This window comes from Antechinus flavipes, chromosome 1, assembly GCF_016432865.1.
Source record: "Antechinus flavipes isolate AdamAnt ecotype Samford, QLD, Australia chromosome 1, AdamAnt_v2, whole genome shotgun sequence".
Classification (NCBI taxonomy): domain Eukaryota; kingdom Metazoa; phylum Chordata; class Mammalia; order Dasyuromorphia; family Dasyuridae; genus Antechinus; species Antechinus flavipes.
In genome coordinates, this window is record NC_067398.1 from 548,877,239 (window position 1) to 549,021,417 (window position 144,179).

At 36.7% G+C, this 144,179-nt stretch overlaps 1 long non-coding RNA gene across 1 annotated transcript; it reads right to left on the minus strand.

Moving 5' to 3' along the window:
- Nucleotides 1–36,034: 36,034 nt before the first annotated feature.
- On the minus strand, nucleotides 36,035–86,431 carry LOC127544152 (uncharacterized). Its single transcript, XR_007949384.1, has 3 exons — nucleotides 86,244–86,431; nucleotides 46,411–46,482; nucleotides 36,035–36,447 (listed from the first exon to the last, which is right to left on the minus strand). It is a non-coding gene; the product is annotated as an uncharacterized LOC127544152 (long non-coding RNA).
- Nucleotides 86,432–144,179: the final 57,748 nt, after the last annotated feature.

Here is a 144,179-nt window from a genome sequence, read left to right on the forward strand (position 1 = left end):
AGAGACTCCATTTCTCTAAATCAGGATAAAAGAAAGAGAGAATAGAAAAAAGAAGTCCTACTCCTTTTCACTCAGCACAGCAGAAGAGGGAACGTTAAACTTAATACCAGATAGACTCTAACTTTCTCCCATTTCCACAGTTTTAAAGATGCAGCCCTTTTGGTGATTCAGTCAGTCAAAGGAGGCTGCCCCTATTCAGGTGATAAGAGATTAAGAATGCCTCTATTTTAGGATATCTGGGCTTTTCTAGGCAATCTCCCGCCCCAATTTCCCTCCACGTTCGGCAATCTGAGCAAACTACAAAGGCAAACCCCTTACTCTTGTATTTAAAGACTAGATACACCCTACTTATTTTCTAATTACCTATCCTTAGGAACTGTGGGATATAGGTAAAACTACCTGGTTTAGGATACCTCCCTCTTTCCTTAGTTTAAATTCTAACTCTTTAAATACTTGTATAATCTCAAGTAAGACACTTGACATCCCTGGGTTTTCATTTCCTTCCCCTGTGGAATGAGACATTTGGAATAAATGATTTTTGAAGTCACTTTCTGGCGCTAACTTTCTTCTTAGACAGCTAAGTAGCACAGTGGGTAGAGTGCTAAATTAGTGGCAAAAAAAACCTCGAGTTCTTACATGGCCTCAGACACTTCCCACCTGTGTGACCTTGAGCAAGTGATTTAATCTGTCTGCCTCAGTTTCCTGTATGAGGATTATAAGCACCACCCTCCTGGGATTGTTGTGAGGATGAAATGAGATAATATTTGTAATGTTAAATTTAGCAGAGTGCTTGACATAGAGTAGGTACTTAATAAATACTTGTTCCCTTTCCCTCTCCCTTTCTGCTGCTGTCCTTGAACAAATCCTGGTTGGTCACATAGGTATAATCAGATGTATTTTCATCTAGAGCAAAACCCATCTTTTTGGCTCATTCTTCCTCTGTTTCTGCTCTGTAACTTTGCTCCCTTGTTTTTCTATCCTGGATTGACTTTTCCCACACTTAATTTCTTCAAGTCAGGTGTTAGCTGATAGTCTCACCAACTGTTTCTGACAGTTCCCTATTTTCTGACCTATTCCCTCACCATCTCCTTCTCTAATTCTTATTGGTGAACAGGTTGGCAGAAAATTGTGAGATACGGGATTACATTGTTTCCTCTACCACTGGGACAAAAGCATTCCCTTCTCCCCAACACTGGTGCACGGATTTTAGCCCTGCCTGCCTGCCTCATCCTCATTGTTGCTCTGTTCTAGTCTGCTCTTTTTCTATTTTTTAAATTAATGTCTTTTGCTTTTAATATTTTCATTTCTGAATATATCTCTTTGCTCCTCCTTTATCCAACAAGACATCATCTACTAATTATACATTATTTCTTTTTTTAAAAAAAAGGGGAGGGGTGCAGTTTAGCAAGACCAACCAACACCTAATCCCTATCAGATAATATGTGCAATATTCCACACCCATAGTCCCCACCTCTGCAGTGAAGGAAGGATTGACACACATGCTTTCTTTACCTTTTTCTCATTTTTCCCTTGAGGGTTTATTCCCAAGAGAAAATATGTACAAATTTAGAAATAATGTATAATTAGTAGAGATAATAAGAAGTACATACAAGAAAATCAACCCAAGTTTATCAACCAACACTGAAGTTTATTGATCTAGCCTTTTCTAAGTAAACTTTCTGAGGTTAAATATCTTCTTGGATGAGACTCTAAGATCCCTGGAGCCATGCCTTGACATATTGGTCCCAAATGACCCAAATCAAATAGGCTGACTCTTTCCTTTTATAGGAAAAAAGTCCTCCCTTTTATTTTTCCCTTTCCTACTCTGTAGAGCAATAAGATGAGAATTGTTAAATTCTCTTTCGTTTGTGAATTTGTACTTTGAATGTTTCCTCTACTTGCCAAATCACCTTAATGCATCTACTATTTTTGACCCACTCAAGTCAGAAAGAACAAGTCTATAAAATTGAGTTGCAATCAGTTACTATCTGGCCAATGACTATTTCTCTGTCTAACTAAGTGAGAGGAATGGGATTTAAAAAAAAAAAAGTAGTTTTTCTATTCTTTCTTTCTTTTTAAAAAATTTATTTATTTATTTATAAAACATATGTATGGGTAATTTTTCCAACATTGACCCTTGCAAAACCTTTTGTTCCAAATATTCCCCTCCTTCCGCCCACTCCCACCCCTAGCTGGCAGGTAGTCCAATACATGTTAAATATGTTGAAATACATGTTAGATCCAATATATATATATATATATATATATATATATATATATATACATATTTATACAGTTATCCTGCTGTACAAGAAAAATCAGATCAAGAAGGAAGCAAAAGAAAAACTGAGAAAGAAAACAAAATGTAAGCAAATAACAACAGAGAGAGTGAGAATGCTATGTTGTGTTCCATACTCTGTTTCCATGGTTCTCTCTCTGGGTGTAGATGGCTCTCTTCATCACTGAACAAGTGAAACTGGTTTGAATGACCTCATTGTTGAAGAGAGCCACATCCATCAGAATTGATAATCATATAGTCTTGGTGTTGCCATGTATGATGCTCTCCTGGTCCTGCTCATTTCATTTAGCATCAGTTCATGTAAGTCTCTCCAGGCCTTTCTGAAATCATCTTGCTGGTTATTTCTTGTAGAGCAATAGTATTCCATAATATTCATATAACACAATTTATTCAGCCAATCTACAACTGATGGGCATCCACTCAGTTTCCAGTTTCTAGCCACTACAAACAGGGCTGCCACAAACATTTTTGCACATACGGGTCCCTTTCCCTTCTTTAGTATCTCTTTGGGATATAAGCCCAGTAGAAACACTGCTGGATCAAAAGGTATGCACAGTTTGATAACTTTTTGAGCATAGTTCCAAATTGCTCTCCAGAATGGTTGACAGTTCACAGTTCCACCAACAATGTATTAGTGTCCCATCTTTCCCACATCCCCTCCAACATTCATCATTATTTTTTCTGTCATCTTAGCCAATCTCAGAGGTGTGCAGTGGTATCTCAGAGTTGTTTTAATTTGCATTTCTCTGATCAATAGTGATTTGGAACACCTTGTTTTCCTATTATTTCAAAAAAATATCAGGGACAAGAAAGAAAAGACCCTTTTGCATAGCTTACTTCATAGTGCTGAATGGGACTGGTTCTTTGTCTAAGATATTTGGGGAGGGGGAGAGAGAGAGAGAGAGAGAGAGAGAGAGAGAGAGAGAGAGAGGAAGTTGGAAGGAGGGAGGGAGGGAAAAAGTTGGGAAAGAGGGAGGGAGAAACAGAGACAGAGACACACATAGAGACAGACAAAAAAGAGACAGCGACAGAGACAGAGATAGAAAGGGAGAGAGAAAAAAGATAGAGACAGAGACAGAGACAAAGACTGACAGACACACATACAGAGACAGACAGAAAAAGGAGACAGAGACAGAGATAGAGACATAGAGAGAAAGACACAGGGAGAGGGAAAGATAGAGAGTATGTTGGCTAAAGGAAAGGGACCTAGTGCCAGGAAGGAGATATGTTTATGCAGAAACTTCAGCAGGTGCACCTGGAACACCCACCTATGCTTGTTCCTGTGCCCAGGCAACCCAGAACACAGTGTTTAGATGACTTTGTACACACCTGGCTCAGAGTGATAAAGACTCATGAAAAAGGAAAGAAGGGCATTGGCAGGTTGGCAGGGAGGTAGGAGGTTGAGAGTTGGAAGGGAGGGGTAAGGGAGGAACATGAAGGATAAAGCAAAAAAAAAAGAGAAGGTTTCGGGGTGCTTTCTAAGATTTGGAGATGAACCTGGAAACTTTTTTTCATTTAAGACATGACAGGGATCTCAGGGTATGAGGTTGAATGGAGTGTGGGGGTGGGGTGGAGAACAAGATGCTCCTGTAGGCTTGATAAATACTTTCAGTTTCATTGATTTTGAACAATATGAAATGGGAAGTTGGCACTTAATCTCCTGTGTTGTGCAATTTTGGGGAACTGAAGGCTGGAGTCTCTTGTAGTTTCCCAAATACAACGGAAACATCTAGAAAAGTACAAAGAAACATTTTACAGAAATATCATCTTCACAGATATGGACATACGAGCCCTCTTTGGTTTGCCTATGTAGTCATCTTTCAAAGAATTTAAAAATGCTTTACAAAGACTAATTAACTTCCAGAGAAATTTGAAGAGACATCTGATTGTCAGTTTATAAATGGGGAAATTCAACCATAAAGTTCAAAGTCTTTTTTCTGACAACCAGGCAGCCATATGTGCAAAAATGCAAGTGAGTGATACCATGATTATGTAGTTGGCCCATAGTAAGAATTAAGATCATGAATAAAACATTGATCCACCCTTTAGTCAAAAATTCACAGTACAAGGATAGATGGCCCCTGACTCTACTGAAGCACCTAAGGGAGGCAAGAGGGAAAAAAGCCCAAACCAGTTTATAAGAGCAAGCACCAGTTTCATTGCTCGCTTATTTCCTGTTGCCCAGAGATTTCCCAACAGGGGTAAAATCCACAGAGTGGGGTATAGACACTAGCTGTATGTATCCTTAAGAAGCCATGTAGCAGGGAACCAATAATGTCTTTCAAGTCACTTTTTTTCTATTTTCTTTATCAAATGATAAACTTAATATCAAACATCAATACAATTAATTCAATTCACTTAATGATTTACATTTAAATAAAATACTTTCAACACATAAACTATAATTTTTTGGTCCCTTCAAGTGTTAATCAAGACTATCCATTTCTTCTCATTAACTGCCTCTTCTGCTTGTTTTTTAATTTTGAATTCTTTCATACAATTCTTTCTAGATTTATTTTTCTCTGTCAAAGTTGTTAACCTTGAATGCACTATCAAATTCCATTATGTTAACATATCACAATCTATTGAATTATTGTTGGACACAAATTCCTTCCACGGTTGTTTTTTAAAATAAAAAAAAATATAAATTGTTTTTCAATGAAAACTTTTGAATCATTTCTTTAGTTTTTTTTTTTTTTTTTTTTTTTTTTTGATAACACTTTCAGGGTATATTTCCAACAATGGAATTGTTGCGTCAAAGGCTGTGATTATTTTTGTAACTTTTTCTGTGTGCTGCCAGATTGCTTTCCAAAAAGATTCTACAAGTTTGTAATTCTACCAGCAGAGAATAAATGTATCTGTTCTCTATAACCTTATAGCAATTTGAGCTTTATTGCTTTTATTTTTATTTTACAATTTGATGGCTGTAAGGTGGTACCTCAAAGCGATTTTAATTTGCATCTCATTGGGATAGTCACTTTACTGTAAACCTCCCTGAAAGGACATTGAAGTATCTATAACCATTGATAACTGATCAGTGGCCTTTTGAAGACTTATTGAAGCACCTAGAAATAAGACATGCTGAGATGTCTATTTCCACATTCCTTTGCTTTTTATACTCACTCTTTGTATTCCTGGTGTATTGCCTTGCCCTGAATAGCTTCTTACCTGTGCTAGATGCTAATTAATATTTGCTGAACTAAGTACTCGTTAGTACTGTTTCCTCTAGCCCTATTCCTCTTGATTTCCCTGGTTTATAAATGCATCATGATATGATAGTGCTTCTAAGTTGCCAAAAGCAAAACAAATTAAAATATCTTTGTAACACAGTAAATATCTTTGTAAACTTTTCATTGTTGTATTCGATATAAGAGACACTTCAAATAAACATTTTTTGCCATGATACTGGGCAAATTGTTAAGCAAAATGAAGAAAGAATGCTTATGAAAGAGTGTACATGCTCTCCTATTTTTACAGTTTATCATGTGTTTAAAGAAAGAATGTGTCTTAAAGTTAAAGATTTGGTACCACTTTGTCCTTTCAATTTGATCTGAATTTTTGTTCATTTAACAAGTCTTAATTTACATTGCTGTGACTTTACATTTATTGTTGGCTTTGCTTCCTTCATTTTGAATCACTTCATACAATTCCTTACATATTTTTCTGAATTCTTCATATATGCTATTCCTTATATGGCATAATATTAAATTATATTTTTATATCACAAATTTTCAACCATCATTTATTGTTGGGGCACATAGAATATTTCTTATTTTTCTCTATTACAAATAGTGCTGCTGTATATATTTTTAGTGTCTTTTTCCCTCGCTCTATTTCCTTCCTTCCTTCTTTCCTTCTTCCCTTCCTTCCTTCCCTCCTTTCTCTCCCTCTCTTTCTTTCCTTTCAATAAGTTCTTTAGGTACATATTGAGATCATAGGATCAAAGAACATGCATGCCTGCAATCAATCAATCATGAAGAATTTTTTAAACTCCAAATATATGCCATCCACTGTTACATAATATCAGGATTATCTCAATAGGAAACAAAACCAAAATGAAATTATTTCTGCCTTTAGAGGGCTTAGGTTCTATCAGGGTAGACAACAGTACAAAATACAAAAACAATACAAAAAATGTACAACATAGGTACAAAATAGATACAAGGTGATTTTGGTGGGAGAGGGCACCAGCAGTGAGAGAAATCAGAAAAGGAATTCAGTGAAAAATAGTGGTTAAGTGAAAGGAAACAAGAAATTCTAAGAGGCAGACATGAAGGAAGAAAGCATTCTAGGCATATACAAAGGCAAGGAGAGATATAAGGTTCTCTTTGAGGATTAGTGAGAGGGCTGGATTATAGAGGGGAATGATGTGGAATAAAAGTAGAAAGGTAAGATGGGACTAGGTTGTAAAGAGCTTTAAAAGACAAGAAGAGTTTATATTGATCTTAGAGATTATACCTTAAAACTTACATGGCAGAAATTTTGACAGGGTAAAACTAAGTTGTCTTTGGATCTCTTTTCCCTTTTTGCACACAGATGAGTTGGCTGGTTCCACCATTGTATTCTTGTCTATTTTCAAGTGGAGGTGGGGGTGTCAGATCACTTCATCTTTACCTGTGAATCAAGCCTTATCATAGACATCTAAATAGCCCTACTAACTCCAAGCTAGCTGCTTATAGACCACTAACCCTGACAACACATGTAAAACACATGTGCCACTGTAGCAGATTCCATCCACGGGGAACACAAATGACCAGATACCATGTCTCAAGCAAGTGACTGAAGCTAGCGCATGAAACATATGCTGGAGGAAAGGGACATTTCTTTCACAACTGCAGTGATAGTGAATCCTATGACCCTGCCACTGTAAAAGTAGTCTTGAGTTCTGTGCTTAAATACCTTAGTAAATTAAAGCACTGAGAAAAATGAGAAAAAGAGAACCAGCAACATCTAGGACTTATGTACTAGTTCATATAGCCTATGTCTTTTTTATTTTTAAAATTTTATTTATCTTTCTCAATAGTATTTTATTTTTATCCAATTCATGTAAAGACAGTTTTCAACATTCATTTTTGTAAGATTTTGTGTTCCAAATTTTTGGTCCCTTTTTCCATTACCTCTCCACTTCCCCAAGATAGTAAGGAATCTGATATATGTTATACATGTACAGTCTTTTTAACCACATTTCCATATTGGTCATATTGTACAAGAAAAATCAGGCTGAAAAAATACCCACATGAAAGAAAAAACAAACAAACAAAAAAGGTAATAATACTATGTTTTGATCCATATTCAGTCTCTAGAGTTCTCTTTCTGGATGAAGATAGCATTTTCCATCCAAAGCCTATTGGAATTATCTTTGATCACTGCATTGCTGAAAAAGACTAAGTCTATCATAACTGATCATCACATAATCTTGCTGTTGTTGTGTACAATGTTCTCCTGGTTCTGTTCACTTCACTCAGAATCAGTTCACGTCAGTCTCTCCAAACCTCTCTGAAATTATCCTGCTGATTGTTTCTTATAGAACAATAATATTCCATTACATTTATAACTTATCCAGTCATTCCCCAATGGATGGGCATTCACTCAATTTCCAATTCCTTGCCAGTCACCCTATATCTAGGGGATTTGTCACTATCAGTGCAGCTGGGTGGATGGTTTCTGTTTTTCCATGGTAGAATGGGTATGGATTGGGGATAGTTAGCATGACTTTGTAAGTAACAAAAGCTATTTGTACCTGTTAAGCTAGGAACACAACTGATCCTTCCTCCTGCCTAGTGGACCAGCCTCTTTATAAATGGACTGTAACTGTATCTTTTTTCCTCCTTGTGGGATAAATTGTGAAACATATTTGAAGGTAGAAACTAAGACACATCAGTTTGACCTGAACATTATTAGACATGTTTGTGTGGGGATTAAGAGTAGAATGAGTTGTCAGGGGAAAAAATATGTGATTCATATACTTGGAAAGATAAGTATTTTTTTATTGCTAATTAGTATTAGAGCCACACACATTTGTCATGTTGCTATGTCAGATTCATTTGTCCTCCCAAATGCAAGTGCATTAATTAATCTTTCTCAGCCTCTTCTTAGTGGTTGTAACTCATACTGCCGCACACTCTAGTAATAGGTTTTGTACTCAAAGAACTTGAGTGTTAAAAATGAAATGTAGAGGTTGAGTTCTGTCTAAAAGAAGTTTCTTTGGTAAACAGAGAACAACCTTGCCATTTAGAAATCCCCTCAACTCACCTTTTGCCAGTAAATCTTTCTGAGAAGGCAGGAAAGCCCTTCTCAGTAGCTGTAGTTTCCAAAAGTCTCTGTGAATAGGTCTGAGATTAGGGATATAAGAGAAAAACCTGCTTTTCTTTGATTGACCAAAGATACAGAAAGAAGGCGTTTGTGTATGGGGAAGGGGCAGAGAGTGTGAGTTCATATTGAAGCCACAAGCTGGGGAACTCAGGTTTCAAGTAAAACAATGACAAATTTTAAAAAAGAAGAAGCAATTTCGTATTTGTTGTGAGGTTGGTAATATTCATTTCCTGGAATTTCTAGGCAATCTTTTGACCGTAATGTGATTGCTCAAAACTTAGAAGATATGAACCTATAAACTGTACCGTTTTCTTTCTGTTTTTCCTAGCTTTCTTTTCATATTCTGGAGTTTGGTTAATAAAAACAGCATTTAATTATAAAAAAGAAAGGAAGAAAGGAAGAGAGGAAGGAAGGAAGGAAGAAAGAAAAAAAAGAAAAGAAGAAAGAAGGAACGAGAAAGATAAAGGAAAGAAAGAAAGAAAGAAAGAAGGAAAGAAAGAAAGAAAAAAGAAAGAAAGAAAGGAAGAAAGAAAGAAGGAAAGAAAATGAGAAAGACAGAAAGAAGATGGAGTAATAGAGATTTGGCCTCAGTGTTAGGAAGTTGGTTTGAAGTTTGGCCTCTAACCTATACTGGTTGTGCGACCCTGAACACATTACTTAACTCTCAATGCCCCAGGTAACTTTAGTTGCAACTCCATTTAGCACGAGCCTGGATAGAGGGAATTCCTCACTTGGAACCCCACCTTTTCTTACTCCCATGAAAAAAAAATATATATATATTGAAAAGTTTTGGTCCTAGTCTTTGTGGTACATAGAAAAACCTTTTGTTTCCAACTCAATTAGTAAGATCCTATATTTCAAATTGGAAAAGATCTTAGAGGTCATCTGGTCTAATAAGGTCAATAGGATAAAGTGATTTGTCTAAGGTCACACAAGTGAAAGAATTTAAGATTTGAACTCAGGTCTTTTGATTCTAATCCTTCATAGCGGATTCACTTCAACAAACTGATCATTGAGATCATTCTTTTGTGCAAAATTCTTTATCCCTGTTTACTCAATAGCCATATTCTTGAAAAATTGAATGGAAATTGAATCTTAATAGACCAAATCATGTTTTCTTATTGATTAAGATTATAATTTCAAAAAACTTAATTATTTCTTATTCTTGATAAGCAGGGTTTTCAATTTAGCCTCCAATCTCAGTCTCTCTTCTAAGTATTTAATAAGTAAATAAACACATAAATTAAGGAAGCAACCATCTAAAGCAGCCTTCTAATACATATACCCACTATCGATGTAGGTTAGAACTTTGAACTACTTTCCATTGCTAGTAAAGGATTTGTACTCTCCTATCTCAGCTCTTTGACCAAAGCTTCTTTTTACCAATGACACATTTCAACACAACTGTTTAGTTTTCAGGGCATAGCCTGTGGCCATGGAGCAGGGTAGAGCAAAGTTAAATGGCCCATACATAGATCAATCCTTGTATCTTGATCACTTTAGCATCATGCTCTGAATCATTTGGGAAACCAGACATAGACATTCTCTTTAAATCAGGGGTTCCTACAGGGATCCATGAACTTAAAAAAACCTGGATGTTTTGATTGCATTTCACTCAGAAATAAAACACAAAGAATTTCAAAGGAAATGAATTCACTTAGAATTAGTTTCCTTTGAAATTCTTTGTGTTTTATTTTACATATTTAAAATGTTATTCTGAGAAGGCTTCATCAATCTGCCAGAAGGGTCCATCACCTACACAGAAGATTAAGAATACCTCCTTTAAATGATCTGTAGCTTGGTAGAAAATGCAGACTTTATAGTATAAGACCAAACATCTCACACAATGCTCTTCATCAATCTAATGCCTTCCCAGAGAATGAGTCCTATTGGAAAGAGGAAGAGAATGATGATTTTTATGAGGTTCTTTCTACATCTGATTCTTAGTCTACTTTAGCAGGTGTAGTACATATATTATGTCAACAATGTAGTGTTTCTGAAAACAGATATTTAAAGAGTATGAGGTAGGAGCTTCAAGTATTTATCTTATATTTAATGTAATTCAATTTTTTTTTTTTGTCATGGCCTGTGATATAAGGCCTGTGATGGATAATGTTGATAAAACTAAAAGCAGCACAGAGGAGGGTTTAACATGCCTCTCTTGCTCTCTGAGTTCTGCTAGTCTGTCATCTCCAGTGGATTCCTTATGTTCCAACAGTATGTGGCTGGTTCTTGTACCTGCCTTCAAACAAATGCTTGTCAGTGTCTATAATGATTTTGGGGAAATTCTGCAGCACTTGCTGGTCAAATAAACACAGACCCAGAACAAATACAGCTGTCATGGTGAAGAGAGAAGGAGATAAAAACAGTCATTAACACCTGTGGCTCTGTCGTAACAACAGAAATGAAACATAGACTGACAGAATGTTCCCCTCTTATTCCATACCTCAAAACCAGCAACACTTCTAAGATCTTACTGGACTTAACTAGTATTTAAAAGCTAGTTATATTAATATCTCCCTAACCATACTTCTCACTCCCCACCAACATCTTAATTCTTTCAGGCTGAGAGAAGAATGGATTTATCCATTGCTTAATCAAATAAGAAATGGCAAATATATTGTAGTGGTTTGGGAGTCAAAGGATTTCAGTCTTCTCATTTTCATGTAACAGGACATTGGGATTCTCTACCTCCTACCTACCAGTGAACATTGATTTCCAATGTTCTATTATATTCAAAATGGGGATAAATATATTTGTACTGTTTCCCTGCTAGGGTTGTTGCTAAGAAAATACTTTGAAAATTTAAAAACCTACTCAAGTGGGAGTTATTTATATTTTCCCCATTGTAGGTTTTTTTTTTTTGTATGTGTGATATATGATTTTATTAGTATAAAGAACTTCCAGTGAGAAAAATACCTCTCTTAATGTAGATTGACATCTGTTACAGAAATTATAGTCTAAAAGAATTGCTTTGAGCACTAAAAAGGGCTTGTCAAGGGTCTTATATGTGTCAGAGGTGGGACTTTTTCTTCTGACTCCATTATATCATATTGCTTCTTTTATTTCTCCCATTATTTTAAAAAATTATTATTATTGCTTTTAAAAATGCCTTTTGTTGATATCTTTGGCATTTGTATTATCCTATATCCTTTTCCCTCACATATAACAGAGACTTTTTTTTAATAAAAAGAAAATTAATAAGAAGAAAAAATCCTGCTAAACTTATTTATATATATAAAAAAATCCATTATGGAATATTATTGTTCTGTAAGAAATGACCAGCAGGATGATTTCAGAGAGGCCTGGAGAGACTTACATGAACTGATGCTGAGTGAAATAAGCAGGACCAGGAGATCATTATATACTTCAACAATAATACTATATGATGATCAATTCTGATGGACATGGCCATCTCCAGCAATGAGATGAACCAAATCAGTTCCAATAGAGCAGTAATGAATTGAACCAGCTACACTCAACGAAAGAACTCTGGGAGATTACTATGAACCACTACATAGAATTCCCAATCCCTATATTTTTGTCCGTCTGCATTTTTTTGATTTCCTTCACAGGCTAATAGTACATTATTTCAAAGTCCGAGTTTTTTTTTTTTTTGTACAGCAAAATAACTGTTAGGACATGTATGCTTATATTGTATTTAATTTATACTTTAACATATTTAACATGTATCGGTCAACCTGCCATGGGGGGAGGGAATGGGGGGAAGGAGGGAAAAATTGGAACAAAAGGTTTGGCAATTTGATGTCAATGCTGTAAAATTACCTATGCATATAACTTGTAAATAAGAAGCTATAATAATAAAAAATAAATAAATAAAAATAAAAAATTGCAATGTTTTATATTTAATGCTCCTTTGTGGACCCCACCTCAGTAAAGAAGTGTGTGTATGTGTGTGTTTGGGGAGAGGAAGTGGAAGAGAAGTATTTTCTCATCTCTCTTCTTTGTCTTCCATGACTTTAAGACATTACATTACTTTAAAAGTTGAACAAAGCTTAAATACTACTTAAATACTCATTGATTCATATATTTCCTTGTGTGATGCAGGTTGCGACTCATCCATTTCTATTCATCCTTTACTACTATTGTCATATCCTCTCAGAAGTTCATTAAGGGATAGCCATCCAATGTGCTAACAACATTTCTCACTTTCTCTTGAAGTTGTAATTGAGCCTGTGGAGTGTTCTGGCCATTCTCTCATCTCTGCCACAAAATCTGACCATCTGTCTTCTTTTCCTATCCTATAATTTCCTGATGACATTTTTTGCACTTTTTCTTGCTTGGAGTCCTTGATGGTCATACATACATTGCTTTTGGCTTATGTCATAAGCCTTCTTCTCTCCTGGGCAATGTTCATTTTTAGGTCTTTGGAGGCAGTTATATGACATGTTTCATTGCCTCTTAGCAACACTGATGGACTGGCAGTATTGAAAAGTTGGACCTTTGCTTTCAAAAGAAGCTTGAGGGGTCAGTAAAGGAATTCTTGGGCCAGTGAATTTGGATTGCTTTGGGGAAATTGCAAAGCTAATTGTAAAGATTAAAGAAGAAAGACGACAAAAAAAAAAAAAAAAAAAAAAAAAGCGGTCAAATAACCAGACTGACTGTGTCTGATGGGGTAATTCGCGATGTTATCAATCATTCCCAACTCTGTAATGAAGAGAGGGAGACATTTTCTTTAACATTTTTCTGGGGCCAAGGTTGGTAAGCTTAATTTCATAGTATTTAATTGTGTGTTTCTGTACTTTCTGTTTCATTGTTGTAGGTGTAAGATAGGTATATATCTAATATAAAGACATGATTCATATCTGGCATAAAAGATATTATAAGAAATCTGGCCCATCTTTGTGGAAAGTGGGAGGAAGGCCATGCTAGACTTCTTTCCAGCATGCTTCCAACAAGTCATTTAACCTCTCTGAGCCTCATTTTTTCTATCTGTAAAATGAAGTTAGATTTAGTATGGATTTTGTCTCTTCCAGCTCTAAAATTCTATGATTCTGTGAACTGATTAAACACATGCAAATAAATACAGGCTCAGGAGCTAAAGGAAATCAGACTTTGGACAGATTTTAAATGAAAACTAAATTGAAATGAAAATGGAAAATTGAACCTCACATTTCAAGTACAGTGTGCCTTCTGGATGTTAACACAACCTACGATCAAAGCTGTTGTATTGCTGCTGAGATGCTGGTGAAACTTCACAGATTATCAGGCGCTCTTCCATGAACTCCAGAAATATTGTCTGTAGCTATACTGCTGCTATGACTTGTTGACTATCAAGGTCTGAAGGAAACAGCAATATGTAACCTCTCAGTCTTAACCTTTTCATGTGCCTTAAATCTAACAGCAAGGGTAGGGTTTTTAGTGGAGAAAGGAGGTAATTCATTTATTTTTTACCTTGGTGGGAATTACATTTAATGTTCCAATTGGGTAGATAGGAAAATCTGATTTAATAAAAGATGGTGGCAAGTAATATTAAAAAATAATTAAAGTGTAGCTCAAAGAGATTGAAGACAGAAAGAAAGGCGCCAGCCATATCAATCAACAAATATTTATTAAGCATTTAATACATATTAGGTATTGTGTTAGATATACAAAGAAAAAATGATATAATACTTGTCTTCAAGGAGCTTACATTCTCATAGTAGTAAAGAACTAGAAGCAAATAAATTCCCATTGGCTAGGAAATTGTAGCACATGAATGTAATGGAATCTTAATATGCCATTAATTAATCATAATTAATATGATTAATGCCATCAATTAATTAAAATCGAGAATTCAGAAAAACATGTGAAACTTATGTGAACTCATGTGAGAGGGAAGTAAACAGAACCAATGAAAAATATGCATTCCATAACCCTTCTTCTGCCCAAATCTGGGACAATTTTCCTAAGGAACATACCTATTGTCCCATGCTGTGAATAAGGAAACATGACTCCTGTTTGACTGAGTGAAAGCTGAGCCTCAATATTATGAGTGAAGAAGGTTCTGCAGTTTCTTCAACTCAGACTTGAAGAGAATTGAGATTTGGGGACTTATAAATGGCAAATATTGGAACTCAGAGCTGCAGACATCTAAGAGAATACAGCTCCGATGTATCTCTTGATTTCCAGCATCTGCAACCCTGGAGATCATAGAGAACTCTCCCTCCCTCCTTACTCTCTCTCCTGCTTTGACCCATATCACACTTGTTTCCAGATTCAGAGTTCATTTACAATTGTGGTTCTTTGATATATTCTAATCTATATAACTTCTTCAATTCCTACTGGCTATTTTCTTTGATTATCAGGTTTACTATTTATGATGGTCTTTTGTGTACTGAAGTTTGTTGAGGAAGGATTGACCTGGTCAGTGTAAGCTAAGGGCTGCCCTAATCCTTGAAAACAATTTGTAACCAAGCCTCAACTCTAGAATAGAAATAAATTGAGATAGGAAAGACTGATAAAAGCATGACTTCTAGCATGATTAACAACAAATCTTTAAAAAGTCAAGGCAAAAAAAAAATTGTCTGTCAGACAACTAGATAGACTATCTGACGTAGTCATTTTCCTTATCAGTGCCCCCTACCTCTTTAATAAAAGGAGGAAGACACAATTTCCTTAAATCTCCTCTGAGGCTAAGCTTAGTCATTTTAATTACACAACATTTAATTGTGGTGTTTTGGTTTGTTTTTAAACTTTTTGCTTGCATTGTCATTGGTATTAGATAGGTATATGTATGACTAATATAAAGACATGGCTTATTGGTGAAATAATAGATATTATAAGAGATTTTGGCCCATCTTTTTGGAGAGTAGGAGGATGGCCATACTAGACTTGCTTCTAATACATTTCCAATAAGTGATTTAACCTTTCTGGGTCTCAGTTTCTTTAACTGTTAAACGAAATTGTATTTAGCATAGCCACATAGTAAATGACAAAGAGTTAAGATGATATAGTCTAGGACTCCTCATTTCTAATCCTAGGTTCTTCTCCATAAATTTTTCTGTCAATATGTTTTTCTCTTCCTTTTTAAAAAAAATTGTCTTATTGATGCTCCTTGTTTTTTATCTTATTTTTTTTTAGAAATTCACTTTTAGAAAAATGAGGCCATAATATAGCAGATGAATTTAAGGATTTAGGAACCAAATATTAGTGATCTAGAAAATGACTTGTATCTTTTTAAAAAATTTATTTGTACTTTCATTACTGAATTAAAGAGTATTTTTCTAGGAAAAAACCCAGAAATTTACTTTTATATTATTTTCAGAATTTCATGTTCTTCCTCCTAGTTTCCCCTCTCCCATGCACACATTGAGAGAGCAAGAAAAACAAAGCTGGTTACAAACAAGTCAAGCAAAACATTGGTCATGTTCTCAGCTTCCCACCTCCCAAATATGCTTCAGTCAACACTCTGGGACTATCACTTCTCTATCTGGAGGTGGGCAGCCTGCTTCATCATGAATCCTCTCTGTTATTATTATTATTTTTTACATTACAGTTTTATCCATCCACATAGATTCTATCTCTAAGAGTATACACTCCCTCAGCTATATGAACCCATTCTACTTTGCCTATAGTTGCATCTATATCTTAAAGGTACAAGTGTTTCTGAAGATTAATTTATGTCACAATTTTTGTTGATTATCATTGATTCACATTATAATTTTCAGAGCTGTGTCCCCATGGAAAAAAAATTTTGAACCTAAGCAAAATATTTGAACCATCACTCAATTTCTGATAAGCAAGGAGAGCTTCTCTACACAAACATCCATTGAAAGGAGAGGTGTAGAAAATGAGGAATCCAACTAAATTAAAAACATCCTCTGTCTTTGCTCCTGAAATGTCCTTTGGTTCCTGGCAAGCATCAGGAAGATCTGACATTTTACTGATGGGAGGGGTGCGGTTTTGATGCAGGCCAAGTGCTTCATGTCCTGATCCTTTTTGGATTTAGTCATTAATAGACTGAGGAATCCTGTCACACTAAGTGAAGAATAGCCCTACATTTTTTATGATCTCTAAGTTTGGGTATTCATGTCATAGAGATCATTTGTATTCCTTTTTAAAAATAGCTATCTTGATATTTGGAGACCCTCAAGTTAAGGTCTTTTGAAATTCAGTTAAGCCCCTTCTTTCATTTTGTTTCTGTTAAAGTCATTAGAAAAACAAAACAAATATGAGGTAGTAGAGCCTTTAAAATAAACTGCCCATTGTTTTATGGTGATAATATCATTCCATTGGGTCATCCATTCTCTCCATATTGATGTTTTTCTTTGAACAGTCTGGGCAAGTGAATTGGGAAATATATGACATTTTTTGGATGTATTTATTTACCTGAAAGTGCACTTTAGACATATTGAATGAGATGCCATGTAGACATCTCAAATTCAACAAGTCCAAAATGCAGTTTTCCTATCTTGATTTCCAAATTTCCCTACCATGTCACAGGTACTGTCCTTTTAGTGACCCAGGACTGAAACAATGGAGTTGACCTCAGCTCTTCATTTTCCCTTGAGCCACAAATCAAAATAATTGCCAAGTCTTGATATTTCCAACTCTTACATCTCTTGCACCTGTCCCTTCTTTCCACATCTATAACTCTAGCCTAGTTTAGGGCCTTATTACCTCTGGCCTGGAATATTGCAATAGCTTCCTAACACATGTTATTACCTCAAGTCTTGCCCCATTCCTATCCATCATTCAACAGCTTCCAAAGGGATTTACTAAAAGTACAAGGCCTGTCATGCCCTTGCTCAAACTTGGATGGTTTCTCTGTAATTCTAGGAGCAAATTTCAATTTTTGATGCAATTGTCATTAAATCTCTTTAGAACTTGGCTCTCTACTATCTTTCAAGCTTTAATATACTTCACTCCCCTTTGTGCACTTGACAATCTAGCTAAACTGGCTTTCTCAACGTTCCTTATAGATAATTCTCCTCCCATCTTCATGGCTTTGTACTGGCTCCCATATTCTTGGAATGTAGTCTCTCCTTACCTTTTACAATATTTTATTTCCTTCAAGACTCAGCTCAATTACCTCCTTTTACATGAAGTCTTTCCTGATTTTCCTTATAAACTAATGTCCCCTCACCAATCACCTTGTATCTAAATTGCTTATATCTAGTATGTACCTATTGTTCTTCATAGAGTATAAATTTGTTGTGTGCCCAGTAGTAGCCAGAATTTAATGAAGGAAAATTCTTCATTTGGGCTTTTAACCTGATTAACAAGAAAAAAGTCAGGACAAAGGGAATTAGAGTGATTTACTATAGGTATGTCAAGGTATTAACACATTGTTGCTGATCATCAAAGATCAGTGATGGTTTCAAGGAGGTGACAACTTTTCTAAGTAATCTTAAGACAATGCAGGTAGGTCTACTCAGGAGTAGAGGTTGGGCCCTTGCATCTCAATTTCTTTCCAAGGTATGGAGAATGTGACAATTTGCACCTGATAAAGGGCAGGTAGTACAGAAAGCTGCAGACTTCATGTCTATGTCTCCTTCCCAGAGCCTCCCCCAATATTGATAAAAGCAGGACTGGAGAACAATGGGATGCTGAAGCACCATAATTTTCAGCATTTGGAATCAGGAAGACTTATCTTCATCAGTTCAAAAATAGCCTCAGATATTTACTAGAAATGTGACCCTAACAATTCACTTAACCCTAATTATCTCAGTTTCCTCATCTGCTAGATGAGGCAAAAACTCCAAAATGGGGGTCAAGAAGAGCAAATCAACCGAACTCTTTGAACAACAACAACTGAGCGAGGCAGTTTTTCAAATTATTATCAGGATTACGTGACCTGGTGACAAAAAATTCTTATTGCTAGCCTCCATTTGCTGAAAAGATCCAGAGGTCAGATAACAGATTCTTTTATACTTAGATGTCTTACTTCTGATTGACCTGATAGTACATTATTTGGACCTCCTCTGACAACCCTGATTGGTGTATGTTTTAAGGAGGAGATGGGCTTTCCTTAGCTCCCTCCTCCCCAAGAAAGTAAGCAAACTTCTATACTGGTTATACATGTACAGTCATTTTTTGACCAAGGCAGTTGGGATTAAGTGACTTGCCCAGAGTTACATAGTTAGTAACTGTTAAGTAAAGGAGGCCAGATTTGAATTCAGGTCCTTCTGATTCCAGGGCGAGGGCTCTATCCACTATACCATCTAACTATCCTTGTATAATAATTTTAAACATATTTCCATATTAGTCATTTGTGAAAGAAAAATCAGAACAAAAGGGAAAAACATTAGGAAGAAAAAGCAACCCCTTCCCCCCAAAAAAAGGTGAAGTTAGTGATCCATATTCAGTCTCTATAATTCTCCCTCTGGATGCAGATGGCATTTTGCACCCCAAGTCTATTGGAATTACCTTGGATCACCATATGGCTGAGAACAGCTAAGTCTGTCATAATTGATTATCTCATAATATTGCTGTTATGGTATACAATGATCTCCTGGTTCTGCTCACTTCACTCAGCATCAGTTCATGAAAGTCTCTCTAGGTTTTTCTGAAATTAGCCTGATGTGGAACAAGAACTTTAAAAACTCTAAATCATCCTGTTTCCATTCTTACCTAGAGCTAGACCAACTCCTGAGATTGCCTTGATTAGCATATTTTAAGACAGACTGGTGCCTGGTCTTGGTCATTTCAGTATTGTTGGCACTCATGCAAGTTTGTTTTCCACCATACTTTACTTATCTCCTCTCCAGTTCCTCCTTTAATCCCTGGACCCTGTCCTTTCTTCCCTCCCCCTCCTCTCTCTGACTTTAAAGGTCAGCTTTACTTAGAATGTGTTACTTAATCACATGCTTTGTCATATTTGGTTTAGCCTCTGAGCTATTTCACATAATAAATAATTTCCTTTTGTGGCTGTGATAAATTCTCTTACGTGAGTTTTTCACTGATTGAACCACTCTCCCAAAATGACTTCTTCAAGCTTGCTCATCATTTCTTATAGAACAATAATATTGCATAACTTTCTCAGCTATTCCCCAATAGATGGACATCCACTCAATTTCCAATTCCTTGATATCACAAAAAGATTTGCTATAAATATTTATATACATGTGAGTCCTTTTTTCTCTCTTATGATCTTTTTGGGATATAGACACAGATTGTTGGATCAAAGGGTATGTACAGTTTTTAGCTCTTTGGACATGATTCCAAATATTTCCACAGAATGACTGGATCTGTTCACAGAACTCTATCAACAAAGCATTAGTGTTCTAGTTTACCCACATCCCCCCCAATATTTATCATTATCTTTTCCAGTCTTCTTAGCCAATCTGATAGATGTAAGGTGGTACCTCAGAGTTCTTTTTAATTTGCATTTCTCTAATAAATTTTTTCATATGATGATAGGTGACTTTAACTTCTTCATTTGAAAATTATCTGTTCATGTCTTTTGACAATTTATTAATTGGGGCCTTATAGACATTTTAAACTGCATGTATACATATATAAAGTCCACTCAGCTGTTCTAATGACATCACTCACTTCTGCCCCACCTCACCCTCCCATTCCATAAACTCTAGTGTCTCCCTTTTTCCTCTAGAATCATATTTAATATCTTCTGTTTAGCTTTTATAGCCTTTTATAACCTTGTTTCTTTGAAAGCAGGAACATTTAAAAAAAATCTTTCTTTGTATCCCCAGCATTTAGGATAGTGCCTGGAATATAGTAGTCACTTAATTACTTAATAATTACTTGTTGACATGACCTAACTCTCCTCTGTGTACCCTTTAGTGACACTGGTCTTGCTTCGAACAAGACACTCCATTTCCCATCTCTGCATTTTGTTTTCTTTTTCTTTCTTTCTTTTTTTTTTTAGCCTATCCCTTAGACCTGAAATATTCTCCTTCCTTGATCCTGCCTCTTGGTTTTTTGTTTTTTTCCACTTCCCATAATTCTCATTTAAAATTCTACCTTCTTTAAGAAGATTTTCCCCTATTCTCCTTAGTGATCGTTTTTTCCCTCTGAAATTACCTCCATTTATCTTATATATATCTTGCTGTTTATATGTTGTCTATACTATTTGACAATTAGCTCCTTAAGGGCAAGGTCTATGTTTTTGCCTTTCTTTGTGACTTCAGTGCTTAGCAGAGTGCCTGGTATTTTTTGTTATTCAGTCATTTTTAGTCATGTCCAATTCTTCATGATCCTAGATGAGGTTTTCTTGGCAAAGATAGCATTTCCTTCTCCAATAGATTAAGACAAACAGGTTAAGTGACTTGCCAGGGAAACACAGCCAATGAGTGTGTACATACAATATCTTCCTGAATTCAAATCTAGCCTCAGACTATGTGATTCTGAGCAAGTCATTTTACTCTGCCTTAGTTTTCTCATTGGTAAAATGAGCTGAGAAGGAAATGGCAAACCACTCCAGTATCTTTTCCAAAACATAAACAAAAACAAAAAACAAAAAACCCAACCCAAATAGGGTTATGAAGTGTGAGACAGTATTAAAAAGAACTGAATAACAACTTCCTGACTCCAGTTGTAGTGTTCTGTCTACTGAGTCACCTATTACAGAGCACCTCTGCCTGATACATGATAAATGCTTAATATATACTTGTTGATTTGATTTTTGATTTCTGAAAGGACATGAGAAGTTTAAGAAAGGAGGAAAGACAAATTCAAACTTCATTTTTTCTTTTTCTTTTTTTTCCCTTTCACAGTTTTTTTCAAGAAAATAATAATTGATATGAATAAATCAATCAAAAACCCTTTGTTAAGTACCTACTATTTGCAAGACACTATGATAAGTGCTGGGAATATAAATACAATAAGTAAAATAATTCCTGCTCCCTGAAGAGTCTATCTTCTAATGAAGGAGATAACAAAGACATATATGTGTGTGTGTGTGTGTGTGTATGCCGAATAAATATAAAGAGAATGAAGAGAATAAATTCAAAATAAATCCAAAGGAGCTTGAGAGGGCAAGCACTAGCTATTTAAAGGGTTTGGGTAAGGCTTTATTTAGATACTGCTTTATCTGCTCTTAAAGGAAGAGAGAATTCTATGGGAATAAGGTGGAATGAGACACTAATATAGTACCTTAAAGTTTGCAAAGTAATCAACAACTCTTTGTAATAAATGTATTAAGTATTACTAAATACTAGCATATCAGAAGAGTCTTTTGAGATTCAAAGATGATTCCTGATGAATGTAGAGATCAAAGACAACATTTAAACTTTCTTCCTCTGTCTACTATCCCAACATGCATGTCTTATCTGCATCTCCATAAACCTATTGCAGGCTCAGAGGCCACACCACCGAGTGTGAGGGATACTCCTCAAACCTGTTGATAAGGCAGGAAGATGTTTTTACCAAAGTGTGGGAAGACTTCACTTGGTGGATGAGAACAATTTGTTCCAAAGGTCATGAAGACAACTGAAGTAGTCATTGGATTTGGGAGAAACGGTGAGGTTTAAGATTGTGCAACTCTTGTTGAATTTTTTTTCAGTTGTATTCAACTCTTTGTAACTTCAATTGAGTTTCAAGATGAGTTTTCCTGATTCCAGGTTGGGCTCCATTCACTGTCTCACGTAGCTGCCCTTGCACAATTCTGCTTTGCCTAAAACCAATTCATGGGCAAATCAAGACATCATCTATATCCCAATATTGTGATGTCACTGGTCCTGTTCAAAAACAAAGGACAAATAACATACCAACATGCATCTCTAATAGGGTCCTAATATTGTATTCATTTACTTATAAAATTATTTAATGAATATTTTGCATGAAATGTGACCTAAAGAAAATAGGGGAAGAGGAGTTAACTTGTTTGTAACCATATTTGAACATTTATTATATGATTTGAAAGTTACTCTATAGGCAAAAGTTTTCCAGTATTGAGCCCAAAGAGTTCTGCTTGCTATTATTAAGATAATTGTTTCTAGATTCATAGAAAGTGAGGTAGATTTCACTGTCTTCCCTTCCCCATATTGCTATTTTTTTTAAACATTATGTTTTATGTGATAATCTCTTGAGTGTTCAAAACAGAATTTTTTTAAGTCTGAAGAAAAAGCCATTTTTTCCTGCCTTCGTTTTAAGTCATCCAGAGCACTGAAGCATTTGATTTGAAATCAAAACAAAGAGTAAACACAGGAGGCCAAATTGTATTCTCTTTATATGGGAACTGTGTACTTGGATTAAAGAGCCTGGTTCATAGGAAGAAAACGACATGGATTTTAGAATAGATATAAGAGGAAAATAGAGCAAATTTTTCAACCTATCAACCCTGGCAATGTCCCTTTAAAGCTCTTCTTTTAAAGTACTGAGTAAAGCCACTGATACTGAACTCATATCCTAAATGAAATAAGAAGCTTAACTTCAGTTCAGTATAATGGGAAAAGACTAGGCCACTAAAATGACATGAAGAGGAAGAGTGAAACATAGTTTTTAAAATTCAAAATTAAGGATAATCTGCTGTTTCAGTATTCTTCTCAAACAGTATGGGACTGGGATTTTAGATTTATGTCCAAGTATCTGAAATCAGGGACTTGAAAAGTTGATAAAAGGAATATTTATTTCTTTGTAAGTCCTAACAAAAACTTGCTAACTTCATTCATTCACTTAATGTATATTTCACTTTTCTTACTATATATAAGGGCCTTGGCTGAGAGGATATAAAGATACATATAATCCCTGATCTCAAAATTCATTTATATCCAATAAGGATGACATCCAAATATATAAAAAGAATGCAAGAAAATTAATGCTAAGTGCCATAAGGGAAATCTGAGTAAAGAACTATAGAAGTTAAAAACAAAATGACATTATATAGGAAGGTAAGAAAGCATCAAAAAATACTTTGTGGAGGAGCTGGAATCTAACTGTGCCTTGAAGGATGAATAAGATTTTCATCATGGTAGGGGAAGCAGCACATTACATTGCATGGAAGATTTGTTTCCAATATCTGGGGATGTAGGTTCAAATGATTCTTCCATATTATCTGTTTTCAAGTCACTTAACTTTCCAGGACCTCAACTGGGCATTTGTAAAATTAGAGGTATGCACTAGATAGCCTTGGATGAAATGGTGTCTTCCGATTCTATAGCTGTGATCTTATCTTCTATAATATAATATGAAAAGAATGAGGAAGGGAAAGCATTCCAAGTTCAGGGAATGTATAAATAAAGATGAAGAGATGGGAAATCATAAGGTATTTTTGGAGAGATAATGGTTTTTCCTTTGGCTGAACTATGGAATATAATCTGAAGAATGGTAGAAAGTAATGATGGAAAGATAAGTTGAAACTGTATTCTTGAAGGCCTGATGGAAAGATAAGTTGGAACTGTATTCCTGAAGGCTTGATGGAAAGATAAGTTGGAACTGTATTCCTGAAGGCTTTAAATTCTAGATTAATGAGTTTAGAATTAATTTGATAGACAATTGGAAATGTGTTCATCCTTCATTTTTGAATCATGATGTATCATGATGTAATGTCTTGACTCATGCATGAATGAGGCAGACTTGCTTATCACAGCTCATCAGTCCTGAAGAAGGTGAGAAAATATAGAGAAAATGTTAATGATGGAAATTAAACTTACACCTGTCCCAGTTTACTTGTTCACATTCTCACTCCCAAAGTTGGTTGTTAGATATTTTACAGAGGTAGATATTTATCATTGGTACCTTTGGAATGAAGTCAGATGGGAGATGCTAAGTTGGGAGAATGATAGAGGCTATCAAGTGAGCTATCAAATAATTTCAATAGTCACTTCAAGTAGAAGAACAGGAGAGGTAGAAGCTCAGAGTCAGAGATCTTATTACTGACTATTTCCTTCTTTCTTTCTTTTTTAAAAATCATTTTCCAGATATGACTGAAAAGTAAGAGATATGAACACTACTGAAGCAGAGGCAGTCCTAGAAGGACAAGATGAATAGGAACAGTGGAGTTCATAAGCTCATAGCTTTGGAATTGGAAGGGAGACATGCAATTAAATCTCTTTCGTCCTACAAATGAGGAAATTAAGATTTGGGGAAGTTACTGGAAGTCACAGTAATAGTAAGGATCAGAGGTTGGATTAAAATACAATATCGCTGATTTGGGGACAAGTCAGAACCAGTGACTCTTTTCACTGTATAGTGAGCGGCTGGAATTAAAGAGATGATATGTCAAAAATGAGCTTTCCCAATGCCTATTCCTTGGGAAGATCATGATAAATTTAATGAAGGCGGTCTTAGCCTGGGCTCCATAATTGTCCAAGAAGTCCATAGTGAGATTTCAAGAGTTCCATGAATATGGAGGGATATATTTCTTTATAATAACCTCTAGTTGAAATTTAGCATTTCCTTCAATTATTTAAAAACATGATTCTGAGGAGGAATCTATGGGTTTCATCAGAAGGTGTCCATGGTACAAAAACTGCTAAGAAGCCTTAATTCTAATTAAGCTCCAGAAAACAATTTTTTATCACAATTCACCCAGTGGAAATCAGGCTGTGGGGGTATGATTTATATTAAATAGATTACAGCAGACAGATTTATTACCCAGAGTGACAATTTATGAATTTGCCATGAGAGGGAGAGTCATCTGGCACAAACAATTTGTGTGGGGCACTCCCTCTTGGTGCATAGGTCCACTAAGGGCACCAAATTGTAAAAAATTGGGAAGTTGCTTGGTGATCATAGAATCAGAACATAAAGGGGTTCAGTGTTCTTAAGGAGTATTTCCATTTAGCTGATGAATTACCCTTCTATCTCTTCAGGTTATTTCTAGATAAATAATTGGGATCACTCATTAACTCAGAATCTAGAATGGAGTACGACTCACTAGCAAAGTCCTGCTCTTTGACAGGCCTTTATCTAAACTTTTTTTTTTTTAAACTGCAGCAACTCTCTGCCTTTGCTCCTTTCTGCTACATTACCTCATAAATGCTATACTTAAGAAGAGCACAGCTTGTCTTAGATTTTACTCTCCCTGATTGAGACTTGGATATACCCTAGATTCTTTAGCAATGATTTTTAGGTGTGTTTTTCAGCATCATCTATATGGCTAATTTCTTTTTATTCTGGGATGCTTTTTAGCTTCATCTTCAAAGGCTAGCATTTTCAAAACTTGCCCCATGGTGGGAGAAGGGGAATGGCTCATTCATTTTGGATTCAGCAACTCCAATAGCACTAACCAAAGAAGTTTCTGAGGATTTCCATATTCTGTAGGTTCAAGTTAAGAGAAGGGAAAGAAAATGAGGTTTTATTTAGCACCTACCATGTGCCAGCCACTGTGCTAAGCAATTTATACAAAAGTTTAAGGTGTACTTGTGAAGCAATGCAACTGACTTTTAAAAAAATACATCAAATCATAACTCTAAAGGTGGAATGGACTCTAGAAGCCATCTAATCTGCTTTTATTTCACAAATGATGATACCCAAATTCATGAAGATTTAGAATGACTTGCCCAAAATCTCACAGGTAAACTTCAAGGTGGAATTCAAACCCAGATTTTCTAGCCTCCCAAGTAGATGCTCTTTCCCCTGTCTTTTACAGCAGATCCTCCATCTTGTCATCCCTCCTCACTTCTTGTTATCTATTGGCTGCTTCCTTACAACCTAAAAACATACTCTTCCTCCTCTTCAAAAAACCCTCATTTAATCTTTTCGTTCCTACTAGCTATCATCCCCTATCTTTTATATCTTTTGTGGCTGAATTCTTCAAAAAGATTGTCTACATAAGTCCCTCCACATCAAATCTCACTATCTTCTTAACTCTCTACTGTCTGCTTTCCAACCTCACTGTTCAGCCCAAACTGTCCTCTCTGAAGTTAGCAAAGATCTCTTAATTGCCAAATCCAATGGCCTTTTTTTTTCCAGTTCTCATCTTTCTTGATGTCTTGATTACCATTTTTTTTTTTTTGTTTTGTTTTGTTATTTTCTTCTTTCTAGATTTTTAGGATGTTACTCTCTCTCTCCTGGTTCACCTCCGACCTCCTAATCTACTCCTACCTACCTGTGCCTTTTCAACCCCTTTCCCTGATCTTCATCCAAGTCATACTCATTAACTCTCAGTGTCCCATAAGTCTCTGTCTTGGGTCCTTTTCCCTGTTTCCTCCAATACTACTTTTCTTGGTGATCTCATCAGCTCCTATGGATTTAATGACCATTTCTATACCCATGATTATTAAATCTATTCTCCATACCTAAGCTCTCTGTTGACCTTTCATCTCTGATCTCCAACTGTATTCCATACATCTCAAACTGGATATCCAAGGTACATCTCAAATTCAACATGTTCAAAACCAAATTCATTTTCTTTTCTCTCCAATTTTTAATAAAAGAGGTCAGTGCCATTCTCAAATGCCAAGGACTATGAGGAGGTAGACTCACAGTTTATTTGCTCTTGAAAGAGTAGGTGTTCCTGAAAGTGTCAATCAACTCCCATTGACTAATAATTAACAAGAAAATTAATATTATAATGGGATGTGGGCTCATTCTAATGAGGGTCTTGAGGTATATAATTTGAATCATCCAAGTCTCAGTCAAAGAGACAACAATTTCCACATCACCTGTCTGACAAAAGGGAGAACCCACTTTCCCCAGACTTATCTGAGTTAACACAATGAATAGAAATTTTTTCTAAATTTAGAATTTCTTTGACTGCCTTTGATTGGATCTTATCCTGGAGAAGTCTTTACCCAAATTTTCCCACACTAGTTAATTTCTGGATCAGGAAATAGAAAGACTTGGCCCTAATTCAATAATTAGTCATTAAATGCAAGGGAAAAATAATCATTTCACTCCCCATAATCCCATCTGTTGCCAAGGCTCTTGATTTCACTTTTGCAATGTTTCTCTACTAGGTCCCCTTCTCTCCTCTGATACTGGCACCAATCTAGTGAGTCCAGAACTTCATTTTCCTTCATCCTGGACTATTGCAATAGCCTGCTGGTAAGTTTGTCTGCCACAAGTGTCTCCCCATTCCATCATCCTCAGTCCATCTTCCATTCAGCAGCTGAAGAGATTTTCCTAAAGTGTAGGTCTAACTATGTCCTCCCCATTCCTCAATAAAACTCTATCTCCTCCAAGATCAAATACTAAAGCCTCTGTTTTGTTTTCAGTCTTATATAACCTACTTCTTCTTGTCTGTTAGATCCCCAATATATAATCTGGACATCCAATGACATTGACCTGCTTGTTGTTCTACCAACAAGATACTCCAAACTGTGGCTCCAGACATTCTCTCTGGCTCTCACCCCATGCCTGGAATGTTCTCGCTCCTCATTTATGCCTCTGGCTTTCCTTGGCTTCCTTCAAGTCCCAGCTAAAATCCTATCTTCTGTTGCAGTGGCATTAATCTCAAATGGAAATAAGATCACTAATTGTACTTAGTGGATCTCTGTGGATTACATATTGACTTAGAAAATGACATATTAATATTATCTCTGTTACCGTATTTTTGTTTATTTTATTAAATATTTCCAATTACATTTTAATCTGGTTTAAGCAGCACTTGGCAGTGTCATGGTTACATAGGGCATTTGATATCTCTGTTTTACAAGAAGTCTTTCTCAACACCTTTTAATTCTAGTGCCCTCCCTTTGTTGATTATTTCCTATTTATCCTATATATTGATTGTTTTTATTTATTTATTTTATTTGTATTTATATTTTTATTGGGCAGCTAGATGGCCCAGTGTATAGAGCATTGGGCTTGGAATCAGGAAAATTTATCTTCACAAATATTTGGTCTCAAATATTTATTAGCCATGGAACCCTGGTCATGGCCCCTCAATCCTGTTTATCTCAGTTTCTTCATCTGGAAAATGAGCTGAAGAAGGGAATGGCAAACTAATCTAGTACCTTTGTCAAGAAAACCTTAAAATGGAGTCATGAAGAGTCAGACATGATTGAAACAATCTGACTACATATTTATTTGCATGCCTCCTTGACTAGATTGGGGACAGGGAATGTGTTTTGCTGTTCTTTGAATCCTCAGTGCTTAGTGAAGGTAGTTAACAAATGATTATTGATTGACTGATTGACTATACTACATTGACATTCAATTCAAATCTCAAGTCTTACTAAAGCCCTCCCTGATGCCTCATTGCAGTGTGGAGGTGAGCTTGGGATCTCTAAAATTATGTCAGTAGAACACACACCACAATGCTGGGCCCATAGAACTTATGTAATAAATATATTTTTAATTTATCTATTCATTTACACAAACCTGAGAAGTTCCACCTGCAAAGTTAGAGAGGCTTCAGTTATGGACACATGCCAGGGATTGTGTTTGCTGTCTGAAAGCTAACCTACAATCCCATTGTGTCAATATGGTGAACATCATCTGAAGAAGGATTACTATCTAGATGGAGGAAATACTCTCAGGGACAAAACATGGGTCTTTGGAAAAGTTGATGACACTGAAGACTGAGCTATCTACATTGTGGATATTGATGGGTTTGTGGGTTGTTCTTAGTTCTCCAAGAGGACCAAGAGGACTTCTCTATGTTATCTCACTTGTCCAACTTTGGCTGCTCAGACCAATATGAGCTTGGAATGCTCTGCCGCAGGTTGGACTCCCATAATCTATGAACATTTGCCATGGCTTTTCTAACTTTGTGCATCTCATGTTTCCTCTGAATTAATTCAGTTCTGCTTCATAGAGCCCCTCTGATGAGGGCATACCATGCTGGGAAGTCCTTGTATTGCTTTTTCTGACCACCTTGTGAGTGCTTGTCCTGTGTGAACTCTCCATAAAACAGTCTTTTTTGGCAAGCATAAATTTGTCATTCAAAGAAATTGTGTCTCTGGAGCAGAGTTTGAATTTTTGGCAATTTAGTTTAGTACGATTTAAAGATAAATCTTATCTTCATGGAACTTAGAATCTAGTAAAAGAATACAAATGACATATCTGCCAATGACTTTAACACAGAATAAATGCATTTTTAGTTACCAAATACCAGTTAAGGGCTGAGAGGATAGGATGGGGATCAGTCATATTTGAGATGCTCTTTAAAGAACCAGTAAGAATTCAACAGGTGAGGTGAAAGGGAGGGCAAGGCCTTTTAGGCAAAAGGGATATTAACTTGCTAGGTAGCATAGTAGTCTGGAGTCAGGAAGACTACTAGCTGGGGCAAATCACTTTACTTCTATATGTCTGTTTCCTCATCTGTAAAATGGGGATAATAATAGCATCTACTTCCCAAGGTTGTTGTGAAGATCAAATGAGATAATAATTATAAAGTGCTTAGTAGAGTGTCTGGCACATAGTAAGTGCTATATAAATGTTACCTATTATTATTATTAAAGAGCAAGAGCCCTACCTAGGAATTTTTATAGACAGAGTGAGCAACCACTAAGCTCTCTGGGTAAACCCTGGAGGCTACTTTGGGGGAGGGGCAGAACAGGAGAGAAAGGAGCTTGTTAGGTAAGTTCCAGAGTCATCAGAGTGACCTTTGGCAAGACTTTAGTTGAGATGACTGAAAAGGACCCTACCTTTGAACTTACTTTCTGAGATAAGAATATCTACTGGATATAATACATCTAGGATTTGCATAATGCTTTTAAGATTTGCAAAGTCTCATTTGATCTGCACTACAACCTTGGGAGGGAAGTGATATTCTTCTTTAACAAATGAGGCATATAAAAGAAAAAGGGATTTGCCTAGAGTCACAAAGACTTAAGAATCTAAGGCAAGGTTTGAACTGAGGTCTTTTTAAATCCACAGGGATGGGTGGTGATCAAACTAGGTAATATTTGTAAAGTACTTAGCATAATGCTTGGCACACAGTAGGTGCTTAATATATGTGTAAGTCCTTCCCTTTTACAGATTTTAGTTCAGAGTTCTATCCTTTTTATCACCTGGCTGAGCTGAATATCATTTATCTTTCTAAGTCCCTTGGGGTCTAGCATGGTGCTATATATTTAGTAAACGCATAATCAGTATTTGCTAAACTGAATTGAATAACTAATCCTCATAAACTGATTTTTTAAAAAAAGCAAAATAGTTTTTAAAAAAATCATGCCTTAAGAATAGTGATTTTTAGCCTTTTGCAAAAGAGTCATGTGAAATTAGATCCTTCCATAAAGGCTGGAGGTGGTTTGGGGCTCTGAGCAAAGATGGGGGAGGAAGTCTATGGAAAGAGACTTTTCATTAGGTACTGTAGTCATCGGGGAATAAAAAACCGCTGGCGCAAAAAGTAAAATGTATCCCCAAATGTGGACACAAGGTAGGAAATTGAAGTCAACTAGTTAGGTTACAATGGATGGAAATTGTGCTCATACATCATACTATCACTGGAACACCTTGGATATCATTGGAACACCTAGGATTAAGGTACCAAGAAGCAACTACCCAAAAATGTAAGTAAAGTTAAGATAAGTCATAATCTTAGAAACTGTAATATGTCTGTCATGATGCCAAAATGACAGCAGCTTTGGGTGACTGATAAGCAATATTGAAAAAGGAGATTTGGAGAATAAGAATTTGTCACTTTCCTGAGTATAGACCTAGGGAAGGGGCACCCTGATTAGCTGATAGGAATATTCTGGTACCTGGAGTAAAAAGAAGGTGAAGCAGGCTATTATAGCTTGATGCTCCCTTAAAACCATTCAATTCTCTTTTAATCTGACTGTGGAGTCACTGAGCAGTCTTCTCATCATAATGCAGTTTTCCTACTGGGAAGAGAATAAACTGACCAAACACCCTGAGCATTCTAGTCCCTCTCACAGTTATATTTATTAGTGTGAATCAGTACATTTGAATTTTGGTTTTTCAATCATCTTGTGTGGTTGGTTAGTGCAAATTAATACCCCAGAGTATACAGACATAATTGTTTTTAAAGCATTAAAACTAATGTTTTACCCTCAGATAGACCCCTGAGCCAGTGTTCTTAAGCTTATTTATATCACTGATGCTTCTAGTTTCTAGTTTTTAGCCTATGGATCCTTCTCAGAGTCATGTGTTGAAAAGCAAATGAATTATTGAAGGAAATGCTAAACTTTAGTTACAAGTTAGTGAAAATAAAGATATAATCTGGTTCCTATCCAAATTTACAGACCTTCCCTCTTCCTCCAAGTTAGCCATAACTTAAAGGATCTGAAAAACCACAGATTAAGATCCCAACTTCCTTGCCACCCCCTTTCCCTCCTCCCCCCATTTCATGCATAGTGCTTTCATACCAAGAGGCTTAGTCTGAAATAGCTAGGGAAGCTTTTATCCTTTCATTCTAACATTAATGTTGGATAATGCATTTTTATTCTAGTCATGTCATTAACTGCGCAGTTTTGACATGATATCAAAATAACATTGCTATAAATGTTACAAATTAAATGTAGCCATCTTAGTTAAGAGAAAGTTTTAAGTAATGATTAGAAGATCAGCTCTGTGGTCAGGAAGGCTCAGTTCAAATTCTGCCCTTTATATGAGCCAATTCTCAAAGTTGTAACTTACAGATGATTTGATACTCTGCATTAGTGTTTGGAATTTTTTTATGACCAGTGAAGTAACAGGTCTGGACATCCTAATTAAGAGGGATGGGATTTAGTTCTGTATATGTCCTTATTTCTTACCTGACAGCATCACTCTGACTTCTCTACCCTGTCCCAAGGAAGCTCACTACTGGGAAAATCTCCCAACTTTCCATTAATCTTGGTATTTTCCTTTATCACCAATCGGGAACTCTGATGAAAGATAAAGCCGTGAACTCTGAAACTTCCATTTAAGGAGGCAGCTCAGCTTAGAACTTCCTCTCATTTCTCACCTGGCTGTTTTACTCTGGGGCAACTCTGACTTCTTTATCATCTTCCCCTCACCCTCTTCGAATTCCTTTTGTAAGTTATCTTTACTGGATTAGATTGTAACCTTCTTGAGGGCAGAGACTGAGTTTCTTATTTTGTATTTATTTTCCCAGCACTTGTGCCTGGACAACTAGAAAATCTATTGCCTATTGACAGCCCCAAATCTATCCCTTCCCCAAATCCCTTAGTTAATAATATTTATAACAATAATTAAATGATATTTATAACAATAATATAAAAACTTATGAGAAGCAATGGGGTATGTTGCTTCTGACACTAGCATTATGACCCTGGACAAGACAATCTCCCCAAACTCAGGTGACTAAGACTGAATTTCCTCAACTGGAAACTTTAGCTTAGAATGATTTCTTAGGTCCCTTCTTTAACTAATGGACAGTTCTAAATTATAGACAGGCATAAATCCCTGTAGAGGGAATTTAAATACTGACATGTAGACAAAATCACAGATCCTTGAAGTACTGACAGATTAAAAACCCAGGTATCATAATGAAGCTTCAAAATCTTCTTGCTTCTGATCATTGTAAATATTTGGATTCAGTTTTGAACTCGGTAGCTAGGGAAGGTTATTGAGGGATCATCTATCAATACACAATGACAAGTTTAAATAGTATTCATGGGAGAAAGGATTTACTATTCACTAATGTAAATGGAGATAAATCTACACAGACGAATTTGGCATTCAAACAGAGGGACTTTCCATTCCTCCAATTTCTACCTGCTGGTCTCTTGAATATATGATCTGTCTTGGTTTGGGGAAATCAAAAGTAAGACATTTTCCTTTTTTTTTTTTTTTTTTTTAATGAAAGTCGTGAAATTGCTTCAAATAAACCCATCATTTTAGAAAAGATATTTTTTTGTTGATCTCAGACCATGAAATCATCATTGATTTCGGGTTTTAGTTTCCCTGGACATTTGAAATAATCCATTTGTTTTTCAATTGAAAGTACATAGAGTTATTTGGCTTTGTCTTTAATGCTGAATCAAAATCAAAGAGGGAAAAGATTATCTTTTCCCTTGGAATTGTTAAAATTAGAAAGGTAAAATGTTTATCTTTAAATAAATTTTAAGGAATTAAAAAAGCCATCCTTTTCTTACCAAAATGTGAGCAGTTTCTTAATGTTTTCAATCTCTTAAGAGTTTTTGATAATAAATCTATCTCATATCTTATATCTCTCCAATTAAGTAGGTTAATTCTTGTCTGTTAAATGTACTACACAAATATTGTTTATTCAAAGATATCATCAAAGGGGAGCAAGCACTTAATAATATTGGTCCCCCTGAGGAAAGTCCCATCCAGACAAACAATACAGAATTGTCATCAGGGCCTTTCTTTTCAATATAGTAATTAATTTAACTGTGTTCTAACTCAGAGGAGGTAACTGGGTGTCACAAAGGATAGAATGCTGGGCCTGGAATTAGGAAAACCGAAATTCAAATCCAACCTTGGACAGAGTAATGTGGGGCAAGTCACTTAACTTCTGTTTGTCTGTTTCCTCAGCTGTAAAATGAAGATACTAATGGCACCTGCTTTTCAGGGTTATTAAATGAGATAATATTTGTAAAGCACTTAGGACAGTGCCTGGCACATAGTAGGTAGTATATGAAACCTATATAAATAAAAGTATTATATTGTTATAATTGTGGAGATGAGGGCTACTCAGATAAAGGGATTAGACTTACAATGTCTCATTTATGCCCTGAACAAAAACATTAAACTGTAAGGTAGCTACAAAATCATAGCTTCTTTGTCTGCTAGTGAAAAATATTTATGGGCAGAAATACAGAATTTATTTCTTTTTTCACACCATGGGGTGTGATCGCAGAAAGGTGCCTCTGGTGGGACACGTTCTCAGAAGTACGCCCTGAGAGGGCGCGTTGACACCTACCTTTGTTATGAATGCAGCATTGCCAGCATGCGTCAGGAAAATGACTTTATTTACTGACCTACCTGTTCTTTTATTTTGCCGATTCCTGAAGAGAAATCTCATGCCCTTTTTTTCTGAGAAGGAACTATTCTCGAATTATCGGTCATGCTTTTCACCTTAGAAATGAAATTCAGAGTTGAATAGGTTTATGAGAGGGTAGTTGGGTTGTTTTAGTTGGATTTGTTCATCAGGTCCCTTAATAATGTCTGGCATGAGTGGGGTGAAAAACCCTCGTTCTCAATTTAACTAATCAGAGAAACTTCAGAGAAAGCGTTTATTTTATCCCTTTAGGGAAAGGTGCAGACACACCTGAAATACATCCCAACTCGGCCACGTGCTCCTGGAACCTAGCCAGCTTCCGGCTTGTCCAGGGTTTAAAAGCAAAAGACCTGAGCCTTCTCATTGGGTAGACTAAAATGATGCAACTATCCTTGACCAATGATCACCAAGGATCACCAATGTTGGCTGCCTCCCACAGATCGCGCCACTTTCTGTAACTTCCTGTATCCCAGGGTTCAAAGTTCAGCTCTCCAGCGATCATATGACCTCCCCAGGGTCCCTGCTCTGGGAACAGGAATCATGTGACCGAGAAATACTTCATCCAATCAGTCCCATTCAATGTTCTTTCATATCTACCTTCTTATATTTCTCTTAACTTCTGTGTTTGAACTTCAAAGTTTCTGGCAGCTCCGGTTTTTCTTTTTTTTTTTCATCCGAAATGTTTGGAAGGCCTCTATTTCATTAAAGAGCATTCTCCCCACCCAGAGTAGAAGTTTTACATTTTTTTTTACGTCATTGACTCTTTTGGCAATCCGATGAAGCCTACAGGACCTCTTCTTAGAACAATATTTTTAATTGTATAAACATAAAAAGCATAGGCTTATAAAAGAAACCAATTATCAAAATAATTACCAATAATTATCAACCAATTTTTAAAATAAGTTCATGGATTTCAGGTTAACAACATCTTCCTTTGAGTGTGCTCAGGAGTCCCTTTCCTGGTACTTGATAGGGTATATATATATATAATAAGCCCAAAAATCCCTGCCTGGTTCCAATCCAACATGGAGAACTTTGAAATTCTTGTTTCCAGCTTTATGCAAGTGAACCCTAGCTTGAGGGATGGGAAATTGTTTTGTAACAATTATTCTTGCTATTATCATAATAGTAAAAGTTTTTAGCTCAAATTCCTAATTGGCGTCTGCTGGCTGATTGAAGCACATGGATGGGGGCTTCTGACTGACAGTACTAGGAACCCTAGCCTCTCAAAGTTACCTCTAGAAATCAAGGCAATAGTAATCAGCTGATTTGGGTGGGTGGCTGGCCCGCTGGGAGTAGGAGTTGGGAAAGTAGCTCAGAATGGGGTGCTACATGAACACAAACATAAATGTGTCTGTGGTGAATTGCTTTCAATCCTATTCAGGAAGTTTTTATTGAACATTTATGATTTGACTAGCATTATGTTGAGAAAAGTGGGAAATAAAAAGAATAAAGTAGTCTTAGCACCAAAGGAAATTAGTTTCTTGTTGGGGAAATAAAATATGTACATATGAAACAATTAGAGAACATTGTTAGCAAGACTGCATTTGAGAAGGGATTTCTGAGTGAAAATGATTTCCCTTTCCTGTACTGAGCAAGAGCAGAGCATGATGAGCTGAAAATCTCATTCAGTAAAATGTGTGTGGTTCAGAATGGTGAGTGGTCACCATGCAATAAAACACTGGAGAGATCTCTAGAAGCAAAGCAAAAGTTTATTGTATGTTCTCTCCAGAAATGGGCATCCCTCCCATGGAACAAGCAATCGAAGGGAAGAAGCACCTTTTAGGACAGATTTTACACTTTAAATAGTCCCAATGCAAATACCCCTCCCACCACTGACCATCATTCTCATTGGCTGAGAGTCTTACATTCTAAATGAGGGAACTGCCCAAGAAATTGAACTTGGCCAATAAGCACATAGTTGCCCATATTTGACTGAAGTAGGGAGAAAATGCTGTCATGGGAGGATAGCAGAAAGGGATGCTCTTGAATCAATGCTCAAGGACCTTCAGGCCTACTCCAACTCTGAAGTAGATGAAGCCTTACTCAATTTTCACAACTGTCTTGAGAGATCTCACCTCATCTCATTCAAATGGAAGGGGTTTTCCTAGAGAAATAAGAAGGAACATTTAATGAGGAAGAACAAGTATATGACATTTAGTAATTTCTAGCTCAGTACAAATATATTTGTCAAAAATGACACATAAATTGAGATTATGATCCTTAAAAGTTGCCCCATAATTATAAACATATAGATCCTAGGACAGCATTATATCATAATCCCAAGGTAACCCCTTTTGGGGTAATCTGACATATGCCACATGGTTATATGGTTGAAAAAGGAGGAGGAAGAGAAAAACAAAGGAAAGGATGAAAAGAGAGGGGAGACGGAGAAGAAAGATAGAGATAGAGAGACAGAGAGAAAGGCTTTTTAGTTGGCTCCTTTTCCAGGATCTACATACTCTGGCTGGATCTGCTATGATGGGAGAGTCATGAGATTGCTGTTTGATCAAAGAATCTCAGGGTTGCAAGGCCATTTTGTACCCTCCGCAACATACATATAGGGACTTGAACTTTGCTTTAGAGATGGGGAATCCACTATCTCTTATCACTTCACTTTTAGATTGATCTAGTAATTAAGAAATGTTCTTTACAACTAAGCCTAAATCTACTTCCCTTTCATTTATTCCCATTGCTCTTAGTTCTGCCTTCTTGGTCCAAGTGAAACAAACTGAATGCTTCTTCCAGTGTCTGGTCTTTCAAAGAACTTTATGTCATGTAAACACAGATGCAGAATGAAGTGAACGGAACCAAACCAATTTATCAATTAACAACATTTAAAGACAACGCTTTGAAAGACTTAAGCTCGATCAACACAATAATCATCCACAGTTCCAGAGGACTAATGATGAAACATGCTTTCCAACTCCTGATAGAAGTGCTGAACTCTAAGGGTAGGATCAAGATCCATATGTGTTTTTGGACATAGTCAAAGAAGGAATTTCTATTTCTTTTTCTTTTTTAAAGGAGAGGAAGAGATGGGAAAGTAAATTTTTTTGCTCATTGAAGATATAAAATAAAAAAAAATTAATATCATGATTCTACTTTGTCTTTTTTTGAGCTTTTTGAAATCTGCTCTCTAAAAATCTAATATGTTAGACTATTAAGGACCACACTTAAGTGTGAAAGGGCAAGTAGATTCTTGGAGGGGCCCCACAGCTGTGAATATAACACACTTGAAGAAATTGCAAATCAGTCTTTACTGATGCAGATGTTGCTTGTGAATTGGGGAATGAAATAAATTGGAGGCAAGACAGACCTGGAGAGAGGTCAGGGAATACAATTGCCTCTTAGTCTTCTTGTATAGTTATCATCCTCTCACATGAAAGGTTCGATTCTGCTGGTCAGAATTAGATCCCCAGCAGCCACTTGCAGGTGGCGCCTGTAACAAATGGCGCCCAACATGGGGCATAAGAAACACAAGAAACAAAGAAGCAGCAGCAGCAGCACTCAAGAACTGTTTGTAAGTAGGATCCTCCCAGAGAGTTTCTTCGGTAATCCATGGGGAAGGAAAGGGAGAACAGACCTGGTAAAACTTTTTCAGTCAGAATAATTAAAATGGGCCAACACATCAAAGGGTCAAGCCAAGAGACTGATGAGGGACTTATGAAAAATGCCTGTTCTGACTACAATCCTCTTCTTCATTTGTCAGAAAGTTTGCTTCCATGACATCTCACAAGATTCAACATCTGCTATAGTGTCTCATCCTGCAACCTTCCAGAAGAATAGGACAGAAAAGACTTTGATAGTGCTGTTTGCATTCCTCAGCATGCAGACTCAGATAACAGCCACTTCACTTGGACAAACTTATTGATCATGCTATTAGGGGGTGGGGGTGGAAATAATTGTGTTCCCATAAAACAAAAAATATGGAATTGTTAAGGACCATGCCTAAGTGTGAAGGAGCAGGTTTATTCTCTGAGGGTCCCCACAGTTGTGAATATAATACACTTGAAGGAATTGCAAATCAACCTTTATTGGTACAGATGTCTGTGAATTAGGGAATGAAATAAATTGGAAGCAATAGGGAAGAGGGGAGAGATCAGAGAATGCAACTGCCTCTCAGTCTCCTTGTATCACCATCATCCTCTCACATGAAGGGATCTATTCTGCTGCTCAGTATTAGATCTCTAGCAGCCATTAGCATGTGGCTCCTGTAACACCCAGCAGCCACTAACAAGTTGCTCCTGTAACATTTTCTACCAAAATTCTAAAGTAAAATGATCACTTCAGTTCAGAATAACTGTGCATTTCCTTTTTACCTCAATTTCATTTGGGTGACAATTGAGTCTTAAATATCATTTCTTTTAAAACATGAAATTATTGTCAAGGCATGCTGACAAATAATTAATTGTTCAACTTTAACCAGAGAGAGAATTCTAGCTTAAGTCCAGGAATGTGACATGTTTCCATTATGGGTTTGTATTCACATTTTGAGATTCCTCTATTTCTCTTTTTGTCCTGGTTATCTGTAGTATCCTTTTGTGACAATATTGGTCTTGTTGCTTTCTCTGTTAGTGTTTGTCCAATGTCCTACTATATGACACTTTTCTTCTTTGGTTCCTAGATTTCCTTATGAGAGTATCTTCTGAATATAACAACATCTGACTTTACATAGTGCTTTAATATTTGAAAAGTACACTAATACATATAATCTCACTTGTGCTTCACTAACAACCCTGTAAGTAAAGTGCTGCAATTATTATTTATCTTTTAGATAAGTAATCTGAAATTTACAGAGGCTAATTATAATTACTAGAAAACTTCTGAAAAGATTTGAACCAATGTCTTTTTTTCTTCTTAATGTTGTTTTATTTTTCTATATATATATGTAAAGATAGTTTTCTACATTCATTTTGGTAAGACTTTGTGTTTCAAATTTTTCTCCCTCCTTCCCTTATCTCCCCCTTTCCCAAGACAAGTAATCCGATATAGATTAAATATGTTCAATCCTTTTAAACATATTTTCATATTTGTCATGTTGTGAAAAAAAATCAGACCAAAAGGGGAAAAAAAAAAACTATGAGAAAAAACAAACAAAAAAGGGTGAAAAATATGCTTTGATTCACATTCAATCTTCATACTGAACCAAAGCCTTTCTGATCTTAAAACAGTACTCTTATTCTCTAGTTGATAAATGGTCAAAGTAAATCATCTCTAGTTATGTGAAAAGGTGCTCTAAATCATTATTGATCAGAGAAATGCAAATTAAGGCAACTCTGGGATACCACTATACACCTCTCAGATTGGCTAAGATGACAGGAAAAGGTAATGCTGAATGTTGGAGGGGATGTGGGAAAACTGGGACACTGATGCACTGTTGTTGGAACTGTGAATAGATCCAAGCATTCTAGAGAACAATTTGGAACTATGCTCAAAAAGTTATCAAACTGTACATACCCTTTGATCTAGCAGTGTTTCTACTGAGCTTATATCCCAAAGAGATCTTAAAGGAGGAAAAGGGACCCACATGTGCAAAAATGTTTGTGTCAGCCCTTTTTGTAGTAGCAAAAAACTGGAAATTGAATGAATGCCCATCAGTTGGAGAATGGCTGAATAAATTGTGGTATATGAATGTTATGAGATATTATTGTTCTATAAGAAATGACCAGCAGGATGATTTCAGAGAGGCCTGGAGAGACCTGATGAAAAGTAAAGTGAACAGAAGCAGGAGATCATTATACATAGCAACAAGATTATATGAAGATCAATTTGGATGGACATAGCTCTCTTCAAAAGTGAGATGATTCAGACCAGTTCCAATGATCTTGTGATCAAAAGAGCCATCTACACCCAGAGAGAGGACTGTGGGAAGTGAGTGTGGTTCACAACATAGCATTATCACTCTTTTTGTTGTTGTTTGCTTGCATTTTATTTTCTTACTCATTTTCTTTTCTGGTTTGATTTGATTTTTCTTGTACAGTAAAATACTTGTATAAATATGTATGTACATATTAGATTTAACATATATTTCTACCATGTTTAACATATATTGAACTACTTGCCTTCTGGAGGAGGAGGGTGGGAGAAAGGAGGGAAAAACTGGAACACAAGGCTTTGCAAGGGCCTATGTTGCAGAATTATGCATGCGTATGTTTTTCTTTTTCTTTCTTTCTTTTCTTTTTTTTTTTTGCTGAGGCATTTGGGTTTAGTGACTTGCCCAGGGTCACACAACTAGGAAGTGTTAAGTATTTGAGGCCAGATTTGAACTCAGGTCTTTCTGACTTCAGGGCTGGTTCTTTATCCACTGTGTCACCAGCTGCCCCCATGCACATGTTTTGAAAAATAAAAACGTTTAATAAAAAAAACCCAGCACTTTTTTCATAATGCCATACTGACTTATCACATATATTGCTTTTTCTCTCCTCTTCTCCCTTCCCTGCTACTTTCTTGTTGAATCCTTTCTTGAATTTTATCTCCTGTAAATTTCTGGTCTTCTCTTCTTCCTACAGTGTAATTATTCAATATGATACCTAGTTTGATGGACAGTTTTCCATCAAATTGTCCACTTAGGTAGTTTTCTTTTTCTTCTTTCAGTGTAGAGCCCTTTTGATTAAGTTTGCAAGGCTCCAGACAAATCTGACCTTGTTAGACATACAGCATTCTTGACTCTATTTAAAACTGTGGTCCAGAGGTCTAAACAGAGGAGGGCTGTGCCTTATTATGGCCTTTTTCCAATTAGCCAGAAGGCAAAACAGTGTCAACTGATAATGATGATATTAGGAACCTCTTAACACAACACAAAACAACCAAGGGACAAAATGTGTGGTAAAGACGATTAGGGATATGGGCAGTCACTGAGAAAGAGGAAATATCACTGTGAAAGGGACTGGATATTTGTGTTGGCTGGTTAGATCATTCTCTTTCCAATAAGGAAGCCTACCTGAAAAAATCTAATTAAGATCAGGTTATGTGGTGAAAACAGAACCTGGGGAAAGGAAATTGGATTTCCTTTAGGGTATATTTTCATCAAGTGCCTGGTGAAGCATCTTACTCCACTATAGGGTTATATCTGCCAAACATACTATATATTTGTGTTGGCCAGCCAGGCGCTGTCCTTGGGCAGTACTGGAAAAACATCTACAAAATCTTACTTTCCAGTCTCTATGGTAACCATCACCCTTCAGGCTTTTACTGGTCAGTACAATCTCACCCTTCTTCAGTTCACCACACTTTCCAATTCCCAAATTCACTATCTCAGGAGGAGGCTGCTTATAAATCCCTCTAACTCCTTGTCTCCCAAATTGTATTTTAGGGTGGGTAACTTCTAGGATGGTTTCTTGGGAACAGCAACTTTATATGAGGTATGTGGACTCTAGTATAATGATAACTAATAATCATGGCATTTATATAGAACTTTAAGGTTTACAAGGTAATTTACACATATTTTCTCATTTGAGCTCCATAACAACCCTTTAAGATAGGTAGGAGAATGTTGGTAAATGTTTAACTCTTAATTTGAAAAGTAGGACACATTTTAAAAGTTTAATTAGTATTGTTAAAATTTTTTCCATCACTTTGTTAAGTCTAGACAATCAACAAAACAATAAATCAAACCCTAATTTATAGCATTTGCCAATATCTGAGGCATAAATGCTTACACTGAAAATTTAACAATTGACTCTGAGAGCCTATTTGAGCTGGTTTAGGACCCTCTTGGAGGAAGGTGCTGTGATTATACATATTTTACAAATGAGGAAAATAAATCTAGTATGTTAGGCTCAAAGTAGATTTCATTCCTTTGTAATTCTTGGGATCCAAAGCATCCAATGAATATGTGTTAAGCATTTTCTATGTGCAAAGCAATAGATAGGTGTGGAATTAGGAAAATTCTGATTTAAGTCCAATTTATGACATACTGTGGTATGACCACAGGGAAGAAAATCATTTAATCTCTCAGTATCCCCAGACAGTTTTGTGAGATGAGGGTTTGCAGAGGACATGCCATATTTATAGTTTCTCACAGTGATGAAATTAGAGGTCCAGGGGAAAAAAAGTGTAAAGCCACATATGAAAGGCAAGAGGAAAAACAGCTTTTACCCACAAGGAGCTTACATTTTACTTTGCAATTATAGTTCTGCAGCCAAATGTAAATTTAAAGTTCAATACTGAGCCCTTCTTACTTTACATGTTAAAAAAAACCCTAGCAAGTAGCACCACTGGCCAATTGCACATAGAAGATTTATCTAGAGAGTAAAATTGGCTCTCACTTAATGAGATTAAATTCTCTACTGACTGTGTCTTTAAACTTCCTTGTGTGCATTTTCTGCACCCTCAAAGACATCAGTAGGACTGAAATGCAACTAAAATCCCTAAGCCAAAAACCTGAGAAAATAAGGCAATTGTCCCTACCCCTGGCTGCTTGCCTGGAATGCAAGCTCCTATCTTCAGAAGGCCTGCCAATGCTAAGGTGAAGGAACTGTTGTCTCCCTTCAAGAAATGACATTCTAAAGAATAGGAGGTGAGTGCTTATTTTAGGGTCTTGTAGATTGGAAGAAGCCTCACATATGTTAAGAAGAGATTGGGAAGAATTAATAAAAGTGTTTAAAAGCTTATGGTTAAAAACTGTGTGTGCGATTTCACCATAGAAAGAAACTCACCTGTGCTATTGACTTATTGACATAGGGAAATTGGCTTATATTATAGAGAAGATCCAGTGTAGAGTCCAAATTGGAAAGGGAGTCTCTGTGAATGGTGATTAGATTAGATAAGTCATTTATTAAGGTTTAGTACATGGCCATTATTGGGCTAATGTGGAAAATATTTTAAATTGATCATTTATTAATATTATTTGAAACTAGCTTCATATGACTAGAAATTGTCTAACTCAAAAACTTCATTGTAAAGGTTAGGTTGACCTCAGAGAAGCCAGGAAAGCCAGATGGCTTCAGGGAATGCTCAAGATTCCACCCAGGACTTTTTTCAGGAACACTCAATGCTTGTGTTTTGGGTTCCCTAAATAAGACTGACTTATCTGCTGATATAGGGGTAGCCAAGTAGCACAGTGGAAAGAGTGCTGGCCCTGGAGTCAGAAAGACTCATCTTTCTGAGTCCAAACATGGCTTCAGACACTTACCAGCTGGGTGACCCTGAGCAAGGTACTTCACCCTGTTTGCCTCAGTTTCCTCATATGTAAAATGAAGCAGAGAAGGCAATGGCAAGCCACTCAGAACTGAAATGACTGAACAGCACCTGCTGATATACACCTCAAATTGCCTTTCTCTGCAGGCTACTTTACCTTGAAGCCGATCAGGCAAATGTCCTTTGGCCCTTCTCTGAGCCCTATATAATGTAACCTCACAGAGAACTACAACTTTCTTCATGCTTTCTCTTTTTTCCAAATAAATTTCTAAAATTATTTGAAATTTTGTGGTTCATTCTTATGTCTAACAACAAGCACCAAGAATATAAATAGCACATAAACAAAAAGAAAGAATCTGTCCTCAAACAGCTTATATTTTAATGGGAGAAGATGGCACATAAAACAAAGCTAGAAAGGATGGGATGGGAAAGATACCTGCATGGTGCACAACCAGATTAGAAATGAGCGGGGTTGGTGTGGATATTTCCTGAAATGATGGCTTCATGGAGGGATTTATCAGTTCAAAGAGGAAAAAAAAAAGAAAGGAAAGGGAAGTAAAGGGATGTATTAAATGCCCAGGCTTTGCAAATATTATCTCATTTTATCCTCTTGACAATGCTGGGAGGTAGGTGCACTACTATCATTCCCATTTTATGTTTGAACAATGAGGCAATGAGGCAGATTGAGGGTAAGGGGACTTGTCTAGAATCACATAATTACTAAGTTGCTGAGGTTGGATCTGAATTCAGGTTTTCCTCTCCCCAAGATTATTGCTTTACCACCTAGCTGTAGGAGGGGAGGCATTAGAATTAGGTTTATCAGTCTATTCTGAAATAGAAAAGTATTATGGAAAATTGGTGACAAAGTCAGATGAGGTCCTCTAAGTGCTTGGTTTTATGCCTAATATTGTGATCCTGGCATTAAGCTCTGGATCACTTCAGGGCCTCCTGGAAACAAATAATTCCTAAGACTCTGGTCCAATTAACCACAAAGAAGACTATAGGATCAAGGACACTTAATACCCAAATTTTGATAGTTTGGAAAAACAACCTATAGAGCCTATCAGCATGTCTTTCTCTCTCTCTCTCTTTAATAAAGCTTTGCATTTTCAAAACATATGTAGGGATAATTTTTCAACATTGACCCTTGCATAGCTTTGTGTTTCAAATTTCCTCCTCTTTCCCCCTACCCCCTCCTCTGGCAAGTAATCGAATATATATGTTAAATGTTAAAATATATGTTAAATCCAATATGTATAAATGTATTTATACACTTCTCTTGCTGCACAAGAGAAATCATATCAAAAAAAGAAAACAAATGAATAAGAAAACAAAATGCAAGCGAACAACAGCAAAAAGAGTGAGAATGATGTGTTGTGATCCACATTCAGTTCCCACAGTCCTCTCTCTGGGTATAGATGGATCTCTCCATCACAAGGTCATTGGAACTGGCATCAATCATCTCATTGTTGGAAAGAGTCATGTTCATCAGAAATGATCATAGTATAATCTTGTTGCCATGTACAATGATCTCCTGGTTCTGCTCACTTTATTTAGCATCAGTTCATGTAAGTCTCTCCAGGCCTCTCTGAAATCATCTTCCTCATCATTTATTATAGAACAATAATATTTCATAAAATTCAACCATTCTCCAACTGATGGGCATCTACTTAATTTCCAGTTCCTTGCCACTACAAAAAGGGCTGCCACAAACATTTTTGCACATATGGATCCCTTTTCTTCCTTTAGGATCTCTTTGGGATATAGGCTCAACAGAAAACAGAGTGTATATCTCAACATAAAATTCCAATGAACAACAAATTAGGCCCATAGTTAAACAGGAGCAGAAAAGTGGATTGGATTGCTTTTGTTTTATTTTTATTTAGCATCTTATTTTTCCCCAGTTACACGTAAAGAGTTTTTTATATTTGTATTTAAAACTTTGAATTCCAGATTCTTTCCCTCCCTCCTTCCCCCATTCTCTCACTGAGAATGTAAGCAATTTAATATAGGTTTTACATGTGTAGTCATGCAAAACATTTCCACAATAGTCATATTGTGAAAGAAAACAGAGGAAAAAACCCAACCTCAAGAAAAATAAAATAAAAAAATATTATGTTTCAATCTGCATTCAGACACCATCAATTATTTCTCTGGGTATAGATAGTATTTTTCATTCTAATTCCTTCAGAGTTATCTTGGATTACTGTATTACTAAGAATAGTTCTGTCATTCATAGCTGATCATATTACAATATTACTGTTACTTTGTACACAGTTCACTTCATTTTGCATCAACACATGGAAGTCTTTCCAGGTTTTTCTGAGAGCATCCTGCTCATCATTTCTTATTATCGAACAAAAGTATTGTTGGATTGCTTTCGAAAAATTGCAAAACTCGTAAGACCTCAAATTTCTCCTAGAAACAAAGATCCATCTTTTATATATAGTACCATCTTTGTATGGGTATTATATGGTTGCAAACCTTGAAACACAATAGTCTCCAAAGAAGTGAAAATGGAAGATCATCCCATGGGCAATGGAAAGAATAATGGGTCTGAGCAGGTTGCAACATGTGACAGTGATCAAGTTCCATATTTATAGAAATATGCTTAGCTAAGATTTGTGTGGGTGGAGTATACTCAGAGGTAAATTGGGATGTGAAGCCCTGAGGGACTCAATGGTGGGCTTGATTTTTTTTATTACATTTAATCAGAGATTAACAAGGGTCACTGAAATGTTTGTTAATTTTGTTATACAATTAATCGTTGTATACAGTACTCTCTCTGATGTGTATATAGTTTTAGAGTTTCAGAAGTCAGCACATTAGACCTACTACTTGGCAAAATCTGCTTTTGCTTGTGGGAGATGAAGAAACTTTCCTAGTCGTAGGGAGACAAAGGAACAAGGGGCAACAATCACATCATTACCTTAGGCTACATGCCCAGGGGAATCCTAGCAGGGCTCAGAACTGCAGCAGTTGTTCCGAAGAGACAAAAGTTCTACGCAGAAGGAGGGAATAATCGTCAGTAACAAGTCTAGGACTATTCCCCCAGGACCAGAGACCCCTTGGTGAGGATTGAACCCAGCCACCCCTAGTGATCCAATTTCACTGGGGGAATTCTTAGGGTTGGGTTAATCATTGTTGCTGTGATTTACCAGAAAAAGAGGCTTTGCCTTTAGGGGACCCCTTTCCTATTAGTCAGACATCCCAGAGAATATCTTTAGATTAGAATAATTACAAATTCAATTCAATAAACATTTATTAATTACCTACTGTGTGCTTGCTAGGCCCTGGGGAAACAAATTAAAGATGGCTCCAATCCTAAAGGAATTTACTTTCTACAGAACTGAGAAGGAAATTCTTACTGGAATTATCTTCACCTCTTCACTCTCCCTTGTTCTCCACATTCAGCCAAATTCTGCTCTTACTATCCTCTCAGCATTTTTGCGTCTTTTTAATTAATCCCTTCCTCTCTATTCACATAGCTAACATCCTAGATTTTATGGTCTCCTATCTCTGTCTTTGTTTCTAAGATCTGTCTCTCCAAGTCTCCGTTTCTCTCCGTCTCTTGATGTTTGTCTCTTTGTGTCTATCTTTCCATCTGTCTCAGTCTCTCTAGCTTTTTCTCTCTGTTGATCTAATTGCTTCTTAATTGATCTCCCTGCATACAAACTCTTCCCCCTTCACTCTAACCAAATTGATATTCCTGAAGCACAGGTCCGACTGTGTCAATACCCTGCTCAAGAAATATCAACGACTCCCAGCTGTCTGTAAGATGAAATAAAACTCCTCTGCCTGGCATTTCAAGCCACATTCTGGTTTCAGTTAGCTTTCCAGACCTATCATTCCTTACCTGACCTTACATGCTCTCTGTGCCTTGCAGACTGGTTTATTTGATGTTGCTTGTGTACAATAGTCCCATTTCTTGTCTTCCTAGCTTTACATGCCTGGAATATTCTCCCTCCTCAAGGAACCACTAGTTTCTTTCTAAATACAACTTAAAAGTACTGCCTCTAAAAGAGCTTTCCCGATTCCTTACCACCCAACCCCTTAAAATGCTTTTCTCAGACCATTTATACATGTTTTGTATTTACTTATCTGTATAGGTTTCTTTAAAAGTTTTAATATCCTTTGTTTTTTATATTACAAATAACAAGTCTTTTCTTGTAACAAAGAAGAAAAATAATTAAACAAAACCAATATTATACTGGGGAATATGGGTAACTATAGCTTCTCACCCCTCTGACAAAAGGAAAGTTTCTTTTCCTCATGTCTTTTTTAGAGTTAATTTTCGTCATTGTCATACTAGAATATTTTGTTGGGTTTTCTTTTTCTTTTTCTCTTCTTTACATTGGGATCATTTTGTATAGTTTTTCTGCTTACTTCTCTCTGTTTTAGTTTGTCTCCCTATATTTCTTTGACTTCCTCATAGTGTCCATTTCTTAAGATAACATATTATAATAATGTTAATTGAAGGACCTCAACTTTATTTCTAGTTTTGTTTTGTTTTTTGCTGAGGCAGTTGGGGTTAAGTGACTTGCCCAGGGTCACACAGCTAGGACCTGTTAAGTGTCTGAGGTCAGATTTGAACTCAGGTCCTCCTGACTTCAGGGCTGGGGCTCTATCCACTGTGCCACCTAGCTGCTCCTTAGTCTAGCTTCTTGCTACCACAAAAAGTACTACTATAAATATGGTATCCTTTCACTCTCTTTCTTTTTCATCCTTTCACTCTTACTTTTCTCCTTCCTTTCCTCCTCTCTCCTTTTTCTTTTTTCCTTCTTCCTTTTCCCTCTTTTCCTTTCCCTTCTTCCTTCTTTTTTTTCCCCTCCCTCCCTCTCTTTCTTCCTGTCTTTCTTTACTTCCTTGACTGTGTTACTAGCTGTGAGATCTCTTGGTCAAAGGGAATAAATATATTGCTTATTTTCTTTGCATAATTTCAAATTGTTTCCCAAGGACTGGAGGGATCAGAAACATTTCTCCAAGAGGAGGTGGTAGATGAGCTAAACCTAGAAGAATATAAGACAGGATCTCAGAGACACGTGTGGAAGGAGTATATTTCAGGCAGGCATATGTGCACACTCAAAAGTGTTTAGAGAGAAGATAGAACATTGAGCATGGAGAATAATGAATGGTCTAGTTTAACAGGATGGAAAGTGTGTGAAGGGCAATAATGTGAAATAAGGCTAGAAAGCAAGATGAGATGTGGATTACAGAGGGTCTTATGTGTCAATATGAGTTTATTTTATTCTGGAAAAAATAGGGAATCACAAAGTTTGTGAGCAGAGGAACAATATGATCTCTGAGCGTGCCTCAGGAAACTTATTTTCTCAAGAATTGTGAAAAATGGATTGGAGAGGATTGAAAGAAAAGAAATTTTAAAAAAATTAGATTATTTCCATAGATCTGGTGAGAAGAGATGGAGGGCCTGAAATTAGAAGATTGGGAAGGAAGAGGGACAGATTAGAGGACAATTGCTGAAGTAGAACTTATAAGACATACTAACTGATTGAATATGGGAGGATGTTGGTGAAGGAGAATGAAGAGTTGATGAAACTGGGAAACTGGTAGGACTATGTACCCCCAACAGAAATAGGAAAGTTTTGTAATGCCAAAGAAACTGAGCAAGACAGAGGTTAGAGACCAATTCAGTAGTTTATTAAATGGAGAGAAATACTGGGACCAAATGGATCTTGGTCCCAGGGCTGGAGGAAACTATCATTTTAAAGACTCTTTGAGATGATAGTCTCGTCCAGCCCTGAATATTGGGACAGCAAGCTTTTTTATAGGATAACAAGGACAGTGACATAATAGGGGAGGTACCGAAGAGGAGATATTGGTGGGGGAGGCCCCTAGGATGACACAATGGAGGGATGTTACTGATATTCTAATGATATCCAAAATGGATAAACCTTTATCCTGTCAAACATTAAAGGAATGTCTATAACCTAAAGATATAAAAGTTTTATCTCATCAACCATTTAAGAGGAATGATTATAGCTGGGGTTTTGGAGCAGAGCAACTGAGGTAGACCTTTATCTCATCAAACATTAAGAGGGAAAGATTATAACCTGAGGCAGAATAATTAAATAGGACAATTGGAGAAACTGGGTCACTTAAAGGGAACTTTGGCACAACAGTTTGGAGAAATTGTGAGTTTAGAATGTAAATGAATGAATGAAAAACATTTATTAAGTGCTTACAATGTGCCAAATGCTGTGCTAAACTGGGAATAGAAATATAAAAGTGGGGACTGTCTTTCCTTTCAAAGAACCATTTCTAATTAGGGAGAAACAACCCACATAGGAGAGTGGTAGTTAGGGAAAGATACTATGGTTTGCAAACTTGCTGTGATGATGCTTGGAACCGTAGAGGAGGAGATACTCTTTTCAGTATCTATTATTATGGCTCTGGAATTAGAGGGTGGAGATGGGGTGGGTGGAGAAATGAACATGCTATGGGGAAGATGGCAGGGGAATAAAGTGAAACATGGAAAAAGATAATCAACATAGTTTTGGACAAGTTGAATTTGAAGGGATTATGGGGCTTTCAGTTGGTGCACAGGACTGGAGGGTCAAAAGAGAAAGAGACCAGTTCTAGATACATAGATTTACAATCTAACAGTGATAATTGAACTGATGGGGAATAGAAGTCACCAAAAGAGAAAGTATATACAAAGAAGTGAAGTATCCAGGACAGTCTTGGTAAATGCCTTTTCCATTTAAGATTGCAGGAAGTACTGATGATTTAGCAAAGGAGAATGAGAACATCTGGTCAGAGCAATAGGAAGAAAATCATAATCTTCAGCCATTTCAGTGAGTTATTCTGATAAGAAGGTAAAGAACCTAGTTTTACCCCCCAAAAAGATAGGGAAGAGAAGTATAGAACCCCAAGGATACCTTGGCTGTGCTGAGGTGAAGGGCAGCTTCTCTAGGGGACTCAATAATTTCCTATTTCCTATCCTCTCATTCTACTTCCTGCTATGGTTTTACAGACTAATTTATCTAGTGTTGAGGCTCTTGGAGGTATATCTATTGTACACCTACCTTCCTGTTTGCCTCCAGCTTTCCCCTGTTCCCACTTTTGGGTGCTTTTCTCTATGCCTTCATGAACTGTATATTTTTTTGGGGGGAGGTTCTATTGCTTTATATATTCCTGGCCTATCTGACACTTTGGGAAAACCCCTTTTAAGTCCCATAATTATGGGAAGGTACTAGAATAGTTAAATATTTTGGGGTAGAGGGGCTGTACTCTATCTTTTTATAATCCTGTGACTTCCTCTGATAATAGGGATTAAGAGCTGGAAGGGCTGATTAGCCTGTCTGATCCTTTCATTTTTAGGGTAAGAAGGATGTCAAACTCACATGGTCAATAAAATAAAATGCAGACCTGGGGCTGAATCCAGGCCTTTTTACTCTCAGCTTTAGGCTCTCTCTACTATCCCATCAATAAGTATTGTTTGAAAACTTGGAAACAGGAGATGAGCAGACATTGTTTGGAGGGGGCCAGTCCTGAACTAGTTTGCCATTTTGTCCTGTCAGAAGTTAAATAAGTGGCCTAAATCTGGGGTAGCATCCCTGGGCCTAGGGAGTCACATAGCCTCCAGGGGAGGCTGCAAAACTTTCTAGCAGGGCCTGATAAGGGAAAGAACTGCTGGTGGAGTACCCTAATCAGATGCACGTTCTCATCTGGAAATGATTTGCTTCTTAAGGATAGATAGAAGCCATTCCGATCATTTGGATTGGTTCCTAATTCCTGAGCTGGGCCCCTGCTTCAGTGTTTAAGATTCCTCCCTAATTTGTTGGGCTTTTCCCTTTCTGCATTGTAAATAACAAAACTTAACTTTGCTGGACTAGACCAGAACCCTTTAAACCAAGCTTTGAAGTCTGAAGCTTTGTAATGCATGAGCCTGCTGAAGTGCCTCAGCTCTTTTGCCAGTTTTAACCAATGCACAGTAATCAATTTTCATATCAAAGGGTGAGTGCCTGGGACTGGGGACTGGATAGGTTGCTTAGCTCTGGGTTCCAGGATGCAGAAAAGTGTAGAACATCTGTGCTGGCTTCCCAGTTCCCTTAGACATTACCCATTTCTCTTTCCATTCTTGTCTCTGCCCTCCCTCCATTGCCTTTGGGGCAATTTTACAAGCCAGCCCTGATACTGAAATACAAATGCGTTTTTATTTATTTATTTATTTTATTTTTTATTTTTTTAAAGGAAGACTCTTGAAGGGAATAAAGAGCCTGGTTTTTCTATTTTCCCTCACTGAAAACAAACAACTTTTACATTCAAATTCACCCATTATTTGATGGTTATTTTCAATAGTTTCAACTAATTGCTGGTTAAAAAAAAATTTTTTTTTTAAATTTAGAAAGGTTTGTGGAAGCATTTTAGTGTAAAGCAACACCATTGCCTTGGGGTGTTGAGCCAAAATAAAATCAGCTTTTAATGGCCAATCAAAGAGGTCTGGTTATTTTTATATAAGAGAGTCATACACTATCAGTGGAATCAGCCAGCCCAGTGAGAGAGTGGCTGTTTTGGGGCTCCCAGCATCAATAAGAAGTCTTCCATGGTTCTCAAATGGACTTGAAGACATGGGTGACCTTGAATACTGAGGGTTCTGTGAAAGGGATTTGACAGAAACCAAATGCTCCCTAGATAACATATCCTGGAAATAAACAAAAAGGCTGTAGAAATTAAACAGGGAAGCTGATAAAAGACAGAAAAGATCCCTAGGGGAAATGGATTTTTTAAGAAAGTCATTTGGATTTGTGACATATTAAAAAGATACAGTGTAGACCTGTCTACTTGGGAAATAGATAAATTAAAGCACTGTGTTTCATCTCAGAAACTCATCATGGAGAGCATAGCTGTATAGCAATTGCTCCCAAATGCTTTTACTGTTACTAGAGTTTATTAAAAAATAAATCAGGGATCCACTGGGACTGTGGGAGAGTCCCCCAGTGGGATGGGTATGCGTGTGAAATTCACTGGAATTGATTTCTCAAATCATAAAATTTTCAGCTGGACTATATCTGAAAGACCATCTAGTCACCCTCTCCCCCCCACAACCTTCCATCAATTTTCAGAAAGAAAGTTGAGATCCAGATACTCTGGGCTGTTTCCCTAAGGTCAGTCAGTGTGGAGATGAAGCTCAGTCTAGGATGGGGATTTTAGAGGTCAAGGTGAAGTAAATTATTTGAGGTTATATCTTCAAACCTTGTAGTCTGACTTTCAAAGCCAATATTGTCTCTTTAGTCCAGATCTCCTATGATTTCTAGTTCAGTGGTCTTTTTACTGAATTTTCTAGTTCACAGTACTCTTTTTCATATAGTCAGGAAATTAAGGATTGAAATTTTACATTTCTTAATAAAATTTATTACTTAAGGGGAAACGTCAACAGAAAGTTTACCCCTTATATGCTGGTTTGGAATTTGGTGGAATAATTTTAAAATTATGTTAAATTATGTTGATTCACTGATTTTATTGAAGATAAATGATACCTTTTAGAATTAATGTATTTACTTACTATATAACATGTAAACATCTTGTAATTGAGAGATTTCCATGAAATTTTTGATGACTACTCCAATTCTTAGTACTTAAGTAGTCCTCTCTTTTTTCTTGTTAAAAAAAAAATTCTATTTCCAAAAGGGCTGTGAAAAATAAGAATCTGGGGGAAAACTATGGAGGAGATAAAGAGATCAAAAAGGCTTAAAGAAGCAAGCAAGATGAGTTTGTTTTTATTTTGTTTAAATGAATTTACACATTTAAAAACAAGTTGTAAATAATTTGATGTTTATAGCTTTATAAACTTTTTTTTGTTTGTTTTTTCTCCCTTCACTTTGTTTGTTTACTTGAATATTTTTGATGATGGTTACTAAGTTTATAATTTTAAAAACCATCCTAAAAAGGACTTGGAACAATGAAATAAATGTTGGTTCTAAAAGCATTCAACAGGAAATGAGAAATGATTGCTTTAAATGAGTGGCTAAAAATTGTGTACAAGCATTATAAATATTTTCAAAAATCCACTGACAGGCTATAACCAGAACCCAACATTTTTTAAGCATTCCAAGCTAACCATCTCATTCAGTTCCCACTCTAGAGTAACTATGCTTCAGCACAGTGTTCCTGCATGACTCCCCAACAGTAAAAAAAAAAAAAAAAAAAAAAAAAAGCTTTTGGGATTGCTTTCATGGGCTAGTCTAGGCTGCTGCTTCAGACTGTGGTGTGGCATCTTGAGTGCTAGTCTTATTCTGCTTAGAGAACTGTCCTTAAAAGGAAATTGGACTAGGGAAATAGAGTGAAAGATAATAAGGATGAAGAGCTGGTGAGGAAGGATGTACCATTTGTCCAAAGAGCACCAGATCTGTACTTCCATGACCAAAATCCAGTTCTGCCACTTATTACCCAGTTGACTTGGGGCAACTTATTCAAACTCTTTGAGCCTCAGTTTTTAAAAATTATTCAGATTATAGGGTTGGACTAGATCAGAAGTCTTTGGTCTGTTAACTTTGGGAAAAATTATCTTTCATCTATCTATCTATCTACCCATTCATCCATCAATCCATCTATCCGTCAATACAGAGAAAGGGAGAAAAAGAGCAAGAAAGAAAAAGGGAGAGAGAAAGAGAGAGAGAGAGAGAGAGAGAGAGAGATAAAGAGAGAGGGAGAAAGAGAAAGAGAGATAAAGAAAGAGAGAGAGAGAATGAAAGAGGGAGAGAAAGAAAGAGAGAACTGTATTCTAATGTAATAGGTTTCCTTTACAAGCCTCTGTATTTTATTTTATGATTTAAAATTCTGATTCTGAGACGATCCATTGATTTTACCACTCTATAGAAGGATCTAGGGCACAAAAAATTTTAAGAAGCCTTAGATTAGATGATTTAAAATCTCTTCCAGTTTTAAATCTATGATTTTAAATCGAAGCCAAGGTCTTTCTGCATTCAGACAACAGTATGGGAAAAGAAGATCGAGCCAGCAACATTTGCCAGGAGTCAAGGAACTATGAGCAATACAAGAGGTTTTGAGGGGAGGCTATAAGGTTGCAATACTATATATAGAAGATACTTGTTTGCCAAAGAAATTCTAGGAATCACCTGCTTTTCTTTTTAAAAAATGATTTTATTTGTTGAGACAATCAGGGTTAAGTGGCTTGCCAAGGGTCATACAATTAGTAAATGTCAAATGTTTGAGGCTGGATTTAAATTCAGGTTGTCCTGACTCCAGGGCCAGTACGCTATCCACCACACCGCCTAGCTGCCCCAAACCATCTGCTTTTCAAAGCCTATTTCACTCATGTAGCACTGATAGACCAAATTTTCTTCTTTTTGTCATCATCATTATGCTGGAAGATAGGAGCTATTCTTCCAAATACTTGTTTGATTTGATTCATTGATCCCTTTTCTCCCCACTGAAGAACCAGACTATTTTGCTCCCTGCCTGCAGCCACCATCAGATGTCCAGGTTATCTTTTGACTCATTTTTCTCAGCTCACTTATAGTAGAGAAATCTCTCATTGATGTCCTATACCTGTGCTTTTGTGACATAGAGGTTAACTCTGTGTCATTAGAGTGCAGTCTCTAGTAGGTCCTTCCAAACTGGAGAGGCTTTCTGAGTAGGCTGGGTGACTTCTGTCATCCAAGGGCTAGGCAGTCTTGCTAAATTTGGACAGACCCACCCATAATCAGAAGAGTGGTCACCAGGTGATAAATTTTGGGAGCATTACAATTCATGAAAACTGTCTTTTAAAGCATGAGTTATATCCCCCAAACTTATGATCTCTCTAATTTTTTAAAAGTTTTGCTGATAATTTTTAATTTTCATGTCAACCATTTATGGAAATATTTTTTCCTTCCTTAAAAATAAGCTCTCTTAAAATAAAGGAAAATGATTACATAAAATCACACAATACTGTGACCATGTCTGACAATGATCATAAGATGTTTTAACCTAGTAAACTCTCTGCTGAGAGGAGGGAGGCACATTTCACTTTCTGTTTTCAGGGACCATTATTGTTTTTTCAGTTGAACTTTCTAGTTAGAGATTTTTTTTCATGTATTATTTTAATAATTACATGAATATGCACACACATATCCTGCATATCTCCCCTATTTCTCTTGATGTCACCATCAATTATTTCCGTCTTCATATCCCTGTTTTCTTCCTTCTTCAATCCTTCCTTCACATTGGTGTCAAAGAAAGTAGCCTTTCTAACAGACAATCCTGATTGCTATTCCTCTGTTCAAACACCTTCAGTGACTCCCCATTTGCTTACTGAATAAAATGATTAAAAATAACCAGCATTTAGAAACTGGAAAATGAATGGATGCCCATCAATTGGAGAATGGTTGGGTAAATTGTGGTATATGAATGTTATGGAATATTATTGTTCTGTAAGAAATGACCAGCAGGATGAATACAGAGAGGACTGGTGAGACTTACATGAACTGATGCTAAGTGAAATGAGCAGAAACAGGAGATCATTATATACCTCAACAATGATACTGTTTGAGGATGTATTCTGATGGAAGTGGATTTCTTTGACAAAGAGAAGTTCTAACTCAGTTTCAATTGATAAATGATGGACAGAAGCAGCTACACCCAAAAAAAGAACACTGGGAAATGAATGTAAACTGTTTGCATTTTGGTTTTTCTTCCCGGGTTATTTTTACTTTCTGAATCCAATTCTCCCTGTGCAACAAGAGAACTGTTCGGTTCTGCAAACATATATTGTATCTAGGATATACTGTGACATATTTAACATGTAAAGGACTGCTTGCCATCTGGGGGAGGGGGTGGAAGAAGGGAGGGGAAAAATCGGAACAGAAGTGAGTGCAAGAGATGATGTTGTTAAAAAAATTACCCTGGCATGGATTCTGTCAATGAAAAGTTATAATTATTAAAAAAAAATTAACAAGAAAAATAACCAGCATTTACATAGCACATACTATGTCCCCAGGCATTGTGCTAAGTGCTTTATAAATATAATCTTATTTGAACGTTACAACAACCTGGGAGGTAGGTGTTATTTTTATCCCTATTTTACATATGAAGAAACTGAGACATAGCATAGCTAAATGATTTGTCTCGGGTCCCACAGCCTATAAGTATTGGAGACTATATTTGAATTCAGATCTTCCTGATTTGAGGTCCAACACTATAGCTATTTTACCACCTAACTGCTTTTAAAATATAATCTCCTTTCTTTTTGTGTGTATGTGAGGCAATTGGGATTAAGTAATTTATCTAGGGTCACACAGCTAGAATTGTTAAGCATCTGAGGCAAGATTTGAACTCAGTTGCCTCCAGTGCATCCACTCCAGAGCCAGTGCTCCATCCGTTGTGTCATCTAGCTGCCTCATAAATATAATTTCCTTAACCTGGCATTCAAGACCTTTTACGGTTTGGCTCCTGACTACCTTTCCAACCTTATTTTGGGTGCTCTTCTTGATTCTAACCAAAATGGATTACTGGCCCTTTATTTTATTCTGCCCTTTCTCCCAGAAAGCAGCCAGGGCAGCTCAGTATCTGCTCCATCCTCACACATGGGCCAGAGTAGACCAAGGGAGCTGCTGTTTACTTTTATTTTGTTTGTGTAAGCCGTGCTCCATGTTTCAAATGGCTTCTGTTCATATCTCTGCCTATTGAAATCCTGCTTTTCTTTCCAGCTCAGATGCCACCTCCTCAATGAAGCCTTTCTTGATCCTCTCAGCAAGAAGTGATTCTCTCCCTTCTGAAAATTTTCAGCCTCCTCTGTTTGGCTCTCCATATGCAATCACATTTTAACTTGTATTCTAATTATTTGTGCACTTCACTCGCCTCTTGCTGTATTGTGAGTTCCTTGAGGCAGAGACTATGTTGTTTTTCATCTCTGTGTTCCCTGCACCAGGCACGGGGCCCTCTGTGCACAGAGAAGTTGCTCCGTGAATGTTTCTTGAGTCAGATTTGTTGTTCAATTCAATTTTTGCATTCCTCATTGCGCCCAGCAATGACCGGCTCTGTAACTAACTGCTCAATAAATATTAGTTGAACGAATGAATATAAAATCTAGTCGCTTGATTTATCCTTTTACTTCCCAACAAGACAGGACTACTCGATATCTTTTAATACAACATCAAATCAAATCAACAAATATTTAAGAGGTCAGGATAAAAGCAGGATACAATTAACCAAGTGCTGCCTACCAGAATTCTAAAGACCACATGTCCTGGCTCATTCATTTTTGCAACTTTTGGTCCTTAAGTGACTATACCACAGTATGAGGGCTGAGAATTCTTCAGCATCTTTTGTTAAATTTGACCCAGTGATGCTGTGGCCACTAATGGGTCTATAATAGGCAGCTTTTCTCCAACCTCTCTTCCCTCCCCCTCCTGCCTGTGTGGGCTGTCAGCATGTGTCTTTCAATCCTAAGGTACTTCACAAGCTTTTCAAGGAAAGCCGGCGGCAACAAGAGGGCATTTGGGTTAGCGGCTTGGCTGGTATCACAGACTGGGTGATTACTGCCCGGGTGGCACTGGTGAGCGGAAGAGCTCCATTTGTAAGGGCCCAAACTGACTGACCGCACTGATGAAGCTCCTGGTCACAGCTGATTCTGTGGTTTGCACATTTACTGAATTACCAATGGAAGGCAGAGGTCAGTAATACAGTTTGCATGATGGCTCAGGTTACATAAATGACTAGTAATCTCAATTGGGAGCCTTCCTTATTTCCCTTAAAAATGATTTAAAATATTTGCTTTTGTATTGCTTTTATTTCCATATATATATATATATACATACACACACATACATCACATGTACATTAAAGAAATGTGTCAATGGGTAGAATAGAAGAAAAGGAGATTATATGCATATATACATATATACATGTTTATGTATATATGTATAGTTTGTGTCTGTATGTATATACATATACACACACACACATATATATATATATAAAATGCTACCTGCTCAAATCCCCATTCCTGTAGTTTTCCCATAAATTGCTAACATACACACACACACATACACACACACACACATAAAGGTAATCTTTCTTCCTCCTACTCTACCCATTGACACATTTCTTTTAACAGAAGAAAAAAGAAATCTGGGGACAAAATCAGTTCAGCAAAGATAGCCGTGCTAATTGAGCATGATCCCACCTCTATAGTCCCCCATCTCTATTAAGAAGAGAGAGAGCAGGGTGTAATTCTTTCTTTGACAACCTGATTCTACCGGACTCCAGGTGGAGGTAGAAATTCTCCAACAAGATGAAGCTTGATATTAACTGAATACTGAGAGAATTTAGGATATAACACCTGATACTTTGAAGAAATTTTACTATTATCATCTTCAATGCTCTTGGGCAGGTCATTTTTAAAAAGTGGATTTTAACAAAGCTTTTCTAATCATATGAAGCCAGATGCAAATGAGAGTCATTATTCCGTTTCCAAATGTAACAGGGGACGGGCCAGTGAGCTCCGATTGTGCTCATTGTGATGCTCCCCTCCGTGCGGATGTTTGATAAGCTGTGGGCATTGGGAATGGAGGGTTCTGGTCCCCACTTCAGAGCATAGGTGAGAATGCTCTCTCTCTCCCTCTATTAAAGAAGAGCTCTTAGCTTAAGTAGAACTGAGGGTATGTACAAAGTGCTCCAGTAACTCTTTGCTTTACTGGCTGCACATTCTCATGAGGATGATAAATTGCTATGGGCCTCTGGGTCAAGGAGAAGCATTAGGCCTTCTCTCACTTGAAGTTACCACGAAACCCCACCTTGTGAGACTTTGAAAAGTCAGAGGAGAAATCCAGAGACGAGTCCACTCGGAGTTTGCGATATATTCTAAATATCCTTTTGGCAAAAACACATTGGCATTAATTGATTAAATGATACTGAGGCATTAATCACTGGGTCAACCAATGCTAGAACAGAGAAACTAACCATAACTGGAAATTAATATGGGGTAGAACACACTGGAATGGGGATTTAAGCAGGTAGCATTAGAAAGATACCTGGAATCCCTAGAGGTACTCTTAGAACTTGGAGGAGAGACATCTTCTTGCTTTGAGAACCTAAACTTAGTGAGCATGATAGTTAGGATAAGGACTGTTAGAACTTAATCTCTCTCTCTCTCTCTTTCTCTCTCTCTCTTTTTTTTTTAATTTTAGCTCTCTATCCACTCACCCATTTATTTATTTATTTAAATTATAGCTTTTTATTTTCAAAATATATACATGGATAATTTTCAACATTCATCCCTAAAAAGCCCTGTGTTCTAATTTTTTTTCCTCCCTTCCCTTACTCTTCCCTGAGTTGGCAAGTGATCCAATCTATGTTAAACATGTGCAATTCCTCTACACATATTTCCACAAATATCATGCTGCACATTAAAAATCAGATCCAAAAAAGAAAAAAAATGAGAAAAAAAAACAAAATACAAAGGAACAACAACAAAAACAATGAAAATATTATGTTGTGGTCCACATTCAATCCCCACTGTCCTCTCTTTGGGTGTAGATGGATCTCTTCATCACAAGTTCATTGGAACTGATCTGAATCATCTCATTGTTGAAAAGAGCCACATCTATCAGAACTATTATCGTATAATCTTGCTGTTGCTGTGTATAATGATCTCCTGGTCCTGCTCTTTTCACTCAGGATCAGTTCATGTAAGTCTCTCCAGGCCTCTCTAAAATCATCCTGCTAATCATTTCTTATAGAACAATAATATTCTATAATATTCATATACCATAACTTGTTTAACTGTTAGAGCTTATCAAGGCAATAAAAGTAATGATGATAGCTGGAGGTATGCTGGTTAATGTTTAATAACTGGCTTTCTGGTAAAAAAAAAAAAAAAGATATGCAAGGCATGTTTTAAAGTTTAATTTTTATTTTTAACATTTCCACTTCATTTTATTAAGTCTAGCTAAATAAGTAAAACAAAAGTAATCAGGCCCAATGTCTGTTGACTTTTGAATAAATGTTTACACTGAAAATTTAATAATCTTCTCTAGCAAGCTGGTTCAAACTGGCTCCAGCACATTCCGAATGATAGTTTTATTTTATATAGGATTTAAATCTTATCAAAGCACGTTCTCTATAATTACACTGAGAAACAGGTTGGCTCAAATGTCACTACCCCCATTTTACACAGAAGGAAACTAGGTTTATAAAGGTTAGATGAGACTTAAATAAGTTACCCATCAGCACATAACTATTACTTAGTTTCTCTGACACAGTTTCCCCCTATGACATTATATTTCCCTTAGTGCCATAATAGCTCAGGCTTAAGTGAAAGGATAAAATTGGTGAGTGTGATTTGTAACAGGATCTGTGATTGTGATGTGGAGGAGAACCAAGACCAGGACTCTCTTTCAGTCCCAAACCCTCCCTCCTTCTCTGTATGTTACCATGTTTTTGAGGAAAGAGGAGTAATATAAGAAGGAAAAAGGAGGTTGATGAAGAAAGTTAAGGACACTTTCTAGTCCAAATTAAGAAGTTGAAGGAATCATCAAGTGAATTTTCCTCATTTTAGGCCTCAGTATCCTTATCTGTTGGGAGGCTAAACTCACACCAAAATACCTGGGCGCAGAGTTCAGATGCTCTTTTTATTACAATGAAATGGTCTGTTCCGATTCTCAAGTTCTATATTTGAAGCCTTCAAAGTTGGAGTATAGTTCTCTTTGCCTTATGTACTGAATGGTTTGGTCAAAATCTTTTGGATTTTGATAGGATTTAAGTCTATAAGAGTTCATACTGTTACTGTTATTAAGTTGTTGTCATTCATGTCCAACTCTTTGTGATATTATTTGGCCTTTTCTTGGAGTGATACTGGAATGGTTTTCCATTTCCTTATTCAGATCTTTTTACAGATGAGGAAACTGAGGCAAACAGACTTAAGTGATATGTCCACAGTCACACAGCTAGTATATGTTTGAATCTGGATTTGAACTCTCCCCTTCCTGATCCCAAGCCTGGTACTTTTATCCACTGTATCATCTATCTGCCCTTGGGAGGTTTTAATTGAGATTATCTAATATAAACATTTTGTATTTCAGATCAAGATTCAAGACATTACAGGACTTGTTCAGATTTATATTATCAATTGATCAATCACAAGAATTTTATTGTTTTTATTCCTCTGTCAGTCATTGTGCTAGGCATTAGTGATATAAAGACAACAGCGAGTCTTCTTCCTCAAGGAACTAATATTTTAATAGGGGATATAGCACAGACAACTAGGGCAGAGAAGCTAATCCCTGACAAATCCATTGCCAGGTGCACCACCTTCTCTGTCTTCCCTCCCCCAGGCTTGTTGATGCAATTACAGAAAATAAGAACAATAGAAATAGTGAGGTGTTAATATGTTAAAGGAAGTGCAAAGACTTATTCATTTCATGATGTATGAAGAAGTTTGCCAGATAAAATTGCCAATGGTTGGCCAAAAGATTGGTCATGTCCTTTAAAAAGCTAAGTTTGCCAGTGATAGGAAAAGAAAAATCAATGGTCAATGCAATGGAGACAGGGAGCAGCTCTGCGGCGTGTAATTCCTGTACTTGAGGGGAGATAGTACTTGTTGTCATATGGGACAACATGCAGTAATGGGAGAGAAGGAGGGATAAGATCAATCAAATTGGGGGCATCTTTATAATCAAGCTCTTTCTAACTACATAGTGAACCATGCAGAACCAATTGCAGTGTACCTGTACATGTTCTAGATTCTCTTCAAATACTTCCCTTACACATCTTCATGATTTTTTCCCTGAGGCAACTGGGGTTAAGTGACTTGCCCAGATTTTCATCCAGATTAAATCTGACTTCAGAGCTGATGCTCCATCCACTGCACCACCTAGCAAACCCATCATCTTCATGATTCTCTTAGAAGATGTCTCCATCATCTCTCCCCATGGAGATGTTGCATCAGTTGAGCAAACTGATGAGATCTATGCGTGTACAAGACCCTCATTACATGTTTTCCCATAAATTGCTAACAGGATGTTTTTCCAACATATTAAGGGCTTTCCTCTAGATCCCTGGTCATTGTGTAGTTATTATTTGACCAGGCAGGTCACCCCCACTTTTTTTTTTGCTTCCTGTCATGCATTTTTCTGATAACATCCTTTATACTCCTCTACAATTCCTTAGTTGTTATTTTTGCAGCCTGCTCATATCTATCATACATCTTTCCACTGATCTTTGGGTGATCCTCAATATCAATGTTTGAGACATTGAAGTATATTCCATAGCTCACAATCATGAAAGGATATCACTATCTCTAAAGAATCCAACTTGTATATGACCCAAAGGGCAATCAAGAGACAAATAATAGATATTAATAGCAATAGCACACTACCACTGAGGACTCAGATGCAAGAAGAGACAGAAAAAATTTTATCCAGATGTCATCCAGGAAAAGGAAGTGTTCTAGACCCCTAGGAAGAATGAGGGGTGCACAATTCAGTGCTACCTTGAGTGAACAAGAAAGCGAAGACTTTTGGCATAATAGACAGATATAAATGAGTCATAGGAGAATCAGGCTAGGGTCACATAGAATGACCAAAGTTGGATGGGTTATGATCTGCATTGATTAATTCATGGATTCATAGAATTATTGAGATCTAGTAGAAAGAACACTGGATTTGGAGTCAGGAGACAAGAATTTGAGTTCTACTTCTGATAATTATTATTTGTGTGATCTCAGGCAATATCTCTGAGCTTCAGTTTCTTCATCTCCCGAAATGGGGTTAGTAATAATTAACATAATGGTAACTTGTCTAACATATCATCTTGTGTTGTTATGTATGTTGAAGCATTGTGATAATGGATGTGAAAGGACTTTGTAAATGATGAATTGATATCCAAGTGTAAAATATTCCTTATTGTTAGGGGTAGGGGAAATGTTAGAGGTATCTTTCTTTGAGCAACTGAAATGATTGCTAAATGATTAATAGAAAGAGCTGGACCATGTCTAATGTGATATTCATTCATTGTTCATCTATCCCTTCATCCATTTAATAAATATTGACAAAGTACATTCTGGGCCATGAGTTATGCTAATTGCTAGTACAGATTTTAAAAAGTCCCTGCCCTCATGGAGCTTCTATTTTACTAGGGGAATTTACATTCCGTGCATAGTCTGATCATCATAGATATATGAGCTGAAAAGTCTTAGTTTATTTTAGGTTAAGGTTCATCCGAATCTCAAAGTGAAATTCAACGAATGCTGAAATTTCCTCATTGGTTTAGGATTTGAAATCAGATCCAGCTTTTGGTTGTTTTTGGCTTTCATCTGGAGTCATGAGAGACAAGATTTCAAATGGAAAGAATGCGTAACTCTTATCTTTCAGCCGCTGTTGAATCTAGTGCTTACATGCCTGATCATTATTGAACTGCAGGTGCAGGATGTCACAAATGTATGGTTGCTGAACTATGGTTTCCTGCTCCCATTAGTCATATGGTCCAGGAAACAGAAGAATTCCATTGTGAAGAGTGCTCTGGTAGGTTTATAAGCTTGATATTTATAGTGCTGGATTGGGATGCAGATTACAAGATAGCATTGTGAGTTGTATCATCAGTAGTAGCTGAATAGTGAAAGCTGCTCCAGACACTTACCTCTCAAACTCACACTCTCCACTGACACAGTGGAAAGTGTGCTGGCTTTCATGTTAAATTAATCTGTATTCAAATTCACACTCTCCATTGACTGTCTGGGTGATCATGGGAAAGTAACAACCTATCTGGATTCCAGTTTCCTCAGCTGTAAAATAGAGTGGATGGCTGTTTAGTTTCTTTAGGTGGAAGCAAGAAGACTCATCTTCATAAGTTAAAATCTAGCCTTAGACCCTAGCTGTGCTAGGCAAATTACTTAACTCTGTTTGCCTTGGTTTTCTCATCTATAAAATGATCTGGAGAAAGAAATAGCAAATTACTTCAGTATCTTTGCCAAGAAAATTCCCAAAGGGGGTCATGAAAAATCAGATACAAGAGAACAGCAGCAAACACATTTTCTTCCAACTCTAAATCTATGATCCTATTAGCTTTAAAATGGGAATGACAAACTTAAATTGTATGACAATATTTCAATATTTTGAGATCAAATTTAATGCACAAATTTAGTGAGATGCTTATAAAGTCCAACTTACTTTACTTTCTTACATATTCCACCACTTAATCTGTTACTTCACTTATGTTATATTAAGGCTGTATGAGGTCTGACTTTCTGAAGTTGCATTTAAGAAGTCTAAGTAATTAAAAAAAAAAGTCCCATGATCCAGCACTAATCAATTACACTAATGCTTGAGATTTAAAAGTTGAACAATTACATATTTAGTTTTAATATTAAATCTATAAAAGTTAAATATACTTTAAAATGTATATTCTAAGTCAGATTAATTAAAATGACTTGTCTTGAACCTAGAAAATAGGTGATGAAACTTGTTTCCCTATTTTTAGTTTAGAGGTAAAGGACTATTAGGAAGGAATGTTGGCTTTTTACCTGTATTCTCCTTGTTAGAAGAGAGGCTTTAATAGGAGAATGAGGAATATATTAGGATATGATTGGTATAAAGAGCAATGGGCATCAATACAATTTTAAAACAATGTGTATTCTGTGTGTGGTTTGTCTATAAAGTAATATAACTGGTTTGTTAACCAAAATTGCCTTCAAACCAGCATATAAACTTCATGGAGAAAAGTAGCTGGGAATTTTATGATTTCACTACTTTATGGTCCAAACTTGCTTTAGTTACTAGATATCTATAATCACTTTGAGCTTTTTTTTTTTTTAAGCCCAAAGCAAAAAAATCTATCCTTAAAAAGGGAATAATTTGCTGCAGAAGAGATTATTCTAAAGAAATCTTCCCAGTTCCCAAGGCATTTCCAAAAGGGAAATTATAGTAATATCTGGACCATCATTTATTTGATTAAGTTTTTTTTTATTTGATAAGTTCTCCCAAAAAGACTATCTAAAACTCTAAAATAGCAATCATTTGAATGTGTAAGTTCTGTTGTTGTTGTTTTAAAATCAATTACATCCTTTTCTAGTCATTCTGTTTCATTTCACATAATTTCATTTATTCAATAAATGTTTATAAATTCCATGAAATAATTTCTGCCCTCAAAGAGTTTTCATCCTATAGAAACAGACATAAAACCTGAATATATGAATATATACAAAATAAGTACAAGATAATTGACTAGAGACAGAGGCTAGGAGCTGCCATAGATTAGGAGAAGCTCCTTGATCTACTAGAGCCTTTCAAAGTTCCTTTCTTGTATGTATTGTACAATGGCATACTTGTAAAAGTTTAACAACTGACTCTCAGGAAAAAAATGTACACAGGGAACTTTAAGTTCAATTTCTGAATTCTCAACATTTTCCATCTCACTTTTTTAAGAGTAGACAATCAACAAAAGACTCCATCAAGCCCTCATTGTATAATGTTGTTTAATATCCAAGGTGAAAACACTCACACAGAAAATTTAATAATTGATAGTCACAGATGTTGGAGCTGATTCCAGGATACTCCTGGTACATTATCTATTTGCATGTTGACTCCTTCCTTAAAATGGAAGCTTTTTGGGGCCAGGGGTTGTTTTTTTTTTTTTTTTTCTTTTCTTTTCTTTTTCTTTTTTTGTGTTCCCAGTACTAGATATAGTCTATATAGCAAGGGTTTAATAAATCCTTGTTTATTAATTGCTTAGTATTTGAACCAAGCTTTGTAGAAAACTAGCAAGTTAGAATGTTGAAAGGTGAGGAGAGAAGGCTTTTCAAAAGCACCAAGAAAGACACAGTGCCTGCCTTCATGGGTCTTTAAAACTTGAAAAGGGAGATTAATGAAGATACAAAGAGAGCTTTAACAATCCATTGCTGGAATGGATTGAATGGAAGATAATCCTCTAGTTAAGTCAGATATTTCAACTCACTCCTGGCAACATGAACTCCCTTTTTGAGGCAGAAGGCAACAATTGTCATCTGCTAATAAAATTTTTTAAAAATATGAATATAAATGGAGAAAACTAGAAGGTGGAGCAATGGATAGAGTGTAGACCTGGGGTCAGGGACTTTAGGTTAAAACTGGCCTCAAACAAGTACTAGTAGTATGACTTTGGACAAGGCAGTTGACTTCTGCCTCAGTTTCTCATCGGTAAAAAAAATCCATAATAGTTACACCTACCTCCCTAGGGTTGTTGTAAGGATCAAATGGATAATATTTGTAAACACTTTGCAAACCTTAACGCTGCATATAAATGCTAGCCATTGTTATTAACCATGCCAGACTGAGGTTTTTTTTTTTTTTTTAAATAGCTTTTTATTTATGAGTTATATGCATGGGTAATTTTACAGTATTGACAATTGCCAAACCTTTTGTTCCAATTTTCCCCCTCCTTCCTCCCACTCCCTCCCCCAGATGTCAGGTTGACCAATACATGTTAAATATCAGACTGAGATCTTAAAGATTCATAACGTCCTCCCCGACCTTTCTAGTAACTTTTAGCAAGATCATTGGGTAATTTTGTGTTTGTGGATGAATTCTGAGAGTACTCAGGTAGAGGTAGATTTTCCCATTACCTTAGTGTAGCTTTAGTGCTTACAGGTGGGAAACATAGCCTTACCAATTAGGATGGGGACTGTTGAATAATTTTGTAGGCCTGTAACTTTCTGAACTGGCAAAACTGGTTCCTAAAATGGTTTTCATAAGAATGGATCATTTTATTGCATTGCTGGCTTAATAAGTATCACTTGGCAGGATGTGGGACCTGGGCACGGACCAGTTCTACCAAGAGGTAGGATTGTAGAAATACTATAAAACCTACACTGAAATTCTGGAGATGGAAGGGATCTTAGAGAATATCTCATTTACCTCTTCCCCCTCCTCCAACTTCTTTCATTTCTAAAAAATGTATTCATTGAAAAAAGTATTTTTATTATCTTAATTTTTCTCTCACCTTAATTTCCAAATCCATCCCTTCTTCTCCCACGTTCTCCAAATCAATCCTTGTAATGACAATTTTTTCCTTTTTAAAAATATATATTTTATTTTATTTTATAATAACTTTATATTGACAGAATCCATGCCAGGGTAATTTTTTTACAACATTATCCTTTGCACTTGCTTCTGTTCCGATTTTTCCCCTCCCTCCCTCCACCCCCTTCCCTAGATGGCAAGCAGACCTATATATGTTAAATATGTTGCAGTATATCCTAGATACAATATATATTTGCAGAACCGAACAGTTCTCTTGTTGCACAGGGAGAATTGGATTCAGAAGGTAAAAATAACCCGGGAAGAAAAACAAAAATGCAAATAGTTCACATTCATTTCCCAGTGTTCTTTCTTTGGGTGTAGCTGCTTCTGTCCATTATTTATCAATTGAAACTGAGTTAAGTCTCTTTGTCAAAGAAATCCACTTCCATCAGAATACATCCTCATACAATATCGTTGTTGAAGTATATAATGATCTCCTGGTTCTGCTCATTTCCCTTAGCATCAGTTCATATAAGTCTCTCCAAGCCTCTCTGTATTCATCCTGCTGGTCATTTCTTACAGAACAATAATATTCCATAACATTCATATACCACAATTTACTCAGCCATTCTCCAATTGATGGGCATCCGTTTAATTTCCAGTTTCTAGCCACTACAAACAGGGCTGCCACAAACATTTTGGCACATACAGGTCCCTTTCCCTTCTTTAGTATTTCTTTGGGATATAAGCCCAATAGAAACACTGCTGGATCAAAGGGTATGCACAGTTTGATAACTTTTTGGGCATAATTCCAGATTGCTCTCCAGAATGGTTGGATTCATTCACAATTCCACCAACAATGCATCAGTGTCCCAGTTTTCCCGCATCCCCTCCAACATTCATCATTATTTTTTCCTGTCATCTTAGCCAATCTGACAGGTGTGTAGTGGTATCTCAGAGTTGTCTTAATTTGCATTTCTCTGATCAATGATGATTTGGAACACTCTTTCATATGAGTGGTAATAGTTTCAATTTCATCCTCTGAAAATTGTCTATTCATATCCTTTGACCATTTATCCATTGGAGAATGGCTTGATTTCTTATAAATTTGAGTCAATTCTCTATATATTTTGGAAATGAGGCCTTTATCAAAACCTTTAACTGTGAAGATGTTTTCCCAGTTTGTTGCCTCCCTTCTAATCTTGTTTGCATTAGTTTTGTTTGTACAAAGGCTTTTAAATTTGATATAATCAAAATTTTCTATTTTGTGATCAGTAATGGTCTCTAGTTCATCTTTGGTCACAAATTTCTTTCTCCTCCACAAGTCTGAGAGATAAACTATCCTATGTTCCTCTAATTTATTTATAATCTCGTTCTTTATGCCTAGGTCATGGACCCATTTTGATCTTATCTTGGTATATGGTGTTAAGTGTGGTCCATGCCTAATTTCTGCCATACTAATTTCCAGTTATCCCAACAGTTTTTTATCAAATAATAAATTCTTATCCTAAAAGTTAGGATCTTTGGGTTTGTCAAACACTAGATTGCTATAGTTGAATATTCTGGTAATGACAATTTTTTTTAAAAAAAGAGGAAAAATAGCTATTTGACAAAACCAATGAACACATTGACCAGATTTGGTAGAGTGTTGATTATTTTACATTTGCCTCTGCAAAGGTGTGTGTGTGGGGAGTATTGTTGTTGTTCAGTAGCTTCAGTCCTTTTTGGAGTTTTCTTGGCAAAGAAACTGGGGTGGCTTGCCATTTCCTTCTTGAGCTCATTTTATGGATGAGGAAACTGAGTTAAGAAATGTTACCAGGACTAACATTTATTTTATAGATGAAGAGATTGAGGGCCACAACGATAAAGTGATTTCCCTAAGATAACAGTGGTAGAAGCAGGACTGAAATCCAACTTTCCTCACCCATAGGTGGGTGTACTTTTTATTATTGCATTGTACATGCTATTTTTCTTACCTAGAATTATTGAATCATGGAATTAGAGAAGCAGAAAGGGAATTCAGAATTCAGCTAGTTCAACTCTCTGTCCCAAGTGGGAGCCTCAGCTACAGCATTCTTGATAAGTGGCCATTGGGTCTCTGCTTGAAGCTTACAAATGGCTGTCGCGTGCATATCCCCAACATGAACTAGCATACTATAGGGGTAGCATTACATTAATGTCAATGATGCTCACTAGGCTATATGCACACCCCCTCAGGCAGCCCGGGGCAAGCTCTTATCAAAACCGGGATGACACCACCTCTCAAGACAGTTCATTCCATTTTTGGCCAGCTCAAAGTGTAAAGATATTTTTTTGTCCTACAAATCTGAAGTCTGACTCTCAGTAATTTCTACCTTTAAGTCCTCATTCTATATTCAAGGCTCAGGAAAGGTCCAACTTAATCTTTCTTCTATATAATAACTAGATTATATGTATATAATCTAGTTATTATATAGAAGAAAGCTTATAATCTAGTTATTACATAGAAGAAAGCTTATAATCTAGTTATTATATAGAAGTAAGATTATAATCTAGTTATTATATAGAAGAAAGATTAATAATAAATAATAATTTAATAATAAACAAATATTTCAGTAAAAAATGTCTCCTCTGAGTAGTCTTTGCTCATTCCTTTGTCTCCTTTGTACTCCCAAACTCCTCATTTCATCCACCCATCCCTGCTAGTTATCATCCCATATTTCTCCTCCCGTTTTGACTTGGTGATCTCATAGACTCCCACAGAATCATTTCTATGCTGACGATTCTCTCATCTATTTATCTAAGCCTAACTTTTCTGTTAACTTCCTGTCTCATATTCCTCACTGTCTAAAAGACATCTCAAACTGGATGTCCAGTGGATATCTTAGACTCAACATGTCCAAAACCGAACTCATCTTTCCCCCCAACCCCTTCTCTTTCCTAACTTCTTTATTACTATTGTGGGGACCACCATCCTCCCAGGCATCCTCGTGAGTGTCATCCTCAACTTGTTGCTCTTTCTCACCCCCATATTCAAGGGACATTGATTTCATATTGGGCAGCATGTGTCAAACACACAGGCTTCTCCCCTCTGATACTTCTATTACCTAGAATAGGCTCTCATCTCTAAACTTTGGCAATAAGTTGGTCTTCCTGCCATAAATGTCTCCCCCTTCCAGTTCATGCTCTACTTGGTTTTCAAAGGGTTTTTCTTCCCAAAGCACAGATCTGACTTTGTCACTGCCTGGCTTTCCTAGTCCATTTAATTATAGTGACTCTAACCCTCCAGTATCAAATATAAAATTCTGTGGTATTCAAATGCGGGTCCTTTATAAGCCGCATTCTGCCATCCTCTCCTTCTTACTTCCAATCTTTTCTTTACTTCTCTACTTCACCCACATATTTTTCCATTTAGTGACACTGGCTTCCTTGCTGTTTCTTGAGTAAGACATTTCTCCCCCTGACTCTGTTTTCCTACTGGAATGCTCTCGGCCCTCTTTTCTACCTCCTGGTTTTCCTGGCTACTTTCAACTCCCAGTTAAAATCCCTCCTTGGGGCAGCTAGTTGGTGTAGTAGATAAAGCACCAGCCCTGAAGTCAGGAGGACCTAAATTCAAATCTGACCTCAGATATTTACTACTTCCTGGCTGTGTGACCAGGCAAGTCACTTCACCCCAATTGCCTCAGCAAAAAAACCCAGAAAACAAACAAAATTCTATCCTTCACAGGAAGCCTTTCTCCACCTCCCTTAATTCTCATCATTTCTCTATGAGGATTGTTTTGTGTCTTTGTCATATATAGCTTGTTATTTTCCCCATTAGAATCCTTGAAAATATGCATTGTCTTTTTATTTTCTTTGTATATACAGTGCGCACATAGTAGTCACTTAATAAAAATTTATTGACTGACTGGCTAAGCATTCCAAGCTCCTTCAACATCCCTGGTTCTTTGAGCCAATTTCTTATTCATTTCAAGGTCAACTTTCCTCTGTAAAGTTATTGTGTGGGTGTTTTTAATTTCAGTAGCAGGTAGGAGTGTGTGGAGAAGAGAAAGGGAAGAATGAATCTTAGTCTTGGGTCCAAGGACTGCCTTGCATCATTAGGGGAAAGGGAGGCCAAATGAAGGACAAAGCTGTCTTCCTTCTTTCTGCTTAACCACACAACAGGGGTAGGATATTCTTTTTAGACACTCTTGGTCGGAGGTCCAGAATTTAAACTAATGTCAATATTTTGCTTCAACTCCTTAGAGGTGAGGCAGCTTATGAGGTAAAGCAGTGACATAGGAATAGCTCCTGCCTTCTACCTTTGGCTTGAAATTCTCTTGGCTTCTCTTTTTTCAGCTATAAACTGGAGCCATAATATTACTGATTTATCTCTCCATGTATTATGAAGAATACTTCATAAAATTGGTTGTAAAGCACTTGGCAAATGCACTCCTTCTATATATAATGCTGAATAAAGGCTATACTTTTCTAATAATTTTCAAAATTTAATGTCTTATGGGCTCTTTTATTGAAAGGTCCTTGTCTTGGATAGTATCCTTCTTCCCAGGCTTCATGTTCTCCTTCTCTTTGGATTTCCTTCCCTTGGAACAGGGTACGCAGTTAGCCTTTGCTCAACAGTGGATGAAACCCAAAGATAATCCAAGGGGTAAGAGGCAGAGGCAGGAGTCAGTGACCTCAGGTGAGATCTTGTTATATTTTCTAGTTTTTGCTTCCCAAGTTAATGTTCTAGTGATGGACTTGTATGGTGAAGTGGATCGGGACCAGTTTTGGAGTCATGAAGACTCTATACAAACATTGTCACTATGGGCAAACTTTTCAGTAAATTAAGAATAAAGAGAATATTATAGTTATAAAGAACCTCAGAGACTGTCTGGTCTAGCTTCTTCATGTCACAAATGAGGAAAATAAGGCTGAGGCAGGTCGCCAAACACAAAACATTTATTAAGCATTTACTATGTGCTAAATTCTATGATAAGCATTGAGGAAATAAAGACAAAAGTGACAGTTCAAGAAGCTTACATTCCAATGGAGTAGACATCAGTTAGACAATTAACATTTCTTAAACACCTAGTAATTTCCAGGCACTATGCTAAGTGCTGGGGATACTGAAAGAAGCAAAAGATAGTCTCTGACCGCAAGGAGTTCACAATGTAGATATAATGGTAGTTGCTGCATTCTTGAGTAAGTCATTTCATCCCCTGACTCTTGCTAAGTCAGCTTGCTAAGATGGTATCCCCCATGTGGCGAATGCTGAGGAACTGTTTCCTGGGAAATTGTGGGAAATACCTTGGAGAGACCAGAAGCTTGTGTGGACATTCTGTAACTGGTTCTGGTTCCTATCACTTGATAAAGGGTTTTAAATTTCAGCCCCCTGATCTTTGTTTCTATACTCTTGGAGTATCTTAATGAACCATGAAGGGAGAGCAGCCTATAATTTTGTGTGTTTAAAAGCTATAGAGGGTTCCTTTTGTCCCCAAGTTCAGGTATGCAGCCAATGCAACATCAATACCCTGTAGAACATTGATAGTCCTCAGTAATGCTGGAAGTGTCCTTCAGGATCTCAGCCCAGTGCTAGCCAAGAGACAAGTTTGTTTAACATTGATGTTGATATCAATGCCATCTAGATCTGAGCTAAATTTTGAGCCTAATCCCTCAGCCTGAGGTTTACAGGTGGATTATGACCAAGGTGTTGGGAGAAATGTTTGTAATTTTTTCTTGCTATATCCTAAAAGTAATTGTCCCTTTGAAAAAGCCACCTAGTAATAAATGACAGACTGGAACTAGGCACTAGTCCCTTAGCAAATGGGAGGCACACAGCTGGTAGGGGTTCAAGCAAATGGTAGAGAAAAAAAGACACTCCCATAGAACCCTGAGGGGTGATGTTGGAGCCTGCCCCTGAGATGATCGGACCAAAGGCTTCATGTAAAAGTTGCTACATGGAAAGAACTTGAAGGAAACTGGAGATTCTGAGGCCAGGAAGGAAGGAATTCATTCCAGGTACTGAGGACAACCATCAGAAAGGAAGAGATAGAAAATGGAATTTCTTATGTTTTGAACAGTGAGGAGGCTTGTATGTTTGTTCTGTACAGTACAGGAAGAAGATCAAAGTGTAAGAAGACTGGTAAGGGAGGGAAGGGACAGTTTATGAAGAACTTTAAATATGAAATAGAGAAGTTTATATTACATCCTTGAGGCAATAGGAGCCACTAGGCTTTGGTGAAGAGTGAGGTGGAGGGGGAATTTGAATCCAGGTTCTCTGACTCCAATCAATGCTATTTCTACCCTACTATATTGTGATGTAAGTAACTCTGTAAAGACTATATCTCAAACAAAACAAAACAAAAACCCTCCAACTCCCAAACCTATTATGAACTTGGAGTCAAGAAGATGTAGGCTTTACTATATAACTTGGATAAGTCATGTAATCTATTTCAATTTCAGTTTCCACATCTATAAAATAGGATTAATAATGGCACTTGACTTAGAAATTTATCATGAGGATCAAAGACAATATTCTATATGAAGTATTTTACAAATCTATGTGAATGTGAGTTATTATTATTAGGAAGTATAAAATGAAGCAGTTCTGTTTTTCAAAGCTCCCAAGTGTGACACATTATGTATGTATGTTGGTGACCAAAGCAGGAAAACCCCCCAGTAACCACAAGTTTTATTCACGTGTGAAGCATTTTGAAATAAGCCCCATGACCAGTATAATTGCTGCATTAAGTCAGTGTTCACTGCAGCAGCAGAACTGGTCAGCCAATATTTTGCCTTGGAGTCTGTCCCTTAAGTGATTAACTCTTGACCCTTTTCTTTCAGACCTGCAGAAGTTTGCCAGAAAGTGTTCTTTTGTGCCAGTTAGTCCTTAATATTTCCTTCTGGGCTGCCTCAGCTTATTTTTTTCTTAAACATTATATATATATATATATATCATTAATCCTTTTTTTTTATTCTAAGCATCTTTATATAAGGATTAAATTTGGAATCCTTTCAAACCTTTTTGTAAAGAGTAGAAATGTGTTAAAACTGGTGTAATGACATTCGAGGAGAATGAACGTATTATTGCCTTCTTAACAAGAGAATCACAGCAGCACAGTGTAGTGAATAGAGCACAGGAACTAAGTCAGTGGGATCTGAGTTCAAAACCAGCCTCTGGTTTCATTTCTAACAGAGATTGCCTATAGAATTTTCCTGCTTTGACAGACTGAATTGATTAGAGTACATTCTTTATTCTTCCCCCTTTCCAACCCCTGTCTTTATGTCTTTGTTCCTATAGCTGGGGTTCTTGCACATTCATCTTTCTTTTTTAAACATTTTTATTTATTTTGTTAATTTTTTTCCAATTACATTTATTTTTACAACAAAATAACTAAATTTGAGTCTTCCTTTTTTTTTTTTTTTTTTTTTTGGAGGGTGAAGAAATTAGGTGAAAATGGACAGTGGGGGTAGCAGCTGACCAGGAAATGGGATAACAGTAGACTAAGCTATCTTTCTAAACACATCATATCATGCATGCAAAAGAATATGGCACTGAAGAACTCAAAGCAATTGAAATATTCCCTCCCCACCTCCACTCCCCCATTCCCCAACACATACACTTTGGAGAGCTATTCTGTTCTGCAAAAAATGCTCCACCATTCTGAAGGTTAATTTCCTGATCACCAGGAAATAGGACAAGGAACCAGGCTCACAGCCACTAGAGAAATGTAACAGTGACCTTTTCCTCGAAAGCTTGCCAGCAGGCCAGAATGCAGAAGGGAGTCAGTTATATTTTAGCAAACTGGACTTTGCTGGCACATAGCAGTTCTTCCTTTAGCAGAGAGAATGGAAAAGTTTTCAGGTAAGACAAGGTAAACAGAAGTTGCTAAAATTAAGAGCAAGACATAAAAAGCATGTATTAGAGACATAGGCCCATGTGAGATTGTGATATTCACAATAATTTGTAGAGTGTTATCCTGCAAGGGTGAGGGAAAGGAGAAAGGACACTGGTCTTTTGTATTTGGATTGAGCAGTTTTGCACTAAAGATCCCTTAGGAATCTTGGCCTTCAGGTTCTTCTGCACTCCACTGATTCTTACATACTGTACATACTGTAATTAAAGGCTTGGGACTTCAGCTCTTCGAGAATCAAGTCACCTCAGGTTAGAAAGAAAGGCCCTTAATTGCTCCTTCTACAAAGTGTCCATTAGAGCCTCACCCACTCTTGAAAAGTCACATTTATTTCTGAATGGTGTGCCAAGCTGAGAACATGTGTGCACTTGTGTTTATGTGCATAGGAGAGCTGTTGAAAACATTTTGGGTAAAGTTTGCAGCCTTGGAAAAAAACAGGATTTAAAAGATTCCTTAAATACATGAAAGAGGTGGTGTGGCCCAGGAAAAGTTGCTTTAGAATAAGTCCAGAAGGATGATTTTTTTTTTTTTTGCTCTCTTTTTGATTTGCTGAAAGACCTAGGGAAAACCTTAGTAAAACAGAGAGAAGGTGGGCTGGTTTCCTTGTGATTAAACAGTAATAGTCAGTCCCAAAGCCTAAAAATACACTGGATAAATAATCAGTATCAACAGGACAGATTTGTTTGGAAGAGAGTATGTTCCTCGTGATGACTGGGCCTTTGTGGCACATGATATTTTGAATTAGCTTGTCTTTATTCTTCCTATTTTTTTTTAAAGCCAAGAAACTTTTAAAATAAACTTCCACTCTCCCATAACATTTTTAGTCTATATCCTGGTGGACCTTAGCTCCCTCCCCACCCCCAATTCTGTTTCCTTCAGTCCCTCCATTCTTCCTATTGACCTAGCCTCTTATTTTCAAAAAAACAAAAAAACAAAACAAAAAGACAAAACCAATCAGATAATAACTCTAGTCTCATTGAGTCAAATTTAGGTCATCTTTTATTTGGTCAAAACACATCCTCACTGGCAAAACTCACTCTCTTATTATTCAGCAGCACACATATTGTTTTGCTTACAGCTGTGTTGCATTTTATGTTCTCATATAAATGTTATGCCTAGATGATAACTAAAATGAACTGGACTCAATTTACTTGAAAAATAATGGGAGAGTAGGTTCATTCCATCTGCTTTCCTTATAGCTCTTCTTTTTCACCAAAGGGCTTTTGCCCTAAATTACTCTTTGGCTAATGTATCCTGTACTGTTTCTGTAGGAAGTTAACCCATTAGGCTGCATAGAAAACTCAGGCAAGGGAAAGGATGAAAACACGAAATGAATTTTTCTAAAGCAGTTTTTTTTTCAGGAAAGTTGCGAACATTCAACAAAGCCTCTTAGTTTCTAGTTTTTTGCTTTAACAAAAAGAACTGCTATTAATATACATATACCATGTTCTGCTTTCTTTGATCTCTTTGAGCATATAGATCTACTGGTGATGTCTATCTCTGGTTCCAAGGGTAGAATACATAGTTTCATGACTTTTCAGGCATAGCTCAAATTGCTTTTCAAAATGGTTGGACAAATTTCCATATGCACCAACAATGTGCCTCTTTTCTGGCAACCTTCCAACAACAACCATCATTTTTCTTTTCTGTTACCTTTACTAATCTAATGGATGTAAGGTAGAATCTCAGAGTTGTTTTAATTTCATTTCTCTAATTACTATTGATTTAGAATATTTTTCATATAATTATTGATCGCTTGGATTTCTTCATTTAAAAAATGCCTATTTACAAGTAATTGAAAATTAAGTATATAACCATCAGTTGATGAATGGCTGAAAGTTATGGTATATGAATGTAATGGAATATTATTGTGCTTTAAGAAATAATGAGCTGGCTGGTTTCAGAAAAGCCTAGAAAGATTTTCATGAACTAATGCTGAGTGAAGTGAGAACCAGGAGAACATTGTATGCAGTAACAAGAAGATTATGTGATGGCTCTTTTCAACAATGAGGTAATTCAAAGCAATTCCAATATACTTATGATGGAAAGTGCCACTATGAAGACTGAACATAGATTAAAGCACAGTAGTTTCACGGTTTTTGTTTGTTTGTTTTTTCCTTTCTTGTGCTTTTTTCCCTTTTGATTTGATTTGATTTTTTTGCTCAGCTTTACAAAATATAGGAATATCTTTAGAAGAATTGCACACATTTAACCTATATCAGATTGTTTGCTGTCTTGGGGAGAGGAGAGGGAGAAAAAATTTGGAACATAAGGTTTTGCAAAATGAATGTTACAAACTATCTTTGTATGCAAAATGCAAAATTAAATTATAAAAAATTCTAACAACCTACTTCTACCTAACAAAGTCTGCTCCTAGGATCACAAATTTAGAACTGGAAGGAACCTCAGAAGCTGCTAGTCTAATCCTGTGATTTTACAGATGAGCAGATTAAAATCCAGCAAAGTCAGTCATTTTCCTAGAATCACATGAATTTTTTTTTAAAAGGGGAAGAGATGGGATCTGAACTCAGATCTTGTATGCCAATTACATTTTCTAAAAACATTTCAGCAAAATAGACTCAAGTTGCATGATTACAACTGAAGCCCATAATGTTTTTATCCTTTGTAGTTTCCCACTTTTTAACAGAAAAGAAGGATGGGACTTTAAATGTTGGTTGCAACTTTGGTAACAACATAGTCCTTTGTATTTGACTTGAGTTTAGTTGCCTTTATCTTTATTGATACTGTTGCAATTATTGTGGATGTTATCATTTTTTGATCATTTTCTTTACACCACTTCATTCAGATCTTCTCATGTCTCTAATAATAGAAATAGTCGCTAACATTTATATAGCTCTTTAAGGTTTGCAAAGCCCTGTCCCCTCATGGGGAATAAGGGGGTGCTCAGAGAGGACCAGTACCTCTAGTGGGGGAATTTGTTGAGCTCTTTTCAGGGCTGCTCATATAGCTTTGGAATCTATCTTTCACCAAACTCTTACCTGTGGTTCCAAAAAGCTGTAGTTTGCACAGCAGCCATACCCTGGAAAAATGTCTTCACAGATGGATTAAACCAGGTTGAGGACAGTGGAAGGATCTCAGACCCATCATGAGTTACGGAGATATCTACCTCAAGTGTGAATACTTCCCATGATGGAATAGATAGATGAGAACAATTTGTTCCAATGGCCATGAAGGCAGTTGAAGCAGGGGCTGTGGAGCACTTAGAGTTTAGTCAATCACTTATACCTAGGATATACCTAGATTATCTTATTTGAGATCAACATTTTTCTCCTGTTTCTAATAATGGCCAACTTTTTATAGCACTTGGTTTTTACAAAGTTCTTTACCTATATTATTTCATTTAATATTTACAAGGATCCTATAAAGTAAGTGCTCTTATAGATTCTCATTTTTCTAGGAGAGGAAGCTCAGGTGGAGAGAAGTTAAATGATTTGCTCAGGGTAAGATCCTGAGGCAGGATTTGAATTTAGGTCTACTTGGTGCTATCTAATGTTCTATTCTTAATTCTTCACATTTGTTATTCTTTATGACACAATAATTTTTTCATTGTTAGAATAATAATCCATACTTAGAAAGAATTTTGGGGTTTCCAAAGTATTTTCCCATATTATGTCATTTGAACCTCACAACAACTCTGAGATTGGTATTAGATTAGTATCCTCTTTTAATAGATGAAGAAACTAAGGCTCAGGGAGATCAAGTGAATATTGCCCATGCTTGTCCAGTCAGCAAGTATCAGAGATTAGGGTTCAACCAAGGTTTCTGTTGGCAGCAAGTCCAGGGCTCAACATGTGATACCAACATCAAAGATTCTCCAACCCCTAGATGAGAGTGGTCTCCTAATACCAAACAGGTTTCTATTCCAAAGAGTCATTAGACAATTCCAATAGTTTTGTGATGAAGAGAGCCATCCACATCCAGAGAAAGGAATATGGGAACTGAATGTGGACTACAACATCACATTTTAGCCTTTTTTATTGTTATTTGCTTATTTGTTTTTTTCTCATTTTTCCCCTTTTTGTTCTGATTTTTCTTGTGCAACATGATAAATATGCTTAAAAGACTTGCATGTATTTAATCTATAGTGGATTATTTGCTATCTAGGGAAGAGGGGAAGTAGGGAGGGTAGGAGAAAAACAGGAAACACAAAGTTTTACAAGGGTGAATGTTGAAAACTATCTTTGTATTTTGAAAAAAAAAAGCTATTATTATTTAAAAAACAAACAAACAAACAAAAAACCAAACCCCTGAATCATCAACACTTTCATCATATTGCTTGTTTAGTCAGAGTCTCTAGAAGTAACTTAATTGGTCTCTAAAACTATAGTAGTTCTAACTAGTGTTGACTCCAGGGATTTTTTTTCCTGGCTTAGTTAGTCTTTTTTTTTTTTTTTTTTTTTTTTTGGTTTGTTTTTTGCTTTTTGTTGTTGTTTTTAAGCTCTCTGTCTCTGTCTGTCTTTCTTTCTGTCTTTTTCTGTCTCTTTCTCTTTCTCTTTGTATTTGTCTTTCTGTCTCTCTGTGTGTTTCTCTTATATTAAATCAACTTCTCTATAAATCTCACAATAAAATCCTATATTTTACCACAATAGGCCATTGTGCAGCGAGGGTACATTAGGTCTGTAGCCACATAAAATGGTAGTGAGACAGGGGTGAGTGCTTTGTTTCAGGACAATCATGGTTGGCACTTCTATGGGTTTGGCTTATTCTGGTTATTAAGTTGTCTATGGACAGCACAATGCCTTCAGTGATGTATTCAGTGGGGAAAAACAAAACAAAACAGCAAATCTTAGTTTCTCTAGAAGAGACTGTGTGTTTAGGATGCTGTTAAGAAAAGGTAAGGTTCAGTGGATGGGCATCAGCAGGGCAACACTGGAAATTTTTCATTTCATTTGACCTGTGAGCTATTAGACAGTAGTTCTCAAACTTTTGTTTTTAGTATCTTTATTCTATTATAAATTATTGAGGATCTCTCCAAAGAGTTTTTGTTTATCTGGATTATATTTATAGACATTTACCAGATTGGAAATAAAAATTATTTTTGAATTTGTAGACCCTCTAAAAGAGTTTCAGAGATCCCCAGGATTCTCTAGATCATACTCTCTAGATCATACTTTGAGAACCACTGTATTAGTACATTTGATTAGAGCGCCATGCTGCCAAGACCATAGCTTTGGGTTTATTCCCTATGAGGAGGGCTACTTAGTTTTGCTGTAGTCTGTGATCACAGACTATACCTGACACACCAGCTATCATCCAATACACACTCATGGTCATAATGGGGACCACGTTGAGAGGATATAGATGAGTTAGCACAAATCTTTCAGTCAGTCATTCAATAAGCTTTCATTTAGAAGTTACTGGAAACAAAATTCAGACTATTGCCTACAACTTTGAGGAGATTAGTGGATCAGAGAGAAGACAAACTGGACAGAAGACCCAGTCTTATATGGCCAGGTTTAAAATTCACATGTGCCTCCTGGAGATTTTGAGTACAGAAAATTGACTTTATTTCTTCAGTTAGTTTTGTCCTTGTTTGTACCTGAGACCCAACCCTGAAACTGGACCTTGCTTCCTACTAGCTATCCTCAAAGATTTTGTTGTGAATTTCTGAATCTCCAAATGGAGTTTCCAGTGGTGAAATAGGAGTTACCTATATGTATGTTGCAATGTATCTGCTACCTGCTTCCCCTCACAAACAGGTAAAACACTATTCCTGAAGCTTACTGAATGGTAATCCTCCAAACCCCAATTCAGGCTCCATCAGAGCCATGGCTGGAAGGAACAATGCACTGGTGCTGGGTCATCAGGGTTATCTTTATCTACAAAGGAAGAAGGTCAGAACATGAGTAAACTTTAACCAATACTTATCTGCAGTCTGTTCTAGCCCATGCTGTCCTTGGCTTCTCTCCTAAAGTTCCCTGTGAGGGGAAAGTATTGGTCTTTGCTATTTACTCTTGTGTCTCTTTTCATCCTGTTCTCATTAAACTGAAAATCAAAGTTTCCTTATTTGTTTCCTTCTTAGCAATCCTTCCTCTGCCAGGTGCCCCATAATATTATATATTCAGTTAACTGTTTAAATTCATGGATTTCAACAAAATCCAAGAATTTTTAAAATTTATTTTTGCTAATAAAGCGAAAGGTACAACAATGTCACTTGGCTCAAGGGATGGGAGCCAGATAAACCATTAAACTCACCTTCTTTCTTCCTGAAATCTCCCCATTACGTCCAGGATTAAATAGAAAAATCCTCTATTGGTAATTTATAGCTTTTCACAGCTTGTCCCTTCTTACCTTTTCAGCCTTTTTATGCTTTACAATCTTCCTCAAATTCTACTATGTAGTTGTACCAGTTTGCTTGCTAACCATCAAACACAACACTCCACTGCCTTCTTTTTTTCTGTACCTGGAATTCTCTACCTCCTTTCTTAGAATCCTGGCTTCCTTCAAGATTCAGCTCAAATCTCACTTTCTTCAAGAGGTCTTTCCTGGTCTTCCCAGATGCCTCCTTTTCCTTTTAGATTGTCCTCCTTCTATCTCATATATATATATATGTATATATATATATACATACATGAAATATATCCAGTTGTTTACATGTTGTTTTCCTCATTAGAGAGTAATTTTTTTTGAGTGTAGGGATTATTTTTTGCATTTCTTTGTATCCTTAACACAGTTCAGAGGCTAGCATATTTCTTAATAAATGCTTTCTGATTGATTGCCTCTTCACTTAGGAGTTAAACAACAGATAGCTAATGGGAATGCTTGGAGTGATTGGGGCTATATCATCTCAACCTAGGGGATCACTATATTTTGCTCCTCATTGGGTAGATTTTGGATTTCTTTTTGGTTATTGCTATCCAATTTAGTCACTGCTGTTTGTGACTAAAGAATTCTGGAAAAGAAGGAACAATTGTGTATCTGAGGTTATGAAGGGGTAAAGGGTAGGGATCTATCCACAGCTGACAAGCTGACATTTGTTTCCCTGGCTTTTCTCCAGGCCTATATAAGGGCATCAGGAAGTGGCTTTGGTACTGGGGTGATGGTATTGATTGTGAAATAGTCAAAAATGGTACTGAATGTGGTGAAGGAAGTAAGTTTGGGTGGCATATGAGAGGAAAGGTCTAGACTTATATTCAGATAATGCTTGGAAACTTGAGTCACCCTGGTATGAGAATATTAGTGTTGTAAGAGGTTGTATCTAAGAATCTTGAACAGTGTGTGTAGAGCATGATTGAGGTAAAAATTCAGAATATTCTGAAGAGAGTGAGTTGGTTAGTACTAGTGCAAATGGGGACCTGCTGGGGTTTCATGGCTATGAATTGGACCCCTAGTTCAAGAGGGACTATAAAGAATTCTCTTTCCTAATAATCTTCCCTCACCCTATTCAAAGACCTTTAAAAAACAAAACACAATAAAACAAAAACTTGGACTGGAAATTTCATTGGTATAAGACAAAGCTTTTTAAATTATGGGTCACAACCCCATGTAGGGTCTTGTAACTAAATGTGGGGGTTATAAAATTATGCTCAATTATCAGTAAATGTTTGATTTCTATATCTATTTTATATACCTGTATATCTGTGTTCTTGTAAAATATAAATTTAAGAATCCCTGATATAAGGAACTCCAGTAAGGAAATTTTCTCCATTAAGAATTCTATACCTGTTTTGATAAGTGTCTGAATAGTCTTACAAAGTTTTCTAGGGTATTGGGAAATTAAATGACTTGACTCAGATCATAAAACCTCAATATGTCAGAGGCAGAAATTAAATTCAAGGTTTCCAGACTAAGGCCAGCATTCTCTTCACTATACCAAACTGCCTCTTAATGCATATACAAACGGGAATGGAAGAACAGTGACAAGAAGCAATTAACCAGATTTGGTCCAGGAATACCTATCTGAATTGGGCATTTTCCAAGGTCTTCCTAGGGTATTTTGGGAATAAAATGCAAAGGGGAGGTCCCTAGTTTTTGGAAAACTCATCCTCTTGTAGATGGGAAGTGAGAGAGTATGGGTCACTCATATTGCATCCTGGAAGGAGAAACTTTCCCTACAAATGAAGATTTGGGAAGGCAGACAGAAAGCAAGCCAATTTTGAAGATCTAACCAGAGGGACTTGGGATTCTAGCTAGGTCTAACATGCAGGAATGATTAATCTTTTTTTTTTTTTTTTAAATTCTCAATGGTATTTTATTTTTCCAAATACATGTAAAGATAGTTTCCAATATTCTTTTTTTTTTTTTTGGGGGGGGGATTGGAGCTATTGGAGTTAAATGACTTGCCCAAGGTCACACTTCCAGGATGTGTTAAGTATCTGAGGCCAGATTTGAACTCAGGTTCTTCTGACTTCAGGGCTAGTGCTCTATCCAATACACCAACTAGCTGCCTCCAGTATTCATTTTTGTAAGATTTTTGTGTTCCAAATTTTTCTCTTTCCCTTTCTTTCTTCTCCCTTTCCCCAAGATAGCAAGCAATCTGATATAAGTTAAATAAGTGCAATTCTTTTAAACATATTTCTACATTTGTCATGTTGTGCAAGAAAAATCAGAACAAAAGGGGGAAAAAACATAAGAAAGAAAAAGCAAACAGGCAAGCAAACAAACAAAAGGTGAAAATAGTATGCTTTTGCCCACATCCAGTCTCCATAATTCTTCCTCTGAATGGGGATGGGTATTTCCCCCCAAGTCTATTAGAATTGTCTTGAATCACCTTAATGTTGAAAAGAGCCAAGTCCATCACAGTTGATCATCACAAAATCTTGCTGTTGCTGAGTACAATGTTCTCCTGATTTTCACTTCACTCAGTATCAGTTCATGTAAGTAAGTCTTTCCAGGCTTTTCTGAAATCAGCCTGCTCATCATTTTTTATTGAACAATAGTATTCCATTACATTTATATGCCATAACTTATTCAGCCATTTACCAACTGATGAACATCCACTCACTTTCCAATATCTTGTCCCTCTGTCAATAAAAAGTTTAAAAGACAAAAACAAAACCAAACCAAACCCAATATCTTGTCACTACAAAAAGACCTGTTACAGAGGAATGTTTAATCTTTACTAGTGCTGTGACCTAATTTCTTCTGTATGAAGAAATTTGATTAGTTCCTCAACCCCTATCATCCTTCCCTCTAAGTAAGATCTGTTTTCCCTTATACAGAATTCATTAGATTGATAGATACAGAGAAGTGAATACTAAGAGAAAAGAAGCCTAGAAGATTTATTTCAGTTACCTAGTTACATGCTGGTTTTATTGGAGGGTCATGAGAGCATTTGCCCATTCAATGTGCCAAGAATATTGGTTTTAGGCTGGTGATCTCTTGGGAACAAACTTAGTAGCTAAGAATGGTCTAATTTAACTCATCTGTTCTAAGACTTTATCCTCCACACCCTAGTGCTATCTTTGCAGCTGTTATGCTACAGTGAGCATGTAGCCACAACTGGCCAGTCAGCTCTTGTGATGATCCAGAGAGAATGAATCACTCAAAGGAGATGACTCAGGGTGATGCATGCAGAAATTGGATGGGGAGCAGGGACATCCAACAATGAAGAATTCTGCTTTTGGAATGTTGAATATCAATATCATTTTCTTCAGGTGTTTGCCTTAGAGCTGGATTCATGTTAAGACAGGAGTCTAAATCAATTCAATCTAATTGAACAAATCTTTTAAAGCCTACTGTGTGCAAGGGATTAATCTTCAAAGCAGAAGGGTAATAATACTTGGTGTCATATTTCTCAATATTGGATGGGGATGGCAGAACTGTAATTAGGCTGGGACAAGAAGGACTTTATCCCAGATACAAGCAGTAACTTTACACCTAGTTAATGTGAAAGAGATGCATGAACATAGGTTGTTGTGAATTTTGGAGAAGTATTTGTTACACAGAAAAAGTAACTTCAGAGGTCAAAGAAATGGAACTATGAGATTTTGGAAATAGAGATTCTTAGGTTGTATTTTGTTCCCCTTATAATATTTCTTATTTTTGCCAACATCAGGATGAGGTTGACTGATTCTTCCTTGAAGGAGCCCTCCACCATGTTAGAGATTTACTGCCAACACAGGATATTTTGATAAGACATCCAAGAGAAAAGTGTTTTTCTGCAGAAACTTCTATGATCTCCAAGGCTTTCACATATAAGTCATTTTCATTTTGCTGTAGAATATGCCCTCAAAGTGAATCTAAAAAGGTATTAAAAACCCAATCTGTACCTTAAGAAGCTCAAGCTGCTCCCAATCTAAGCAATTTTTCTTATTTATTTTCTTTTCAATCTGGCTACTCACTTTTTGATCCTCTCCCTTCTCCTTCCCCAGTCTTATATACCCGACTGCTCTGACTCTCATGACTGGGAAACTCCCACAAACATAAGCATATCTCATTGTGTCCCAAAGTCATTGTTCTACCCAAATTGTATTACCGAAAATTGCTAACTATTGCTCTGAGGATGGTGACTTTGAATTAGGTAACTCAGGTATCTCGTTGGGGTGAGGAGAATGAGGAGGGCAGGATGGAGACATTGAAGTTCTAGTGTTTTTCTCCATGGCCCATTAATTTGGGGGTGAAGGAAAGTTCCTTCTATTGACTGTAGTAAACATAAGGTTTAAGAACCTTCCAAATACAAAGGGCCATTTAAATGCAAAATAAAGTATAGGATGATAAGTTCACTTTGCCTTCTGGGAGAATGACTGTCAGCTGCAGAAGCCATTAAAAGTCACAGGCTATAAAATAGTGCAGGAAGAACTCTTCCACTCTTGCCCAGTACCCTTACACTGACCTTGTTACAAAGTGTGTGTCTCTTACACAGGCATTCCCAACAACCGACATCTTTCATCAGCACACAAGCACAAATCTGTGGCTATTTTGAGTTCAGTGAGGGTGTGTTATATGTTTGAAATTTAATTCTAGCTCCTTACCCGGTCCCATGCCCTTCACTGAAGTCCCATTTGGATGCCCCATCATGGCTGAAAGGTTGACTTGGTTCTTGAAGACTGTGTCATTGGAGCATAAACCCTGGCAAATCTTACTGAAATAGGAAGCCATTGTACAGAGACCAAAATCAGCCCATGTACCTCTGAAAAAGCTCAGCACTAGAAAGCAGCTGCCTGGGGATGGATTTGGTGTTTTTTTTTTTTTTTTTTTTTTGGCAACACCACTTTATGAAAGCATCTGCTAGGACATAAATGGGTGGTGATCTGTGTCTGAGTAGGGGATGTGCCTCACACTGATGTTATCACAAATTCTTGAGGCAACTGGCTGGTGAAGTACATAGAGCACTGGGCCCAGAGTCAAGATCTGAATTCAAATGAGGTCTCAGACATTTACTAGCTGTATGGAACTGGACACTTTTTATTTGGTTTTCTTCAGTTTTATCCACTGTAGAATGGAGATAATAGTACCAATCTTTCAGGGTGGTTGTGAGAATGGAATGAGATAAAATTTGTAAAGCACTTAGCTTAGTGTAGGGCATATAGTAGGTGCTATGTAAATGCTTATTTCCTCTCTCATTGAAACATTAAAGTTTTATGTACTTGATCCTTATTTTATTAACAAATTAATAGTATTTTATTTCTTCAAACACATGCAATCTCTCTCTCTCTCTCTCTTTTTTTTTTAAATAACTTTTTATTGACAGAACCCATGCCAGGGTAATTTTTTACAGCATTATCCCTTGCACTCACTTCTGTTCCGATTTTTCCTCTCCCTCCTCCACCCCCTCCCCCAGATGGCAAGCAGTCCTTTAAATGTTGAATAGGTTACAGTATATCCTAGATACAATATATGTGTGCAGAACTGAACATTTTTCTTGTTGCACAGGGAGAATTAAATTCAGAAGGTATAAATAACCCAGGAAGAAAAACAAAATGCAAGCAGTTTATATTCATTTCCCAGTGTTCTTTCTTTGGGTGTAGCTGCTTCTGTCCATCCTTGATCAATTGAAACTGAATTAACTCTCTTTATTGAAGAGATCCACTTCCATCAGAATGCATCCTCATACAGTATAGTTGTTGAGGTATATAATGATCTCCTGGTTCTGCTCATTTCACTTAGCATCAGTTCATGTAAGTCTCACCAGTCCTCTCTGTATTCATCCTGCTGGTCATTTCTTATTGGCCATCAATCTTCAAATTTATATTCCTAGTTCTTAGAAAAGTGCCTGGTACATAGTACATACTTTGATGATTTACTTCCTGTGTGAAGATAGATGATTATTCTTCAACAATTTATTGAGGGACACAATGTCTTCAAGCAGTAGAACCAAAGGCAATAAAAGCTCAATGAGTAAAGTTAATGAATCTGTCTTTCTGGCTGGGATCCATTCAAATTCAATGTCAAGGTGGCTCAAAACCTTAAGAATCTTGAAGGATATGGTGTAGCTCATTCCTAAATTCATCAATGGTTTGCAAATTATTTGAAGAAATGGTTCTTTCTATATACTAGATTAGAACTGCTCACCCATGAGTTCTGAACCATTTAGACTTTAAGGCTTTTCTTTTCTTTCATCAATATACTGAGGACTTAAAAAAAAAAGAAGACTAATGATTTCACCAATGTAGGGAATCCTTTTTACCAATGAAGATCTGCATCTTTTCCACAACTAATTGTATTAGAGAGCTAGCCAGGGCCCTGGGAATCTGAAAGATTTGTTCAGGGTTTAGGGTCACAAAGCAATTATGTCTGTGTTCCCTCTCTTCCTTCCTCCTTCCTTTCCTTCCTTCCCTCCTTCCTTTCCTTCTTCTCTCCCTTCCCTCCCTTCCCTCCCTTCTCTCCCTTCCCTCCCTTCCCTCCCTCCCCTCCCTTCTTTCTTTCCTTCTTTCTTTCTTTCTTTCTTTCTTTCTTCTTTCTTTCTTTCTTTCTTTCTTTCTTTCTTTCTTTCTTTCTTTTCTTTCTTTTTCTCTTTCCTTCTTTCCTTCCTTCCTTCCTCCCTGCCTTTCTTCCTCCCTGCCTGCTTTCCTTCCTTCCTCACTTTCTCCCAGCTCAAGTTTGGGTCTTTCTAATGCTAGATCCAGAACTCCATCCATTACACCACCTAGCTGCCTTATAAAAAAGTAAAAAAACAAAACAAAACAAAACAAATAAACAAACAAAAAACAACAAGGCTCAGACAAGATGGCCCTAAATTTTCTAAGCTATTCTTCAAGTTCTCCCAGGCTTCCAGTCTACAAGGAATTAAATGATACTGTATCTATTCAAGGTTGCATCCATTTTCTGAAGGTCTCTTTGTCCCTTTGATAAGAATGAATGATTTTTAAAAAACACACTCATTGTGAATGTGGGGTTTTCCAGGGGTATGTTGGAGGCAGTTGAAACTACCTAGTGAGAGTGTATTGTTACATTTTCAGTGTCAGTAATTATGGCCTCATAAATCAGCCATAGCATAGCTACAAATCAGTCTTAGTTTAGTTTTGTTTGTCTAGACTTAAGAAAGTGATGGAGAAAATGTTAATGTAAATTAAACTTAAAAGTATGTCAAGCCTACATTCTTCCCACCCCCACCTTGGGAGAACCAATTGTTAAACAGTGTACTGCTATATTTTAGCCAGTTAATTTCATTGGACAGACTTTATTGATCAATTTTCCTAATCTTAAATTTGTTCTTAGCAAATTAGGAAGTCTTTTGATGGCTTGGCAAGTTTGTAATGCTCAGTCTGGTTATGATGTAGCCATTTCAACTAGCTATCTAAATTCAACTGCTCTTAGCTAGGGCAACATAAAAGAACTACAAATGGCTAAACAGGAAAGTTTCCATCATCTCAAAAGCAGAGATTTTGGCCTTCAGATTGATGTGCAGATCCACCTTAAAGTTCACAAAATATATCCATGTGCTTTATCCTTCTGAAGTAGCATCCATTTCAAAGGAGTTTTCACCATTTACTCTGCCCTCTTCTCAGCCTAATTGAATTCAAATAGCTTTGAGATCTACCATATAAATGAAAGAATTTTGCTGTATTTGAAAGCACTCTAAAAGCCGCAAGGCAATTCACAAATGGACAGAGCATTACAATAATGTTTCATGTTTGTATAAATATAAGGAAAACAAAAACTTTTTGAGGTGACGGAAGAAATGCAGGACCAAGCTGCACTCCTCCCTTTCATGGGTTACTAAATGTCTTCTTCAGGCTTGTTGAAACTTCAAGGCAATTTGCATTGCCCAGACTTTCTTTGGGACTATGGAGCCTAAGTAGTGGTGGAAACAGTTCCCAAAGCTACAAAAAAAGGTAAAAGATAATTTTTGCCCTCAAAGAGCTTATGGCCTAATGGAGTAGATCACACACAAATATTGATATACACAATAAATTGGAAATAATTAACAGAGGATGATCCGGAAATACTTTCTATAGAAGGTGAGATTTTAGTTAGGACTTGAAAAAAGCCATGGAGCTCATAGACAGAGTTGAGGAGGGAGAACATTCTAGGAATGGAATGAAGCCAATGAAAATTCCCTGAGAAGAGAGATAATGTGTCTTGGAAAAGCAATGAGTATGTTTGTCCCAAGACTCAGATAAAGTCAATAGGAGATGGGACTGAAGGATGAGGGACATACAGCCTGTGTCCTGTGATGGGGAAGAGATGAAAAGAACTTAACCTGACTGTTAGGAGTGAGGATTTCACTTTTTTCTGAGTGTGTGTTTGTGTTTCTGTTTAGGGGATGGGATAAATAAGGTTTCCATCACTTTTTGAACAACCATTTGTATGTGAGCCTGGGTGTGGTATAGATATAACACCACTGACAAAAGAATGGGGTATGTATGTATGGTTGTCTCACACTCACAAGAGTGTGATAACACTCCCCCAAGGAAGCAGCTGCAGCAGATGATAGCTTTAGCAGAGGGCAACAGCAGCTCTTCTGAGTAGCAGAGAAAGACAGCTTTAGAGGCAAGGGGCAGGGGCAGAGGGTGGAGCTTTATCGGGTGACAGCTGCTGCAAGAGGAGCTCCAGGACTTGAATGAGGCAACTGTAAGAAGTGGAACAGAAGTGATGGAGCTCAGCCAATTACTGGGACATGGACCCATGAAAGCTTTTCTGTCTTGATACATTTCTTCACTTTGGGGATGAAATTTTCAGAGTCTTGTTTCTCTTCTTACTGATTTGGATTCTGTGGGAGATTTTGTGACTTGGGACTGAGGATGAGGATGACTCAGTTGCTTGATTCCCCTCTCCCTTTTTAATTTACCTTGCTACTCTGTCTCAATTAAATTTATTGCTATTTTATTTACAATTTGTTAGTATGTAGAAAATACTCTTCATCTAAACTTAAGCTTGTGTGATTCCCTCCAAACATCCCATATTTAATTTAAGGTAGCAAAGGGCTCCACAGGGTTGTGGGAACTTAGTAACACAGTGCTTTTCAAGGTTACAAAGTGCTTAAAAAAAAAAAAAAACTATCCAGAAGTAGCCATTGCAAATATTATTTCCATTTTATTTCTAACGAAACCGAGAACCAGAGACTTGCCTATAGCCTATAGTTAGTTAAATTACAAGAGCTCAAACTCCAACCATGTCTTATAATTACAGTGCTAGTCTATTTTCATTTCCTCCCTCCCTCCCTCCATTCATTCCTTCATGCCTGCCTTCCTTCCTCTCTGCCTCCTTCCTTCTTCTCTTCTTCCCTCTTTCCCTCCCTCCCTTCTTCTCTTTTTCCCTCCTTCCCTCCCTCCCTCCCTCCTTTCCTTCCTTCCTTAATCCTTCCTTCCTTCCTTCCTTAATCTTTCCTTCCTTCCTTCCTTCCTTCCTTCCTTCCTTCCTTCCTTCCTTCCTTCCTTCCTTCCTTCCTTCCTTCCTTCCTTCCTTCCTTCCTTCCTTCCTAACTTTTCTAGGAATTTAATAGCAATTTAATAGGAATTAACAAAAATAAGCACAAATATTTCAGTATAAAATATTATACAACATACCTATACAAAAATGAGGATAGTATATGACATTGGGAACTTCTGTTATGTACAAACACAAGCCCCCCTTTTTTTTTTTAAACCAACAAATCCAATCAATACATTGTCTACGTTTGAAAAGGTATCTCAATCTACACACTTCTAATCCATTGCCTCTGAGCCAAGAGATAATGCTTTATCATTAGTTCCTTAAAGTCATGATTGATTATTGTTTTTGTATGTGTGAGACAATTAGGGTTAAATGCCTTGCACAGGGTCACACAACTAGGAAGTGTTAAGTGTTAGATACTGGATTTGAACTCAGGTCCTTCTAACTCCAGAGCTAATGTTCTATACCTTGTGTCATCTAGCTGCCCCTTGAATATTGTTTTGATCAGAGTTTCGAAGAACTTCAAAGAAGGACTTGAAATTGATGAGGTTTGGCACAGGGCAGAGAGTTGTGGGAATCCCTTCTGGTTGGCGCAGGTCTTTTGTAAAGGAATTTACAAACCCAAAAAGTTAGATTGGCAAAAAGAAGTTTATCGGCACTGAGAAGTCAGGTTTTGCTAGGAGGCTAACTTTCTCAGTGGCAAGGTCCTGACAGAAAAGTAAAGGTCTAGCAAAGGAGTCCTGGCAGAAAGATAAATAAGGGGTGTAAATAAATCCTGTCAGAGAGATAAAGAGGGGTGTGTTAACACTGAAAGGGAGCCTCTTCTCAGGAGGCAAGGTCCTGGCAAGCACCTATGCCAAGGAGAGAGAGAGCGGTTCCTTCACAAGGCATGGTTCTGCTTTGGGTCTCTGCCAGGTCCTGATAGAGAAGTAGGTAAGAAAGATAAAGAGGGGTTAATGCTGAAAAAGAATGTCTTCTCAGTGGGCAGGGAGTCCTTGCAGGCAGCTATGCCAAGGAAAGGTCCCTTGGCCTGGCATGTTCCTGCCTTGAGCCTCTGCAAAGAAACGAGTGAGCAGAAATCTATTTTATCTTGGCTGGGGGCTGAGGCAGTTTGAGTTGAAATCGGACTAAAATCTTCCAGTTGAATAGAAGATTTCCAGTTGAATGAGTGTCCCTGGACTAATCTTCAACTCAATAGAGTGTGTAACAGAATGAAACTACTTATCTTGATTTCTTGGGGTGGGCCTTTGCAGGGGAGAGCTTCTCAAGAATTCAAGGACCCCTTGCCCACTGAGAAAACATTCTCATTAGTACACATTGGTTCAATGATCATCTCTATGCAGATGTTTCCCAAGTCTATATATCTAATCTGAGTTCCTCTTTTTTACCAACTGTCTAGTGGATATTTCTAGCAGGATGATCTACAGACATCTCAAGTCCAACATGATCCAAGCAGAACTTATTGTTTTATTCCCTAAATTTAGCCCTTCCCTTTGTGTTATAGTTGAGGCTACTGCCATCTTCCCAATCACACCTTGAAACCTTCACCACTTGTTCTTACTTACCCCTCATAATTTGTCTATTGCCAAATTTTGTTCTTTATACCTCCACATTATAGTTCCCATTCTTTTGCACACACACACACACACACACACACACACACACACACACACACACACACATCCAGAGAAACAGACAGAGAGATATATAGAGACAGAGAGAGAAAGAGAGACAGAGACAAAGCTAGACAAAGACAGAGCAAGAAAGATGTCCAAACTGATATTGTCTTAGACATGACTCTGTGCCCCAAGATTTCAGGTAATATTTTTAGTATTTTTTTTCTTCATTTATAGTATTCTTGAAGAAAGAAAAGATGTTAAAATACAATCTGCATTAATATTCTAAAATGGAGCAACCTTGTCTCTCTCTCCCCTTTCTTATAGATCACTCTCCTCTAGGAATTCAGGAAGTTCCTCCCATACTGCTTTGTCAGGTGTTTTGAGTGTCACCTTTTAAATAGAATAGGAGAAGTGGATAGAGCCTTAAAGTGGGAGTCATTTGACTTCTTTCTATCTCAGTTTTCTCATATGTGAAATGGGGATAATAATAGTACCTATCTCTCAGGATTGTGAGGATAAAATGAGATATTTATAAAATGTAAACCTTATAGCACTATATAAAATGTTAGTTATTATTATTATTGCTGTTATTATTTTCATGGGATGGACCCTAGTCAAATCCCTTCAGGAAATACAAGGAGATTGTCTTTTGATGAGCCAATATTCTGGTCATATGCATGGGTAAAGAATCTAATCTAAAATTGATGTTAAGTTGAGTCTGATTCTTCATGACCCTATTTGGGGTTTTCTTAAAGATATTAGAGTTGTCTGCCATTTCCTTCTCCAGCTCATTTTACAAATGAAGAAACTGAGGCAAATTGGGTTAAGTGACTTGCTCAGGGTCACATAGCCAGAATGGATTTGAACTTAAGTCTTTGTGACTCTGGGTTTACCACTCTATTCACTGTGCCATCTAGCTTCCTGTAAACTTGATAGGTATATTCTATTAATCATTTCTGGTTATCACCTTTAGTTCATTCACCTAATGAAAGATCTTTCCCCCTTTTTGTTAAGATCTATGCTACCCACCTTTCCAAAGACCCTTTCCAAGAGTTGGAAAGCTTTAGAAAAAAAATACTATTTCATCATGTTTCTAGAAAAACCAAAAAGAAGGGTTTATTTATTTATTTATTTTGGTTGTTTTTGTGAGGCAATCAGGGTTAAGTTACTTGACCAGGGTCACACAGCTAGGATGTGTGAAGTGTCTGAGATTAAATTTGAATTCAGATCTTCCTGATTCCAGGGCTGTACTATGTTATTCAGGGTTTTGTTTTGTTTTTTAATGCTTGTACTATAGTAATTGTTTAACAAATTTTTGATTGGTTTATTTTTTTTTTTTCTGTTTTTGTTCATGTCGTTTCATAAAAATCTTCCCAAATTTTTCTGAATCTATTAAAATAGTTTTTGATGGTACAAAAATATTCTATGAATGCATACGTTGCAGTTTGTTCAGCCATTGACTAGGTCATAAACAGATACTTTATTTCAAGTTCTTTGATACAACAAAAATATGTATATAAATTTGTTTGTACACATTGGTCTTTTCCCTCTGTCTTTGACCTCTTTGGAGTATATGCCTAATAGAGACATCTCTGGGTCAAAGGGCACAGACACTTTAGTAACTATTTCAGTAAAGTCACAAATTATTTTTTTCTCAAACTTTTTTTTTTAAGAATTGTTGGACTTCTCAACTCCATAGACAGTGCATTAGTATACCTGTCCCCCTGCATCCTCTTCAACAATTGCCATTTTCCTGTTTTATCATCTTTGCAAATCTGATGGTTGTGAGATAGAAATTTAGAGTTTCAAAAATTAGCATTTCTTTTATTATTAGTGATTTGGATTATGTTACATACGAAACACGTTGCAAACCTTAAAGCACTATGTGCATGACGGTTATTTCTTTTTCATTTGGTTTTTTTTTTTTAGCTCGCAAAACTGTCTATTCATATCCTTTGAGCACTTATCTCATGAAGCTCTTGCTCATATATTTGGAGCCATTCCCTATATATCTTGGATATCGGACTCCAAAGCACTTTCTACCCCAGCTGTCTCTGATCTACGAGTCTTAGCTCTACATGCTCTAATGATCTCCTAATGCCTACATGATGCTTTGGGTTTAGAAATTATTGGAGTGGGCTGATTGGGGGTTGACGGCACTGGGGTTATCACTATCCCAAGCAACACTACTCTATCTTCCCGGTGTGGGCCACTTTAGGAGGGAAAAAAGGCAGTAGTCGTAAGTAGGGGCAGACCAGGATAAGAGGAAATGAGATTATGCTTGATTCTCATTTCTTGTCATAGACTCATTGGGGTGGCCTGAGCAGTCCTGAAATGGGATGAACAGCTAATTCCAGGCAAGGTTATATGATTCTGCAGGGGCTTAGCTGAACAAAGCCCACTTTACGGCCTATTTTATAGCCTGTGACTTTTAATGGCTTCAGCAGCTGACAGTCATTCTCGCCAAAGCCGAAGTGAACTTGTCATCCTGTACTTTATTTTGCATTTAAATGGTTCTTTGTATTTTAAAGGTGCTTTGCAATCATTAATTCATTATCCTCTCAACATTCCTCTGAGACAGGTCTCACATGCTGTTTTCTCCTATTTTTTCCTTTCCTTTTCTTTTCAGAAACCAGGGGAGCAGGGATGTAGAGAAGTGTCCAAGGTCACATAGACTTCTTCAAGGAGTTGCAGCTACCTCTAGCATCCTGCCTCCTAACTTTGTATTAAATTCATTGTAACAGACAACTTCTCACTTTTGAAGTCCTATCAGGTAAAAGACCTTTTAGAAAAGATCACCAAGGTGAGTGTTTTATAAAATTTCTAGAACTGTTCTTTCTTCTTGGAAAATTTGTCATTCTGTGGGTCATAGATCTAATAAGTCAATAATGAATTAATAGTAAAATCCATTAATTATGGGCTCCTAGAATCCTTAGAGTGGGTGGAACTGATTGGATGAAGTATTTCTCAGTATTGAGTCACATGTTCCCTGCTTCCAGAACTGAGACCTTGGGAAGGTCATTTACTCTTTGGAGGAATGCACTTTGAACCTGAGATGCAGGAAGTTGCAGGAAATGACATGACCTGTGGGAGGCAGCCAGCATTGGTGATCATTGGTCAAGGATGATTGCATCCTGTTAGTCTATGCAATGAGAAGGCTCTAGTCTTTTGCTTTTAAATCCTGGACAAGCCCGAAGCAGGTCAGGTTCCAGGCACATGGGGGTTGAGATGGCTCCCAGGTGTGTCTGGGTCTCTCCCTACAGGGATTAAATAAATGCTTTCTCTTGGTACTTGAAGATGTCTCTGATTAGTTAATTGGATTGGGAAGGGGGTCTTATTCCTGACAGTCCCACAGGAGGGATCTGAGAGACCATTTCTCCAATCTCATTTTGCAATTTCAGTTTCAGAAAACTGAAGTCCAGAGAAGGGAAATGGAAAATCCAAGTTCAATATGTTGGAGTGTCAGAATTTTAACTCAAATCCTCTAATTTAGAAGTGGAATGAACCAAACCAGATTAAAATGTAATTAGGAAATTGGGAGTATTGCATAGACTGATCAAATGACTACATTTTCTGATTGAAAAAAGAAAGAATAGGATATAAGCTCTTTCTTTGTAGACTCACTGGAAAGAATCTTAGCACCATACTGGACAATGGGGTTGAATGTGAGCTGAGTCTTCTGTGCTAGGTCTCTGTGTTGGTGCTTTCTTGTTTTTGTCTCTTCTTTTCTTTAAAAAAAAATAATAGCTTTTTATTTTTTAAAATGTTTTTGTCTTTTCTAATGGGGTTCAGAGGAAATGATCTTTGACAAATCACTATCCTGCTATTATTCTTTTATGGTCAATGTTTCATGGACCATTGCATATTGTTGTGTTGCCTAGTCATTTTAGTTGTATTTCCATTCTGGACCCCTATTTGGGATTTTTCTTGGCAAATATACTGGAGTGTTTTTTTTTTTTTTTTTTTTTTCTTCTGCAGCTCATTTTACAGGTGAAGAAACTGAGGCAAACAGGTGAAGTGACTGTCCAGGATCACTGAGTCTTCCAGATTCCAGGTCCAATACTCTACCTACTGTGCCACCTAGCTGCCCTGGACTGTTGCATAGATAGATAAAATAACTGTTTTAGATAGCTGACTAAAAGTATCAGAATGTGTTTTGTTAACATCATACTGGTTCCTGTAAGGGTACTTTCCACATCTGTTATGGTTCATTTCACAATTTTGAAAGTGTATATTAAGAATGGGATTACATTTGTGTTAATTGCTTTAAATGTGCCTTTCCCACATTCAACTTTCATTTCAGAATGCCAGTAATCCTCTTAATAGTTTTGGGCTCAGCCTTCTCCTTGATATCTTTATGTTTGAGGTATCTTGCCTGGAGGATACCAAGATATTTCTAAATGTTGCCTTGAATCATAGGTTCAAAATGAGCTCCAGATGCAATCTTTATCCTGTGGCATATGTTAAGAATTTTACACTTATCAAGAGAGATTCCAGGAGATGAAGGAGCAATTTAATTTGTTTTTCAGTGGAACCATAGAGCTTGATGTTATCCAGATACATCAAAGAGTTAATAAGATGTTTTGGTTTGACTCCTTTAATTTGGAAGTCATATTTGGGGGAAGGGTAAGAAATAACCATTTATATAGTGTCTATTATTGTGTTAAGCACTTTACAAATATTATCTCATTTGATTCTTACATCAACAGTGTGGAAGTAGGTGATGTTATCCCCATTTAATAGTTGAAGAAATTGAGGCAAACAGAGGGTAAAGTTACTTGCTTAGGCTCACAGATTTAGTAAATGTCTGAGGCTGGATTTGAACTCAGTTCTTTCTGATACCAAGGCCAATTCTATTCAATGCATCATTTAGATTGGGACTTGTTCAGGATCATATAGCTAGTAAGTACCAGAGGTAAGATCTGAACCCATCTTCCTCAAATAAAGAAAATAAGATACTTCTGCATGGTCACACCCAATTCTACCATGGCTAGTTCTGGTCCTTCTCAAAGCTGATGAATCCAGTGAATTGATGCCATCAAACTATAGGGGTATATTAGAAGTTTCTTTGAATTATTGTAGGTAGAAACCTTTCAGCGGAAGGTTAATTCCCTTAAGTTAGGGATTGTTCATTTAATAGTTGATCTTTTCTATGGGGATCCCTTGGTGGGAGTAGGCAGACAGGTAAAGTTCCTACAAAATTGAAAAACATAAATTACTAAGGTAAAAACTCCCTATTTGACTAAAAACTTTTGGAAAAAACACAAAACAGTGTCAGAAATTAGGTTTAAACTAACACCTTACACTATATTTCATAATACATTGTAAATGGATACACAACGTTTCTATAAAAGTCATAATATAAAAGAATTAAGAGAAACAGATCATATATCAGAGTTATGGGTAAGAGATGTATTCTTAATTAAACAAAAGATAGGGGCAACTATAAAAGATAAAATAGATAACTGATTACTTGAAGTTGAAAAGCTTTTTTTCAGACAACATAAAGGCATCTGAGATAAGAAGGGAAGTAATTGATGGGTAAAAATCTTTGTATCAAAATTTTCTGATAAGGATTTAGTATCTATGATATATAAACAAGTAAATAAATATGACTAATAGCTATTCCCCAATAGATAAATAATCAAAAGATATGAAGAAACAATTCTCAAAAAAAAGTTAATTGCAAAGCATTCACAACCTTTGGAAGAATACTCCAAATTACTAATAGCAAGAGAAATGCAAAGGTCTTATGTCACATGCTACAAATTGGCAAAGATGACCAAAAAATGACAAGTCAATGTTGGAGGGGTTGTGGAAAGACAGGCATCTTGATACATTGCTGGTGAAGCTGTGAAATGATACAACCATTTTAGAAAGCAATTTGAAATTCTGCAAATAAAATGACTAAAATGTCCATACCCTTTGACCCAGAGACATCATTATTTGACTTTATATCCCAAGAAAGCCATTGATAAGAAGAAAGATCCCCTATGCACCAAAATTTTAATAATACTTTTTGTGATAACAAAGAATTGGAAACAAAACCTATGCCCACCGGTTAGGGTATAGTTAAACAAATTGTAGTTACATGAATATAATGGAATATTTCTGTGCTGTAAGAAATAGAGAAGAATGGAAAAAGCCATATGAACTGATTCAGGGTGAAGTAGCAGAGACATGAAAACAATATACTCAAAGACTACAACAACATAAAAGGGAAGCTAGGTGACACAGTAATAGAACACTGGGCTTGAAGTCAAGAAAACTTTCTTCATGAGTTCTATTCTAGTCTTTAATACTTACTACCTGTGTAACCTTGGGCAAGTCATTTAATTGGGTTGACCTCAGTTTCCTCATCTGCAAAATGAGTTGGAGGAAGAAATGGCAAACTATTCTAGTGTCTTTGCCAAGTAAATCCCAAAATAGGATCATGAACAGCCAGATATGACTGAAACAACTGAGTAGCAACAGCAACAGCTACAGCAATAATATAAATGGAAAGAACTATACACCAAAAAAAAAAAAAAAAAAATCATAAGTGAGTATTACAAAATTATTAAGGTCAATCACTCATTCAGGGTTCTAGTGAAGATGTACAAAAGCATACTCCCAATCTACTCATTCATTGAAGTGAAAGGTCCATAGGTATTAGACATTGCACCATTGCACATTTTCAGATTTTTTTCAAAGTGTTGATTGGTTGTGCTGATCCCTACTCCCCACCCCCTTTAAAAATACTACTTGTTTTGTGTGTTGAATCTCTGGGAGAGGGTTGAGGAAATATGGTTGGGAAAAATATCTAAAACAGAAGACAAAAACTTATTTTTAAAAATACCATGGGATTTGGGATGGGGGAAGCATAAGACATTGGAGACAGGTTGATACTGTGTTCCATGAAAAGAATCAGATTCTGGTACTGTTTTTCTGGGAAAGTGGTATGTTAGCTATGCCCTCTCTTCTCTGAAGCCGAAGGGAGGCAGTTGTGGAGGACTGAGGAGTTAAGTGCTTAGCCTAGGCTCATGCAACTAGTATGTATCAGAAGTTGACCTCAGGTCTTCCTCGTTTTCAGTCTGGTTCTCTCTCTCTACAACCTGCACACAGTCTTTCATAAATATAGGTAAGGAGTATGTTGACCTGGAATTTATTGCCAGCAAGCCCTGCCTATTCTGACTCATTATCTATTAGAATAAAATGCTGAAAGGGTACTGGTGCTTTAAAATGATGTGATAATCTCCTCATTGATCTTATTAATGATAACAGAGTAGAACATCTTAGCTGAAGGGCTAAGGAAGTCCCTTTGCTACAACTGTAAGGGATCCAGGAACTTAGAACTTCTTGGACTCACAAGTTAATCTCCAAAGCTAGAGAACTCTGGTGGATGCTGTTACCAGTAGTGTGCTGATAGATATTTAACAACTGTTTCTGAAAACACAATGTGTGCATCGCAGATTTTAGGCTTTAATCTGCATTTTTAACATTTTTCTCAATCACTGTCTTAAGTAATAATAACAAAACAACAAATCAAGCTCTGATTTGTAGTATTTCCAGATTTCTGAAATGTGAATGCTCACACAGAAAATTTTTAAGCTGACACTTATACCGGGCAGTTACCAATCTTGACATCAGAGAGGTTGGTGGTGAAGAGTGCCTCCTACTTTTTGGTAAAGAGGTGGTGAACAACAGATGTGGAATGAAGTATCTGTTTTCAGATATAACTGTGTTGATTTGAAAAGTGTTTATTCATATTTAAAAATGCTTTAAATCAGTATTGATTAGAGAAATGCAAATTAAAACAACTTTCAGATACCACCTCATTCATACCTATCAGATTGGCTAATACAACAGAAAAGGAAAATGATAAATGTTGGAGGGGATATGGAAAAATTGGTACACTAATGCATTGTTGGTGGAGTTGTGAAATGATCCATCTATTCTGCAGAGTTATGGAACTATGCCCCAAAACTTTGAGTCTGCAGTAGTACTACTAAGTCTATATCCCAAAGAGATTAAAAAAGAAAAAAAAAGGAAAAGAATGTGTGTGTGTGTGTGTGTGTGTGTGTGTGTGTGTGTATACTCACACACAAATATTCAGAGAAACTCTTTTTGTAGCAAAAAATTGGAAATTTATGGGAAGCCCATCATATGTGGGGAATGACTGAACAACTTATTATACTCTAAGAAATTATAAATTGGATGATTTCAGAAAAGTCTGTAAAAATTTATATAAACTGGTGCAAAGTAGAGTGAGCAAAACCAGGAGAACATCTTCCCCAGAAACAGCAATATCATGTGATAATGAATTGTGAATGACTTAGCTATTCTTGGCAATATAGTGATCCCTGACAACTCCAAGGGATTCATGGTGAAAAATTCACCTCCAGAGAAAGAAAGAAATGTTTTTTTCTTTTCTTCTCTTTGGGCTGTGTTTTCTTTTGCAACTTGACTAATATAGAAATATATTTTGCATGGCTTTGTATAACCTTTATCAAATGGCTTGCTTTCTCAGTGAGAGGAGAAAAAGAGAGAATTTGAAACCAAAAATTGAAAAAGTATTACTGTTAACAATTCTTTGGAAATTGGAAAAAATAAAATGATTTTTAAAATGAAGCAGGTGAAAAGTAAAAGAAGTAAAAAATACATTTTAAAAGGAGAAATAAAAGGAAAAAAGTGTCCTTTGGGGATGGAAAAAGAATGAAGTAATTGGGTAGTGACAATAATATTTTTTAAAATAAAAAAAAGTATAACTAAAACATAAAAAAACCCTTCACAATCAGGTTACTTGAATGAAGCAGAAACTTAAGATGACAGCCTTCATATCTGATTAAAGTCATTTACATTAAGACTTAATCCTCTTTCTTGGGGCTTTTATATTTTAAAAAATAGTCTATGTTAACACAAATGAGCTTCATCTGGATGTTTGGGGCTTTTTTTGGGACAATTCCCCAACAATGCTAACTTTCACAGTTACTGCTACTTCTCTCCTCTTTGATAGTAGAAAAAAAATTGCATGGAAGGAAAGGTTTGAAGGGAGGAAGTCTAGTAATAGTGATTTCAAAAAGCCATCTAAACAAACAAAAAGGTACACAGGAGAGAAGGTCAGAAGAAAGCACAGACAAGAATGATCTTCTGGAAAGTAATATGTAAAACTTACATGTGTATTATATATGTCTTACACATGTATTATATGTGCATGCTCTCTTCAGAATGAGTAGAGCAATATATGTATAAACAATCACACATATATATTGTATGATGTACATCACAATATAGTACATGTACATATATTGTACATATAACACATATTTAATATTTATATATAATTTTAAAGTTAGTAATGTGAAATGGAAATTTATGGTTTCACGTAGAATCTTCTTTTTATGGTCTGCTATAGGTATAGATTTTTTATATTTGGTCTTTAAGATCAGAATAAAAATAAAATTAAAAATAAACCAAAAAGAAAGCATATTGATTCTGGATTCAGAGGACATGTTTTCAAATCCTGGGCTAGAACTTGCCACCTGCATAATAATCTCTGGGTTTCAGTTCTCTCATCTGCAAAATTAAGAAGTTATATTAGTTGACCTCTCAGTTCCCTTCCAGTTCTCAATTTGTGAGTCTACACCTATTCCAATATAAGAAGAACAGGTTTGGGCAGCCTATTACCTCCTTTATGAAGGGAATCTAAACATTGTCCAGGACTCATAACCTTTTCCTAGCTTACAATTCTGTCTCAAAGGTTAAGGACTGAGCTAGCTTGGGCTTCCTTTAACTTTGTGCAAACCCAGGATATAAAATCATAGCTAATTACAGATGGACACTTCTGGTTTGTTTGGCTGATGAGGCATCAGATAACTTGAAATTCCAGGGTGCCTTTAAAACAAGAAGTGAATAGGTGTGTTTACTAGGAGGAAAATAAATGGCCCCTGGCCTCACTCCAAAAGTTTGCTTTCCCCTCCTTTTTGCCTCCTCCCCTGCTGCTAAGGGCTTGCCTTTGGGAGACTCTTCCTCCTCTCCAGAGCCCATAGATTTTTGGCTGACTCTAGCAAGTGAGAGCTTTACAAATGGTTAGCGGCAAAGGTGGCTGAGTTGCATCAGTTTTTGGTCTCTTCAGAATTATTAGAGCAAGTGCCATGGAGGACTATGGGGAATTAATGGTGCAAGATGAGCCGAGCTTACTTAAAAAAATAACGCTCATGAAGTTTCCTGAACAGAGGCTCCAAAGGTTGCTTTTTTCTGCTTTGCTGTTCTTTCCCTTGAGCCTTGAAGTCGTTTCATCAGTAGACTTGCGTCTCTATACATGCTGCGATGCATAAACTATACTCCTGTGCATGGATGAAATCAACATACATACTTATATACACTCTAGGATTTATTAAATTAAAAATTTTATTTTTTAGTATCTTTCATAGGACTCTAATACTCAAGGTAGGTATACAGGGAATTAATCAAAATATATATAAAAGATTAAGAACTAATTCCCAATGGATAGTCAAAGGCTATGAGTACATAGTTCTGAAAAAGAGGAATTTCATAATGTTGACAACTTTATTAAAGATTGCTATTTCTAAAAGTCATAGAAAAGTAAATAAAAATGACTTTGAGATCTTTATTTATTTATTTGTTTTATTTTTATTTATTTATTTATTGACTGTGAGTTGTGTATTGATAAAAATAACAAAAAAGAATTAATGTTTGGAAAAGTTGCAGGAAGACCACTCAATGAATACAATGGTGGCAGGTTTGTGAATTAGTCCAATCATTTTGGAAGGCTAATTGGGATAACAGTAAAACAGTAAGTAAAAGAAATGCCCATAATTTTTGTCTCATAGTCCCCACTGATAGGCATATACGCCAAAGAGGGCAAAAACAAAAGTTCCTCATAACTAAAATATTTGTAGCAGTACTTTTATCTTGGCAAAGAACTTGAGACAAAGTAAAAGGCCACACAAGTTGTGGTACATGAATGTAATGGAATACTATTGCTCTGTAAGAAATGATGAATATAAAAAATTAGAAAAGCATGAAAAGATTTCTATGAGATACAGAATAGGGATGACAGAACCAAGTCAATAATATATACAATGACAATAGGAACAAAGGGAAATTAAAAAAAAAAACACAAAAATAAAAGTAAAGGCTGTGTATTGTGATGAAAAACACAGACCTGAAAAAGAGTTCAGAAAATGTGTCTTCCTTCTCCCACCCCAGCCTTTTATTTACAGAGTTGGAGGACAATGGGTGTGGAATATTTATATATTGTTAGACACAATTTAATTGTGGATTGGTTTTATGGATTTTTTCCCCCTTTTTCATTTTTTAATATTTGTCACAATATATGGTTTGCTGGATACAGGGAAAAGAAGGGATGCCTTTGGAAATAAAGGAGATATAAGAAGAAAATTGGTTGGTTGTTGTCCTTCATTCGAAGATGACTAAAATGACATTGCTATGTTAATCAAGTTATAGTATGTCCAACTATAGCTGATCAGACCAATACAAGCTTGGACTGCTCTGCCACAGGTCAGTCACAAATAATTCATGTGAACATTTGTAATAGCTTCTCTAATTTTGTGTATCTTGAGTTTCCTTTGGGGTAATTCAATTCTGCTTTGCTAATAGAGCACAGCACCTTCTCTTATGATGGCATGCAATGCTAGGTGGTCTTGTGCCAGTGTCTGTCATGTCATACAGTTGAAAAAGAAGAAGGAGAAGAGAAGAAGAAGGAAGAAGAAGGAAGAAGAGGAAGAAGGAAGAAGAAGAGTAAGAAGAAGAGGAAGAAGGAAGAAGAAGAGCAAGAAAAAGAGGAAGAAGAAGAAAGAAGAAGAAGAAGGAAGAAAAAGAAGAAGGAAGAAGAAGAAGAGGAGGAGGAGGAAGAAGGAAGAAGAAGAAGAAGAAGAAGAGAGTGATCAGTTAGAAAAAATAAGATTTAAAATTCACTTTGTTAGGAAGGTGTTTGGAGAGTTGATATCTTTAGCCTTTAGTCTACTGAGAAAATGGTCTGGTGAGTGATCCAAACTGTGTGTGTTTCTTTAGGAATGTAATGATTGCAAACATGTGTAGACACTGCCATTCTTTCACCTGATGAAAAGACCAAGCCCAGGCAAGGCCCCTGTGAAGTTCATGCACATTTGTTGTTTCAACTAATGTCCTGCCATGTGCTGGATCTGGGCTAGAGAGTGAGCATGAACATGAGCTGGGAAAAGGTGACTGTGGAAACTCTCCTTGGATTCCTTTTCTCTGTGCAAAGGCAGTGACCCATTGAGAAAAATATTGGAAATATTCCCATTCTTGAATATACCTTCATACTATGGGGACAGTCTCTCCCTGTCTCATGTATTTGGATATCTCTGCCTGATCTTTCTGTTTGAGCCCCAAATGGTGCCTTGGCCTTCCTCTTGATAGATTCATTGTGTTGATTTAAGCCAATGCAGCAGAAAATCTGATGTCATCTGCAGCTGTTAGGCTATAATTCAAAGGATCCAGCATTAACCCTTTGGAAGATCTACACGAAAGAAAAGTGGCTTGGTTAGTGGTCTATGTAACTAGTCTCTATTGTGTGTCCAAAACAGCACTCTTATTTAATGGCTTTTGGGCACTGGCAAAAGGAATGTTAATAGACTCCATTTTGCATCAGAAGCACTATTTCTCACTGCCCCCATCCTCCCACTCCCAAATTCAAGGGAATACCATCATGGTCATTCCCTAAAAAACAATTTTTAAAAAGCTGATAATTTGAAATATCATCATACCTCAAAATAGATTCAGGTTTTGAAACTCAACACCTTCTCCATTTATCTTCAGTTGCCTTTGATTGAGTGCTAGAGTAGAGCACTTCTACTATAGAGGATTCACAGCTTTCTTAGTACAGTTATCCCTGCCACAACACAGGAGTTAGGGGCTCTGTGCCCCTGTGATCTGGAAAATCTGCGTAAAATTTTTTGGCCCTCCCTTCGTACCAGAGAAGTCTGAATTATCATGGTATTAAAGGATAAAATATGTTGATATTATACAATACTACACACATATTTTATGCATTTCTGAGTCTCTAAACTTTTTATGGGTCATCTGCTGACTTTCTTGTGTCATCTATGGCTTCCACAGAACTCCTCCCAAATTCTCATTTACTTTCTTATGCTGACCAGCAATATATTGAAACCATGATGTGGAAAGTTGTTAACATGGAAGGGATCCATTTTCCCAATCAGCAGCTCTGCTTGGTTTTGACTCCATAGGAACTTCTTGACTCTGTGTTGGGATACCCTTCCCTACTTATTGTTCATTTTTAGGGAACCCCTTTTCTGCTTTCTTTTGTGTGTTGTCTTCCCCCATTAGATTGTGTCCCTGACAGCAGGGACTACTTCTTTTTCTTATTTGACTATTCTAGCAGGAATCCCTTCTATTCAGCCTGACTCACCAGAGTACAATCTCTTCAGTTTCCTCATTGTTATGTAAAAGAAGAGGTTGAGATAATTAACCAGGGACTCATGAATTTGTTTTAAAAAATATTTTGATAAAATGTATTTTGTTATATGAATTTCCTTTCTATTTTATTTTATTTTGGATATATAAAAGCATTATTAAGAAAAGTGTTCTTTTTATTAAAGTTTTTTATTTACAAAACATATGCATGGGTAATTTTTCAACCTTGTGTTCCAAATTTTGCAAACCTTGCAAAACTTTGCATTTCAAAATTTTCCCTCCCCTCCCCTAGATGGCAGGTAATCTAATACATGTTTAATATGTTAAAATATTAACACATACACATACACACATATGCATGTATATACACACACATATTTATAGTTATCTTGTAGCACAAGAAAAATTGGATTATTAAGGAAAAAACCCTGAGAAAGAAAACAAAATGCAAGCAAATAACAATAGAAAGAGTGAAAATGCTATGTTGTGGTCCACATTCAGTTCTCACAGTCCTCTTTCTGGGTGTAGATTGCTCTCTTCAAGACAAGATTATTGGAATTGATCTGAATTATCTCATTGTTGGAAAGAGCCACCCCCATCAGAATTGATCATCGAATAATATTGCTATTGCTGTGTACAATGATCTCCTGGTTCTAATCATTTCATTTAGCATCAGTTCATGTAAGTCTCCCCAGGCTTCTCTAAAATCATCTTGCTGATCATTTCTTATAGAACAATAATGTTCCATAGCATTCATATATCATAACTTATTCAACCATTCTCCAACTGATGGGCATCCACTCAGTTCCAGTTTCTTGCCACTACAAAAAGGGCTGCTACAAAGATTTTTGCACATGTGGATCCCTTTCCCTTCTTTAAGATCTCTTTGGGAACACTGCTAGGTCAAAGGGTATGCAAAGTTTGATAACTTTTTGCGCATAGTTCCAAATTGCTCTCCAGAATGGCTGGATGTGTTCACAATTCCACCAACAATGTATCAATGTCCCAGTTTTCCCATATCTCCTCCAACATTCTGCATTATCTTTTCCTGTCATTTTAGCCAATCTGAGAGTTGTGTAGTGGTATCTCAGAGTTGTCTTAATTTGCATTTCTCTGATCAATAATGATATAGAAAAGAGTGTTCTTGGGCTTTTTCACATTGTCAACAGAAAAAAAGGTAAAGATATTCTCTAAGATTCTTCCAGCTGCATAATTCTTATGATCCAATGCTGCTATAAGAGTTGCAAACCAGAGCAGAGGTAACTGGAAAAACTATTGGACTTGATGTCAGGATACAGCCCTGACTAGTGGAGGTGGTGAGGTACTTACCCAATGGAAGACAATTGCCTCCAAAGGAGAGATTTGTCTAAGATAAAGGCCTTCTTAAAAAAAGAAAAGGAGATGCTACTTGGAAAATTCTAGAGATATAATTAAAAAGTTAATTGAAATAAAATTAATAATTTTAGCAAAGTAGCAGGAAATAAAATAAACCCACATAAACCACCAGAATTTCTATATATTACCAATAAAACCCTACAAGAAGAGATAATAAGACATATTTCATTTAAAATAACCATAGACAATAAAAAGTACCTAGTAATATAGTTGCCAAGACAAACCCAGGAACTATATGAACATAATTATGAAATATTTTTAATATAAAGAAAAACAGATTTAAGTAGTTAGAGAAATATCAATTGTTCATGAGTAAGCTGAACTAATATAATAAAAATGACAATCCTACCTAAATTAATCCACTTATTCAGTGCTATCTCAATTACATTATGAAAAGAAATTGTTTTCTTGAGTTAGAAAAATAATAATAAAATTCATTTAGAAGAACAAAATGTCAAGAATATCAAAGGAATTAATAAAAACGGGAAAGTCTAGTGGTATATTTTAAACTGTTATAAGGTAGTAACTATCAAAAACTATCTATTACTAGCTAAGAAATAGAAAGATAGAACAATGGAATACAACAGATATACAATATGTGGTAGTAAATGATTATAGTAAATTTGTGCTGGATAAATGTAAAGATTTATCTCTTGGGACAAGAACTCATTATCTGACAGAAATTATTGGAAGCAATCTAGCAGAAATTGAGTACGATCAATATCTTATACCATTATGAAGATAAGCCCAAAACAGACACATGATCTAAATATAAAAGGAGATATCATAAATAACTAAGAAGAGTATGAAACATTAATGATCAGATTTCTGGATAGAAGAATTTGTGAATAAACAAGAGAGTGAGAGAGTTTTGTGAGATATAAAATTGATAATTTCAAGAACATTAAATTGAAAAGAGTTTGTCCAAATAAAACCAATATAGCCAAGATTAGAAGAAAAAGAAGAAAATTCTGTGGGAGAATTATGGACAGTTTCTTAGATAAAGGCCTCATTTCTCTAATTGATAAAGGATCAAAGGATTTGAACAAGCAGTTCTTGGAAGGAGAAAGTGAAGTTACATATAGTCATATGAGAAAATGCTCTAAATCTTTATTCATTACAGAAATGCGCATTAAAATAACTTCAATACACCATCTCATATCTATCATATTGACTAAAATGATAGATGGAGAAGAGGATAAATATTGTAGGAAATGTACAAAAATTGGAACACTAGTATATTGCTGGTAGAACTGTGTACTGATTCAACCATTTTGGGGAGTGATTTGAAATTATGCCCAAAGAATTATGAAACTGTATATACTCTTTGATTTAGCAATACCACTGTTAGATCTGTTTCCCAAGGTTATCAGGAAAAAAAGAAAAGAATCTGTATGTTTTAAAATACTTATAATAGCTTTCTTTGTGGTGGCAAAGAACCAGAAATTGAAGGGATGTCGTTAATTGGTAAATGCTTGAATAAGCTGCAGTATATGATTGTGATGGAATACTTCTTTGTTGTGAGAAATGATGAGCAGATTTATTTTTAGGAAAAAACATGGTAAGACTTGGATGAGATAAAGGGTGAAATGAGCAGAACCAAGAGAAGGTTGTATACAGTAAAAGTATTATTGTTCTAAGAGTAATTGTGAATGGCTAAGCTATTCTGATTAATACAAATATTCAAATCAACCACAAAGAACCTATGAAGGAGATGCCATCTACCTGCTATTATCAAAAGACTCTATACTTACCAGGGTTGGGGAGTAAGCCCCAGGTGAGCTGCTGCTGCCCACTGCTTCCACTCAAGCTAGTCCAGGAGTAATTTTATAACCAACGCTCTTTTAGAGTGAGAAAAGAATACTTTTTTCAGTGATTCTCAAGAGAAGTGGGTGTGTCAGGAGAGGATGGTGGATCAAGAATACAGATTTTGATTCCCAGCTAATACTTAATATTTCTCTGACTCTAGGCAAGTCACTTAATTACTCCTAGCTACACTTTCCTCATTTATAAAAAGGATTGTAAGGAAAGCTCTTTGTAAGCTTTCCATGCTATATAAAAGTGATCTATTGTTACAATAGAGTGAAAATCTTTGTCTTATGAGTAAAGGGCCATGAAGGGCTCCCCATAGTGTGGGAGTAGAATGAGAATTGTCAAGCAATGATGAGGTCATTGTACTAATCAAGATACTCTGGACTCTGAACTTTGAGAACTGAATCAGAGATGGCTCCTATATCTATTCACCTTGGATGTCAGGATTAAAATTTTCAGCTATTGATTTATATTTGAACTTTCTGCTTACTTCTCCAAGGTCCCTCAACTGCTTTTCCCCCTGTTTGATGAAGTAGTGTCTTGAATTATGCAGTATCTATGCGCAGTATCAATTTATTTGGCTTTGCACAGAGTACAAAAAAACAAGAGGTCCCTCAAGTATACGTGGATGGAATATTGAATCTGGTGTTTAGTAGACTCATCTTCTTTAGTTGAAATCCAACCTCAAACACTTACTAGGTGTGTGACTCTGGACAAGTCACTTAACCCTATTTGCCTCAGTTTCCTCATCTGTAAAATGAGCTGGAGAAGGACATGGCAAAACCACTCCAGTATCTTTGCCAAGAAACCTCAAATGAAATCAGAGTTGAAGACTACTGAATAACAAAGGAACTCAGCAAGAGTTGGTTAGGTTTAGAAAATAAGCAGAACATAGTCTGTAACCATATAAAAGCATTCATAGTGAAACATTTGTAGCTTCTGCTTAAAACAACAACAACAAAACAACCAGTGATACATCAGTAGAAATGGTGATTCATGGTGCTTTTTCCTTCATAAAGAAATATAGGCTGTCTCCAATGAATAAGTAAAAACACACAAGCAATCAGTTCTTAAAGGAAATGCAAACTATTAATGTCCACTTGAAAGATTGCTCCACAACACTGATCAGAAGAGAAATTAAAATAAAAATAACTCTGAGATTTCATCATGCATCCAGCAAATTGAGAAAGATGACAAGAAAAGAGACAATGCTGGAGATGTTGTGGAAAAACAGGCACATTAGTATTATGTTTGTAGAGCTGTGATTTGTTCCATCCACTCTTGAAAGCAATTTGGACCGTGGCAAAAATATTCATGCCCTTTAATCTAGGGATCCCACTGCTAAATAAGTCCCAAGAAGGGCAAAGGAAAGTCTTTATATAGCAAAATATTTGTGGCTGTATTTTCTTTTTCTGTAGTGCCATAAGTTGGAAACAAAGTAGGTGCCCATGTTCTCTCTGAAATGCTTGACCTCTTGACCACTGAGACTCAGGTCCCTTCTCCTCCTGGATCATCCCACTGTCTTTCTGGCCACTCTTCTCCTGTTATGAAGTTTCTTAGAGTGGTCTCCATTTTGAGGATGGACCCAAGCTGACTCTTCTTTATTCTTGTCCTGGCTGTGCTACTGATTCTCTAGACTTTGCCACCATCCTCCTTCCCCTTCCCTCTTACCCCAAGTGTCCTTTTATGTGTTGTTTTCCCCATTGAGGGAAAGAATCGTCTCTCTTCTTGCTTGTATTAGTATCCTCAATCCTTACATACAGATGGTGACACGATGGATAGACTGCTGGGCTGAGAGTCAGAAAAACAGGAAAACTTGAGTTCAAATTCTGTTTTAGAAACTTATTAGTTGTGGGAATTCAGGCAAGTAGCTTATGTTTTCTTCAGCTTCCTTAGTTGTAAAAGTTTCCCCACAGTTTCTGTGGGGATCAAATGAAAGCATATTTTAAAGTGCTTAGTACATAATAGTAATGATACCTATAGTAATAGGTACAATATAAGTACTAGCTATTATTATTACTTATCATAGTAATAATGTATAGCATGTAATAAGCCCTTAATATATATTTGTTGCCTGCCTGCCATTGACTGTGATGTGTGAATGGGGCAGAATAATATTGTATTATTAGAAATAATGAATTTGAAGAATAGAAATAAACATGAGAAGACATAGGAACTAATAGGGCAAACTGAAGTGAATAAAATTGGAAAAACAATATACTTGTCTACAATAATAATAACAATTTAAAAAACCTACCCCAAATTAGAAACCTAATGGTATTTATTTATAGTGATGAAGTTTAGCCCCCAAGAAAAGATAAGAATACTCCTTTTTCCACTCCTTGAAGAGCTGAAGTATTATCTATGATTATACAACATTGCATATTCTCTTGGAATCAATTGGTTTTTTGCTTTTGTTTTTCCTTACTGTTTTATCCTTTATCATAGGAATGGGTCTCTGGGTGGGGTAACGGGAGTGGCAACAAATAAAGATGATATAAAAACAAATATTAAAAAAGAAATCTAGACTGGCCTGCACCAATATTGATGCATTTATTGCAACACTGCATTTAAGGAGAGTGCATTTTCATGGAGCTACTATGGAAAGCACTTAGACATTTCACATCAGTGATATTTAGTTGGCTCTATTTAAGCATTTTAGATAGCATGCACTAATTATTATGGTTCAACTTGCAGAGCATATCAGTGAATGATTCCCTTATAAGGAGGATTGAAAGGACAATACCTCAATATACCCTTGATCAAGATGATCTTTGCTGTAAAATCATGATTGATGGAAGACCAAGTTAAAATGAAGTTCTTCCTTGACTTGTGATAATTAAACTCTTTTGGACAGAGTTCAATCCAGGTAAGCCCACCTTATGTCACCTTAATAATGTTCTCCAGACAAAGTATTCTGAGGACTCTTGGTGGCTACAGTTACTTTAGACCCCTAAAAGTAAGTTTTTGCCACTAAAATCTTGATGCTATCAAATGGTTTAACATGAGGAACTAATATGGCTTTATTAATGGAAATAACATTAAAGATTACTATCTGCTTGGTTGCTAAACCCTAAGAATCATGGGGCCTTTCTATCTGACTTGGAGATGAAACCTCCTATAAGTAATGTCTCTTATAATGTGAGACTGAGCCTTCTTTTCCATTTTTATCCCTAGTGTTCAGCATGGGGCTTTGTACATAGTAATCACTTAAGAAATACTTTTTCTTTTTTTAAGTTCATTTATTCATTCCAAATCCTAGTGCATTGCTTTATAGTGAACCCTCAACATATTTTTAATTCTTTTCTTATGTTATGGAAAAATGGAAACACAAAGGGATATTTTATTTGCCTTAGTTCTCTCTCTACTAGCTACTATGTAACTTGTCTGAAATCTAAATCTATCCTCTTTCACTTTCCCAGAACTATTGTGTTTGAGAAAATTTCTTAGTCCTGAAATATACTATTTACACTTGTCCTCAAGGAGAATGACAAATCTATCTAGTAAAATCTGTGCTCTCCAATGTTCAATGGATCTCTGATCTCAGTGATAACCATATTTATGTTTTTCTCAATGCTATTTTATTTTTTCACATATTTCTAAATGTAATGGGCTGAGGCTTGAGTTGATGCACTGAGGTCCCAAGCACATGAGGCTAAATAGTAATTGGACCATACTCTTAATATATAAGCTTGGAGAAAGAATAGCCCCACCCACTCTTTGTGCAAGTCCTGATGTGTTGTATAGGAAATGACGATTCTGGTGGGTGGAGGCAGGGGAGTAAAAAAGGAAGGGGAGGAGAGCTCAGGTCCTCCTGACTTCAGGGCTGGTGCTCTACCCACTGAGCCATCTCCTCCCCTTAACCCCAACTGCCTCAGCAAAAAGCAGTGGGTAGAGCAAAAAGCAAAAAGAAGAAGAGAAACAAACAGGAAGCCAGCTAGCAGAGAAAGTGGGCCTGAGCTCTCCTCCCCTTCCTTTTTCACTCCCCTGCCTCCACCCACCAGAATCGTCATTTCCTATACAACACATCAGGACTTGCACAAAGAGTGGGTGGGGGCCATTCTTTCTCCAAGCTTATATATTAATAGAGTATGGTCCAATTACTATTTAGCCTCATGTGCTTGGGACCTCAGTGCATCAACTCAAGCCTCAGCCCATTACATCTAAAGATAGTTTTCAACATTCATTTTTGTAAGATTTTGCGCTCCAATTTTTTTCTCCTTTCCTCCCTTACTTCCCTCTTCTTTAAGACAGCAAGTAATCTGATATAGGTTATACATGTACAATACTTTTAAACCTATTTGCATATTTATCATGTTGTGTAAGAAAAATCCGACCAAAAGGGGAAAACAAAACCATGAGAAAGAAAAAGCAAGCAAACAAACAAAAAGGTGAAAATACTATGCTTAGGTCCACATTCAGTCTCCATATTCTCTCTGGATATGTGTGGTATTCATATTCATTTCAATTATTGTATCCTATCCAGATCTGCCCATCACCCATATCTTTCCATTTGTTTCCATTTGGGGCTCACCCATGATCTTAGAGGTTATCACTGAGTTATTTTGTCATTGCATGAGTACCAACGGGCACTGTAGGCTGTTTATCAGTTATTTCTTGTTCTTTTGTGTGAATTGCCTGCCTTACCTTTCTCTCCTGTTCCCTCTCTCCCCTATGCATTTCTTTGATGAAATCCTTTGTATGGATTTTTTTTGTGTAATTCTGCTCTTCTTCCTCTCCCTCCCTTCCCCACCTTTGGAAGTAGTTGCAGTCTGTTCACGTTGAATCTGTTGCCTTTCCATTGTGTTTTCTTCAGGAGACTATAGTATTCCATGTCTCACAATCTCACAATCACATAAGGTCACCCAAAGTTGGATTGTCTTTGGGAAATTATAAAGTTTTTTTTTACTGACCTCCAGCTTCTTACACACACACACACACACACACACACACACACACACACACACACACATTCTTGTAATGGTATAGCCCCCTCAAATAACCTTATCTAAATTTGCCATCTTTTGATTTAATCAAATCAGATTTTAGAAAGTCAGTTGCTTTACACACTCCCCATTCCCTTGGGATTCCTGGCATGCTAGAAAGGAAGAGAGTAATGGAGGAAATTAGATCCCAAGGAGGTGAGAGAGGATAGAGAACTTCAGCATGTGGATTACTCACTTAATATACTGTATTTGGCAAACTTTTTGCACCCTGGCTCGTTTCCTTTGTCACCTTGAATGCTCCTGGCTGTCTCTCCTGGCTGTAAGTTGATATCTATTCATAGAAATCACAATAACACACATATATTTCTTGAAAGTTATAAAGGACTCTGGATTTCTCTTTTGCTCTCCATGGAATTGTATCCTGGATTTAAAGATATAAATATGAAGACATTCCCCTCTCCCAACCTCTTCTACACACCCACAGGCAATCGTTTCAACAGCTGGAATTGTCCAAGTCCCAAGTTTTGACACATGTCTTTTTAAGCAGTAAAAAAGAACATGGCTTAGAAAAGCCAAACCACCATAAAAGAAATACTAAGTTGAAGCATTATCTGAATGCCAGAAAATTAAAACAAAAACAACCCTCCAACCCCAATCTTTTAATTGACAACTCTGATGTTTTGTCAGGATTTTGCTTTCCTGGACTGACCCTAGCTCTGTCAGTATATCAAGGAGGAAAGAGGGGACAGAAAAGATCTCTGGACCCTCTCTCAAGGATGACCTTTTCTTGTTATATATATACTATGGAAACCAGCTAGGGCAAAGTGTGAGCCACACTTCTATCCCGCTACAATTAGCCCACATCTTTAGAGAAGCAGAGAGTAACTGGCATTGTTTTTAGAAATGAGGGATTGCTTTGTGGGTTGTAGAGAGCTGGGCCTGGGGGTAAATTGAAGAAGGGACTGGATAAGGTTTATTCTTGTCTGGGACGCACTGATCAGCAGTCAGTTTTACCAAAATCCATTGTCTCTTGATCTCTGAGCAAGTTCTCCCAAATATAATTAACAGGTTAATTTGATACAAAGGCTTCTTGAATTGACTGTTAGGCAAAGGGCACTGTGGTGTTGCTTCTGGATGCCACCTGCTACTTTCCCTGAAAACCTCCCTCTGAGCAATAGTTCTTAACCTGAGATCCATGGATCCTTAAGAGGTTTGTAAATAGATTTCAGGGGGCTTTTGAACCAGTGTGGGGAAAAAAATTACATCTTTATTTCAATATAGTTTTCTTCATAATTATATATATCTTATTTTGTAAATTTAAAGCTATTCTGAGAAGAGATCCTTGGGCTTTAATAGAATTAATATAAAAATAGATTAAGAACTCCTGCAGTATTTCACACAAGGATTGTTCCATGCCCACTAACATTCTCGTCAGTGGCATGTATTTATTGTTCTCTGGGCAATAGGATACTCTGAGAAGTCAGAATGAAAAATAGAAAACAAAAAAACTACCAGGAAGAGTGAATAGTCCATAGAATTTCAGAATTAGAATCGTGTCACCCAACCTAGAATGCAGCTGTGCATGTATGACCTCATTCTCATTGCATAGACCATTTTGTTTCAGGGGTCTCTCTGACTTCTAAGTATTTTAGCTTAGCATGACTGTGATGCATAATGATACTCTCCTTACTGAGGGCTGGTTATCCTTGACAGTGGTTCTTTTTTGTAATTCTGTCATTTCTTTGTGACCAAGTCTTTGTGATCCCATGTAAGGTTTTCTTGGCAGAGATACTGGAATATTTGCAATTTCTTTTTCCCGTTCATTTTACAGATGAGGAAACTGAAGCAAACAGGGTTAACTGACTTGCCCAGCTAATAAGTATGTGAGGCCAGAACTGAACTCAGGAAGATGCATCCTCTTGACTTTAAATCCAGCATTCTATCCATTGTACTTGTGATAGTAATAGCAAATGCCTTACTTTTATATAGTTTTCAAAGAGATTCCAAATGTGATATATTAGGTAGTCTTCCATTTTACAACTGAAGAAACTGATACTTTATCCAAGATTACAGAATAAAAAAGAGTCACAACTACAGTGCTATGTTTGTCTAATCCCTAACTCTTTTTGTTATTCTTTTTGTGGTTCAATTTTCTTTTTCAGGGGTAGAAGTTGAAAGGAGTTAGTAATAATAATAATAAAAAAAGGCAACAAAGCTGAAGCTTTCCCCAAGCTCCTCCCCAGCTAGTCTATAGAGGCCAGTGTAAAAAAAAAAAATCAGAAATAACTCGTTAATATACATGTTAGCTTAATTAAAGCTTCCATTTTGACCTGTGCAAAGGCTTCAGGGTGGCAATAAGGGCAGGAGGGCTTAGACTAAGTAAAAGGGAAAGAATTTGGCAATTCCACTATTTTCTGTTTTGTATCTATTACAAATCCAGCTGACTAGGGTCATCATAAAGACTGGAAGGCTGCTGACTGGTCTGATCCAAGGGAATAGAGAATGTGCTTAGAACCATCCAATTGAGGGGGGTTTGGAGAGCATTGTGTGTAAGAGGTGCTGTACATTAAGTTCACATGTTATAAGAAATAACTCGGCATCATTACATGCCTAATTACACGGATAAGCAATGTATTTACATGCTGTAATGGTGTATTTACCATGTATTCATGTTAATTATTTTAAAATGGACACAACTACTATCAACATGTGACAATGGCTCATTAGCATGTGTAATTACTTCTGTCAGTACTGATATCAGAACATGTCTTTTAGCTGGTGCAGGCATTAATCCTATATCCCTTTTGTTCTCTGCTGGTTCTCCAGGTAGAATCCTAGAACAGAGGTCATTTCTTTCATTTATTTCACAGGATCTGGGCATAATTATATATTATTGTTAAAACAGGAAATAGGTATGCTCACAAATAACTTTCATATATGTATGTGAATAATGAAATCAGCTTCAGAACCAGTAAGATGTGGGTTTAATTCCTGCCTATGGCACAGAAAAGTTTCATGACTGCAGACAAGTATCTTTTTTAAGGATGTGAACTTCAGATGAATTGTTAGTACATATATCCATATTTGAAGTTCCTTAGACAATGAAACCCACATTCTGAACAACAACAACAAAATATTCTCTTACAATCCACTCAATCAAACATAGTTAAGTGCCTTCTATGTATTAGGAACTGTGTCTTCTGACTGTTACACAAACAAGATATTCTACCTCTCAGTTCTGGGAATTTTCTTTGGCTGTCCTCAGCACCTGGAATGCCCTTCCTCCTCTGGTCTGCTTATTTACCTCCTTGACTTCCTTTAAGCTCCAATTAAAATACCTTCTTTTACTGGAAGCTTTTCTTTATCATCTCTCAATTAGTACCTTTCCTCTGTTAATGATTCCTACTTATCTCCATATATGTTTGCATGTTGTCTCTCCTATCAGATTTTAAATTCCTTAAAGACAGGGACTGTCTTTTACATCTTTTTTGTATTCCCACTGCTTAGCACAGTTCCTAACACATAGGATCCTAAGAAGATGATATTATCATCTACAATAATAGGGAAGGTAGTAGGAGTGGGGAGTATTTGTTGTTTAGTTATTTTGGGTCACATGTGGGCTTTCTTGGCAAAGACATTGGAATGGTTTGCCATTTCCTTCTCCAGTTCATTTTACAGATGAGGAAACTAAGGTAAATAGGATAAGTGACTTGCCCAGGGTCACACAGCTGCTGTCTGAGGTCAAATCTGAACTCAGGTGAGTTTTCTTGACTTTATCCCCTGTGTGGCCTAGCTGCCTTATGGGAAAGGTTTAAGGTGAAAGATAAGAGTTACATTTTGGACATGTTGAGTTTAAGATGTCTTCTGAACAGTCACTTCAAGATATCTACCAGATATCTAGTTCAGGATATTTGAAAGACAGTTAGATATATAAGATTGGAAATTCACAGGAAGTCTGTGGCAGAGTGAGAATCATTAGCATAGAGATAGCAACTAAGTCCATCAATGATATTAATTCCAGAAATGAAGTAGTATAGAGGGAGTAGAGAAAAAGGCCCAGAACAGAGCCCTGAGAAACACAGTTAGAGGGCATGATCTGGAAGAGAATCCAGCAAAGGAGACAGAGGAATGGTCAGACAGATAGAGGAACCAGGAGAGATTGGTATTCTGCAACCTAGAGAAAACAGGAAAGATTGATGGACGATTTCCTTTTTTTTTTTTTTTTTTTTTTTTACAAGGCAATTGGGGTTAGTGCTCGTCCAGAATCACACAGCTAGTAAGTGTTAGGTATCTGAGGCTACATTAGTGCTCATCCAGGATCACACAGCTAGTAAGTGTTAGGTATCTGAGGCTACATTTGAAGTCAGGTTCTTATGACTTGAGGGCTGGTGCTCTATCCACTGTGCCTCAACGGTTTCAAAGGTTGCAGAGAGATCAAGGAGAATGAGGACTGAGAAAAAGTCACTGGATTTGACAACTAAGAGATTATTAGTAACTTTGGAGAGAGCAGTTTGGGTGGAATTGCAAATGGTTAAGAAGAGAGAGAATAGAGACAGTGGAAGCACTTTTTGAGGAATTTAGCTACAAAGAGCAGAAGAGATATAAGATGAGAGGAAGGTTGGAAGGATTCAGTAAGATTTTTTTTTTTCCAGGATGAGAGAGATAAGGGCATGTTTGTAGTTATAAAGGAATGAGTCTGTACTCAGGGAGAGATTGAAAATGAATGAAAAAGTAGTTTTTGTTTTTTTTTAAAGAGGAAATCTGTTGGAGGAGATGGGTTGGATTGAGATCACTTGAACAAGTAAAGGCACTAGCCTTAGAAAGGAGTCAGGCTGCTTCCTCATTTGAGATAGTAGTGAAGGAGGAGAAAGTGGCAGAAGACATATGAATGATGGGAAATAAGGAAATGGAGAAAAGAGACAGCTCAAGATGAATAGCCTCATTTTTTTTTTTTGTAAAATATGAGGCAAAGTTCTCAGCTGAGAGAATGAGGGGAGGAGAATCATGGGAGGTTTGAGGAGGGATGAAAAGATTTGATAGAACCACTATCAGAATGGGACAGTGAGTTGATAAAGTAGGATTGCCTGGAAGTTTAAGGGCCCAGCTGAGGTTGTATAAAATAGATTTGTAGTAGAGCCATTCAAAACATGTGGGTGATTTTCTCTGTCTTCATTTAGTACCACATGTGTAGGAACTAATGATGGCTTAGCTTGGAGGCTTGGTTGGGCATAATTGGTAATGTGATAAGGGAACTAGGGATTTAAGAGAGGAATGACAATGTAGAGTTCAAATTGATTCACAAAGGGATAAAGATGGGGGAAAGAAGAAAGTGGTTAGTGCAGGGGAGATGGCCTGGGAGAGAAATGAGAGGTTAATGGATTGAAGTTCATGGTGTGGTTGAAGAAAAGGGTTTTGTTAGGGAAGGCAAAGGGAGAAGTAAAAAGCCATAGATTATTGTTGGATAAGAAAATTTCAGAATTCTTGAACACAGAGATGGCATATTTGTGCTGTGATGGTATGAGCGTCTTTACATATTGCTGAAGCAGGGTGGAGGAGTAGTTCATGGGAAGTGAAATTATTAATTATATAGCCATTTAAAGTCTTCAAAACACTTTTTGTTTTAGAAGAGCCCATCCTGGGGCAGGTACTAAAAGTATATTAGAGACATTTTGTAGGTGAGGAAATAGGGGTTTAGTAAAATTAAGTGATTTACCCAGTCATAGAGGTAGATTTTCAGAGGTAGAATTTAAATTCAGGTTTTGGGTCTAAATCTCACAAGCTTTTCATTATGCCAAGCTGAATTTCTACAGGACCCCTCTAAGATTCTACTACCTTGTTTTTGCCAATGATTTCTGTCAGTTGATCAACTAAGGTTTTCCCTAGTTTCAATCTTAAACTTCCCTTCCTTAGCATTAAGTTCATTTTCTTTTTCTGTCTTCTGTGTTAAAACAGTTCAGACACTTTCCTCACTTGGCCCTGGTTTTTCCACATACCTGAAGAATGTAATTTAGACTTCTCCCAGTCCCAAAATATATCCCTTCGAATTCTTCTCCTGCTGAATTTAAAATGTGAGGTTTAGGCTTCTTTTCAATAAGAAGAATGGATTTATCCACTTTGGAGGTGTTCCTCTTAACAAACACTGCCTATCTGTGTTTTCAGCTGATACCAACAAAGAAGTTTTCTACCTTGTTTTTTGAGGAGAGAGAGCTTTATCTATCAGATAAAGGATAAAGGAAGTCAGCATCCATTCCTAAACCTTTCTAAGATTCCTTTTCTCCCTGTGCTGTTTCTTTGTCTTTCTGTCTATCTTTGTTTTTGTCTGTCTCTCTCTGACTCTGTCTTCTGTCTCTGCCTCAATCTTTATGTTTCTCAATCTCTCTCTGAGTTTGTCTCTCTCCCTTATCCACTCTTTTTTTGCATTGCAGAGACAATTGGAATTGTCTCTGCGTTGGTTTATTTTCTGCAATTTAAGAGTTTCAGTGGTCTCCCTGAAGTAGCATCTTTTATCATGAATGGCTCCCCCCACCCCCCTTAGCCCTTCCTTCTTTAAAAATCACACAAAAAAAAGGAAAAAAAAAAACCCAACAACATGTGAGTTACTTTCCAGGCTGGAATATCTGTTTCTATAGATGACTTGTTCCCCTGGCTCCTTGATGCTATCAGAATACAAATGCAGAGCAGACACCTACTTGGAGAAAAAAGAAAAATATGCTTTTTATGTGTTTAAACACAGATGTACTTCAGATGTTGTTGTTGTTATTATTATTCTATTTAGACAGTCTCACTAGCCATTATGGTAGGAAGTTGAGACACCTGGTTTACATTATTATGGCTTGTATTTAAACTAGCTCTCAGGACTTTAGATGGGGGGGTTGGGAGAGATAGAAGGGAAGGGGCTGGGGGAGGTAGTATCTGATCCTTACCAGTAATTTTGTGATTTATGGTTCCTTTCTTCCTTTTCCTGTTGTATTTTTTGGGCAGCCCACTTCTCCCCTTGCAGCTGCTTCTGGCCTGGTCTGGTGTGGTCTTTGCTCACAAAAAGACTGCTGAAAGCCAGATGCTCATTTAGGGTTTCTTGTTGGTTTCAGGGCTTCTCTCTAACTTCTTTGCTTCTTTGTGTGGATTCTGTTGAATCCTTAAAATGATTTGGATGGGAAAGGAACTATTTATGAGCGGTTGCAAAAGAATGACTACCTAACATCATTGGGTAAGAGTAGTGAGTCTAGAGTTGGACTTAGGAGCTGAGAAGACCTTGGGTTTGAAGCCTACTTAAGTTTACTATGCTGTGTGATGCTGGACAAGTCATTCAAACTTTTCTGAGCCTCAGTTTCATTATCTGAATTAAGGGAATAATAATAGCACACTTATGTCACAGGTTGTTGCAAGGATCAAGAAATAATGTATGAAAGGCAAGAATAACTATTCCCCCATGTTCAAGGCACTCTTCAGGTCTATATTTTCTCAGCACTTTTCTCTAATCAGCTCAAAGATGCAATTAGTTCAGATCATTAGTTCAATCATTTAATAAAACAGAATAATAAAACAACAGAATATTCCCTTCATAAACCTGAAGCATCTCAAGAATTCATATTCTCTTAGTAGAAAGGGTGAGTAGAATAGAGATTTTGCATAAGGGGCACATAGGGAATACAACTGGCCAGCATACGTGGTTGGAGGAAGTAGCTCACACATTGTGCTTAACTCAAATAATTTTTAGGGGATGTGGCCACTGAGCATAGATATCTGCTTCAACTTCTGGGCTACAGGAGAGTGAATATGTTTTATTTCTCTTATAAGACCTGGCTGACATCTCTCTATCTCTTTTTAAAATAAATTTCTTTTTTTCTCCCTTAGGCGATTGGGAATAAGTGACTTGCCCAAGGTCACACAGCTAGTATGTGCTAAATGTCTGAGGTCAAATTTGAACTCTGGGAAGCTCTACCCACTTCACCATCTAGATACCACATAACAAACATCTCTTAACTAAAAAAAGCCAAGCAGAGTGCCCTCGGGCTACAATCTAATCTTTTTAACTCTTCTAAATAAGTAGAGATCTTGGCGCTCTATTAGGAGGCTATGTTCACTTAAGGTTGGTTATTTCATAGATCCTGTCTGGTTTAGCAGGATAATCCAAAAGCTAAGTTAAGTTAAAGAGGCAATATTTCTTACAACCCACTCTGTATTCCTCCTCTATTATGTATACCTGTCTGTAGCAAAATTCCTCTGTTATGGTTCTGTATTGTGGTCAGTGAAAGCACTAGGTGATGCTGTGCCAAGAATGCCTAACCTGGAGTTAGAAAGACTAGTCTTCCTGAGTTCAAATCTGACTTCAGACATTTATTAGCATTGTAATCTTGGAAAAGTTACTTAACCCTGTTTGTTTCCGTTTCCTCATTTGAAAAATGATCTGGAAAAAGAAATGGCAAATCACTCCAGTTTCTTTGCCAAGCATATTTTAAATAGGGTCATGAAGAATCAAATAAAACTATAAAACAAAACTAGAAATCTATTTTAAATATGCTTTGTATACCTCAAAGAGACATTTAAGATTCAACAATTGTTTTTCTTGGTTGTTCTTTTTATTAGCACTATGGAAAAAAAAAGAAACATTTCCAGGTTCCTCTTTTATTTTTTCTCTATTCTATCTATTGAAGGATTGCAATGAATAGGTACCTGATAAATTCCTGAATTGGGAAATAGGATCAAGATATCCATTTGAATGATAATTGTTATAGTCTTACATATATATATATATATATATATATTACTACTGGGATTTGTGCAATTAAAAAGGTTCTAGAAAAATAGTTTCTGGGTAATTTAATCATTTATTAATAAGACCAACTCTTATTGATGAAAAGATGCTCATTTGACTGTCTCTTAGACCAAAGACAATAATGTCAGCAGGCTCATAGTGTTTATAGCCCTAGAAAAGTAGGTATTCAATGAGTGATTGAGAATGACTGATTCACATCACCTTAGGACCAAGAAACAATCTCTAAACTTGATTATCCCCAGCCTTGAACTATGTAGACAAAAGGATATGTCTTCTATCCAAACTTGAGTAGAACACAATGGGTTTCCTCCACTCTAGATTAATTTCTCTGTAAGGCTGGATGAGGTCTGGGCAAGATTGAGGAGAATTAATTCAATCTCATTATCAACAAAGTCCTTCAAGAGACTGAACTTTAAAAATTGGGATTTTGGAAGCAGGGGAGAGCTCTGAACTCCCCAAATTATTGATTATTAATAATCATTTCTTTCAGATTTCTAGATACAATAGTTTTGTTTCTCCTTGGAGGTTGGGAAGATACAGTAAAAACAACAGAAGAAGCAAGCAAACAAATAAGAAACTTAAATGAATATGTTTACCATGTTATAAAATTTTTTACCTATAAAATCTTGGGTTGGAGGCTCTCGCATGACATGAATATCCCAAGAGAGTTCTCACATCTTTACTTTATTGCTCTCACCCAGAAAATCTGAGAATCTCATTATGTGGTACTACCCAGTATGCTGTCTACAAATGGCCTTGAAAGCACAGAGTTCATGAATCCCAAAGAAGTTGAGGTTTGTTTACAGGTTAAAAAAGACAGATTCCGTATCAGAGATTTTTGGAAAATATTAACACATGTCAAAGGGCAATCTCCGAGACTTTTAAAATTTCAGTGCTAGATTCTCAGGAGGTGCTGCCTCTAATGGTTTCTGAGCCTATTGCACCTATCCACAGGAAGGAAAGAAGGAAACAAACTTTAAAAAGTGCTTATTATGTACCAAGCACTGTACTAAATGCTTTATAAATATTATTTCATTTGATCCTCAAAACAACCCCCCCCTTTTTTTTTTGTGATAGAAATTAAAGTAGACAGAGATTAAATAATTTGCCCAGGGCTGGTTTTGAATTCAGATCCTCTTCATACTGGACCCAGCCTTCTACCCACTGGCTACCCCTCCATAGCTTCTAGTTGTTGGTTTTCATCATTCTGTCTCCTTGAAGCTTCCCACCTCTCATATTCAAGGTCTTTCTTACTGTTATTCTGCTACAGAACTCCCCTGTACTGCTTTGCATGCATATCCCTGCAGTTCTCAGTGGATACTGTTGCCTCTTTTTCATAAGAAAATACTCTTGCCTATAATACCTAGCAATTACAGAAGAGAGGGGCATTTTAGAGTTTCCCATTATTATAGCATTACAGCTCAAACACCATGCCCCACCAAGTGACTTCTTTTCTTGCTTCAATAGTTCCCATTGCTGATCTCTATCATTCACACTGAATCGGGTCAGAATGAATTCACATTTTTAATATCTCCGTTTTTTCAGCTCCTAAAATATGTATTTCAGCCCATATTAGTAACACTTTTCATGAATGTGGAAATTGTTCAAATATTTCACTTCACCTCTCCAACTCAAGTGCCTCTTAGCTCCCAAGGTCTCTTTAGTGATGACTGAGGGGAGTTATTCAGATTCCTGGATGCAGATTCTCCTGATATGTTGGATAAGGAGATAGACAGGAAGGAGCCAAATACACCCTAGCCCTACAGAGTAAAAAAAAAAAAAAATGAATGGGATACAAATACATAGTCTCTTTTAATCTTTATAATGACCTTGGAAGAGAAGAAGCACCAATTTCATCATCCCCATTTTACTGCTGAAGAAACAAGTTTCATAGACTTGTCCATGGTCACATAGAAACTCTTTCAATTTATGTCTAATTTCTGATCCAATACTCTTTCCAGAAAGCTACGGCCATGTGGAGAACTGTGAGACCTTTCTGTTTTTGGCTTCTTTGAGAAGCATATGTTCATAGCTTCAGAGATAGAAGAGATCCTCTCTTCTGATTTTATAGAAGGGAATTGAGGCTTAGGGAGGTCATGCAAATATTATCAGAAGTGGACTTAAACCAAATTTATCTGACTCCAGACTCAGTAAGTTTTCTCTCAGATGCATAAACTGAACAATGGGGTTATTGGTTTAAAGGTCATGAATGGGCTAATAATTTTGTTTCATAATTTCCAATTGCTTTCCACAACAGGTGGATCAAATTAAGATTTTCATCAACAATTTATTAAGATGTTTGTCTTTTCCATAGACTTGTTAAACAATTTGCATCTTAAAAATTTTTTACATAATGGCCAAATGGACATAAAGTTGACATGGGATAGTGACCTGCCTTTTGGCAGTTATTAGCTGTGTAACACTAGACAAATCCCTCACTTTTCAGTGCTCAAAGGCAGGGTTTCTTAAGCTTTTTCCATTTGTTATTCCTTTTTACCAATGAAATTTTTACATGACCCTGGGTATGTAGGTATATAAAAGAGATAGACAAATCAAACATTACTGATAATAAATCATAATTTCACAAATTATGCGAAATTCAGGTATGAGATCTCATGGGATCACAAACCACACTTTGTTTCAGTTTCTCATTATTATAGCATTACAGCTTAAGCACTACACCCCACCAAGTGACTTCTTTTCTTGCTTCAATAGCCCCTGTTGCTGATCTCCATCATTTACACTGGATTGGGTCCGAATGAATTCACATTTTTGATATCTCATTTCTTTCAGTTCCTAAAATATGTATTTTCTGTCCATATAAAAGTAGCTCTTTTCATGGATGTGGAAATTGACCAAATATTTCACTTCACATTCAGGTATGAGATCTCATGGGGTAACAAACCATAGATTAAGAAATGGGGATGTAGGCAACTCTTCAGTGCTCACTTGCACTGGTAAAGGAAGTGTCCTCACTTGGGAGTTCCCTGTATCAATGAAACCATCTATACAGTATCTATTCTCTATCATCTTTGGCGATTTGGTAGGAGTCATGTCTACTTTCTAAGTTAGTTCCTTCCCAATACTTTAGATAGCTCAGAAGCCAGGTTATTAATGAGCAATTGACATGATGAGTAAGTGTTGGAAGCAATGGGAGACTGATGTTCTGATGGATATTTCAGTGGGATCACAGTACATTTTGATGAACCCTCTGGCTTCACCCTAAGGTCTGCCAGACTCTGTATGCTCTCTCTTGAACAATGCCAGACAAATGCTGACAGATCCTTTCCCATACATCTTTTCTTTTTCTCTGCTTCATATGGACCACCACCCTTTTGTTTGCATTCCTTATTACAATATTGGCTTTTTTCATTGGAATACACTTTTTTTTTTTATAACAGTCCCAAGTTTAAAGATTAATTTTCAGAGATTTTTTCTGAGACTACTTCCTAATAACTTTAATCTCACCAATAGGGTTTGGTCATTTTGACCAAACTTGTCCATAATTAATCTCATTTATGATGCATGGATTTTTTTTTGGGGGGAGAAGGGGAGCTTTGACCTCACCTGTTATTGTCTCCTAACCTGAGTGTTTCCTTTTTGTAAGATTAGGGATTCTATATTTAAAACTGGAAGGGAATTAGAAACAATCTAATCCAACCCCTCCCTTTTTTATATGAGGAACTGAAGCTTAGAGAGATGATGTAAAATGTCCAACATGTAATAAACAGCAGAGTTGGAATTTGAATCTTTGTCTTCCTAATTCCAAATACAGAGCTTGATCCTCTATGCCAACTTTTCCTGATTTTGCCTTCTGGACTTTGGGAGCCATCTTCTGGACCTATATCCATCTATCTACTTTCTAGAGGACTCCATTTGTAGCAAGTCTTGAAAAGGGAAAAGGTTGGGCTCCTGGAAATCTAATCCTTATAAATTTAGTTACTTCATACTTATTTTCTAAGCAAAAGAGACAAAATGATGTGGGAGGTAAAGTCCTGGGCTGGGATTCAACTAGACCTGGCATTCAATCCTGCCTTATACTTTTTCTGTCTGGGTGTTCCTGGGCAAGATTCTTCAACTCTGTGATTCAAGCAACTCCCTAGGAATTACCTTCTAAGTAATAAATGACTCAAAGGAGTTCCCACATGAGATGAATGAATTAATGATTTACTAATTTCTTATAATAATTGCTAACATTTATGTAAAACTTTCAGGTTGCAAAATGCTTTACATATATTATATTAAGTGCTTACTATATTCCAAAATACTGTGCTAAGTGCTGGGGAAAAAAAATACAAAAACAAAAAAACCATCTCTGCCCTCACAAACCTTTTTAAAAAATTTTTAATCTGTTATTTATTTATATTATTCTTTTTGAAAAATTTATTTTAAATTTATGGAATAAAATAAGCATTTCCATGACAGTATAATAAAAAAGATAATTGTACATGAAATTGCAGATCTACTTTGTACAACTTGTTATTTCTTTTAAATACATAATAAAGTTATCATGTAAATTTTTTTTCTCCCCTTTCATTCTCAAGATGATACAAATAGGTATTCATATAAACATGTAAAATTATTCTATATGTATTTCTATTTATCAGTTCTTTCTCTGGATGCAGATGGAGTCTTTTTTCCTATGTCCTTTATAATTAATTTGGGTATTTATAAATAGTGAAAATTTGCTTAAAGTTACTCTTAAAGCAATATTGCTATTACTGTATACATTGTTCTCCTGGTTCTGCTCATTTTGCTTTTCATTATTTTGTTCAAGACTTTCTATGTTTTTCTAAGATAATAGAGCTCGTAATTTCCTATTGTACAGTAGTTTCTATCACAATGCTGTAACACAACTCTTCAGTCATGCTAATAGAAGGAAGAAACACATAAAGGAGGAGAGGGGGCCATCAAGGATTATTTAGTTTGAAAAATTGTGAAAGTGGTGAGTGGAGCCTAAGAAGAATAGCTTGATATACTATTTCCAGTAGTAATGGCAGAGTTGATTTTTGCTTATGGTTCCAGAATTATAAAGCTAGATAGGGGTGGGAAGGACAAGGGGTGAATAAAGTCCCTTCACAATAAAGTGAAGCATGGGGCCTTAAAATAGAAGGTTCTCATCAATCAGGACAGTGGGGCCCCAGGGTGGGAATTCTTGAGGATTAAGTTCTCAGGACATCCTCATAGGATCACAGACTTAGGTTTGGAAGGGAAGTTAGAGATCATTATGTCTCTTTAGGGATGAAATAATTGAGGCCTACAGAGGCTAAGTGCCGAAGGTCACATAGATAGTAAGTAGCAGATGCCAGAATTGAAACCAGGTTTTCTACCACTGAAAGTCTGTGATGGAATAAAGGGAAGCAATATAATTTAGATATGAATTTATTTTAAATAAAACAACTTTTTATTGGCTCTCTGTCTTTTCTCTAATCAAGTATTGAGATTATGAGCAGCTGTTAAAGAGTGTCAGAAAATCACATTAAAGTACTCCACTCATATGAGTTTTTATTTTTAACAGACATTTATTAAATGTTCACTGTTTTAATAGCAATCTGAGCAAGATTCAAAATTTGGATAAACCAAGGCTACTCTACTGATAAAGCTTTTAATTTGGCATAGTTCTGACCCAAAGGACTTCTTTTAAAAATTTTTTTGTAAAGCTTTTTATTTTCAAAACTTATGCATGGATAATTTTTCAACATTGATCCTTGCATAGCCTTGTGTTTTGGATTTTCTTCTCCTTCCTTCACCTCCTCTCCTAGATGGCAAGCAATCCAATATATGTTATTCACATTAAAATATATGTTAAATTCAATATGTGTAAACATTTATACAATTTTCTTGCTGCACAAGAAAAATCAGATCAAAAAGGAAAGAAAATGAATAAGAAAACAAAATGCAAGCAAACAACAACAAAAAGAGTGAGAATTATATGTTGTGATCCACACTCAGTTCTCATGGTTCTCTCTCTGGGTGTATATGGCTCTCTTCATCACTGAACAACTGGAATTGGCACCAATCATCTCGTTCATCAGAATTGATCGCCCTATATTATTGATGTTGTTGTGGACAATGATCTGGTTCTACTTATTTCACTCAGCATCAGTTCATGTAAGTCTCTCCAGGCCTCTCTGTATTCATCCTGCTGTGGTTTCTTACAGAACAATAATATTCCATAACATTCATATACCACAATTTATTCAACTATTCCCCAACTGATGGGCACCCACTCAGTTTCCAGTTTCTTGCCACTGCGAAAAGGACTGCCACAAACATTTTTGCACATGTGGGTCCCTTTCCCCGAGGGACTTCTTATGGATCAAAACCAACCCTCACCTATTAAGGAAGAATTTCCAGCTGGTCTCTTGGGGAACCTCTTGTATAGTTTACTGTGAAGAGAACGTGTGGTCTTCTTCTCCCTCTTCTTCCCTCCTTTCCAGGCAAGTCCTAAGGTGCTTTGAATGCATATTACTTATGAAAAGGAAAGACTAGACACGCTTTACTGTGAGGAATGTCAGAGCCACATTAGTTTGTTTCTGCCTCACTGTCTCATTCCATTATCAGTTGGTCCTCCCAATAGCCAACATGAATGTTATTACCTTCTTTATTTTCCTAGAAAGGGCAAGAAAGTGATGTGGTTGAAGTCTCACAGAATACTTAGGGATGCTCCTTTAATTTCTCCTTGATGGCTTTCCATTGGGCCTCACTGACTTTCTTACTTGGCAAAGCTAAGTCAACCCAAACTTCCTCTCACCCTCCCTCCTTTTAACACATTTCCACCCACCCACCTTTTGGCAACTATATACCTTTTTTTTTTTTTTAAATAGGGACACTAAATCTCTTTCCAAAACACTTTCTCTATGAGCAGCTGACAAAGAGAACAAGTAATTTCTTAGTCTTTTAGCTCTGGGCTGCCTCTGTGTGTGTGTGTGTTTTGTGCATGGGTGCCAGTGCACCTGTTGTGATAAGTAGGGTTTCCTTCATAAGCAATGTGAAGACAGGGCAAGCCATGCACTCCCCCTACTCCTTTCTTTTAGAGAATGTTAATAATTTTTAAAAGGTGAGGACAAAACAAAGTTATTTGAAGTTACAAATGGATTCTTTAGCTTGACAAACTGAAGTATTGATGGAAACATAATAAAAAGAAGCCATGAAGATACCTCACCCCTGGCTTGATTAGGGCTTGAAATGGGACAAGGCAGGCTGGGAGGTGGGATGGCAAAGTTGCTTCATTTGGAAAGGGCTATTTCCTAGCTGCTCTCCAACCTCCCCCACCCTCCCCAGCCTGTTTTGACTTATTATTCTTTGGGTCTCCAAGCTTTCTTTGTTTGACCCTGGCTGGTAAAATAGCCTCAAGCTATGGGGAAAAAAGAAAGTTCACCACTATAACAAGCTCTTGCCTAAAATACTTCCCACTTTTAAATTTACTTGGGAGGAAGGTAACTCATGTGGCTGCCTTTTACCCACCCTTTCCCTTTTTCCTTTAAAAAAAAGTCTATTAATCTCATGCTGGCAAAAGGTGTTGGATGGACAAACATGGAGATGGAAATTCTCTGTTTATCCATGGGCAGTGGCAGGCTCTGCTGCCCAGTCATGCATGCGGCAGACTTGAATGGATGGGGCCACCTCTCAGGGTGAGAATCAGATCCCAAAGTTATATCCTTTTAGACCTGGGCCTTTCAGGGGATTCTTTCCTACCACTTTTACCCAACCCCCATCTCCAGTTAGCAAAAATTGTCTTATATGACATTCTCCAGGAAATAGGTCTTTTTCTCCCTTTCCTTATTTGAGTTTTGGGGTTGAACTGGGACATTTGTCTGGCTGCAGAGTAATAGTGTGTGTGTGTGTGTGTGTGTGTGTGTGTGTGTGTACGTACAAATATATATTTGTGTTTTTATGTCTTATGGATCATATCATACTGAGCCTGAGCTCTGCACTGGCTGTCTTTCCCTCTCAATTGCTTTCTCTCTCTCTTCCTCTCTCCTCTTCTGTTTCTCTTGTCTTTCTAATATTTCTCTCTCTCTCTCTCTGTGTCTGCCTGTCTCTCTCTGTCTCTGTCTCTGTCTCTCTCCTTTATAGTTTCTGTGTTTCTGTTTTTCTAACCCTTCTCTCCACCATCTCACCCCCCCATCATGATGAGGTTGGACTTGCTTTTTCTGAAGGTGTTTAAAACACTTTAGCCAGGCTTTTCTTCAATGGGATGTTTTCTGGATCTTTAAAGTTTTTCATTAACTTCTGGGCCTCTCAGAGTCAAGCAGGGATCTTGCCTCTGGAGCCTGGTGCTATTGTCAGCTGTTCAGCCTGTGGGTGTTGGCATGGACCCTTAATGTGGTGCAGAGAGTTGGTGATCTTTATATTCACCCACTACTATACATCAATGAATAGTGAAGTTTTGCAGTGCAGAGGGGGCAGTTGGAACGTTGCTTATGTTTGGGGGCCCCTCAGATGGGCTCTGGCTTGTCATTTGAGTATTTTCAGTTTGCCTTTGGTCTCCCTGTTGGCAGTGCCCAGCGATTGGTGTCTTGCCCTGCCTCGAAGTGGGAGGTCGAGGGGGGTTGGGGGAGCTCTCTCTGTGTGGTTTTGTTCTGTCAGTGCCTCCACAGCCTGCCAGTTTAAAACTTCTTTCTTACACCTGCCTTCAGCTGTTCTGAAACATAGGGCCCATTTTATTTGGGATATGAGGCTGGTTTTTAAACCTGAAGAGCTAAATGCCCCCTCCTGCCCACCCCCTGCAGTGATGTCATGCAATGGTAGGATTTTAGAGTTTTTGAATTGGAAGGGACCTTAGGATACATCAGAAAAGCAGATTAAAAAAGGCAAAATCTACCACATTCTCCAGAATGAATTTGATGAAATATGACAAGATTTAAAAAAGTAAAAGATTGTTAAACAATATAATTGGTCATTGAAGGAGGTTGTCAAATTGCCTTCTTTGCAGGTGTTTAACAAAAATTGAGGAGATTCCCATATGTTTTAAGGACAGTTAAATACTGTTTCACCTGGGGGATTATAGGATTGGAGGATTTAAAGCTGAGAAGGACCTTAAAGATCATCCTCTCCTCATTCTCTCTCTCTCTCTCTCTCTCTCTCTCTCTCTCTCTCTCTCTCTCTCTCTTTAATTTTACAAATCAGGAAATTGAGGATTCTAGAAAAAGATACTAGATTAAAAGATCTCCTTAAAAGTTCTTTTTTTTTTTTTTCCTCCTTAAAAGTTCTATTTGTAGACTTTGGTGCAGTAGAAAGCACTGCTTTGTGGATCTCAGGATTCTGTCTGTATAATGAAGGATTTGAGCTAAATGACAACTCAAATCTTTTCCAGTTCTAGACTTGTGACCCTCTGATTCTTCTCATCTCTTTTATTTTTGCCTCTTTCCTATATTTTCCCTGATGCCAGATTGAGTCTTTTAAAAAATGTTCTTCATAGAGGTTGCATGATGTTGGGGAGTAAACAATAGTTGTTCAGTATCTTCAGATTTATGAGTCGTAGAGTGATAACTTTAGGTTCAAAGCCTATATTCAGGGAGACTCACTATGCCTGTGTGAAGGGTGGAATTGGTGAGATCTGGGGAGAAGAGAAATCCTGTTCTTCTGAGTTTCAGATTTGAGAAAGAAGATGTAGCTTCAAACTTCCTTTAGGGTCCTGCAGGGAGAGATTCTGGGAAGAAACTGACAGCACCTTCATCATGTTCCCTTTCCCACTTTACTACACTAGGAATTTCATTTCCTTTTGAGTTAAGGCTGGAGTTGTATCTGTCTCTATCTTTTTTTCTGTCTCTTTTTCTGACTCTGTCTCTATTTCTCCTATCTCTCTTTTTCTCTCTGTTTCTGACATTGTCTGTTTCTGTCACTCTATCTCTTTTTCTGTCTGTCTCTGTCACTGTCTGTCTCTGCCTCTGTTATCTCTGGTCTGTCTTTTTCTATGTTTCTATCTCTATCTCAGTTTCTCTAATTCTCTCTATCTCTATCATTGTCTATCTGTGTCTCTCTCATAGTTGAGTTGAAATCAATGTCCACCAATGAGAAAAGATCTATGAAAATGGACTTGGAGTCATAGGTTACATAAACTAATCTATAGTTTCAGAATCCTTGTGCTAAAGGCCCAACTCTAACACTTATTAGTTGTGACCTTGGATAAGTTAGTTTATCTTGAAACTTCAGTTTAGTTTCCTCTTCCATAAAACAATAAAAGATACAACATCTATCTCTCAGGTTCAATTTAATTGAACAAACACTTATTATTGTGGGCATCCCTCCTCAGTGCCTCTCTTTACACTATTCCCTACTCTTGTCCTATGCCCTTCCTGTCCTTCATTAATTTAATTCCAAAATAGTAGGTTTAGCACAGTGCCTGAAACATAATAAGCACATAAATTGTCTCCTGCTTTTCTTTTCCTTCTTGCTGCCTTCCTCCTCTCTCTCCCTCCCCTTCCTTTTCCTCCTCCTCTTTCTTTTCCACCTCTTCCTCCTTTTCTCCTTCTCCACCTTCTTCTCCTCCTTCTCCGCCTATGTTGTGATCCCTATTCAGTCTTCCTTTCAGGATGCAGATGGCTCTCTCCAACCCAAGTCTATTGGAATTGGCCTGAATCACCTCACTGTTGAAAAGAGCCACATCCATCAGAATTGATCATCACATAGTCTTGTTGTTTCTGTGTACAATGTTCTCTTGGTTCTACTTATTCAGTTAGCACTAGTTCATATAAGTCTCTCCAGTCCTCTCTGAAATAATCCTTCTGATTATTTGTTATAAAACAATAATATTTCATAACATTCATATACTGTAACCTATTCAGCCATTCTCCAATTGATGGGCATCCACTCAATTTCCACTTCCTTGCCACTTACAAAAAGGGCTGCTACAAACATTTTTGCCCATGTAGGTCCTTTTCCTTTTTTAATGATTTTTTTGGGGATATAGGCCCAGTAGAAACACTGCTGGATCAAAGGGTATGCAGAATAGTTTCAGAATGTCCATTAACAATGTAGTAGTGTCCCAGTTTTCCCACATCCCCTCCAACAGTTATCATTATATTTTTCTGTCCTCTTGACCAATCTGAGAGGTATGTAGTGGTACTTCAGAGTTATCTTAATTATCTTAATTTCTCTGATTAATAGTGATTTAGAGCATTTTTTCATACACAGTCATTTTAAAAAATTGCACAATAATTAAAATTACATTTATATACCAAAATTTAATCATCATTTCCCAATCAATAGGTAACCATGTTGTTTCCCCTAATCATCCTTTAAAACTTAATTCAAATGCCACCTTTTTCATGAAATCTAATGAAAAATCAAGTAGCAATGTGCTATATACTGCACTAGGGTCTTCAGATACAATCACAAAAATAAAGTAGTCCCTATTCTCATGGAGCTTATATTTTTCTTTTCTTTTCTTTTTTTTAATTAAAGCTTTTTATTTTTCAAAACATATGCGTGGACAATTCTTCAATATTAGCCCTTGCAAAACCCTGTGTTCCAATTTTTCCTCCTTCCTCCATGCCCTCCCTAGATGGCAAATAGTCCAATATATGTTAAGTGTGATAGAAATATATATTAAATTCAATATATGCGTACATATTTGTACAATTATCGTATAACATAAGAGAAAAAGTGAAGCAAAATAAAATGCAAGCAAATAACAAAAAGAGTGAAAATGCTATGTTGTGAACCACACTCAGTACCCACAGTCTTCTCTCTGGGTGTAGATGGATGGCTCTCTTCATCACTGAACAACTGGAACTGATTTGGATCATTTCATTGTTGAGGAGAGCCACATCCATTAGAATTGATCATTGTATAATCTTGTTGTTGCCATGTATAATGATCTCCTGGTTCTGCTCATTTCACTTAGCATCAGTTCATGTAAGTCTCTTCAAACTTCTCTGAAATCATCCTGGTGGTTGTTTCTTACAAAACAATAATATTCCATAACATTCATATACCATAACTTATTCAGCCATTCTCCAATTGATGGGCACCCATTTAGTTTCCAGTTTCTTGTCACACAAAAAGGGCTGCCAGAAACATTTTTGCACATGTGGGTCCCTTTCCCTCCTTTAAGATCTCTTTAGGATATAGAGCTTATATTTTTTCAAGAGAAAAAGCCTGTACATATACTTTTAGCACATATAGACTCTGGCTTATTCTTCCACTCTCTACTCCCTTGTCAAGTCAAGTTCTCAGAGAAAGACCACTATTTCCTTTCAAAGTTTTAAGGATAATGATGGGTGTTCTTTTTAAGTACTTAAAAAGTACTCTCATGCTTAATGAATAGACATTTAGTAAGTGCTTACTATATACCTACTATATACCACCAGAGCTGGAATACAAAAAGAGGAAAAAAAAAAACAATCCCTTTTCTCAAGGAGCTTACAATTTAATGGGGGAATATAACATGCATAAGTCTCTTTCTCTCTTTCTCTATATATGTAGCTATACATAGACATATACATACAAAACAAACGATATACAGGATAAATAGGAAATAATTAAACAATAAAAAAGACTACAATAAAGAGGGTTGAGGAAGGCTTCCTATAGAGAGTGAGATTTTAGGACTAAAGGGAAGTGTCAGGGAAGTCAAAAGCCCCAATCCAGTATGTTCTCTCTAATCTCACCTAATGGTTTGCTACAGTATCTTTCATAAATCATTTAACTACTGATGGCTGTTGTAACATAATTTTCACCAGCTGCTATTGTCTTGACATCAATTAACCAATTAGTTAACTTTTTAAAAAGGTTATTTACTGAGAACAAGAACTCAAATATAAAGCCTGGAACTTTAATAAGTAGAGAGCTTATTCTTCTCTACTACTTTGGTCCCTAGGGATTGTTGACTAAGATATAAAGTGATTGCTGACATCATTTATAAATTTACTTTTTGGCATGATAGAGTAGGAGAAAGAGTTGGTCTCTCACTTGTAGTACTGGCTATCTCCCTGACTGTCAAGCCAATCTATTTCTGTGTTGGATAACTAGCTACTCCTCAAGGATTGCTCCTCACTGGGCTTGATTCCTGCAGCTACTAGCTCTCTTGTTGTTGAAGCAGACCCTAAATAGTTTTTCTGGCCTTTTGAAATCCATCTGGTCCAATCAGTCTTTGACATACATTCACCTAACAATAAGCACCAATGAAGCAATATTAAGTAGCATGATGTGTTCACAGCCCAGTTGGTCAATTCAGAAAGTAGGCAATTCTGCCTTTCTTCACCCAAAAGCTTACAATAATTCATCTTTTCCTCTCTTGAAAGATATCAGGGAACCTGGAAAGCCCTTCATGAACTCAAGCAAAGTGAAATGTACTGTGTACAAAGTAATAGCAATGTTGTGGGATGATCAGCTGTGAATGACTTTGCTATTCTCAGCAATACAAAAATCTATGACTACTCTGAAGGAATTTATTTTCTTTTACAACATAACTTTTATGGAAATGTTTTATATAACTTCATATGTACCTTCTTAAAAGAGGATGGGGAGGAAGGGAAAGGATCTAGATACTCTCAAAGTTTTTGTTGTTATTGTTTTTCCCCTAAGGCAATTGGGATTAAGTGACTTGCCCAGGGTCACATAGGTAGGAAATGTTGAGGTCAAATTTGAACTCAGGGCCTCCTGACTTCAGGGTTGGCGCGCTATCCACTGCACCACCTAGCTGCCCCTAGAACATAAAGTTTTAAAAACAAAGATAAAAACTTGTTTTACATGTAACTGGAGAAAATAAAATGTTAAATAACTATTTAAAAAAAAGAAGAGAGACACCAGAGAGAGATTCTTCCACTCACTGGGTTCTTTTGTGTGCACACCCAGTTCTAGCACAAGAGCCCATTAAAAGACTTTTCATTAGCATCAATAAGTTGACAAGAGACAGAATATTTGTGCTTGCTCTGGAGTAGAGGGCATTTCACCTCATGTTGTATTCAATGATCCAGTTTCCTCAGAAGTTTGCAGCCAAAAAACAAATGATTTAAGTGAGCAGGAGAAAGAAGAAACAGGAAGAGCATAACAATAGCATTGGCAGAGATAGAAGCAGATGTGGAAGAGTTGGAACTTTTAGAGCATATCTGCTTCACCAGGGCTACAGCCACTTTCTTTAACCTCAGAGAGTTCACACACAGACCTGTGCATGCACATAGCAATTAAGTAGGAATTAGTTTTACTCGGGGCTGCAAAGGTCCCACATGTGACTATCTCTTTCAAATAATAGAATTATAATGACTCTTGACCTGATTACACAGGCAAATGGGTCATATTAGAATTTAACCGATACTAACAACTACTGTGGATATCTCTTCTTCAGGAGGAGTAACCAGGTTATTTGGATTTTGGAGTACATGACAATTAAAGTTAGAGTGAGAGTTACCTCGTGTTACCTTCCCCAAAGTGGCATATACAGAGTGAATTCTGAGAAAGACTGGGAAGAATATGGAAAGATAATAAATTTACATCTGGGGCATAGTGCTCAGAATTAGGAACAGCATTTTAAGAGAAACATTCATGAAAATGAAGTTTGATTGAGATGAGGAAGATTCAACAAAACAAATTCTCACACCAATGATCTTTTAAAAATTATTTATTTTAAACATTCTTTTATTTTAAAAATTTTGAATTCCAAAATCTTCCCCTTCCTCTTACCCCTCCATCCACCCACTGAGATGGCAAGCAACATAGCATCAGTTATATATGTGAAATAATGCAAAACAAATGTCCCCATTAGCATTCTCTCTCTCTCTGTCTTTCTCTCTCTCTCTGTCTTTCTCTCTCTGTCTCTCTCTCTCTGTCTCTCTCTCTCTCTCTCTCTCTTTGTCTCTCTTTCTCTCTCTCTCTCTCTATATAGATATAGATATATAGATATATATATTAACACACACACATATATCAAGAAAAATACAGAATGAGAAAATAATACTTCAATTTGCACTCAGAATCTATCAGTTCTCTCTCTGGAGATATATAGTTTCTTTCTTTTTTTAAATCATTAGTCTTGGATCAGTGTATTAACTAAAATAGCAAAGTCTTTCATAGTTGATCATCATTACATTATTGTTACTGTACACAATGATCTCCAAGTTTCTTTCACTTATTTTTGCATCAATTCATATAAGTCTTACAATGTTTTTCCGAAACCACTCTATTCATCATTTCCTACAATACAATAGTATTCCATCACAATCATATGCCACAATTTATTCAGACATTCCATAACTGATGATCATCCCTTGATTTCCAATTCTTTACTACCACAAAAAAGCTGCTACAAATATTTTTATACATATCAGTCCTTTTTCTTTTTCTTGGATCTCTTTGAGATATAGACTTTCTGAATCAAAAAGTTTGCACAATTTTATAGACCTTTGGACATAATTCCAAATTATTCTCCTGAATGGTTAGATGGGTTTATTACTCTATCAGCAGCAGTTCAATAGTTTATCTATTTTCCCTCCATCTCCTCCAGCATTTGTCATTTTTGATAGTTGTAAGGTGGTATTTCACAGTTATTTTAATTTGCATTTCTCTAATCAATAGATTCAAACTATTCTCTCCTCCCCCCTCCCAATAAAATTACAGATAGTTTTGCTTTCTTCTGAAAACTGCCTTTTAATATTTTTTGGCTATTTATCAATTGGGGAATGGCTCTTATTTTTATAGATTTGCCTCAGTTCTATAGGCAACATGTATTTGAAAAATAAGACTTTTATCAGAGAAACTTTCACCAATAATCTTCTAATTGCCAAATCTAATGGCTTCTTCTCAAACATCACTTTCTTGACTTCTCTGCAACATTTTACAGTGTTGATCACTTTCTTCTCCTAGATACATTCTCCTCTCTGGGCTTTATGACATTGTTACTTCTTGGTTCTCATACTATCTGTTTGACAATCCTTCACCTTTTTTTTTTTTTTTTTCTAGATGTACACACACACGTGTGTATATGTGTGTGTGTGTGTGTGTGTGTGTGTGTGTATACACACACAACCTACTAATTGTTAGTGTCTTCCAAGGATCTGCTCTGATTCTTCTCTTTTTACTCTCTGTTCCCTCCTTTGGTAATTGAATTAGATCTCATGGAATTAATTATCACCTCTATGAAGATGAGTCTAAGATCTAGATATACTATCATAGCCTTTCTAATGACCTCCAGTTTTATATCACCAACTATTTTGCTTATTAAACATGTAGTTCTAATTCTAAATATTTCTAAATAATTCTAAATAATTCTAAAAATGTAGTTCTAAACATGGTCCATCAGATGTGCCTCAAACTCCATATGACTGTACCAGAATTCATTAATTTACCTCGTAGCCTCTTTTCTTTGGAATTTCCTTATTATTGTTAAGGATACCATCTTCTTTCCCACCTTTATACCCACCTTTATAGCTGGATATCAACCTTGACTTTTTCCTCTCATTTTCACTTACATATCTAATAATTTGCCACATTTTTTCCCTCTATAGCATTGCTTGCATATATGTTCCTTGGGATATGTCCTGTGATTCTGTATTCAAAACTAAGAACCAGTCACCACATTTTTTACATTTACTTTAATACTTTCTTATAGTCCTAGCTCCTTAGGTAGCTTGGAGATGCACTGGATAGAACTCTGGACCAGTAACTAATGAGTTCAAATACTTCTTAGACAGTAGGGTTGTTGTAAAGATAAAATGAATTAACTTTTGTAAAAAGCATTTAGTACAGTCCTTGACATATAAGTGCTTAGTAGTTATTTCATTTATTTCTTTGCTTCTTTGTTTCTCCCTTCCTTCCTTCCTTCCTTCCTTTCTTCCTTTTCTCCTGAGACTTATATAAATACACATGTTCTTCTTATCTTCTCCTTTAGAATGTAAGGTCCTTAAGGACAGGATTTATTTTCCTTTTGTTTCTGTTAAATAAAACTTAGAAGAGTGTATGACACATAGGAAGCACTTATTTAATGTCTATAGATTGATTAGTTGATTTTTAGAGAAGAAAGCAAAAATCAATCATTGTAAATTTGTGAAAGAGATTGCCATGTAATAGAAGGAAATGTTTCACACATATCTGAAAGTGGATTGAGCTTCTTTAAGAGTGAACTATCTGTTGCTGCTTATGTTCCAGTCCAGGTTGGTTGACCACCTGTCTTTCAGAGATGGTAAAGTGAGAGTTCCTGCATTCTGGACTAGGTGATTTCTAAATTCCTTTCCAATTTTAATTTTTTATCACTTTACCTGTGAAGGAAAAGTTAGCTGGTTACTCTTTCAGTGCAAAGAAAGGCCTCTTCTGTTCACTGAACTTTCCAGTTTAATTCTGAGTAAAAAAGTTACCAGTGTTGCCAGTCATAGCACAGAAATCATTATTACCACCAATAATGCAGATGGCTTTTTCTTTTTCTTTTTCTTTTTTTTCCATATCTCTCCTCTCTTTTTTTTTTAATTTTTTTTAAATTTTTATTTAATAATTACTTTATATTGACAGAATCCATGACAGGGTAATTTTTTTTACAACATTATCCCTTGCACCAGATGGCTTTTTCAAAAGCAGGCTCTTTGGCTTATAAAATTTGTACCAGTGTTGCCCATATTGACCAATGTAACCTACATTCCTTCCTTCCTTTTAAAATTTTCTACATCAGCTTTCCAAAGCACAAATATCTGTTTCTTGCAAATTTGCCGAGTAAAAATTCTCTTCATAGATTGAGATGCCTAGAAATGCTGCAAAAGGGAATAGGACAGAGAAAAACACCATCCTACTTTTTTTGGTCCTGGGCTTGTGGATCAGTGCTTATTGACTGTTAAAAGCCATTTCCCCCGTACTTTTTGACATGATACTAAGGGCTAACTTAAAATACTTTTTAAACTTCTTTCTTTGCTCTTCCACTAACATCTTGTCATTCAGCAAACAGAAATGAATTCTTAGTTCTGAGATTAAAACAAAAAAGAGAGAAGAGGAAGCACTACCAAATTGATCATGAAACTCTAGCTTAGACTTTTGGAAATATATCCTTACCTCAGTGGAGTGCTAGGTTTAAGCTGTGGCTGCACAGATTGAAGAGACAACAAAAAGAATGGTTGTGAGATGCTGAACTGGGTTCTCCAAGGAGGCTGTGGAACCTCTTTCACCAGAGATCTCTGGGAAACAATACCTTCTGAACACTCTTACTGAGTTTCTCAGGAAGAAACTGGTGTTCTACCTATCTCCCTATCTGTCTTGCCCTAGTTTTAAGTAAAGCATATCTTATGGCTGGTCAGCTTTGCAGCTCTGACCACATAGAGTACCTATTCATTTAGAATTTTGGGGATCCTATGATTTTAGCATTGGAACAGTAAAGAACTGTACATGTTTAAGTTCAGTCCTGTTGAAGTGTCCTTGGACAATTTTTTGGTCTCTGTATGTCTAGCTTCCTCAGTAGTCTGCTTAGACTTCTGTTTGAAGGTCAGCATGAAGGAAACTATGTCAATCTTTCATAGATTATTTGTGGATGGAAGGACTAAAAAAGTTTCATATTGGGAGCAAATATAGGTTGTGTCCTGTGAAACAAAATTGTTTTTCATTCAGTCTTTCAGAACTTCTGTTCTTTGTTTTAATTGTAGCAGCAGCTGGAGAAGGTAAATGATACTGTTTCATGGTGTGTCTGTAAAATTCCCTTCTCCTCAGTTAGCGGTGGTGACTGACACACAATACCTCCCAAGAAACAATGTGACCACTTTGTAGTCTTCTAGAGTGAGGAGTTGGGGGGGGCGGGGTTTGCACTATTTGGTCATAGCTGCAAGGCTGACCAGCCATAAGATACTCTTTACTTAAAACCAGGTCAAAGCAGACAAGTAGAAGAGCATTAGTTTTCTCCTGAGAAACTCGGTGAGACTGTGAATAGAGCCTAATTTACCTACCCCTTTTCCTTATGCTCTGTGCGTTCAAGTAAGAGTTAGACTGCATGTGTACAGGAAACAGGGAAAATTCCCAGAATGCCAAGGTCTTGCATGGAACTGAAAGGAGGGGCTCTGAGGGGGAACTGGAGTTGTCCTGTTCAATACAGTGTGTGGGAAGGGATTAGTGGATAGTATTGGATTTCAGTGACCAGATGATGTAGTTCTGATGGTTTCTAGAATAGTATAAGTTAGCTTGTGGGTCAGTTTAGTATTTGTCCTATTTCTTATTCTGTAATGGATAATTTTTAGAGCTGTATCTTAAAATATTTATACTGAGCCCCAGATAGGGCTCCAGGCAATCAGAAGCAATGCTTGACTCATACTAAAGAATAATTAGTAAAACAAATAAATAAAAAAAATCCTACCCAAATTTTATTATTTATGTACCATCTGGGAAAAGAACAGGTGGGAAGAAGTGATAATAATGTTTCATATTTATCTACCAGGCTTGCCTACTGGCCCATGAAATCAGATTCTCAAGCACCTTAGCTCACTAGGGGTCATGACCAATAAAGTTTTCTGTGTGCTGCATGGGGGTTCCCCTCCTTCCCTAACTTTTTTCTAAGGACCAAATTACCCCAGTGAACTTAGAGCAGCTCAGGGTGAGGTAGAGAACTGAGCCAGAACTGTTTTAAAACTCCAAGCTGGGACTGAGATGGGATAGTTTTACACTTTCCCCCAGTGTCCTTGGAATGAAAGGTCACATTCCCAATGAGGTCATAGTCTTACTATCTTGTTGTGGAATTGAGAAGGAGTAGGGAAGACATTAGGAGGAAGCAGGGGCTTTGGAGAATCCAAGGCATCTTTTGAGATGAACATTGAATATGGAAAGCCTAGCCTTTAAATGCAGGTACAGAACTCAGGACAAAAAATAGAAAGTGCTTCTTGTTGTCCTTTTCTGTTTCCTTCCATTCCTACCTTCTAATGTTCTTTGCAGCTTCAAGGATAGAGAAGTGGACTAACTTAGAAGATAATTGGGCCTTTGCCTCAGAAACTTATGGAGCAAACTGTACTTTTTTATGTGTGCTTTAGCACAGGGGTGAAAGTTGGGGAGGGGTAGAGAAGGAGCAGCCTTACTTCCTCTTGTGGGATTTTCCCCATCATGACAGTTTCCCAGCTTGCTTTGTGGGAGTTGTCAAGCTGAAGGGTGGAACCATTTCTTTTCTTTCTTAGCGTCTATTTAATAATAATGACAACTTACATTTATATCGTGCTTTAAGGCAAAGTGTTTTACACATATTACCTCATTTTATTCTCTAAAGTATGTGCTATTATTATGCCCATTTTACAGATAAGGAAAGTAAAACTAAAAAGGGTAAATGATTTGCCAAGCTGATGAGTATCTAACCTTGGGTGTGGTTTTCTCAAAATCCAAAACTCTATCCACTATACTTTGCTTGGTCCTAAATAGAGGAGAGATCAGAACATGCTCTTCTAGACTTTATCCCCTTGAATCAAAGTACAAATTACTGCTGCAGCTATTCTGATAATGCCAAGAAGATAATCCCTTCAAAAGGTCAGAGACAGGCCTACACTACGGTTCCATCTGTCTCCTCATCTCTGTCCCTCTGTCACCAAAGAAGATCAGTCTTACTTCAACATACTCTTTAGAAAACCAGCCATTAAAAGATCACTACAAAGAAATTGAAATTTGAGTAACTGAAAAACCAATGAAGGTCTCAAAAGACATTTAATGAAACATGCCCCCTTCCTCATAGGCAAGGAGTCATAGAACTATTAAGGGACTATTATGTACTATTATGTACATTGTCATATATAGTATTTTATTAGCTTTTTTTCTTAATTTTTTTTTCCCCACAAGGGATGATTCCATCTTGAAGAAGTGGAAATGACTGATGTAGACAAAAGGCATCCATAAAAGGAATTTATTTCTTAAGAAGGAAAACCACCCTTTTTTAGCCTGCTAAGTGCTATTTCCCTGTTTGACTCTAAATTTGTTTTTTTATGGGGATTTTTGCATGGGGTCTGGGAAAGAGGAAGTGGGAACCCTAAGAACAATGAGAAAGAAAAGGGGGGGGGAGACTGATGACAGCATGAGAATGGACGTGGTATAGAAGTCATTAGCCAACATTTAAGAACCTATTATGTATAACTTGCTGTTGTATATACTGATAAAGATATAAAGATGCTAGGACAAAGCCTTGTCTTCCTTGTTCTAGTGGAAGAGATGACATGAATTCCCAGAAGAGAGAGTTTGGGGACAATT